At 44.0% G+C, this 144,179-nt stretch overlaps 19 non-coding genes and 4 pseudogenes across 19 annotated transcripts; 15 read left to right on the plus strand and 8 right to left on the minus strand.

Moving 5' to 3' along the window:
- Window positions 1-4,044: 4,044 nt before the first annotated feature.
- On the minus strand, window positions 4,045-4,222 carry LOC131736743 (U6 spliceosomal RNA; annotated as a pseudogene).
- Window positions 4,223-11,672: 7,450 nt separating this feature from the next.
- Window positions 11,673-11,779, minus strand: LOC131736720 (U6 spliceosomal RNA). Its single transcript, XR_009328313.1, has one exon. It is a non-coding gene; the product is annotated as a U6 spliceosomal RNA (small nuclear RNA).
- A 6,131-nt stretch (window positions 11,780-17,910) lies between these two features.
- On the minus strand, window positions 17,911-18,017 carry LOC131736721 (U6 spliceosomal RNA). Its single transcript, XR_009328314.1, has one exon. It is a non-coding gene; the product is annotated as a U6 spliceosomal RNA (small nuclear RNA).
- Window positions 18,018-24,148: 6,131 nt separating this feature from the next.
- LOC131736722 (U6 spliceosomal RNA) lies at window positions 24,149-24,255 on the minus strand. Its single transcript, XR_009328315.1, has one exon. It is a non-coding gene; the product is annotated as a U6 spliceosomal RNA (small nuclear RNA).
- A 3,560-nt stretch (window positions 24,256-27,815) lies between these two features.
- Window positions 27,816-27,922, minus strand: LOC131736723 (U6 spliceosomal RNA). The gene has a single exon (XR_009328316.1). It is a non-coding gene; the product is annotated as a U6 spliceosomal RNA (small nuclear RNA).
- A 3,563-nt stretch (window positions 27,923-31,485) lies between these two features.
- Window positions 31,486-31,601, minus strand: LOC131736739 (U6 spliceosomal RNA; annotated as a pseudogene).
- A 3,560-nt stretch (window positions 31,602-35,161) lies between these two features.
- On the minus strand, window positions 35,162-35,268 carry LOC131736724 (U6 spliceosomal RNA). The gene has a single exon (XR_009328317.1). It is a non-coding gene; the product is annotated as a U6 spliceosomal RNA (small nuclear RNA).
- Window positions 35,269-42,329: 7,061 nt separating this feature from the next.
- Window positions 42,330-42,436, plus strand: LOC131736725 (U6 spliceosomal RNA). Its single transcript, XR_009328318.1, has one exon. It is a non-coding gene; the product is annotated as a U6 spliceosomal RNA (small nuclear RNA).
- A 3,565-nt stretch (window positions 42,437-46,001) lies between these two features.
- On the plus strand, window positions 46,002-46,108 carry LOC131736726 (U6 spliceosomal RNA). Its single transcript, XR_009328319.1, has one exon. It is a non-coding gene; the product is annotated as a U6 spliceosomal RNA (small nuclear RNA).
- Window positions 46,109-49,682: 3,574 nt separating this feature from the next.
- On the plus strand, window positions 49,683-49,789 carry LOC131736727 (U6 spliceosomal RNA). The gene has a single exon (XR_009328320.1). It is a non-coding gene; the product is annotated as a U6 spliceosomal RNA (small nuclear RNA).
- Window positions 49,790-53,366: 3,577 nt separating this feature from the next.
- On the plus strand, window positions 53,367-53,473 carry LOC131736728 (U6 spliceosomal RNA). The gene has a single exon (XR_009328321.1). It is a non-coding gene; the product is annotated as a U6 spliceosomal RNA (small nuclear RNA).
- A 3,568-nt stretch (window positions 53,474-57,041) lies between these two features.
- On the plus strand, window positions 57,042-57,148 carry LOC131736729 (U6 spliceosomal RNA). Its single transcript, XR_009328322.1, has one exon. It is a non-coding gene; the product is annotated as a U6 spliceosomal RNA (small nuclear RNA).
- A 3,562-nt stretch (window positions 57,149-60,710) lies between these two features.
- LOC131736731 (U6 spliceosomal RNA) lies at window positions 60,711-60,817 on the plus strand. Its single transcript, XR_009328324.1, has one exon. It is a non-coding gene; the product is annotated as a U6 spliceosomal RNA (small nuclear RNA).
- A 3,562-nt stretch (window positions 60,818-64,379) lies between these two features.
- On the plus strand, window positions 64,380-64,486 carry LOC131736732 (U6 spliceosomal RNA). Its single transcript, XR_009328325.1, has one exon. It is a non-coding gene; the product is annotated as a U6 spliceosomal RNA (small nuclear RNA).
- Window positions 64,487-68,051: 3,565 nt separating this feature from the next.
- LOC131736738 (U6 spliceosomal RNA) lies at window positions 68,052-68,158 on the plus strand. The gene has a single exon (XR_009328331.1). It is a non-coding gene; the product is annotated as a U6 spliceosomal RNA (small nuclear RNA).
- Window positions 68,159-71,726: 3,568 nt separating this feature from the next.
- LOC131736733 (U6 spliceosomal RNA) lies at window positions 71,727-71,833 on the plus strand. The gene has a single exon (XR_009328326.1). It is a non-coding gene; the product is annotated as a U6 spliceosomal RNA (small nuclear RNA).
- A 3,562-nt stretch (window positions 71,834-75,395) lies between these two features.
- LOC131736742 (U6 spliceosomal RNA) lies at window positions 75,396-75,511 on the plus strand (annotated as a pseudogene).
- A 3,563-nt stretch (window positions 75,512-79,074) lies between these two features.
- LOC131736740 (U6 spliceosomal RNA) lies at window positions 79,075-79,190 on the plus strand (annotated as a pseudogene).
- Window positions 79,191-83,870: 4,680 nt separating this feature from the next.
- On the plus strand, window positions 83,871-83,977 carry LOC131736734 (U6 spliceosomal RNA). Its single transcript, XR_009328327.1, has one exon. It is a non-coding gene; the product is annotated as a U6 spliceosomal RNA (small nuclear RNA).
- Window positions 83,978-87,542: 3,565 nt separating this feature from the next.
- On the plus strand, window positions 87,543-87,649 carry LOC131736735 (U6 spliceosomal RNA). Its single transcript, XR_009328328.1, has one exon. It is a non-coding gene; the product is annotated as a U6 spliceosomal RNA (small nuclear RNA).
- Window positions 87,650-91,211: 3,562 nt separating this feature from the next.
- On the plus strand, window positions 91,212-91,318 carry LOC131736736 (U6 spliceosomal RNA). The gene has a single exon (XR_009328329.1). It is a non-coding gene; the product is annotated as a U6 spliceosomal RNA (small nuclear RNA).
- A 3,565-nt stretch (window positions 91,319-94,883) lies between these two features.
- On the plus strand, window positions 94,884-94,988 carry LOC131736744 (U6 spliceosomal RNA). Its single transcript, XR_009328333.1, has one exon. It is a non-coding gene; the product is annotated as a U6 spliceosomal RNA (small nuclear RNA).
- A 3,112-nt stretch (window positions 94,989-98,100) lies between these two features.
- LOC131736737 (U6 spliceosomal RNA) lies at window positions 98,101-98,207 on the minus strand. The gene has a single exon (XR_009328330.1). It is a non-coding gene; the product is annotated as a U6 spliceosomal RNA (small nuclear RNA).
- Between the last annotated feature and the right edge of the window lie 45,972 nt (window positions 98,208-144,179).

A 144,179-nucleotide genomic window follows, 5' to 3' on the forward strand; every position in this document is an offset into this window, starting at 1 on the left:
GACAAAGCAGTACCCGTCTGAGTAAAACTTGTACACAAATTGGATTAGTAGACATTTGTTTGGAGGCAGTAATGGAGGTAAAACAGGATAGTACCTGTACGTTTATTTCCCTATGTTAAATACACAGGGTCGTTGGGACAAAGCAAAAGTCCGGTACACTGTTCAGGTTCTCATACAAAAGTGGGTCAATCCAGTCAATAGTGTTCTCGAAACAGTCCAGAGTCATACATGGCAAATCAATAATTTTTCCCAATAAGTTTACATAGCTCTCCTACCTCTCTCCATGCCAACTCCACACTCAGCAACCTGAGTTGAGAGTCAGCCTATTTTTAAATAGGTGAATCGCACCCATGTGCTCCTAACAGGTGTGTTGACCACACCCGGCCATCCCACTAAGGCTTCTGGGTAGTGCAGTCCCTACAAGCAGCCATTTTGTGGATTGTAGTCAATTTTGGGTCAGCCATTTTGTGGCTGGACACAATCCCCTTAAAATCTATGCCCTCCTATACTTCCCCTCAATCACCCTACCCTTGGGTCTGCCACACCGTCTAACAAAGACAAACGACAAACAAACAAAACACGAAACACTCATGATAATTAATTACTTCCGTTTCCTTAATGGGTCCTTTCAGTACCCACATCAAAGCAACAGCTAGCTCGGCCACTTCTCCTAAATACCCTCAGTCACGCCCTCTTTCGGTGGCGTGGCCCATCACGTATTCTCCAATCCGTGACTGACACATTGCCTACCGCAAGCTAATGCAAAACTGAGAGAGAAAGCGAATGCTACCAAGATGGCTAGGTAAAGGTAAAGGTACTAGTTTTTGCAACGTTCAGTGTTTGTTTGTGTTTGTTTTGGTTTGGTTTTTCTTTGTGGTTTTTTTAAAAGAGATTCATATTTAATAAATTTACTGCTGCGGAAGTTTCAACCCCATACAAACTGCCTTGTGTGTTCCCTGTACTTCCTGGTTCTGAAGTCACCACCCACGCCACTCAAGGCCACAATAATGTATTTTTTTTTTCGTGCATGCAATACTTTACACTTTTCTCTATTAAATGTCATTTGCCATGTGTCTGCCAGGTTCTGAATGCTGTCTAGATCATTTTGAATGACCTTTGCTGCTGCAACAGTGTTTGCCACTCCTATTTTTGTGTCGCCTGCAAATTTAACAAGTTTGCCTACTGTCACAAAATCCGTAGGTTCAGATTTCTGTACGTACTCTGTTCCATTTAGCTCAGTATACACTCTTATCTCAGGGGAGACGTTAGGAGGACAGAGATGTTACTACTCCTTGTGGGGTATTTTTATTACGCTCTTGACCCGCAATATATCCAGATGACTAATATAGCACCCAAGAAATTGACAGACTTATGTATTTAAAGTTTGCAAAAGATGGACCACCTTACCCTGTCTGGGATGAGTGTGGTACTCCATTGTAATTACTTAGGAGTTATATAGGTTTTTCGTCCCATTGGAATACATGGGACGCCTCAATTAAATCCAATCATTAATCTGGTGAGACAGCTCTTATCCCTTTTACAAATAATAGTTTTCAAAAGATCCGGACTAACTTTTCAGAATGAATAGGTGTCATGTACTGAATGAATTCAAAACTTCATATTTGTCCAACTCTATGATATGATCTCATTCCTTGTTTTCCTCCGAGCCCCTCCTTTATCTGAAAAGTTAAGTGAACCAAAGTTCCCAGGATCTTGGTTTATAATATAATATAAAAACACTACTGTTTATATGTGCATGCAAAACACTATTTTTATATGTGAGATGTTCTTAATATGTGACATCATCTTCTAATTCATTATATTTTGATAAATTAAAGGCATGTGTTTCTTTTAACCTCATATTGTTTCATCATTTTGTTAATGAGTCAGTTTTAATTCCATATACCATTGTCTAACAGAGGATTTGACAAAAGATTGTCTCGTGCAGTATTTAAGTCAATTAGTTTCACTAAGTTTAAGTGGTAATAGTTTTCATTTGAATTATTTATCCCTTAAAAGATGCACTAACCAGGCTCTGACCTGTATCTGACTTCTAAATATGCTATTCCAAGCAGTTTTCCAGAGTCTCTTGTTTTTTCAAGGCCAAAGTCTGTGCAAACACTTTTTTAGATCTATGACCTATCAATGTCTGTTAAGCCATCATTTTTGCATATTATTTCAAGATATATTCTTATCTGTGCTAAACCACTAATTCCATAAACCCTAAATTCCAAATCTACAAGACTTGCAGCTTTGCTAGCGTAGAATGCAATAAGACCCCCTCCTTTCTCTACAGCCTGTTCATCGGGATAAGGAGAGAGGCCCCTTTTAGCAATAGAGCAGTTTCAAAGAACCACATTATAAGGACTCCATCTACCATCATTAGACAATAGTATAGTGGATTAACAACAAGGTACATTATAGTATATTATTACAAACTTAACACAAAAACATAACACAACACCCTTAAAATTCTATAATTCAATGGATATCATAATGTCTAGAGGTCTTGTTGTTCAATAGAAGGAGAAATAAACTGTACCACTTTCCCTTTTAATTAAATCGAATACTGCTTCCAGCTTTTAATCTTCTTATTAATACAGTAAAGTCATGAACAAGCAATAATACTTGCCAGTTTAAATAATATGTTTTCTTATTATAGCAAATACTTAAAACATACTATTAATCTTATGAAATCAAATAATTAGTTTTAGTTTCAAATACCATGCTGTCTAAAAAAAGGTTTTAATCATTTATTTTATTAATTTACAATACCTTTGTGTCTAATTACTAGTCTTTGACCATTATAAACTATAAACAGTGTAAATTATCACTGAACCTTTTTAACTATGAATGTGGCATTTCAAGATAAACTTAATTAATTTACTTCAGTTTAACAGTTGCTGCTAGAATTTATAATATCACTTTATTTCTTTGGTGAATCCCTCTAAGATTTAAATCCAAATACAGGCCAGTATAACTGCATTCAACTCTTATATTTTTTATAATGACTGAACTAGGCTTGACCCTGTTCTTTGTTCATACAAAATCCAGCTGAGACAGGTTTTTTCTTAAGACCTTGGCTGTTCAGTTTTAATGTTCATTTATTTGTGGTAAATAATCTCTTTCTTATCTTGTTTGTAGGTGTGATTAACGTTCACTTTTAGCCGGAATGGTGCTTTTTTATTCCCAGATTACTAAGTACTTAATTAAAAACATGTGTAGACTGACCTATTTCATGGAGCAAGAGAGCCACCTACTGGCGGTACACGGATACTCCCTCTTTATCCTTCCTTCAAAAAACCTCTAACACTTCATTTTTATGTCAAAGTACATTCCATATGTGAAATCGCCTAGGACATGTCCAGCATATCCATACGTTCCCAGCAGGATTCAGCTTCTGTACCAGGTTTCGCTCTAGTTGTTTCCACAAGAAGTCCCTTGATCCAATGTTTCTCCAGCACAGGTGTGGATTTCCATGGTCTGACTTCATTCCTATAAGATACTTGGACACGTTTAGCTGTACATATTACTTCGATATATTTCCTTTTGTTCACACCGGGTCATTTTGCAAGGTATGCGCTCCCTCCAGAATTCTAAAGGAGGTCAAAACTCACTGTGATTCATATTTTTGGGCACTCAATTACTGTTCTTTTCCACATCATCAGTAGCAAACTTAACATAAATGAATCTGAATCAGTTGATGAACCGTGCACTGTAGCTTACTGAGATCCTCCATGCAAAGGAGTCCAATGTTTTACTACATGGAATAACTAGTTCACCGTCACCTGTGACATTACTATACCAGAATCTGAATCATTAATGTAGATTAGGAATAGCAAAGGTCCTAATACTGATCCCTGTGGTACACCACTGGTTACCTCGCTCCATTTTGAGGGTGCTCCTCTAATCAAATTAGGGTTTGGGTTTGGTTTTGGGCTTGGGTTAGGATTGGGGTTCCGGTTCAGCTTCAATGTTTCGGGTTCTACCAGGGGAGTTATTCCAAGGCAGGTACAGTACTATTCCCAATGACAAAAAAAGACCAAAAATGTGGAACGCTTCACGAATTTGCGTGTCATCCTTGCGCAAGGATGACATGCAAATTCGTGAAGCGTTCCACATTTTTGGTCTTTTTTTGTCGTTGGGAATAGTAGATTCAGGGGCCATGCTAATCTTCTCTGTATCGTTCCAATTTTAGTATATGTGCTGCCGTAGCGAACACACGGTGCTTACCTGATACGCGCCTCTATGTACAGCGAGTGGCTAAAGAGCGATTGGTCTTGTGGTGTGTCAAGCATAGTCCAATTGTGTCCAATTGCTCTGCGTATATGCATGGTTGTCCACAATCAACACGCAGAGGGTTACAAACTCTGAGGATATCACGTTTGCAGAAAGCGGCTGAATAAAGAAGTCTGCACATCTGCACCTTCAAACCGGCTGGGAAAGATATGCAAATACTGACATGTTACCTATGACGTTGACCCCTCCGGATTGGCCAGCATACCAAAAGACTTGCAGGTTGACCAGGGTCCCGTTTCGTATCACAGCGCGGAATGCAACTGACACCTCAGAGGAGGGGGCTTAATACTCGGGGCTAGGGTCAGAGTTAGGGTTTAATAATGACACTCAATGATTATTAGGAATACAGAACTACACAGTTCTTGCAATTATACCTTTAGACACGATGTAGTGGTCATCTAGTTTAAAAACAGGTACAAGAAATAACTGATGAAACTACCTCAGCTGGAGGCCATTCTTCCAGGAACAGGAGTGAAGGATGCCAGGTTATACGGTCAGAGGTAATAATAGTAATAATAATAATAATAATAATAATAATAGTTTAAACTCACGTTTAATAAAGAAGTGAGCACAGCTATACATCAGAGAGACAGCTGGGAGATATGCAAATACTGACCCGTTACATAGAAGGTTGACCAGGGTCCCACCCCCTCTGTTGGTGCAGAATGCTACTGCACCTCAGAAGGAGATGGGCTTAATAGCCGGTGTTAGTGCTAAGAACATAAGAAAGTTTACAAATGAGAGGAGGCCATTCAGCCCATCTTGCTCGTTAGGTTGTTAGTAGCTTATTGATCCCAGAATCTCATCAAGCAGCTTCTTGAAGAATCCCAGGGTGTCAGCTTCAAAAAACATTACTGGGAAGCTGGTCCAGACCCTCACATTTCTCTGTGTAAAAAAGTGCCTCTTATTTTCTGTTCTGAATGCCCCTTTATCTAATCTCCATTTGTGACCCCTGGTCCTTGTTTCTTTTTTTCAGGTCAAAAAAGTCCCCTGGGTCGACATTGTCTATACCTTTTAGGATTTGGAATGCTGAATCAGATCACCACGTAGTCCTCTTTGTTCAAGACTGAATGGATTCAATTTTTTTAGCCTGTCTGCATACGACATGCCTTTTAAGTAAAAAACGTTGGAAAATTGTGAAAAGCTTTAAAATTGCACCGCTACTGCTGCAAATAATAGGCTTAACACCTAAAATGTCTGTGTCCTCAGAAGGCTCTGTTTATATTACGATTACTATAAGGATCATGTGACAAGTACTGCTTCATTACAAATTGAGAATAAACTGCATTTTTGTATTAAGTAGAAAAAAGTTGGAAAATGTTGAAAAGCTTTAAAATTGCATCACTGTTGCTGCAGATAATAGGGCTAACACCTAAAACGTCTGTGTTTCAGTGTGCTAGTCTCCTAGTTTTGTGTCGTCTGCAAATTTAACAAGTTTTCTTACTATACCAGAATCTAAATCATTAATGTAGATGAGGACATGTTACCTACGATGTTGACACCTCTGGATTGGCCAGCATCCCGAAAGACTTGCAGGTTGACCAGGGTCCCGTTTTGTCTGATAGCGCAGAATGCTACTGACACCTCAGAGGAGGGGGCTTAATACTCGGGGCTAGGGTCAGAGTTAGGGTTTAATAATGACACTCAATGATTATTAGGAATACAGAACTACACATTTCTTGCAATTATACCTTTAGACACGATGTAGTGGTCATCTAGTTTAAAAACAGGTACAAGAAATAACTGATGAAACTACCTCAGCTGGAGGCCATTCTTCCAGGAACAGGAGTGAAGGATGCCAGGTTATACGGTCAGAGGTAATAATAGTAATAATAATAATAATAATAATAGTTTAAACTCACGTTTAATAAAGAAGTGAGCAAATATTGACCCGTTACCTAGAAGGTTGACCAGGGTCCCACCCCCTCTGTTGGTGCAGAATGCTACTGCACCTCAGAAGGAGATGGGCTTAATAGCCGGTGTTAGTGCTAAGAACATAAGAACATAAGAAAGTTTACAAATGAGAGGAGGCCATTCAGCCCATCTTGCTCGTTAGGTTGTTAGTAGCTTATTGATCCCAGAATCTCATCAAGCAGCTTCTTGAAGAATCCCAGGGTGTCAGCTTCAAAAAACATTACTGGGAAGCTGGTCCAGACCCTCACATTTCTCTGTGTAAAAAAGTGCCTCTTATTTTCTGTTCTGAATGCCCCTTTATCTAATCTCCATTTGTGACCCCTGGTCCTTGTTTCTTTTTTTCAGGTCAAAAAAGTCCCCTGGGTCGACATTGTCTATACCTTTTAGGATTTGGAATGCTGAATCAGATCACCACGTAGTCCTCTTTGTTCAAGACTGAATAGATTCAATTTTTTAGCCTGTCTGCATACGACATGCCTTTTAAGTAAAAAACGTTGGAAAATTGTGAAAAGCTTTAAAATTGCACCGCTACTGCTGCAAATAATAGGCTTAACACCTAAAATGTCTGTGTCCTCAGAAGGCTCTGTTTATATTACGATTACTATAAGGATCATGTGACAAGTACTGCTTCATTACAAATTGAGAATAAACTGCATTTTTGTATTAAGTAGAAAAAAGTTGGAAAATGTTGAAAAGCTTTAAAATTGCATCACTGTTGCTGCAGATAATAGGGCTAACACCTAAAACGTCTGTGTTTCAGTGTGCTAGTCTCCTAGTTTTGTGTCGTCTGCAAATTTAACAAGTTTTCTTACTATACCAGAATCTAAATCATTAATGTAGATGAGGACATGTTACCTACGATGTTGACACCTCTGGATTGGCCAGCATCCCGAAAGACTTGCAGGTTGACCAGGGTCCCGTTTTGTCTGATAGCGCAGAATGCTACTGACACCTCAGAGGAGGGGGCTTAATACTCGGGGCTAGGGTCAGAGTTAGGGTTTAATAATGACACTCAATGATTATTAGGAATACAGAACTACACATTTCTTGCAATTATACCTTTAGACACGATGTAGTGGTCATCTAGTTTAAAAACAGGTACAAGAAATAACTGATGAAACTACCTCAGCTGGAGGCCATTCTTCCAGGAACAGGAGTGAAGGATGCCAGGTTATACGGTCAGAGGTAATAATAGTAATAATAATAATAATAATAATAGTTTAAACTCACGTTTAATAAAGAAGTGAGCAAATATTGACCCGTTACCTAGAAGGTTGACCAGGGTCCCACCCCCTCTGTTGGTGCAGAATGCTACTGCACCTCAGAAGGAGATGGGCTTAATAGCCGGTGTTAGTGCTAAGAACATAAGAACATAAGAAAGTTTACAAATGAGAGGAGGCCATTCAGCCCATCTTGCTCGTTAGGTTGTTAGTAGCTTATTGATCCCAGAATCTCATCAAGCAGCTTCTTGAAGAATCCCAGGGTGTCAGCTTCAAAAAACATTACTGGGAAGCTGGTCCAGACCCTCACATTTCTCTGTGTAAAAAAGTGCCTCTTATTTTCTGTTCTGAATGCCCCTTTATCTAATCTCCATTTGTGACCCCTGGTCCTTGTTTCTTTTTTTCAGGTCAAAAAAGTCCCCTGGGTCGACATTGTCTATACCTTTTAGGATTTGGAATGCTGAATCAGATCACCACGTAGTCCTCTTTGTTCAAGACTGAATAGATTCAATTTTTTTAGCCTGTCTGCATACGACATGCCTTTTAAGTAAAAAACGTTGGAAAATTGTGAAAAGCTTTAAAATTGCACCGCTACTGCTGCAAATAATAGGCTTAACACCTAAAATGTCTGTGTCCTCAGAAGGCTCTGTTTATATTACGATTACTATAAGGATCATGTGACAAGTACTGCTTCATTACAAATTGAGAATAAACTGCATTTTTGTATTAAGTAGAAAAAAGTTGGAAAATGTTGAAAAGCTTTAAAATTGCATCACTGTTGCTGCAGATAATAGGGCTAACACCTAAAACGTCTGTGTTTCAGTGTGCTAGTCTCCTAGTTTTGTGTCGTCTGCAAATTTAACAGGTTTTCTTACTATACCAGAATCTAAATCATTAATGTAGATGAGGACATGTTACCTACGATGTTGACACCTCTGGATTGGCCAGCATCCCGAAAGACTTGCAGGTTGACCAGGGTCCCGTTTTGTCTGATAGCGCAGAATGCTACTGACACCTCAGAGGAGGGGGCTTAATACTCGGGGCTAGGGTCAGAGTTAGGGTTTAATAATGACACTCAATGATTATTAGGAATACAGAACTACACATTTCTTGCAATTATACCTTTAGACACGATGTAGTGGTCATCTAGTTTAAAAACAGGTACAAGAAATAACTGATGAAACTACCTCAGCTGGAGGCCATTCTTCCAGGAACAGGAGTGAAGGATGCCAGGTTATACGGTCAGAGGTAATAATAGTAATAATAATAATAATAATAATAATAGTTTAAACTCACGTTTAATAAAGAAGTGAGCACAGCTATACATCAGAGAGACAGCTGGGAGATATGCAAATTTAACAAGTTTGCTTACTGTCACAAAATCCGTAGGTTCAGATTTCTGTACGTACTCTGTTCCATTTAGCTCAGTATACACTCTTATCTCAGGGGAGACGTTAGGAGGACAGAGATGTTACTACTCCTTGTGGGGTATTTTTATTACGCTCTTGACCCGCAATATATCCAGATGACTAATATAGCACCCAAGAAATTGACAGACTTATGTATTTAAAGTTTGCAGAAGATGGACCACCTTACCCTGTCTGGGATGAGTGTGGTACTCCATTGTAATTACTTAGGAGTTATATAGGTTTTTCGTCCCATTGGAATACATGGGACGCCTCAATTAAATCCAATCATTAATCTGGTGAGACAGCTCTTATCCCTTTTACAAATAATAGTTTTCAAAAGATCCGGACTAACTTTTCAGAATGAATAGGTGTCATGTACTGAATGAATTCACAACTTCATATTTGTCCAACTCTATGATCTCATTCCTTGTTTTCCTCCGAGCCCCTCCTTTATCTGAAAAGTTAAGTGAACCAAAGTTCCCAGGATCTTGGTTTATAATATAATATAAAAACACTACTGTTTATATGTGCATGCAAAACACTATTTTTATATGTGTTATATATGAGAGATGTTCTTAATATGTGACATCATCTTCTAATTCATTATATTTTGCTAAATTAAAGGCATGTGTTTCTTTTAACCTCATATTGTTTCATCATTTTGTTAATGAGTCAGTTTTAATTCCATATACCATTGTCTAACAGAGGATTTGACAAAAGATTGTCTCGTGCAGTATTTAAGTCAATTAGTTTCACTAAGTTTAAGTGGTAATAGTTTTCATTTGAATTATTTATCCCTTAAAAGATGCACTAACCAGGCTCTGACCTGTATCTGACTTCTAAATATGCTATTCCAAGCAGTTTTCCAGAGTCTCTTGTTTTTTCAAGGCCAAAGTCTGTGCAAACACTTTTTTAGATCTATGACCTATCAATGTCTGTTAAGCCATCGTTTTTGCATATTATTTCAAGATATATTCTTATCTGTGCTAAACCACTAATTCCATAAACCCTAAATTCCAAATCTACAAGACTTGCAGCTTTGCTAGCGTAGAATGCAATAAGACCCCCTCCTTTCTCTACAGCCTGTTCATCGGGATAAGGAGAGAGGCCCCTTTTAGCAATAGAGCAGTTTCAAAGAACCACATTATAAGGACTCCATCTACCATCATTAGACAATAGTATAGTGGATTAACAACAAGGTACATTATAGTATATTATTACAAACTTAACACAAAAACATAACACAACACCCTTAAAATTCTATAATTCAATGGACATCATAATGTCTAGAGGTCTTGTTGTTCAATAGAAGGAGAAATAAACTGTACCACTTTCCCTTTTAATTAAATCAAATACTGCTTCCAGCTTTTAATCTTCTTATTAATACAGTAAAGTCATGAACAAGCAATAATACTTGTCAGTTTAAATAATATGTTTTCTTATTATAGCAAATACTTAAAACATACTATTAATCTTATGAAATCAAATAATTAGTTTTAGTTTCAAATACCATGCTGTCTAAAAAAAGGTTTTAATCATTTATTTTATTAATTTACAATACCTTTGTGTCTAATTACTAGTCTTTGACCATTATAAACTATAAACAGTGTAAATTATCACTGAACCTTTTTAACTATGAATGTGGCATTTCAAGATAAACTTAATTAATTTACTTCAGTTTAACAGTTGCTGCTAGAATTTATAATATCACTTTATTTCTTTGGTGAATCCCTCTAAGATTTAAATCCAAATACAGGCCAGTATAACTGCATTCAACTCTTATATTTTTTATAATGACTGAACTAGGCTTGACCCTGTTCTTTGTTCATACAAAATCCAGCTGAGACAGGTTTTTTCTTAAGACCTTGGCTGTTCAGTTTTAATGTTCATTTATTTGTGGTAAAGAATCTCTTTCTTATCTTGTTTGTAGGTGTGATTAACGTTCACTTTTAGCCGGAATGGTGCTTTTTTATTCCCAGATTACTAAGTACTTAATTAAAAACATGTGTAGACTGACCTATTTCATGGAGCAAGAGAGCCACCTACTGGCGGTACACGGATACTCCCTCTTTATCCTTCCTTCAAAAAACCTCTAACACTTCATTTTTATGTCAAAGTACATTCCATATGTGAAATCGCCTAGGACATGTCCAGCATATCCATACGTTCCCAGCAGGATTCAGCTTCTGTACCAGGTTTCGCTCTAGTTGTTTCCACAAGAAGTCCCTTGATCCAATGTTTCTCCAGCACAGGTGTGGATTTCCATGGTCTGACTTCATTCCTATAAGATACTTGGACACGTTTAGCTGTACATATTACTTCGATATATTTCCTTTTGTTCACACCGGGTCATTTTGCAAGGTATGCGCTCCATCCAGAATTCTAAAGGAGGTCAAAACTCACTGTGATTCATATTTTTGGGCACTCAATTACTGTTCTTTTCCACATCATCAGTAGCAAACTTAACATAAATGAATCTGAATCAGTTGATGAACCGTGCACTGTAGCTTACTGAGATCCTCCATGCAAAGGAGTCCAATGTTTTACTACATGGAATAACTAGTTCACCGTCACCTGTGACATTACTATACCAGAATCTGAATCATTAATGTAGATTAGGAATAGCAAAGGTCCTAATACTGATCCCTGTGGTACACCACTGGTTACCTCGCTCCATTTTGAGGGTGCTCCTCTAATCAAATTAGGGTTTGGGTTTGGTTTTGGGCTTGGGTTAGGATTGGGGTTCCGGTTCAGCTTCAATGTTTCGGGTTCTACCAGGGGAGTTATTCCAAGGCAGGTACAGTACTATTCCCAACGACAAAAAAAGACCAAAAATGTGGAACGCTTCACGAATTTGCGTGTCATCCTTGCGCAGGGGCCATGCTAATCTTCTCTGTATCGTTCCAATTTTAGTATATGTGCTGCCGTAGCGAACACACGGTGCTTACCTGATACGCGCCTCTATGTACAGCGAGTGGCTAAAGAGCGATTGGTCTTGTGGTGTGTCAAGCATAGTCCAATTGTGTCCAATTGCTCTGCGTATATGCATGGTTGTCCACAATCAACACGCAGAGGGTTACAAACTCTGAGGATATCACGTTTGCAGAAAGCGGCTGAATAAAGAAGTCTGCACATCTGCACCTTCAAACCGGCTGGGAAAGATATGCAAATACTGACATGTTACCTATGACGTTGACCCCTCCGGATTGGCCAGCATACCAAAAGACTTGCAGGTTGACCAGGGTCCCGTTTCGTATCACAGCGTGGAATGCAACTGACACCTCAGAGGAGGGGGCTTAATACTCGGGGCTAGGGTCAGAGTTAGGGTTTAATAATGACACTCAATGATTATTAGGAATACAGAACTACACAGTTCTTGCAATTATACCTTTAGACACGATGTAGTGGTCATCTAGTTTAAAAACAGGTACAAGAAATAACTGATGAAACTACCTCAGCTGGAGGCCATTCTTCCAGGAACAGGAGTGAAGGATGCCAGGTTATACGGTCAGAGGTAATAATAGTAATAATAATAATAATAATAATAGTTTAAACTCACGTTTAATAAAGAAGTGAGCAAATATTGACCCGTTACCTAGAAGGTTGACCAGGGTCCCACCCCCTCTGTTGGTGCAGAATGCTACTGCACCTCAGAAGGAGATGGGCTTAATAGCCGGTGTTAGTGCTAAGAACATAAGAACATAAGAAAGTTTACAAATGAGAGGAGGCCATTCAGCCCATCTTGCTCGTTAGGTTGTTAGTAGCTTATTGATCCCAGAATCTCATCAAGCAGCTTCTTGAAGAATCCCAGGGTGTCAGCTTCAAAAAACATTACTGGGAAGCTGGTCCAGACCCTCACATTTCTCTGTGTAAAAAAGTGCCTCTTATTTTCTGTTCTGAATGCCCCTTTATCTAATCTCCATTTGTGACCCCTGGTCCTTGTTTCTTTTTTTCAGGTCAAAAAAGTCCCCTGGGTCGACATTGTCTATACCTTTTAGGATTTGGAATGCTGAATCAGATCACCACGTAGTCCTCTTTGTTCAAGACTGAATAGATTCAATTTTTTTAGCCTGTCTGCATACGACATGCCTTTTAAGTAAAAAACGTTGGAAAATTGTGAAAAGCTTTAAAATTGCACCGCTACTGCTGCAAATAATAGGCTTAACACCTAAAATGTCTGTGTCCTCAGAAGGCTCTGTTTATATTACGATTACTATAAGGATCATGTGACAAGTACTGCTTCATTACAAATTGAGAATAAACTGCATTTTTGTATTAAGTAGAAAAAAGTTGGAAAATGTTGAAAAGCTTTAAAATTGCATCACTGTTGCTGCAGATAATAGGGCTAACACCTAAAACGTCTGTGTTTCAGTGTGCTAGTCTCCTAGTTTTGTGTCGTCTGCAAATTTAACAAGTTTTCTTACTATACCAGAATCTAAATCATTAATGTAGATGAGGACATGTTACCTACGATGTTGACACCTCTGGATTGGCCAGCATCCCGAAAGACTTGCAGGTTGACCAGGGTCCCGTTTTGTCTGATAGCGCAGAATGCTACTGACACCTCAGAGGAGGGGGCTTAATACTCGGGGCTAGGGTCAGAGTTAGGGTTTAATAATGACACTCAATGATTATTAGGAATACAGAACTACACATTTCTTGCAATTATACCTTTAGACACGATGTAGTGGTCATCTAGTTTAAAAACAGGTACAAGAAATAACTGATGAAACTACCTCAGCTGGAGGCCATTCTTCCAGGAACAGGAGTGAAGGATGCCAGGTTATACGGTCAGAGGTAATAATAGTAATAATAATAATAATAATAATAGTTTAAACTCACGTTTAATAAAGAAGTGAGCAAATATTGACCCGTTACCTAGAAGGTTGACCAGGGTCCCACCCCCTCTGTTGGTGCAGAATGCTACTGCACCTCAGAAGGAGATGGGCTTAATAGCCGGTGTTAGTGCTAAGAACATAAGAACATAAGAAAGTTTACAAATGAGAGGAGGCCATTCAGCCCATCTTGCTCGTTAGGTTGTTAGTAGCTTATTGATCCCAGAATCTCATCAAGCAGCTTCTTGAAGAATCCCAGGGTGTCAGCTTCAAAAAACATTACTGGGAAGCTGGTCCAGACCCTCACATTTCTCTGTGTAAAAAAGTGCCTCTTATTTTCTGTTCTGAATGCCCCTTTATCTAATCTCCATTTGTGACCCCTGGTCCTTGTTTCTTTTTTTCAGGTCAAAAAAGTCCCCTGGGTCGACATTGTCTATACCTTTTAGGATTTGGAATGCTGAATCAGATCACCACGTAGTCCTCTTTGTTCAAGACTGAATAGATTCAATTTTTTTAGCCTGTCTGCATACGACATGCCTTTTAAGTAAAAAACGTTGGAAAATTGTGAAAAGCTTTAAAATTGCACCGCTACTGCTGCAAATAATAGGCTTAACACCTAAAATGTCTGTGTCCTCAGAAGGCTCTGTTTATATTACGATTACTATAAGGATCATGTGACAAGTACTGCTTCATTACAAATTGAGAATAAACTGCATTTTTGTATTAAGTAGAAAAAAGTTGGAAAATGTTGAAAAGCTTTAAAATTGCATCACTGTTGCTGCAGATAATAGGGCTAACACCTAAAACGTCTGTGTTTCAGTGTGCTAGTCTCCTAGTTTTGTGTCGTCTGCAAATTTAACAGGTTTTCTTACTATACCAGAATCTAAATCATTAATGTAGATGAGGACATGTTACCTACGATGTTGACACCTCTGGATTGGCCAGCATCCCGAAAGACTTGCAGGTTGACCAGGGTCCCGTTTTGTCTGATAGCGCAGAATGCTACTGACACCTCAGAGGAGGGGGCTTAATACTCGGGGCTAGGGTCAGAGTTAGGGTTTAATAATGACACTCAATGATTATTAGGAATACAGAACTACACATTTCTTGCAATTATACCTTTAGACACGATGTAGTGGTCATCTAGTTTAAAAACAGGTACAAGAAATAACTGATGAAACTACCTCAGCTGGAGGCCATTCTTCCAGGAACAGGAGTGAAGGATGCCAGGTTATACGGTCAGAGGTAATAATAGTAATAATAATAATAATAATAATAGTTTAAACTCACGTTTAATAAAGAAGTGAGCACAGCTATACATCAGAGAGACAGCTGGGAGATATGCAAATTTAACAAGTTTGCTTACTGTCACAAAATCCGTAGGTTCAGATTTCTGTACGTACTCTGTTCCATTTAGCTCAGTATACACTCTTATCTCAGGGGAGACGTTAGGAGGACAGAGATGTTACTACTCCTTGTGGGGTATTTTTATTACGCTCTTGACCCGCAATATATCCAGATGACTAATATAGCACCCAAGAAATTGACAGACTTATGTATTTAAAGTTTGCAGAAGATGGACCACCTTACCCTGTCTGGGATGAGTGTGGTACTCCATTGTAATTACTTAGGAGTTATATAGGTTTTTCGTCCCATTGGAATACATGGGACGCCTCAATTAAATCCAATCATTAATCTGGTGAGACAGCTCTTATCCCTTTTACAAATAATAGTTTTCAAAAGATCCGGACTAACTTTTCAGAATGAATAGGTGTCATGTACTGAATGAATTCACAACTTCATATTTGTCCAACTCTATGATCTCATTCCTTGTTTTCCTCCGAGCCCCTCCTTTATCTGAAAAGTTAAGTGAACCAAAGTTCCCAGGATCTTGGTTTATAATATAATATAAAAACACTACTGTTTATATGTGCATGCAAAACACTATTTTTATATGTGTTATATATGAGAGATGTTCTTAATATGTGACATCATCTTCTAATTCATTATATTTTGCTAAATTAAAGGCATGTGTTTCTTTTAACCTCATATTGTTTCATCATTTTGTTAATGAGTCAGTTTTAATTCCATATACCATTGTCTAACAGAGGATTTGACAAAAGATTGTCTCGTGCAGTATTTAAGTCAATTAGTTTCACTAAGTTTAAGTGGTAATAGTTTTCATTTGAATTATTTATCCCTTAAAAGATGCACTAACCAGGCTCTGACCTGTATCTGACTTCTAAATATGCTATTCCAAGCAGTTTTCCAGAGTCTCTTGTTTTTTCAAGGCCAAAGTCTGTGCAAACACTTTTTTAGATCTATGACCTATCAATGTCTGTTAAGCCATCGTTTTTGCATATTATTTCAAGATATATTCTTATCTGTGCTAAACCACTAATTCCATAAACCCTAAATTCCAAATCTACAAGACTTGCAGCTTTGCTAGCGTAGAATGCAATAAGACCCCCTCCTTTCTCTACAGCCTGTTCATCGGGATAAGGAGAGAGGCCCCTTTTAGCAATAGAGCAGTTTCAAAGAACCACATTATAAGGACTCCATCTACCATCATTAGACAATAGTATAGTGGATTAACAACAAGGTACATTATAGTATATTATTACAAACTTAACACAAAAACATAACACAACACCCTTAAAATTCTATAATTCAATGGACATCATAATGTCTAGAGGTCTTGTTGTTCAATAGAAGGAGAAATAAACTGTACCACTTTCCCTTTTAATTAAATCAAATACTGCTTCCAGCTTTTAATCTTCTTATTAATACAGTAAAGTCATGAACAAGCAATAATACTTGTCAGTTTAAATAATATGTTTTCTTATTATAGCAAATACTTAAAACATACTATTAATCTTATGAAATCAAATAATTAGTTTTAGTTTCAAATACCATGCTGTCTAAAAAAAGGTTTTAATCATTTATTTTATTAATTTACAATACCTTTGTGTCTAATTACTAGTCTTTGACCATTATAAACTATAAACAGTGTAAATTATCACTGAACCTTTTTAACTATGAATGTGGCATTTCAAGATAAACTTAATTAATTTACTTCAGTTTAACAGTTGCTGCTAGAATTTATAATATCACTTTATTTCTTTGGTGAATCCCTCTAAGATTTAAATCCAAATACAGGCCAGTATAACTGCATTCAACTCTTATATTTTTTATAATGACTGAACTAGGCTTGACCCTGTTCTTTGTTCATACAAAATCCAGCTGAGACAGGTTTTTTCTTAAGACCTTGGCTGTTCAGTTTTAATGTTCATTTATTTGTGGTAAAGAATCTCTTTCTTATCTTGTTTGTAGGTGTGATTAACGTTCACTTTTAGCCGGAATGGTGCTTTTTTATTCCCAGATTACTAAGTACTTAATTAAAAACATGTGTAGACTGACCTATTTCATGGAGCAAGAGAGCCACCTACTGGCGGTACACGGATACTCCCTCTTTATCCTTCCTTCAAAAAACCTCTAACACTTCATTTTTATGTCAAAGTACATTCCATATGTGAAATCGCCTAGGACATGTCCAGCATATCCATACGTTCCCAGCAGGATTCAGCTTCTGTACCAGGTTTCGCTCTAGTTGTTTCCACAAGAAGTCCCTTGATCCAATGTTTCTCCAGCACAGGTGTGGATTTCCATGGTCTGACTTCATTCCTATAAGATACTTGGACACGTTTAGCTGTACATATTACTTCGATATATTTCCTTTTGTTCACACCGGGTCATTTTGCAAGGTATGCGCTCCATCCAGAATTCTAAAGGAGGTCAAAACTCACTGTGATTCATATTTTTGGGCACTCAATTACTGTTCTTTTCCACATCATCAGTAGCAAACTTAACATAAATGAATCTGAATCAGTTGATGAACCGTGCACTGTAGCTTACTGAGATCCTCCATGCAAAGGAGTCCAATGTTTTACTACATGGAATAACTAGTTCACCGTCACCTGTGACATTACTATACCAGAATCTGAATCATTAATGTAGATTAGGAATAGCAAAGGTCCTAATACTGATCCCTGTGGTACACCACTGGTTACCTCGCTCCATTTTGAGGGTGCTCCTCTAATCAAATTAGGGTTTGGGTTTGGTTTTGGGCTTGGGTTAGGATTGGGGTTCCGGTTCAGCTTCAATGTTTCGGGTTCTACCAGGGGAGTTATTCCAAGGCAGGTACAGTACTATTCCCAACGACAAAAAAAGACCAAAAATGTGGAACGCTTCACGAATTTGCGTGTCATCCTTGCGCAGGGGCCATGCTAATCTTCTCTGTATCGTTCCAATTTTAGTATATGTGCTGCCGTAGCGAACACACGGTGCTTACCTGATACGCGCCTCTATGTACAGCGAGTGGCTAAAGAGCGATTGGTCTTGTGGTGTGTCAAGCATAGTCCAATTGTGTCCAATTGCTCTGCGTATATGCATGGTTGTCCACAATCAACACGCAGAGGGTTACAAACTCTGAGGATATCACGTTTGCAGAAAGCGGCTGAATAAAGAAGTCTGCACATCTGCACCTTCAAACCGGCTGGGAAAGATATGCAAATACTGACATGTTACCTATGACGTTGACCCCTCCGGATTGGCCAGCATACCAAAAGACTTGCAGGTTGACCAGGGTCCCGTTTCGTATCACAGCGTGGAATGCAACTGACACCTCAGAGGAGGGGGCTTAATACTCGGGGCTAGGGTCAGAGTTAGGGTTTAATAATGACACTCAATGATTATTAGGAATACAGAACTACACAGTTCTTGCAATTATACCTTTAGACACGATGTAGTGGTCATCTAGTTTAAAAACAGGTACAAGAAATAACTGATGAAACTACCTCAGCTGGAGGCCATTCTTCCAGGAACAGGAGTGAAGGATGCCAGGTTATACGGTCAGAGGTAATAATAGTAATAATAATAATAATAATAATAGTTTAAACTCACGTTTAATAAAGAAGTGAGCAAATATTGACCCGTTACCTAGAAGGTTGACCAGGGTCCCACCCCCTCTGTTGGTGCAGAATGCTACTGCACCTCAGAAGGAGATGGGCTTAATAGCCGGTGTTAGTGCTAAGAACATAAGAACATAAGAAAGTTTACAAATGAGAGGAGGCCATTCAGCCCATCTTGCTCGTTAGGTTGTTAGTAGCTTATTGATCCCAGAATCTCATCAAGCAGCTTCTTGAAGAATCCCAGGGTGTCAGCTTCAAAAAACATTACTGGGAAGCTGGTCCAGACCCTCACATTTCTCTGTGTAAAAAAGTGCCTCTTATTTTCTGTTCTGAATGCCCCTTTATCTAATCTCCATTTGTGACCCCTGGTCCTTGTTTCTTTTTTTCAGGTCAAAAAAGTCCCCTGGGTCGACATTGTCTATACCTTTTAGGATTTGGAATGCTGAATCAGATCACCACGTAGTCCTCTTTGTTCAAGACTGAATAGATTCAATTTTTTTAGCCTGTCTGCATACGACATGCCTTTTAAGTAAAAAACGTTGGAAAATTGTGAAAAGCTTTAAAATTGCACCGCTACTGCTGCAAATAATAGGCTTAACACCTAAAATGTCTGTGTCCTCAGAAGGCTCTGTTTATATTACGATTACTATAAGGATCATGTGACAAGTACTGCTTCATTACAAATTGAGAATAAACTGCATTTTTGTATTAAGTAGAAAAAAGTTGGAAAATGTTGAAAAGCTTTAAAATTGCATCACTGTTGCTGCAGATAATAGGGCTAACACCTAAAACGTCTGTGTTTCAGTGTGCTAGTCTCCTAGTTTTGTGTCGTCTGCAAATTTAACAAGTTTTCTTACTATACCAGAATCTAAATCATTAATGTAGATGAGGACATGTTACCTACGATGTTGACACCTCTGGATTGGCCAGCATCCCGAAAGACTTGCAGGTTGACCAGGGTCCCGTTTTGTCTGATAGCGCAGAATGCTACTGACACCTCAGAGGAGGGGGCTTAATACTCGGGGCTAGGGTCAGAGTTAGGGTTTAATAATGACACTCAATGATTATTAGGAATACAGAACTACACATTTCTTGCAATTATACCTTTAGACACGATGTAGTGGTCATCTAGTTTAAAAACAGGTACAAGAAATAACTGATGAAACTACCTCAGCTGGAGGCCATTCTTCCAGGAACAGGAGTGAAGGATGCCAGGTTATACGGTCAGAGGTAATAATAGTAATAATAATAATAATAATAATAGTTTAAACTCACGTTTAATAAAGAAGTGAGCAAATATTGACCCGTTACCTAGAAGGTTGACCAGGGTCCCACCCCCTCTGTTGGTGCAGAATGCTACTGCACCTCAGAAGGAGATGGGCTTAATAGCCGGTGTTAGTGCTAAGAACATAAGAACATAAGAAAGTTTACAAATGAGAGGAGGCCATTCAGCCCATCTTGCTCGTTAGGTTGTTAGTAGCTTATTGATCCCAGAATCTCATCAAGCAGCTTCTTGAAGAATCCCAGGGTGTCAGCTTCAAAAAACATTACTGGGAAGCTGGTCCAGACCCTCACATTTCTCTGTGTAAAAAAGTGCCTCTTATTTTCTGTTCTGAATGCCCCTTTATCTAATCTCCATTTGTGACCCCTGGTCCTTGTTTCTTTTTTTCAGGTCAAAAAAGTCCCCTGGGTCGACATTGTCTATACCTTTTAGGATTTGGAATGCTGAATCAGATCACCACGTAGTCCTCTTTGTTCAAGACTGAATAGATTCAATTTTTTTAGCCTGTCTGCATACGACATGCCTTTTAAGTAAAAAACGTTGGAAAATTGTGAAAAGCTTTAAAATTGCACCGCTACTGCTGCAAATAATAGGCTTAACACCTAAAATGTCTGTGTCCTCAGAAGGCTCTGTTTATATTACGATTACTATAAGGATCATGTGACAAGTACTGCTTCATTACAAATTGAGAATAAACTGCATTTTTGTATTAAGTAGAAAAAAGTTGGAAAATGTTGAAAAGCTTTAAAATTGCATCACTGTTGCTGCAGATAATAGGGCTAACACCTAAAACGTCTGTGTTTCAGTGTGCTAGTCTCCTAGTTTTGTGTCGTCTGCAAATTTAACAGGTTTTCTTACTATACCAGAATCTAAATCATTAATGTAGATGAGGACATGTTACCTACGATGTTGACACCTCTGGATTGGCCAGCATCCCGAAAGACTTGCAGGTTGACCAGGGTCCCGTTTTGTCTGATAGCGCAGAATGCTACTGACACCTCAGAGGAGGGGGCTTAATACTCGGGGCTAGGGTCAGAGTTAGGGTTTAATAATGACACTCAATGATTATTAGGAATACAGAACTACACATTTCTTGCAATTATACCTTTAGACACGATGTAGTGGTCATCTAGTTTAAAAACAGGTACAAGAAATAACTGATGAAACTACCTCAGCTGGAGGCCATTCTTCCAGGAACAGGAGTGAAGGATGCCAGGTTATACGGTCAGAGGTAATAATAGTAATAATAATAATAATAATAATAGTTTAAACTCACGTTTAATAAAGAAGTGAGCACAGCTATACATCAGAGAGACAGCTGGGAGATATGCAAATTTAACAAGTTTGCTTACTGTCACAAAATCCGTAGGTTCAGATTTCTGTACGTACTCTGTTCCATTTAGCTCAGTATACACTCTTATCTCAGGGGAGACGTTAGGAGGACAGAGATGTTACTACTCCTTGTGGGGTATTTTTATTACGCTCTTGACCCGCAATATATCCAGATGACTAATATAGCACCCAAGAAATTGACAGACTTATGTATTTAAAGTTTGCAGAAGATGGACCACCTTACCCTGTCTGGGATGAGTGTGGTACTCCATTGTAATTACTTAGGAGTTATATAGGTTTTTCGTCCCATTGGAATACATGGGACGCCTCAATTAAATCCAATCATTAATCTGGTGAGACAGCTCTTATCCCTTTTACAAATAATAGTTTTCAAAAGATCCGGACTAACTTTTCAGAATGAATAGGTGTCATGTACTGAATGAATTCACAACTTCATATTTGTCCAACTCTATGATCTCATTCCTTGTTTTCCTCCGAGCCCCTCCTTTATCTGAAAAGTTAAGTGAACCAAAGTTCCCAGGATCTTGGTTTATAATATAATATAAAAACACTACTGTTTATATGTGCATGCAAAACACTATTTTTATATGTGTTATATATGAGAGATGTTCTTAATATGTGACATCATCTTCTAATTCATTATATTTTGCTAAATTAAAGGCATGTGTTTCTTTTAACCTCATATTGTTTCATCATTTTGTTAATGAGTCAGTTTTAATTCCATATACCATTGTCTAACAGAGGATTTGACAAAAGATTGTCTCGTGCAGTATTTAAGTCAATTAGTTTCACTAAGTTTAAGTGGTAATAGTTTTCATTTGAATTATTTATCCCTTAAAAGATGCACTAACCAGGCTCTGACCTGTATCTGACTTCTAAATATGCTATTCCAAGCAGTTTTCCAGAGTCTCTTGTTTTTTCAAGGCCAAAGTCTGTGCAAACACTTTTTTAGATCTATGACCTATCAATGTCTGTTAAGCCATCGTTTTTGCATATTATTTCAAGATATATTCTTATCTGTGCTAAACCACTAATTCCATAAACCCTAAATTCCAAATCTACAAGACTTGCAGCTTTGCTAGCGTAGAATGCAATAAGACCCCCTCCTTTCTCTACAGCCTGTTCATCGGGATAAGGAGAGAGGCCCCTTTTAGCAATAGAGCAGTTTCAAAGAACCACATTATAAGGACTCCATCTACCATCATTAGACAATAGTATAGTGGATTAACAACAAGGTACATTATAGTATATTATTACAAACTTAACACAAAAACATAACACAACACCCTTAAAATTCTATAATTCAATGGACATCATAATGTCTAGAGGTCTTGTTGTTCAATAGAAGGAGAAATAAACTGTACCACTTTCCCTTTTAATTAAATCAAATACTGCTTCCAGCTTTTAATCTTCTTATTAATACAGTAAAGTCATGAACAAGCAATAATACTTGTCAGTTTAAATAATATGTTTTCTTATTATAGCAAATACTTAAAACATACTATTAATCTTATGAAATCAAATAATTAGTTTTAGTTTCAAATACCATGCTGTCTAAAAAAAGGTTTTAATCATTTATTTTATTAATTTACAATACCTTTGTGTCTAATTACTAGTCTTTGACCATTATAAACTATAAACAGTGTAAATTATCACTGAACCTTTTTAACTATGAATGTGGCATTTCAAGATAAACTTAATTAATTTACTTCAGTTTAACAGTTGCTGCTAGAATTTATAATATCACTTTATTTCTTTGGTGAATCCCTCTAAGATTTAAATCCAAATACAGGCCAGTATAACTGCATTCAACTCTTATATTTTTTATAATGACTGAACTAGGCTTGACCCTGTTCTTTGTTCATACAAAATCCAGCTGAGACAGGTTTTTTCTTAAGACCTTGGCTGTTCAGTTTTAATGTTCATTTATTTGTGGTAAAGAATCTCTTTCTTATCTTGTTTGTAGGTGTGATTAACGTTCACTTTTAGCCGGAATGGTGCTTTTTTATTCCCAGATTACTAAGTACTTAATTAAAAACATGTGTAGACTGACCTATTTCATGGAGCAAGAGAGCCACCTACTGGCGGTACACGGATACTCCCTCTTTATCCTTCCTTCAAAAAACCTCTAACACTTCATTTTTATGTCAAAGTACATTCCATATGTGAAATCGCCTAGGACATGTCCAGCATATCCATACGTTCCCAGCAGGATTCAGCTTCTGTACCAGGTTTCGCTCTAGTTGTTTCCACAAGAAGTCCCTTGATCCAATGTTTCTCCAGCACAGGTGTGGATTTCCATGGTCTGACTTCATTCCTATAAGATACTTGGACACGTTTAGCTGTACATATTACTTCGATATATTTCCTTTTGTTCACACCGGGTCATTTTGCAAGGTATGCGCTCCATCCAGAATTCTAAAGGAGGTCAAAACTCACTGTGATTCATATTTTTGGGCACTCAATTACTGTTCTTTTCCACATCATCAGTAGCAAACTTAACATAAATGAATCTGAATCAGTTGATGAACCGTGCACTGTAGCTTACTGAGATCCTCCATGCAAAGGAGTCCAATGTTTTACTACATGGAATAACTAGTTCACCGTCACCTGTGACATTACTATACCAGAATCTGAATCATTAATGTAGATTAGGAATAGCAAAGGTCCTAATACTGATCCCTGTGGTACACCACTGGTTACCTCGCTCCATTTTGAGGGTGCTCCTCTAATCAAATTAGGGTTTGGGTTTGGTTTTGGGCTTGGGTTAGGATTGGGGTTCCGGTTCAGCTTCAATGTTTCGGGTTCTACCAGGGGAGTTATTCCAAGGCAGGTACAGTACTATTCCCAACGACAAAAAAAGACCAAAAATGTGGAACGCTTCACGAATTTGCGTGTCATCCTTGCGCAGGGGCCATGCTAATCTTCTCTGTATCGTTCCAATTTTAGTATATGTGCTGCCGTAGCGAACACACGGTGCTTACCTGATATGCGCCTCTATGTACAGCGAGTGGCTAAAGAGCGATTGGTCTTGTGGTGTGTCAAGCATAGTCCAATTGTGTCCAATTGCTCTGCGTATATGCATGGTTGTCAACAATCAACATGCAGAGGGTTACAAACTCTGAGGATATCACGTTTGCAGAAAGTGGCTGAATAAAGAAGTCTGCACATCTGCACCTTCAAACCGGCTGGGAAAGATATGCAAATACTGACATGTTACCTATGATGTTGACCCCTCTGGATTGGCCAGCATACCAAAAGACTTGCAGGTTGACCAGGGTCCCGTTTCGTATCACAGCGCAGAATGCAACTGACACCTCAGAGGAGGGGGCTTAATACTCGGGGCTAGGGTCAGAGTTAGGGTTTAATAATGACACTCAATGATTATTAGGAATACAGAACTACACAGTTCTTGCAATTATACCTTTAGACACGATGTAGTGGTCATCTAGTTTAAAAACAGGTACAAGAAATAACTGATGAAACTACCTCAGCTGGAGGCCATTCTTCCAGGAACAGGAGTGAAGGATGCCAGGTTATACGGTCAGAGGTAATAATAGTAATAATAATAATAATAATAATAGTTTAAACTCACGTTTAATAAAGAAGTGAGCACAGCTATACATCAGAGAGACAGCTGGGAGATATGCAAATTTAACAAGTTTGCTTACTGTCACAAAATCCGTAGGTTCAGATTTCTGTACGTACTCTGTTCCATTTAGCTCAGTATACACTCTTATCTCAGGGGAGACGTTAGGAGGACAGAGATGTTACTACTCCTTGTGGGGTATTTTTATTACGCTCTTGACCCGCAATATATCCAGATGACTAATATAGCACCCAAGAAATTGACAGACTTATGTATTTAAAGTTTGCAGAAGATGGACCACCTTACCCTGTCTGGGATGAGTGTGGTACTCCATTGTAATTACTTAGGAGTTATATAGGTTTTTCGTCCCATTGGAATACATGGGACGCCTCAATTAAATCCAATCATTAATCTGGTGAGACAGCTCTTATCCCTTTTACAAATAATAGTTTTCAAAAGATCCGGACTAACTTTTCAGAATGAATAGGTGTCATGTACTGAATGAATTCACAACTTCATATTTGTCCAACTCTATGATCTCATTCCTTGTTTTCCTCCGAGCCCCTCCTTTATCTGAAAAGTTAAGTGAACCAAAGTTCCCAGGATCTTGGTTTATAATATAAAAACACTACTGTTTATATGTGCATGCAAAACACTATTTTTATATGTGTTATATATGAGAGATATTCTTAATATGTGACATCATCTTCTAATTCATTATATTTTGCTAAATTAAAGGCATGTGTTTCTTTTAACCTCATATTGTTTCATCATTTTGTTAATGAGTCAGTTTTAATTCCATATACCATTGTCTAACAGAGGATTTGACAAAAGATTGTCTCGTGCAGTATTTAAGTCAATTAGTTTCACTAAGTTTAAGTGGTAATAGTTTTCATTTGAATTATTTATCCCTTAAAAGATGCACTAACCAGGCTCTGACCTGTATCTGACTTCTAAATATGCTATTCCAAGCAGTTTTCCAGAGTCTCTTGTTTTTTCAAGGCCAAAGTCTGTGCAAACACTTTTTTAGATCTATGACCTATCAATGTCTGTTAAGCCATCATTTTTGCATATTATTTCAAGATATATTCTTATCTGTGCTAAACCACTAATTCCATAAACCCTAAATTCCAAATCTACAAGACTTGCAGCTTTGCTAGCGTAGAATGCAATAAGACCCCCTCCTTTCTCTACAGCCTGTTCATCGGGATAAGGAGAGAGGCCCCTTTTAGCAATAGAGCAGTTTCCAAGAACCACATTATAAGGACTCCATCTACCATCATTAGACAATAGTATAGTGGATTAGCAACAAGGTACATTATAGTATATTATTACAAACTTAACACAAAAACATAACACAACACCCTTAAAATTCTATAATTCAATGGACATCATAATGTCTAGAGGTCTTGTTGTTCAATAGAAGGAGAAATAAACTGTACCACTTTCCCTTTTAATTAAATCAAATACTGCTTCCAGCTTTTAATCTTCTTATTAATACAGTAAAGTCATGAACAAGCAATAATACTTGTCAGTTTAAATAATATGTTTTCTTATTATAGCAAATACTTAAAACATACTATTAATCTTATGAAATCAAATAATTAGTTTTAGTTTCAAATACCATGCTGTCTAAAAAAAGGTTTTAATCATTTATTTTATTAATTTACAATACCTTTGTGTCTAATTACTAGTCTTTGACCATTATAAACTATAAACAGTGTAAATTATCACTGAACCTTTTTAACTATGAATGTGGCATTTCAAGATAAACTTAATTAATTTACTTCAGTTTAACAGTTGCTGCTAGAATTTATAATATCACTTTATTTCTTTGGTGAATCCCTCTAAGATTTAAATCCAAATACAGGCCAGTATAACTGCATTCAACTCTTATATTTTTTATAATGACTGAACTAGGCTTGACCCTGTTCTTTGTTCATACAAAATCCAGCTGAGACAGGTTTTTTCTTAAGACCTTGGCTGTTCAGTTTTAATGTTCATTTATTTGTGGTAAAGAATCTCTTTCTTATCTTGTTTGTAGGTGTGATTAACGTTCACTTTTAGCCGGAATGGTGCTTTTTTATTCCCAGATTACTAAGTACTTAATTAAAAACATGTGTAGACTGACCTATTTCATGGAGCAAGAGAGCCACCTACTGGCGGTACACGGATACTCCCTCTTTATCCTTCCTTCAAAAAACCTCTAACACTTCATTTTTATGTCAAAGTACATTCCATATGTGAAATCGCCTAGGACATGTCCAGCATATCCATACGTTCCCAGCAGGATTCAGCTTCTGTACCAGGTTTCGCTCTAGTTGTTTCCACAAGAAGTCCCTTGATCCAATGTTTCTCCAGCACAGGTGTGGATTTCCATGGTCTGACTTCATTCCTATAAGATACTTGGACACGTTTAGCTGTACATATTACTTCGATATATTTCCTTTTGTTCACACCGGGTCATTTTGCAAGGTATGCGCTCCATCCAGAATTCTAAAGGAGGTCAAAACTCACTGTGATTCATATTTTTGGGCACTCAATTACTGTTCTTTTCCACATCATCAGTAGCAAACTTAACATAAATGAATCTGAATCAGTTGATGAACCGTGCACTGTAGCTTACTGAGATCCTCCATGCAAAGGAGTCCAATGTTTTACTACATGGAATAACTAGTTCACCGTCACCTGTGACATTACTATACCAGAATCTGAATCATTAATGTAGATTAGGAATAGCAGAGGTCCTAATACTGATCCCTGTGGTACACCACTGGTTACCTCGCTCCATTTTGAGGGTGCTCCTCTAATCAAATTAGGGTTTGGGTTTGGTTTTGGGCTTGGGTTAGGATTGGGGTTCCGGTTCAGCTTCAATGTTTCGGGTTCTACCAGGGGAGTTATTCCAAGGCAGGTACAGTACTATTCCCAACGACAAAAAAAGACCAAAAATGTGGAACGCTTCACGAATTTGCGTGTCATCCTTGCGCAGGGGCCATGCTAATCTTCTCTGTATCGTTCCAATTTTAGTATATGTGCTGCCGTAGCGAACACACGGTGCTTACCTGATACGCGCCTCTATGTACAGCGAGTGGCTAAAGAGCGATTGGTCTTGTGGTGTGTCAAGCATAGTCCAATTGTGTCCAATTGCTCTGCGTATATGCATGGTTGTCCACAATCAACACGCAGAGGGTTACAAACTCTGAGGATATCACGTTTGCAGAAAGCGGCTGAATAAAGAAGTCTGCACATCTGCACCTTCAAACCGGCTGGGAAAGATATGCAAATACTGACATGTTACCTATGACGTTGACCCCTCCGGATTGGCCAGCATACCAAAAGACTTGCAGGTTGACCAGGGTCCCGTTTCGTATCACAGCGCGGAATGCAACTGACACCTCAGAGGAGGGGGCTTAATACTCGGGGCTAGGGTCAGAGTTAGGGTTTAATAATGACACTCAATGATTATTAGGAATACAGAACTACACAGTTCTTGCAATTATACCTTTAGACACGATGTAGTGGTCATCTAGTTTAAAAACAGGTACAAGAAATAACTGATGAAACTACCTCAGCTGGAGGCCATTCTTCCAGGAACAGGAGTGAAGGATGCCAGGTTATACGGTCAGAGGTAATAATAGTAATAATAATAATAATAATAGTTTAAACTCACATTTAATAAAGAAGTGAGCACAGCTATACATCAGAGAGACAGCTGGGAGATATGCAAATTTAACGAGTTTGCTTACTGTCACAAAATCCGTAGGTTCAGATTTCTGTACGTACTCTGTTCCATTTAGCTCAGTATACACTCTTATCTCAGGGGAGACGTTAGGAGGACAGAGATGTTACTACTCCTTGTGGGGTATTTTTATTACGCTCTTGACCCGCAATATATCCAGATGACTAATATAGCACCCAAGAAATTGACAGACTTATGTATTTAAAGTTTGCAGAAGATGGACCACCTTACCCTGTCTGGGATGAGTGTGGTACTCCATTGTAATTACTTAGGAGTTATATAGGTTTTTCGTCCCATTGGAATACATGGGACGCCTCAATTAAATCCAATCATTAATCTGGTGAGACAGCTCTTATCCCTTTTACAAATAATAGTTTTCAAAAGATCCGGACTAACTTTTCAGAATGAATAGGTGTCATGTACTGAATGAATTCACAACTTCATATTTGTCCAACTCTATGATCTCATTCCTTGTTTTCCTCCGAGCCCCTCCTTTATCTGAAAAGTTAAGTGAACCAAAGTTCCCAGGATCTTGGTTTATAATATAATATAAAAACACTACTGTTTATATGTGCATGCAAAACACTATTTTTATATGTGTTATATATGAGAGATGTTCTTAATATGTGACATCATCTTCTAATTCATTATATTTTGCTAAATTAAAGGCATGTGTTTCTTTTAACCTCATATTGTTTCATCATTTTGTTAATGAGTCAGTTTTAATTCCATATACCATTGTCTAACAGAGGATTTGACAAAAGACTGTCTCGTGCAGTATTTAAGTCAATTAGTTTCACTAAGTTTAAGTGGTAATAGTTTTCATTAGAATTATTTATCCCTTAAAAGATGCACTAACCAGGCTCTGACCTGTATCTGACTTCTAAATATGCTATTCCAAGCAGTTTTCCAGAGTCTCTTGTTTTTTCAAGGCCAAAGTCTGTGCAAACACTTTTTTAGATCTATGACCTATCAATGTCTGTTAAGCCATCATTTTTGCATATTATTTCAAGATATATTCTTATCTGTGCTAAACCACTAATTCCATAAACCCTAAATTCCAAATCTACAAGACTTGCAGCTTTGCTAGCGTAGAATGCAATAAGACCCCCTCCTTTCTCTACAGCCTGTTCATCGGGATAAGGAGAGAGGCCCCTTTTAGCAATAGAGCAGTTTCAAAGAACCACATTATAAGGACTCCATCTACCATCATTAGACAATAGTATAGTGGATTAACAACAAGGTACATTATAGTATATTATTACAAACTTAACACAAAAACATAACACAACACCCTTAAAATTCTATAATTCAATGGACATCATAATGTCTAGAGGTCTTGTTGTTCAATAGAAGGAGAAATAAACTGTACCACTTTCCCTTTTAATTAAATCAAATACTGCTTCCAGCTTTTAATCTTCTTATTAATACAGTAAAGTCATGAACAAGCAATAATACTTGTCAGTTTAAATAATATGTTTTCTTATTATAGCAAATACTTAAAACATACTATTAATCTTATGAAATCAAATAATTAGTTTTAGTTTCAAATACCATGCTGTCTAAAAAAAGGTTTTAATCATTTATTTTATTAATTTACAATACCTTTGTGTCTAATTACTAGTCTTTGACCATTATAAACTATAAACAGTGTAAATTATCACTGAACCTTTTTAACTATGAATGTGGCATTTCAAGATAAACTTAATTAATTTACTTCAGTTTAACAGTTGCTGCTAGAATTTATAATATCACTTTATTTCTTTGGTGAATCCCTCTAAGATTTAAATCCAAATACAGGCCAGTATAACTGCATTCAACTCTTATATTTTTTATAATGACTGAACTAGGCTTGACCCTGTTCTTTGTTCATACAAAATCCAGCTGAGACAGGTTTTTTCTTAAGACCTTGGCTGTTCAGTTTTAATGTTCATTTATTTGTGGTAAAGAATCTCTTTCTTATCTTGTTTGTAGGTGTGATTAACGTTCACTTTTAGCCGGAATGGTGCTTTTTTATTCCCAGATTACTAAGTACTTAATTAAAAACATGTGTAGACTGACCTATTTCATGGAGCAAGAGAGCCACCTACTGGCGGTACACGGATACTCCCTCTTTATCCTTCCTTCAAAAAACCTCTAACACTTCATTTTTATGTCAAAGTACATTCCATATGTGAAATCGCCTAGGACATGTCCAGCATATCCATACGTTCCCAGCAGGATTCAGCTTCTGTACCAGGTTTCGCTCTAGTTGTTTCCACAAGAAGTCCCTTGATCCAATGTTTCTCCAGCACAGGTGTGGATTTCCATGGTCTGACTTCATTCCTATAAGATACTTGGACACGTTTAGCTGTACATATTACTTCGATATATTTCCTTTTGTTCACACCGGGTCATTTTGCAAGGTATGCGCTCCATCCAGAATTCTAAAGGAGGTCAAAACTCACTGTGATTCATATTTTTGGGCACTCAATTACTGTTCTTTTCCACATCATCAGTAGCAAACTTAACATAAATGAATCTGAATCAGTTGATGAACCGTGCACTGTAGCTTACTGAGATCCTCCATGCAAAGGAGTCCAATGTTTTACTACATGGAATAACTAGTTCACCGTCACCTGTGACATTACTATACCAGAATCTGAATCATTAATGTAGATTAGGAATAGCAAAGGTCCTAATACTGATCCCTGTGGTACACCACTGGTTACCTCGCTCCATTTTGAGGGTGCTCCTCTAATCAAATTAGGGTTTGGGTTTGGTTTTGGGCTTGGGTTAGGATTGGGGTTCCGGTTCAGCTTCAATGTTTCGGGTTCTACCAGGGGAGTTATTCCAAGGCAGGTACAGTACTATTCCCAACGACAAAAAAAAGACCAAAAATGTGGAACGCTTCACGAATTTGCGTGTCATCCTTGCGCCCTTTGCGCAGGGGCCATGCTAATCTTCTCTGTATCGTTCCAATTTTAGTATATGTGCTGCCGTAGCGAACACACGGTGCTTACCTGATACGCGCCTCTATGTACAGCGAGTGGCTAAAGAGCGATTGGTCTTGTGGTGTGTCAAGCATAGTCCAATTGTGTCCAATTGCTCTGCGTATATGCATGGTTGTCAACAATCAACACGCAGAGGGTTACAAACTCTGAGGATATCACGTTTGCAGAAAGTGGCTGAATAAAGAAGTCTGCACATCTGCACCTTCAAACCGGCTGGGAAAGATATGCAAATACTGACATGTTACCTATGGTGTTGACCCCTCTGGATTGGCCAGCATACCAAAAGACTTGCAGGTTGACCAGGGTCCCGTTTCGTATCACAGCGCGGAATGCAACTGACACCTCAGAGGAGGGGGCTTAATACTCGGGGCTAGGGTCAGAGTTAGGGTTTAATAATGACACTCAATGATTATTAGGAATACAGAACTACACAGTTCTTGCAATTATACCTTTAGACACGATGTAGTGGTCATCTAGTTTAAAAACAGGTACAAGAAATAACTGATGAAACTACCTCAGCTGGAGGCCATTCTTCCAGGAACAGGAGTGAAGGATGCCAGGTTATACGGTCAGAGGTAATAATAGTAATAATAATAATAATAATAATAGTTTAAACTCACGTTTAATAAAGAAGTGAGCACAGCTATACATCAGAGAGACAGCTGGGAGATATGCAAATTTAACAAGTTTGCTTACTGTCACAAAATCCGTAGGTTCAGATTTCTGTACGTACTCTGTTCCATTTAGCTCAGTATACACTCTTATCTCAGGGGAGACGTTAGGAGGACAGAGATGTTACTACTCCTTGTGGGGTATTTTTATTACGCTCTTGACCCGCAATATATCCAGATGACTAATATAGCACCCAAGAAATTGACAGACTTATGTATTTAAAGTTTGCAGAAGATGGACCACCTTACCCTGTCTGGGATGAGTGTGGTACTCCATTGTAATTACTTAGGAGTTATATAGGTTTTTCGTCCCATTGGAATACATGGGACGCCTCAATTAAATCCAATCATTAATCTGGTGAGACAGCTCTTATCCCTTTTACAAATAATAGTTTTCAAAAGATCCGGACTAACTTTTCAGAATGAATAGGTGTCATGTACTGAATGAATTCACAACTTCATATTTGTCCAACTCTATGATCTCATTCCTTGTTTTCCTCCGAGCCCCTCCTTTATCTGAAAAGTTAAGTGAACCAAAGTTCCCAGGATCTTGGTTTATAATATAAAAACACTACTGTTTATATGTGCATGCAAAACACTATTTTTATATGTGTTATATATGAGAGATATTCTTAATATGTGACATCATCTTCTAATTCATTATATTTTGCTAAATTAAAGGCATGTGTTTCTTTTAACCTCATATTGTTTCATCATTTTGTTAATGAGTCAGTTTTAATTCCATATACCATTGTCTAACAGAGGATTTGACAAAAGATTGTCTCGTGCAGTATTTAAGTCAATTAGTTTCACTAAGTTTAAGTGGTAATAGTTTTCATTTGAATTATTTATCCCTTAAAAGATGCACTAACCAGGCTCTGACCTGTATCTGACTTCTAAATATGCTATTCCAAGCAGTTTTCCAGAGTCTCTTGTTTTTTCAAGGCCAAAGTCTGTGCAAACACTTTTTTAGATCTATGACCTATCAATGTCTGTTAAGCCATCATTTTTGCATATTATTTCAAGATATATTCTTATCTGTGCTAAACCACTAATTCCATAAACCCTAAATTCCAAATCTACAAGACTTGCAGCTTTGCTAGCGTAGAATGCAATAAGACCCCCTCCTTTCTCTACAGCCTGTTCATCGGGATAAGGAGAGAGGCCCCTTTTAGCAATAGAGCAGTTTCCAAGAACCACATTATAAGGACTCCATCTACCATCATTAGACAATAGTATAGTGGATTAACAACAAGGTACATTATAGTATATTATTACAAACTTAACACAAAAACATAACACAACACCCTTAAAATTCTATAATTCAATGGACATCATAATGTCTAGAGGTCTTGTTGTTCAATAGAAGGAGAAATAAACTGTACCACTTTCCCTTTTAATTAAATCAAATACTGCTTCCAGCTTTTAATCTTCTTATTAATACAGTAAAGTCATGAACAAGCAATAATACTTGTCAGTTTAAATAATATGTTTTCTTATTATAGCAAATACTTAAAACATACTATTAATCTTATGAAATCAAATAATTAGTTTTAGTTTCAAATACCATGCTGTCTAAAAAAAGGTTTTAATCATTTATTTTATTAATTTACAATACCTTTGTGTCTAATTACTAGTCTTTGACCATTATAAACTATAAACAGTGTAAATTATCACTGAACCTTTTTAACTATGAATGTGGCATTTCAAGATAAACTTAATTAATTTACTTCAGTTTAACAGTTGCTGCTAGAATTTATAATATCACTTTATTTCTTTGGTGAATCCCTCTAAGATTTAAATCCAAATACAGGCCAGTATAACTGCATTCAACTCTTATATTTTTTATAATGACTGAACTAGGCTTGACCCTGTTCTTTGTTCATACAAAATCCAGCTGAGACAGGTTTTTTCTTAAGACCTTGGCTGTTCAGTTTTAATGTTCATTTATTTGTGGTAAAGAATCTCTTTCTTATCTTGTTTGTAGGTGTGATTAACGTTCACTTTTAGCCGGAATGGTGCTTTTTTATTCCCAGATTACTAAGTACTTAATTAAAAACATGTGTAGACTGACCTATTTCATGGAGCAAGAGAGCCACCTACTGGCGGTACACGGATACTCCCTCTTTATCCTTCCTTCAAAAAACCTCTAACACTTCATTTTTATGTCAAAGTACATTCCATATGTGAAATCGCCTAGGACATGTCCAGCATATCCATACGTTCCCAGCAGGATTCAGCTTCTGTACCAGGTTTCGCTCTAGTTGTTTCCACAAGAAGTCCCTTGATCCAATGTTTCTCCAGCACAGGTGTGGATTTCCATGGTCTGACTTCATTCCTATAAGATACTTGGACACGTTTAGCTGTACATATTACTTCGATATATTTCCTTTTGTTCACACCGGGTCATTTTGCAAGGTATGCGCTCCATCCAGAATTCTAAAGGAGGTCAAAACTCACTGTGATTCATATTTTTGGGCACTCAATTACTGTTCTTTTCCACATCATCAGTAGCAAACTTAACATAAATGAATCTGAATCAGTTGATGAACCGTGCACTGTAGCTTACTGAGATCCTCCATGCAAAGGAGTCCAATGTTTTACTACATGGAATAACTAGTTCACCGTCACCTGTGACATTACTATACCAGAATCTGAATCATTAATGTAGATTAGGAATAGCAGAGGTCCTAATACTGATCCCTGTGGTACACCACTGGTTACCTCGCTCCATTTTGAGGGTGCTCCTCTAATCAAATTAGGGTTTGGGTTTGGTTTTGGGCTTGGGTTAGGATTGGGGTTCCGGTTCAGCTTCAATGTTTCGGGTTCTACCAGGGGAGTTATTCCAAGGCAGGTACAGTACTATTCCCAACGACAAAAAAAGACCAAAAATGTGGAACGCTTCACGAATTTGCGTGTCATCCTTGCGCAGGGGCCATGCTAATCTTCTCTGTATCGTTCCAATTTTAGTATATGTGCTGCCGTAGCGAACACACGGTGCTTACCTGATACGCGCCTCTATGTACAGCGAGTGGCTAAAGAGCGATTGGTCTTGTGGTGTGTCAAGCATAGTCCAATTGTGTCCAATTGCTCTGCGTATATGCATGGTTGTCCACAATCAACACGCAGAGGGTTACAAACTCTGAGGATATCACGTTTGCAGAAAGCGGCTGAATAAAGAAGTCTGCACATCTGCACCTTCAAACCGGCTGGGAAAGATATGCAAATACTGACATGTTACCTATGACGTTGACCCCTCCGGATTGGCCAGCATACCAAAAGACTTGCAGGTTGACCAGGGTCCCGTTTCGTATCACAGCGCGGAATACAACTGACACCTCAGAGGAGGGGGCTTAATACTCGGGGCTAGGGTCAGAGTTAGGGTTTAATAATGACACTCAATGATTATTAGGAATACAGAACTACACAGTTCTTGCAATTATACCTTTAGACACGATGTAGTGGTCATCTAGTTTAAAAACAGGTACAAGAAATAACTGATGAAACTACCTCAGCTGGAGGCCATTCTTCCAGGAACAGGAGTGAAGGATGCCAGGTTATACGGTCAGAGGTAATAATAGTAATAATAATAATAATAATAGTTTAAACTCACGTTTAATAAAGAAGTGAGCACAGCTATACATCAGAGAGACAGCTGGGAGATATGCAAATTTAACGAGTTTGCTTACTGTCACAAAATCCGTAGGTTCAGATTTCTGTACGTACTCTGTTCCATTTAGCTCAGTATACACTCTTATCTCAGGGGAGACGTTAGGAGGACAGAGATGTTACTACTCCTTGTGGGGTATTTTTATTACGCTCTTGACCCGCAATATATCCAGATGACTAATATAGCACCCAAGAAATTGACAGACTTATGTATTTAAAGTTTGCAGAAGATGGACCACCTTACCCTGTCTGGGATGAGTGTGGTACTCCATTGTAATTACTTAGGAGTTATATAGGTTTTTCGTCCCATTGGAATACATGGGACGCCTCAATTAAATCCAATCATTAATCTGGTGAGACAGCTCTTATCCCTTTTACAAATAATAGTTTTCAAAAGATCCGGACTAACTTTTCAGAATGAATAGGTGTCATGTACTGAATGAATTCACAACTTCATATTTGTCCAACTCTATGATCTCATTCCTTGTTTTCCTCCGAGCCCCTCCTTTATCTGAAAAGTTAAGTGAACCAAAGTTCCCAGGATCTTGGTTTATAATATAATATAAAAACACTACTGTTTATATGTGCATGCAAAACACTATTTTTATATGTGTTATATATGAGAGATGTTCTTAATATGTGACATCATCTTCTAATTCATTATATTTTGCTAAATTAAAGGCATGTGTTTCTTTTAACCTCATATTGTTTCATCATTTTGTTAATGAGTCAGTTTTAATTCCATATACCATTGTCTAACAGAGGATTTGACAAAAGATTGTCTCGTGCAGTATTTAAGTCAATTAGTTTCACTAAGTTTAAGTGGTAATAGTTTTCATTTGAATTATTTATCCCTTAAAAGATGCACTAACCAGGCTCTGACCTGTATCTGACTTCTAAATATGCTATTCCAAGCAGTTTTCCAGAGTCTCTTGTTTTTTCAAGGCCAAAGTCTGTGCAAACACTTTTTTAGATCTATGACCTATCAATGTCTGTTAAGCCATCATTTTTGCATATTATTTCAAGATATATTCTTATCTGTGCTAAACCACTAATTCCATAAACCCTAAATTCCAAATCTACAAGACTTGCAGCTTTGCTAGCGTAGAATGCAATAAGACCCCCTCCTTTCTCTACAGCCTGTTCATCGGGATAAGGAGAGAGGCCCCTTTTAGCAATAGAGCAGTTTCCAAGAACCACATTATAAGGACTCCATCTACCATCATTAGACAATAGTATAGTGGATTAACAACAAGGTACATTATAGTATATTATTACAAACTTAACACAAAAACATAACACAACACCCTTAAAATTCTATAATTCAATGGACATCATAATGTCTAGAGGTCTTGTTGTTCAATAGAAGGAGAAATAAACTGTACCACTTTCCCTTTTAATTAAATCAAATACTGCTTCCAGCTTTTAATCTTCTTATTAATACAGTAAAGTCATGAACAAGCAATAATACTTGTCAGTTTAAATAATATGTTTTCTTATTATAGCAAATACTTAAAACATACTATTAATCTTATGAAATCAAATAATTAGTTTTAGTTTCAAATACCATGCTGTCTAAAAAAAGGTTTTAATCATTTATTTTATTAATTTACAATACCTTTGTGTCTAATTACTAGTCTTTGACCATTATAAACTATAAACAGTGTAAATTATCACTGAACCTTTTTAACTATGAATGTGGCATTTCAAGATAAACTTAATTAATTTACTTCAGTTTAACAGTTGCTGCTAGAATTTATAATATCACTTTATTTCTTTGGTGAATCCCTCTAAGATTTAAATCCAAATACAGGCCAGTATAACTGCATTCAACTCTTATATTTTTTATAATGACTGAACTAGGCTTGACCCTGTTCTTTGTTCATACAAAATCCAGCTGAGACAGGTTTTTTCTTAAGACCTTGGCTGTTCAGTTTTAATGTTCATTTATTTGTGGTAAAGAATCTCTTTCTTATCTTGTTTGTAGGTGTGATTAACGTTCACTTTTAGCCGGAATGGTGCTTTTTTATTCCCAGATTACTAAGTACTTAATTAAAAACATGTGTAGACTGACCTATTTCATGGAGCAAGAGAGCCACCTACTGGCGGTACACGGATACTCCCTCTTTATCCTTCCTTCAAAAAACCTCTAACACTTCATTTTTATGTCAAAGTACATTCCATATGTGAAATCGCCTAGGACATGTCCAGCATATCCATACGTTCCCAGCAGGATTCAGCTTCTGTACCAGGTTTCGCTCTAGTTGTTTCCACAAGAAGTCCCTTGATCCAATGTTTCTCCAGCACAGGTGTGGATTTCCATGGTCTGACTTCATTCCTATAAGATACTTGGACACGTTTAGCTGTACATATTACTTCGATATATTTCCTTTTGTTCACACCGGGTCATTTTGCAAGGTATGCGCTCCATCCAGAATTCTAAAGGAGGTCAAAACTCACTGTGATTCATATTTTTGGGCACTCAATTACTGTTCTTTTCCACATCATCAGTAGCAAACTTAACATAAATGAATCTGAATCAGTTGATGAACCGTGCACTGTAGCTTACTGAGATCCTCCATGCAAAGGAGTCCAATGTTTTACTACATGGAATAACTAATTCACCGTCACCTGTGACATTACTATACCAGAATCTGAATCATTAATGTAGATTAGGAATAGCAAAGGTCCTAATACTGATCCCTGTGGTACACCACTGGTTACCTCGCTCCATTTTGAGGGTGCTCCTCTAATCAAATTAGGGTTTGGGTTTGGTTTTGGGCTTGGGTTAGGATTGGGGTTCCGGTTCAGCTTCAATGTTTCGGGTTCTACCAGGGGAGTTATTCCAAGGCAGGTACAGTACTATTCCCAACGACAAAAAAAGACCAAAAATGTGGAACGCTTCACGAATTTGCGTGTCATCCTTGCGCCCAAAACCAAACCCAAACCCTAATTTGATTAGAGGAGCACCCTCAAAATGGAGCGAGGTAACCAGTGGTGTACCACAGGGATCAGTATTAGGACCTTTGCTATTCCTAATCTACATTAATGATTCAGATTCTGGTATAGTAATGTCACAGGTGACGGTGAACTAGTTATTCCATGTAGTAAAACATTGGACTCCTTTGCATGGAGGATCTCAGTAAGCTACAGTGCACGGTTCATCAACTGATTCAGATTCATTTATGTTAAGTTTGCTACTGATGATGTGGAAAAGAACAGTAATTGAGTGCCCAAAAATATGAATCACAGTGAGTTTTGACCTCCTTTAGAATTCTGGATGGAGCGCATACCTTGCAAAATGACCCGGTGTGAACAAAAGGAAATATATCGAAGTAATATGTACAGCTAAACGTGTCCAAGTATCTTATAGGAATGAAGTCAGACCATGGAAATCCACACCTGTGCTGGAGAAACATTGGATCAAGGGACTTCTTGTGGAAACAACTAGAGCGAAACCTGGTACAGAAGCTGAATCCTGCTGGGAACGTATGGATATGCTGGACATGTCCTAGGCGATTTCACATATGGAATGTACTTTGACATAAAAATGAAGTGTTAGAGGTTTTTTGAAGGAAGGATAAAGAGGGAGTATCCGTGTACCGCCAGTAGGTGGCTCTCTTGCTCCATGAAATAGGTCAGTCTACACATGTTTTTAATTAAGTACTTAGTAATCTGGGAATAAAAAAGCACCATTCCGGCTAAAAGTGAACGTTAATCACACCTACAAACAAGATAAGAAAGAGATTCTTTACCACAAATAAATGAACATTAAAACTGAACAGCCAAGGTCTTAAGAAAAAACCTGTCTCAGCTGGATTTTGTATGAACAAAGAACAGGGTCAAGCCTAGTTCAGTCATTATAAAAAATATAAGAGTTGAATGCAGTTATACTGGCCTGTATTTGGATTTAAATCTTAGAGGGATTCACCAAAGAAATAAAGTGATATTATAAATTCTAGCAGCAACTGTTAAACTGAAGTAAATTAATTAAGTTTATCTTGAAATGCCACATTCATAGTTAAAAAGGTTCAGTGATAATTTACACTGTTTATAGTTTATAATGGTCAAAGACTAGTAATTAGACACAAAGGTATTGTAAATTAATAAAATAAATGATTAAAACCTTTTTTTAGACAGCATGGTATTTGAAACTAAAACTAATTATTTGATTTCATAAGATTAATAGTATGTTTTAAGTATTTGCTATAATAAGAAAACATATTATTTAAACTGACAAGTATTATTGCTTGTTCATGACTTTACTGTATTAATAAGAAGATTAAAAGCTGGAAGCAGTATTTGATTTAATTAAAAGGGAAAGTGGTACAGTTTATTTCTCCTTCTATTGAACAACAAGACCTCTAGACATTATGATGTCCATTGAATTATAGAATTTGAAGGGTGTTGTGTTATGTTTTTGTGTTAAGTTTGTAATAATATACTATAATGTACCTTGTTGTTAATCCACTATACTATTGTCTAATGATGGTAGATGGAGTCCTTATAATGTGGTTCTTTGAAACTGCTCTATTGCTAAAAGGGGCCTCTCTCCTTATCCCGATGAACAGGCTGTAGAGAAAGGAGGGGGTCTTATTGCATTCTACGCTAGCAAAGCTGCAAGTCTTGTAGATTTGGAATTTAGGGTTTATGGAATTAGTGGTTTAGCACAGATAAGAATATATCTTGAAATAATATGCAAAAACGATGGCTTAACAGACATTGATAGGTCATAGATCTAAAAAAGTGTTTGCACAGACTTTGGCCTTGAAAAAACAAGAGACTCTGGAAAACTGCTTGGAATAGCATATTTAGAAGTCAGATACAGGTCAGAGCCTGGTTAGTGCATCTTTTAAGGGATAAATAATTCAAATGAAAACTATTACCACTTAAACTTAGTGAAACTAATTGACTTAAATACTGCACGAGACAATCTTTTGTCAAATCCTCTGTTAGACAATGGTATATGGAATTAAAACTGACTCATTAACAAAATGATGAAACAATATGAGGTTAAAAGAAACACATGCCTTTAATTTAGCAAAATATAATGAATTAGAAGATGATGTCACATATTAAGAACATCTCTCATATATAACACATATAAAAATAGTGTTTTGCATGCACATATAAACAGTAGTGTTTTTATATTATATTATAAACCAAGATCCTGGGAACTTTGGTTCACTTAACTTTTCAGATAAAGGAGGGGCTCGGAGGAAAACAAGGAATGAGATCATAGAGTTGGACAAATATGAAGTTGTGAATTCATTCAGTACATGACACCTATTCATTCTGAAAAGTTAGTCCGGATCTTTTGAAAACTATTATTTGTAAAAGGGATAAGAGCTGTCTCACCAGATTAATGATTGGATTTAATTGAGGCGTCCCATGTATTCCAATGGGACGAAAAACCTATATAACTCCTAAGTAATTACAATGGAGTACCACACTCATCCCAGACAGGGTAAGGTGGTCCATCTTCTGCAAACTTTAAATACATAAGTCTGTCAATTTCTTGGGTGCTATATTAGTCATCTGGATATATTGCGGGTCAAGAGCGTAATAAAAATACCCCACAAGGAGTAGTAACATCTCTGTCCTCCTAACGTCTCCCCTGAGATAAGAGTGTATACTGAGCTAAATGGAACAGAGTACGTACAGAAATCTGAACCTACGGATTTTGTGACAGTAAGCAAACTTGTTAAATTTGCATATCTCCCAGCTGTCTCTCTGATGTATAGCTGTGCTCACTTCTTTATTAAACGTGAGTTTAAACTATTATTATTATTATTATTACTATTATTACCTCTGACCGTATAACCTGGCATCCTTCACTCCTGTTCCTGGAAGAATGGCCTCCAGCTGAGGTAGTTTCATCAGTTATTTCTTGTACCTGTTTTTAAACTAGATGACCACTACATCGTGTCTAAAGGTATAATTGCAAGAACTGTGTAGTTCTGTATTCCTAATAATCATTGAGTGTCATTATTAAACCCTAACTCTGACCCTAGCCCCGAGTATTAAGCCCCCTCCTCTGAGGTGTCAGTTGCATTCCGCGCTGTGATACGAAACGGGACCCTGGTCAACCTGCAAGTCTTTTGGTATGCTGGCCAATCCGGAGGGGTCAACGTCATAGGTAACATGTCAGTATTTGCATATCTTTCCCAGCCGGTTTGAAGGTGCAGATGTGCAGACTTCTTTATTCAGCCGCTTTCTGCAAACGTGATATCCTCAGAGTTTGTAACCCTCTGCGTGTTGATTGTGGACAACCATGCATATACGCAGAGCAATTGGACACAATTGGACTATGCTTGACACACCACAAGACCAATCGCTCTTTAGCCACTCGCTGTACATAGAGGCGCGTATCAGGTAAGCACCGTGTGTTCGCTACGGCAGCACATATACTAAAATTGGAACGATACAGAGAAGATTAGCATGGCCCCTGCGCAAGGATGACACGCAAATTCGTGAAGCGTTCCACATTTTTGGTCTTTTTTTGTCGTTGGGAATAGTACTGTACCTGCCTTGGAATAACTCCCCTGGTAGAACCCGAAACATTGAAGCTGAACCGGAACCCCAATCCTAACCCAAGCCCAAAACCAAACCCAAACCCTAATTTGATTAGAGGAGCACCCTCAAAATGGAGCGAGGTAACCAGTGGTGTACCACAGGGATCAGTATTAGGACCTTTGCTATTCCTAATCTACATTAATGATTCAGATTCTGGTATAGTAATGTCACAGGTGACGGTGAACTAGTTATTCCATGTAGTAAAACATTGGACTCCTTTGCATGGAGGATCTCAGTAAGCTACAGTGCACGGTTCATCAACTGATTCAGATTCATTTATGTTAAGTTTGCTACTGATGATGTGGAAAAGAACAGTAATTGAGTGCCCAAAAATATGAATCACAGTGAGTTTTGACCTCCTTTAGAATTCTGGATGGAGCGCATACCTTGCAAAATGACCCGGTGTGAACAAAAGGAAATATATCGAAGTAATATGTACAGCTAAACGTGTCCAAGTATCTTATAGGAATGAAGTCAGACCATGGAAATCCACACCTGTGCTGGAGAAACATTGGATCAAGGGACTTCTTGTGGAAACAACTAGAGCGAAACCTGGTACAGAAGCTGAATCCTGCTGGGAACGTATGGATATGCTGGACATGTCCTAGGCGATTTCACATATGGAATGTACTTTGACATAAAAATGAAGTGTTAGAGGTTTTTTGAAGGAAGGATAAAGAGGGAGTATCCGTGTACCGCCAGTAGGTGGCTCTCTTGCTCCATGAAATAGGTCAGTCTACACATGTTTTTAATTAAGTACTTAGTAATCTGGGAATAAAAAAGCACCATTCCGGCTAAAAGTGAACGTTAATCACACCTACAAACAAGATAAGAAAGAGATTCTTTACCACAAATAAATGAACATTAAAACTGAACAGCCAAGGTCTTAAGAAAAAACCTGTCTCAGCTGGATTTTGTATGAACAAAGAACAGGGTCAAGCCTAGTTCAGTCATTATAAAAAATATAAGAGTTGAATGCAGTTATACTGGCCTGTATTTGGATTTAAATCTTAGAGGGATTCACCAAAGAAATAAAGTGATATTATAAATTCTAGCAGCAACTGTTAAACTGAAGTAAATTAATTAAGTTTATCTTGAAATGCCACATTCATAGTTAAAAAGGTTCAGTGATAATTTACACTGTTTATAGTTTATAATGGTCAAAGACTAGTAATTAGACACAAAGGTATTGTAAATTAATAAAATAAATGATTAAAACCTTTTTTTAGACAGCATGGTATTTGAAACTAAAACTAATTATTTGATTTCATAAGATTAATAGTATGTTTTAAGTATTTGCTATAATAAGAAAACATATTATTTAAACTGACAAGTATTATTGCTTGTTCATGACTTTACTGTATTAATAAGAAGATTAAAAGCTGGAAGCAGTATTTGATTTAATTAAAAGGGAAAGTGGTACAGTTTATTTCTCCTTCTATTGAACAACAAGACCTCTAGACATTATGATGTCCATTGAATTATAGAATTTGAAGGGTGTTGTGTTATGTTTTTGTGTTAAGTTTGTAATAATATACTATAATGTACCTTGTTGTTAATCCACTATACTATTGTCTAATGATGGTAGATGGAGTCCTTATAATGTGGTTCTTTGAAACTGCTCTATTGCTAAAAGGGGCCTCTCTCCTTATCCCGATGAACAGGCTGTAGAGAAAGGAGGGGGTCTTATTGCATTCTACGCTAGCAAAGCTGCAAGTCTTGTAGATTTGGAATTTAGGGTTTATGGAATTAGTGGTTTAGCACAGATAAGAATATATCTTCAAATAATATGCAAAAATGATGGCTTAACAGACATTGATAGGTCATAGATCTAAAAAAGTGTTTGCACAGACTTTGGCCTTGAAAAAACAAGAGACTCTGGAAAACTGCTTGGAATAGCATATTTAGAAGTCAGATACAGGTCAGAGCCTGGTTAGTGCATCTTTTAAGGGATAAATAATTCAAATGAAAACTATTACCACTTAAACTTAGTGAAACTAATTGACTTAAATACTGCACGAGACAATCTTTTGTCAAATCCTCTGTTAGACAATGGTATATGGAATTAAAACTGACTCATTAACAAAATGATGAAACAATATGAGGTTAAAAGAAACACATGCCTTTAATTTAGCAAAATATAATGAATTAGAAGATGATGTCACATATTAAGAACATCTCTCATATATAACACATATAAAAATAGTGTTTTGCATGCACATATAAACAGTAGTGTTTTTATATTATATTATAAACCAAGATCCTGGGAACTTTGGTTCACTTAACTTTTCAGATAAAGGAGGGGCTCGGAGGAAAACAAGGAATGAGATCATAGAGTTGGACAAATATGAAGTTGTGAATTCATTCAGTACATGACACCTATTCATTCTGAAAAGTTAGTCCGGATCTTTTGAAAACTATTATTTGTAAAAGGGATAAGAGCTGTCTCACCAGATTAATGATTGGATTTAATTGAGGCGTCCCATGTATTCCAATGGGACGAAAAACCTATATAACTCCTAAGTAATTACAATGGAGTACCACACTCATCCCAGACAGGGTAAGGTGGTCCATCTTCTGCAAACTTTAAATACATAAGTCTGTCAATTTCTTGGGTGCTATATTAGTCATCTGGATATATTGCGGGTCAAGAGCGTAATAAAAATACCCCACAAGGAGTAGTAACATCTCTGTCCTCCTAACGTCTCCCCTGAGATAAGAGTGTATACTGAGCTAAATGGAACAGAGTACGTACAGAAATCTGAACCTACGGATTTTGTGACAGTAAGCAAACTTGTTAAATTTGCATATCTCCCAGCTGTCTCTCTGATGTATAGCTGTGCTCACTTCTTTATTAAACGTGAGTTTAAACTATTATTATTATTATTATTATTACTATTATTACCTCTGACCGTATAACCTGGCATCCTTCACTCCTGTTCCTGGAAGAATGGCCTCCAGCTGAGGTAGTTTCATCAGTTATTTCTTGTACCTGTTTTTAAACTAGATGACCACTACATCGTGTCTAAAGGTATAATTGCAAGAACTGTGTAGTTCTGTATTCCTAATAATCATTGAGTGTCATTATTAAACCCTAACTCTGACCCTAGCCCCGAGTATTAAGCCCCCTCCTCTGAGGTGTCAGTTGCATTCCGCGCTGTGATACGAAACGGGACCCTGGTCAACCTGCAAGTCTTTTGGTATGCTGGCCAATCCGGAGGGGTCAACGTCATAGGTAACATGTCAGTATTTGCATATCTTTCCCAGCCGGTTTGAAGGTGCAGATGTGCAGACTTCTTTATTCAGCCGCTTTCTGCAAACGTGATATCCTCAGAGTTTGTAACCCTCTGCGTGTTGATTGTGGACAACCATGCATATACGCAGAGCAATTGGACACAATTGGACTATGCTTGACACACCACAAGACCAATCGCTCTTTAGCCACTCGCTGTACATAGAGGCGCGTATCAGGTAAGCACCGTGTGTTCGCTACGGCAGCACATATACTAAAATTGGAACGATACAGAGAAGATTAGCATGGCCCCTGCGCAAGGATGACACGCAAATTCGTGAAGCGTTCCACATTTTTGGTCTTTTTTTGTCGTTGGGAATAGTACTGTACCTGCCTTGGAATAACTCCCCTGGTAGAACCCGAAACATTGAAGCTGAACCGGAACCCCAATCCTAACCCAAGCCCAAAACCAAACCCAAACCCTAATTTGATTAGAGGAGCACCCTCAAAATGGAGCGAGGTAACCAGTGGTGTACCACAGGGATCAGTATTAGGACCTTTGCTATTCCTAATCTACATTAATGATTCAGATTCTGGTATAGTAATGTCACAGGTGACGGTGAACTAGTTATTCCATGTAGTAAAACATTGGACTCCTTTGCATGGAGGATCTCAGTAAGCTACAGTGCACGGTTCATCAACTGATTCAGATTCATTTATGTTAAGTTTGCTACTGATGATGTGGAAAAGAACAGTAATTGAGTGCCCAAAAATATGAATCACAGTGAGTTTTGACCTCCTTTAGAATTCTGGATGGAGCGCATACCTTGCAAAATGACCCGGTGTGAACAAAAGGAAATATATCGAAGTAATATGTACAGCTAAACGTGTCCAAGTATCTTATAGGAATGAAGTCAGACCATGGAAATCCACACCTGTGCTGGAGAAACATTGGATCAAGGGACTTCTTGTGGAAACAACTAGAGCGAAACCTGGTACAGAAGCTGAATCCTGCTGGGAACGTATGGATATGCTGGACATGTCCTAGGCGATTTCACATATGGAATGTACTTTGACATAAAAATGAAGTGTTAGAGGTTTTTTGAAGGAAGGATAAAGAGGGAGTATCCGTGTACCGCCAGTAGGTGGCTCTCTTGCTCCATGAAATAGGTCAGTCTACACATGTTTTTAATTAAGTACTTAGTAATCTGGGAATAAAAAAGCACCATTCTGGCTAAAAGTGAACGTTAATCACACCTACAAACAAGATAAGAAAGAGATTCTTTACCACAAATAAATGAACATTAAAACTGAACAGCCAAGGTCTTAAGAAAAAACCTGTCTCAGCTGGATTTTGTATGAACAAAGAACAGGGTCAAGCCTAGTTCAGTCATTATAAAAAATATAAGAGTTGAATGCAGTTATACTGGCCTGTATTTGGATTTAAATCTTAGAGGGATTCACCAAAGAAATAAAGTGATATTATAAATTCTAGCAGCAACTGTTAAACTGAAGTAAATTAATTAAGTTTATCTTGAAATGCCACATTCATAGTTAAAAAGGTTCAGTGATAATTTACACTGTTTATAGTTTATAATGGTCAAAGACTAGTAATTAGACACAAAGGTATTGTAAATTAATAAAATAAATGATTAAAACCTTTTTTTAGACAGCATGGTATTTGAAACTAAAACTAATTATTTGATTTCATAAGATTAATAGTATGTTTTAAGTATTTGCTATAATAAGAAAACATATTATTTAAACTGACAAGTATTATTGCTTGTTCATGACTTTACTGTATTAATAAGAAGATTAAAAGCTGGAAGCAGTATTTGATTTAATTAAAAGGGAAAGTGGTACAGTTTATTTCTCCTTCTATTGAACAACAAGACCTCTAGACATTATGATGTCCATTGAATTATAGAATTTTAAGGGTGTTGTGTTATGTTTTTGTGTTAAGTTTGTAATAATATACTATAATGTACCTTGTTGTTAATCCACTATACTATTGTCTAATGATGGTAGATGGAGTCCTTATAATGTGGTTCTTTGAAACTGCTCTATTGCTAAAAGGGGCCTCTCTCCTTATCCCGATGAACAGGCTGTAGAGAAAGGAGGGGGTCTTATTGCATTCTACGCTAGCAAAGCTGCAAGTCTTGTAGATTTGGAATTTAGGGTTTATGGAATTAGTGGTTTAGCACAGATAAGAATATATCTTGAAATAATATGCAAAAATGATGGCTTAACAGACATTGATAGGTCATAGATCTAAAAAAGTGTTTGCACAGACTTTGGCCTTGAAAAAACAAGAGACTCTGGAAAACTGCTTGGAATAGCATATTTAGAAGTCAGATACAGGTCAGAGCCTGGTTAGTGCATCTTTTAAGGGATAAATAATTCAAATGAAAACTATTACCACTTAAACTTAGTGAAACTAATTGACTTAAATACTGCACGAGACAATCTTTTGTCAAATCCTCTGTTAGACAATGGTATATGGAATTAAAACTGACTCATTAACAAAATGATGAAACAATATGAGGTTAAAAGAAACACATGCCTTTAATTTAGCAAAATATAATGAATTAGAAGATGATGTCACATATTAAGAACATCTCTCATATATAACACATATAAAAATAGTGTTTTGCATGCACATATAAACAGTAGTGTTTTTATATTATATTATAAACCAAGATCCTGGGAACTTTGGTTCACTTAACTTTTCAGATAAAGGAGGGGATCGGAGGAAAACAAGGAATGAGATCATAGAGTTGGACAAATATGAAGTTGTGAATTCATTCAGTACATGACACCTATTCATTCTGAAAAGTTAGTCCGGATCTTTTGAAAACTATTATTTGTAAAAGGGATAAGAGCTGTCTCACCAGATTAATGATTGGATTTAATTGAGGCGTCCCATGTATTCCAATGGGACGAAAAACCTATATAACTCCTAAGTAATTACAATGGAGTACCACACTCATCCCAGACAGGGTAAGGTGGTCCATCTTCTGCAAACTTTAAATACATAAGTCTGTCAATTTCTTGGGTGCTATATTAGTCATCTGGATATATTGCGGGTCAAGAGCGTAATAAAAATACCCCACAAGGAGTAGTAACATCTCTGTCCTCCTAACGTCTCCCCTGAGATAAGAGTGTATACTGAGCTAAATGGAACAGAGTACGTACAGAAATCTGAACCTACGGATTTTGTGACAGTAAGCAAACTTGTTAAATTTGCATATCTCCCAGCTGTCTCTCTGATGTATAGCTGTGCTCACTTCTTTATTAAACGTGAGTTTAAACTATTATTATTATTATTATTATTATTATTATTACTATTATTACCTCTGACCGTATAACCTGGCATCCTTCACTCCTGTTCCTGGAAGAATGGCCTCCAGCTGAGGTAGTTTCATCAGTTATTTCTTGTACCTGTTTTTAAACTAGATGACCACTACATCGTGTCTAAAGGTATAATTGCAAGAACTGTGTAGTTCTGTATTCCTAATAATCATTGAGTGTCATTATTAAACCCTAACTCTGACCCTAGCCCCGAGTATTAAGCCCCCTCCTCTGAGGTGTCAGTTGCATTCCACGCTGTGATACGAAACGGGACCCTGGTCAACCTGTAAGTCTTTTGGTATGCTGGCCAATCCGGAGGGGTCAACGTCATAGGTAACATGTCAGTATTTGCATATCTTTCCCAGCCGGTTTGAAGGTGCAGATGTGCAGACTTCTTTATTCAGCCGCTTTCTGCAAACGTGATATCCTCAGAGTTTGTAACCCTCTGCGTGTTGATTGTGGACAACCATGCATATACGCAGAGCAATTGGACACAATTGGACTATGCTTGACACACCACAAGACCAATCGCTCTTTAGCCACTCGCTGTACATAGAGGCGCGTATCAGGTAAGCACCGTGTGTTCGCTACGGCAGCACATATACTAAAATTGGAACGATACAGAGAAGATTAGCATGGCCCCTGCGCAAGGATGACACGCAAATTCGTGAAGCGTTCCACATTTTTGGTCTTTTTTTGTCGTTGGGAATAGTACTGTACCTGCCTTGGAATAACTCCCCTGGTAGAACCCGAAACATTGAAGCTGAACCGGAACCCCAATCCTAACCCAAGCCCAAAACCAAACCCAAACCCTAATTTGATTAGAGGAGCACCCTCAAAATGGAGCGAGGTAACCAGTGGTGTACCACAGGGATCAGTATTAGGACCTTTGCTATTCCTAATCTACATTAATGATTCAGATTCTGGTATAGTAATGTCACAGGTGACGGTGAACTAGTTATTCCATGTAGTAAAACATTGGACTCCTTTGCATGGAGGATCTCAGTAAGCTACAGTGCACGGTTCATCAACTGATTCAGATTCATTTATGTTAAGTTTGCTACTGATGATGTGGAAAAGAACAGTAATTGAGTGCCCAAAAATATGAATCACAGTGAGTTTTGACCTCCTTTAGAATTCTGGATGGAGCGCATACCTTGCAAAATGACCCGGTGTGAACAAAAGGAAATATATCGAAGTAATATGTACAGCTAAACGTGTCCAAGTATCTTATAGGAATGAAGTCAGGCCATGGAAATCCACACCTGTGCTGGAGAAACATTGGATCAAGGGACTTCTTGTGGAAACAACTAGAGCGAAACCTGGTACAGAAGCTGAATCCTGCTGGGAACGTATGGATATGCTGGACATGTCCTAGGCGATTTCACATATGGAATGTACTTTGACATAAAAATGAAGTGTTAGAGGTTTTTTGAAGGAAGGATAAAGAGGGAGTATCCGTGTACCGCCAGTAGGTGGCTCTCTTGCTCCATGAAATAGGTCAGTCTACACATGTTTTTAATTAAGTACTTAGTAATCTGGGAATAAAAAAGCACCATTCCGGCTAAAAGTGAACGTTAATCACACCTACAAACAAGATAAGAAAGAGATTCTTTACCACAAATAAATGAACATTAAAACTGAACAGCCAAGGTCTTAAGAAAAAACCTGTCTCAGCTGGATTTTGTATGAACAAAGAACAGGGTCAAGCCTAGTTCAGTCATTATAAAAAATATAAGAGTTGAATGCAGTTATACTGGCCTGTATTTGGATTTAAATCTTAGAGGGATTCACCAAAGAAATAAAGTGATATTATAAATTCTAGCAGCAACTGTTAAACTGAAGTAAATTAATTAAGTTTATCTTGAAATGCCACATTCATAGTTAAAAAGGTTCAGTGATAATTTACACTGTTTATAGTTTATAATGATCAAAGACTAGTAATTAGACACAAAGGTATTGTAAATTAATAAAATAAATGATTAAAACCTTTTTTTAGACAGCATGGTATTTGAAACTAAAACTAATTATTTGATTTCATAAGATTAATAGTATGTTTTAAGTATTTGCTATAATAAGAAAACATATTATTTAAACTGACAAGTATTATTGCTTGTTCATGACTTTACTGTATTAATAAGAAGATTAAAAGCTGGAAGCAGTATTTGATTTAATTAAAAGGGAAAGTGGTACAGTTTATTTCTCCTTCTATTGAACAACAAGACCTCTAGACATTATGATGTCCATTGAATTATAGAATTTTAAGGGTGTTGTGTTATGTTTTTGTGTTAAGTTTGTAATAATATACTATAATGTACCTTGTTGTTAATCCACTATACTATTGTCTAATGATGGTAGATGGAGTCCTTATAATGTGGTTCTTTGAAACTGCTCTATTGCTAAAAGGGGCCTCTCTCCTTATCCCGATGAACAGGCTGTAGAGAAAGGAGGGGGTCTTATTGCATTCTACGCTAGCAAAGCTGCAAGTCTTGTAGATTTGGAATTTAGGGTTTATGGAATTAGTGGTTTAGCACAGATAAGAATATATCTTGAAATAATATGCAAAAACGATGGCTTAACAGACATTGATAGGTCATAGATCTAAAAAAGTGTTTGCACAGACTTTGGCCTTGAAAAAACAAGAGACTCTGGAAAACTGCTTGGAATAGCATATTTAGAAGTCAGATACAGGTCAGAGCCTGGTTAGTGCATCTTTTAAGGGATAAATAATTCTAATGAAAACTATTACCACTTAAACTTAGTGAAACTAATTGACTTAAATACTGCACGAGACAATCTTTTGTCAAATCCTCTGTTAGACAATGGTATATGGAATTAAAACTGACTCATTAACAAAATGATGAAACAATATGAGGTTAAAAGAAACACATGCCTTTAATTTAGCAAAATATAATGAATTAGAAGATGATGTCACATATTAAGAACATCTCTCATATATAACACATATAAAAATAGTGTTTTGCATGCACATATAAACAGTAGTGTTTTTATATTATATTATAAACCAAGATCCTGGGAACTTTGGTTCACTTAACTTTTCAGATAAAGGAGGGGCTCGGAGGAAAACAAGGAATGAGATCATAGAGTTGGACAAATATGAAGTTGTGAATTCATTCAGTACATGACACCTATTCATTCTGAAAAGTTAGTCCGGATCTTTTGAAAACTATTATTTGTAAAAGGGATAAGAGCTGTCTCACCAGATTAATGATTGGATTTAATTGAGGCGTCCCATGTATTCCAATGGGACGAAAAACCTATATAACTCCTAAGTAATTACAATGGAGTACCACACTCATCCCAGACAGGGTAAGGTGGTCCATCTTCTGCAAACTTTAAATACATAAGTCTGTCAATTTCTTGGGTGCTATATTAGTCATCTGGATATATTGCGGGTCAAGAGCGTAATAAAAATACCCCACAAGGAGTAGTAACATCTCTGTCCTCCTAACGTCTCCCCTGAGATAAGAGTGTATACTGAGCTAAATGGAACAGAGTACGTACAGAAATCTGAACCTACGGATTTTGTGACAGTAAGCAAACTTGTTAAATTTGCATATCTCCCAGCTGTCTCTCTGATGTATAGCTGTGCTCACTTCTTTATTAAACGTGAGTTTAAACTATTATTATTATTATTATTATTATTATTATTATTACTATTATTACCTCTGACCGTATAACCTGGCATCCTTCACTCCTGTTCCTGGAAGAATGGCCTCCAGCTGAGGTAGTTTCATCAGTTATTTCTTGTACCTGTTTTTAAACTAGATGACCACTACATCGTGTCTAAAGGTATAATTGCAAGAACTGTGTAGTTCTGTATTCCTAATAATCATTGAGTGTCATTATTAAACCCTAACTCTGACCCTAGCCCCGAGTATTAAGCCCCCTCCTCTGAGGTGTCAGTTGCATTCCACGCTGTGATACGAAACGGGACCCTGGTCAACCTGCAAGTCTTTTGGTATGCTGGCCAATCCGGAGGGGTCAACGTCATAGGTAACATGTCAGTATTTGCATATCTTTCCCAGCCGGTTTGAAGGTGCAGATGTGCAGACTTCTTTATTCAGCCGCTTTCTGCAAACGTGATATCCTCAGAGTTTGTAACCCTCTGCGTGTTGATTGTGGACAACCATGCATATATGCAGAGCAATTGGACACAATTGGACTATGCTTGACACACCACAAGACCAATCGCTCTTTAGCCACTCGCTGTACATAGAGGCGCGTATCAGGTAAGCACCGTGTGTTCGCTACGGCAGCACATATACTAAAATTGGAACGATACAGAGAAGATTAGCATGGCCCCTGCGCAAGGATGACACGCAAATTCGTGAAGCGTTCCACATTTTTGGTCTTTTTTTGTCGTTGGGAATAGTACTGTACCTGCCTTGGAATAACTCCCCTGGTAGAACCCGAAACATTGAAGCTGAACCGGAACCCCAATCCTAACCCAAGCCCAAAACCAAACCCAAACCCTAATTTGATTAGAGGAGCACCCTCAAAATGGAGCGAGGTAACCAGTGGTGTACCACAGGGATCAGTATTAGGACCTTTGCTATTCCTAATCTACATTAATGATTCAGATTCTGGTATAGTAATGTCACAGGTGACGGTGAACTAGTTATTCCATGTAGTAAAACATTGGACTCCTTTGCATGGAGGATCTCAGTAAGCTACAGTGCACGGTTCATCAACTGATTCAGATTCATTTATGTTAAGTTTGCTACTGATGATGTGGAAAAGAACAGTAATTGAGTGCCCAAAAATATGAATCACAGTGAGTTTTGACCTCCTTTAGAATTCTGGATGGAGCGCATACCTTGCAAAATGACCCGGTGTGAACAAAAGGAAATATATCGAAGTAATATGTACAGCTAAACGTGTCCAAGTATCTTATAGGAATGAAGTCAGGCCATGGAAATCCACACCTGTGCTGGAGAAACATTGGATCAAGGGACTTCTTGTGGAAACAACTAGAGCGAAACCTGGTACAGAAGCTGAATCCTGCTGGGAACGTATGGATATGCTGGACATGTCCTAGGCGATTTCACATATGGAATGTACTTTGACATAAAAATGAAGTGTTAGAGGTTTTTTGAAGGAAGGATAAAGAGGGAGTATCCGTGTACCGCCAGTAGGTGGCTCTCTTGCTCCATGAAATAGGTCAGTCTACACATGTTTTTAATTAAGTACTTAGTAATCTGGGAATAAAAAAGCACCATTCCGGCTAAAAGTGAACGTTAATCACACCTACAAACAAGATAAGAAAGAGATTCTTTACCACAAATAAATGAACATTAAAACTGAACAGCCAAGGTCTTAAGAAAAAACCTGTCTCAGCTGGATTTTGTATGAACAAAGAACAGGGTCAAGCCTAGTTCAGTCATTATAAAAAATATAAGAGTTGAATGCAGTTATACTGGCCTGTATTTGGATTTAAATCTTAGAGGGATTCACCAAAGAAATAAAGTGATATTATAAATTCTAGCAGCAACTGTTAAACTGAAGTAAATTAATTAAGTTTATCTTGAAATGCCACATTCATAGTTAAAAAGGTTCAGTGATAATTTACACTGTTTATAGTTTATAATGGTCAAAGACTAGTAATTAGACACAAAGGTATTGTAAATTAATAAAATAAATGATTAAAACCTTTTTTTAGACAGCATGGTATTTGAAACTAAAACTAATTATTTGATTTCATAAGATTAATAGTATGTTTTAAGTATTTGCTATAATAAGAAAACATATTATTTAAACTGACAAGTATTATTGCTTGTTCATGACTTTACTGTATTAATAAGAAGATTAAAAGCTGGAAGCAGTATTTGATTTAATTAAAAGGGAAAGTGGTACAGTTTATTTCTCCTTCTATTGAACAACAAGACCTCTAGACATTATGATGTCCATTGAATTATAGAATTTGAAGGGTGTTGTGTTATGTTTTTGTGTTAAGTTTGTAATAATATACTATAATGTACCTTGTTGTTAATCCACTATACTATTGTCTAATGATGGTAGATGGAGTCCTTATAATGTGGTTCTTTGAAACTGCTCTATTGCTAAAAGGGGCCTCTCTCCTTATCCCGATGAACAGGCTGTAGAGAAAGGAGGGGGTCTTATTGCATTCTACGCTAGCAAAGCTGCAAGTCTTGTAGATTTGGAATTTAGGGTTTATGGAATTAGTGGTTTAGCACAGATAAGAATATATCTTGAAATAATATGCAAAAACGATGGCTTAACAGACATTGATAGGTCATAGATCTAAAAAAGTGTTTGCACAGACTTTGGCCTTGAAAAAACAAGAGACTCTGGAAAACTGCTTGGAATAGCATATTTAGAAGTCAGATACAGGTCAGAGCCTGGTTAGTGCATCTTTTAAGGGATAAATAATTCAAATGAAAACTATTACCACTTAAACTTAGTGAAACTAATTGACTTAAATACTGCACGAGACAATCTTTTGTCAAATCCTCTGTTAGACAATGGTATATGGAATTAAAACTGACTCATTAACAAAATGATGAAACAATATGAGGTTAAAAGAAACACATGCCTTTAATTTAGCAAAATATAATGAATTAGAAGATGATGTCACATATTAAGAACATCTCTCATATATAACACATATAAAAATAGTGTTTTGCATGCACATATAAACAGTAGTGTTTTTATATTATATTATAAACCAAGATCCTGGGAACTTTGGTTCACTTAACTTTTCAGATAAAGGAGGGGCTCGGAGGAAAACAAGGAATGAGATCATAGAGTTGGACAAATATGAAGTTGTGAATTCATTCAGTACATGACACCTATTCATTCTGAAAAGTTAGTCCGGATCTTTTGAAAACTATTATTTGTAAAAGGGATAAGAGCTGTCTCACCAGATTAATGATTGGATTTAATTGAGGCGTCCCATGTATTCCAATGGGACGAAAAACCTATATAACTCCTAAGTAATTACAATGGAGTACCACACTCATCCCAGACAGGGTAAGGTGGTCCATCTTCTGCAAACTTTAAATACATAAGTCTGTCAATTTCTTGGGTGCTATATTAGTCATCTGGATATATTGCGGGTCAAGAGCGTAATAAAAATACCCCACAAGGAGTAGTAACATCTCTGTCCTCCTAACGTCTCCCCTGAGATAAGAGTGTATACTGAGCTAAATGGAACAGAGTACGTACAGAAATCTGAACCTACGGATTTTGTGACAGTAAGCAAACTTGTTAAATTTGCATATCTCCCAGCTGTCTCTCTGATGTATAGCTGTGCTCACTTCTTTATTAAACGTGAGTTTAAACTATTATTATTATTATTATTATTATTACTATTATTACCTCTGACCGTATAACCTGGCATCCTTCACTCCTGTTCCTGGAAGAATGGCCTCCAGCTGAGGTAGTTTCATCAGTTATTTCTTGTACCTGTTTTTAAACTAGATGACCACTACATCGTGTCTAAAGGTATAATTGCAAGAACTGTGTAGTTCTGTATTCCTAATAATCATTGAGTGTCATTATTAAACCCTAACTCTGACCCTAGCCCCGAGTATTAAGCCCCCTCCTCTGAGGTGTCAGTTGCATTCCACGCTGTGATACGAAACGGGACCCTGGTCAACCTGTAAGTCTTTTGGTATGCTGGCCAATCCGGAGGGGTCAACGTCATAGGTAACATGTCAGTATTTGCATATCTTTCCCAGCCGGTTTGAAGGTGCAGATGTGCAGACTTCTTTATTCAGCCGCTTTCTGCAAACGTGATATCCTCAGAGTTTGTAACCCTCTGCGTGTTGATTGTGGACAACCATGCATATACGCAGAGCAATTGGACACAATTGGACTATGCTTGACACACCACAAGACCAATCGCTCTTTAGCCACTCGCTGTACATAGAGGCGCGTATCAGGTAAGCACCGTGTGTTCGCTACGGCAGCACATATACTAAAATTGGAACGATACAGAGAAGATTAGCATGGCCCCTGCGCAAGGATGACACGCAAATTCGTGAAGCGTTCCACATTTTTGGTCTTTTTTTGTCGTTGGGAATAGTACTGTACCTGCCTTGGAATAACTCCCCTGGTAGAACCCGAAACATTGAAGCTGAACCGGAACCCCAATCCTAACCCAAGCCCAAAACCAAACCCAAACCCTAATTTGATTAGAGGAGCACCCTCAAAATGGAGCGAGGTAACCAGTGGTGTACCACAGGGATCAGTATTAGGACCTTTGCTATTCCTAATCTACATTAATGATTCAGATTCTGGTATAGTAATGTCACAGGTGACGGTGAACTAGTTATTCCATGTAGTAAAACATTGGACTCCTTTGCATGGAGGATCTCAGTAAGCTACAGTGCACGGTTCATCAACTGATTCAGATTCATTTATGTTAAGTTTGCTACTGATGATGTGGAAAAGAACAGTAATTGAGTGCCCAAAAATATGAATCACAGTGAGTTTTGACCTCCTTTAGAATTCTGGATGGAGCGCATACCTTGCAAAATGACCCGGTGTGAACAAAAGGAAATATATCGAAGTAATATGTACAGCTAAACGTGTCCAAGTATCTTATAGGAATGAAGTCAGGCCATGGAAATCCACACCTGTGCTGGAGAAACATTGGATCAAGGGACTTCTTGTGGAAACAACTAGAGCGAAACCTGGTACAGAAGCTGAATCCTGCTGGGAACGTATGGATATGCTGGACATGTCCTAGGCGATTTCACATATGGAATGTACTTTGACATAAAAATGAAGTGTTAGAGGTTTTTTGAAGGAAGGATAAAGAGGGAGTATCCGTGTACCGCCAGTAGGTGGCTCTCTTGCTCCATGAAATAGGTCAGTCTACACATGTTTTTAATTAAGTACTTAGTAATCTGGGAATAAAAAAGCACCATTCCGGCTAAAAGTGAACGTTAATCACACCTACAAACAAGATAAGAAAGAGATTCTTTACCACAAATAAATGAACATTAAAACTGAACAGCCAAGGTCTTAAGAAAAAACCTGTCTCAGCTGGATTTTGTATGAACAAAGAACAGGGTCAAGCCTAGTTCAGTCATTATAAAAAATATAAGAGTTGAATGCAGTTATACTGGCCTGTATTTGGATTTAAATCTTAGAGGGATTCACCAAAGAAATAAAGTGATATTATAAATTCTAGCAGCAACTGTTAAACTGAAGTAAATTAATTAAGTTTATCTTGAAATGCCACATTCATAGTTAAAAAGGTTCAGTGATAATTTACACTGTTTATAGTTTATAATGGTCAAAGACTAGTAATTAGACACAAAGGTATTGTAAATTAATAAAATAAATGATTAAAACCTTTTTTTAGACAGCATGGTATTTGAAACTAAAACTAATTATTTGATTTCATAAGATTAATAGTATGTTTTAAGTATTTGCTATAATAAGAAAACATATTATTTAAACTGACAAGTATTATTGCTTGTTCATGACTTTACTGTATTAATAAGAAGATTAAAAGCTGGAAGCAGTATTTGATTTAATTAAAAGGGAAAGTGGTACAGTTTATTTCTCCTTCTATTGAACAACAAGACCTCTAGACATTATGATGTCCATTGAATTATAGAATTTGAAGGGTGTTGTGTTATGTTTTTGTGTTAAGTTTGTAATAATATACTATAATGTACCTTGTTGTTAATCCACTATACTATTGTCTAATGATGGTAGATGGAGTCCTTATAATGTGGTTCTTTGAAACTGCTCTATTGCTAAAAGGGGCCTCTCTCCTTATCCCGATGAACAGGCTGTAGAGAAAGGAGGGGGTCTTATTGCATTCTACGCTAGCAAAGCTGCAAGTCTTGTAGATTTGGAATTTAGGGTTTATGGAATTAGTGGTTTAGCACAGATAAGAATATATCTTGAAATAATATGCAAAAATGATGGCTTAACAGACATTGATAGGTCATAGATCTAAAAAAGTGTTTGCACAGACTTTGGCCTTGAAAAAACAAGAGACTCTGGAAAACTGCTTGGAATAGCATATTTAGAAGTCAGATACAGGTCAGAGCCTGGTTAGTGCATCTTTTAAGGGATAAATAATTCAAATGAAAACTATTACCACTTAAACTTAGTGAAACTAATTGACTTAAATACTGCACGAGACAATCTTTTGTCAAATCCTCTGTTAGACAATGGTATATGGAATTAAAACTGACTCATTAACAAAATGATGAAACAATATGAGGTTAAAAGAAACACATGCCTTTAATTTAGCAAAATATAATGAATTAGAAGATGATGTCACATATTAAGAACATCTCTCATATATAACACATATAAAAATAGTGTTTTGCATGCACATATAAACAGTAGTGTTTTTATATTATATTATAAACCAAGATCCTGGGAACTTTGGTTCACTTAACTTTTCAGATAAAGGAGGGGCTCGGAGGAAAACAAGGAATGAGATCATAGAGTTGGACAAATATGAAGTTGTGAATTCATTCAGTACATGACACCTATTCATTCTGAAAAGTTAGTCCGGATCTTTTGAAAACTATTATTTGTAAAAGGGATGAGAGCTGTCTCACCAGATTAATGATTGGATTTAATTGAGGCGTCCCATGTATTCCAATGGGACGAAAAACCTATATAACTCCTAAGTAATTACAATGGAGTACCACACTCATCCCAGACAGGGTAAGGTGGTCCATCTTCTGCAAACTTTAAATACATAAGTCTGTCAATTTCTTGGGTGCTATATTAGTCATCTGGATATATTGCGGGTCAAGAGCGTAATAAAAATACCCCACAAGGAGTAGTAACATCTCTGTCCTCCTAACGTCTCCCCTGAGATAAGAGTGTATACTGAGCTAAATGGAACAGAGTACGTACAGAAATCTGAACCTACGGATTTTGTGACAGTAAGCAAACTTGTTAAATTTGCATATCTCCCAGCTGTCTCTCTGATGTATAGCTGTGCTCACTTCTTTATTAAACGTGAGTTTAAACTATTATTATTATTATTATTACTATTATTACCTCTGACCGTATAACCTGGCATCCTTCACTCCTGTTCCTGGAAGAATGGCCTCCAGCTGAGGTAGTTTCATCAGTTATTTCTTGTACCTGTTTTTAAACTAGATGACCACTACATCGTGTCTAAAGGTATAATTGCAAGAACTGTGTAGTTCTGTATTCCTAATAATCATTGAGTGTCATTATTAAACCCTAACTCTGACCCTAGCCCCGAGTATTAAGCCCCCTCCTCTGAGGTGTCAGTTGCATTCCGCGCTGTGATACGAAACGGGACCCTGGTCAACCTGCAAGTCTTTTGGTATGCTGGCCAATCCGGAGGGGTCAACGTCATAGGTAACATGTCAGTATTTGCATATCTTTCCCAGCCGGTTTGAAGGTGCAGATGTGCAGACTTCTTTATTCAGCCGCTTTCTGCAAACGTGATATCCTCAGAGTTTGTAACCCTCTGCGTGTTGATTGTGGACAACCATGCATATACGCAGAGCAATTGGACACAATTGGACTATGCTTGACACACCACAAGACCAATCGCTCTTTAGCCACTCGCTGTACATAGAGGCGCGTATCAGGGAAGCACCGTGTGTTCGCTACGGCAGCACATATACTAAAATTGGAACGATACAGAGAAGATTAGCATGGCCCCTGCGCAAGGATGACACGCAAATTCGTGAAGCGTTCCACATTTTTGGTCTTTTTTTGTCGTTGGGAATAGTACTGTACCTGCCTTGGAATAACTCCCCTGGTAGAACCCGAAACATTGAAGCTGAACCGGAACCCCAATCCTAACCCAAGCCCAAAACCAAACCCAAACCCTAATTTGATTAGAGGAGCACCCTCAAAATGGAGCGAGGTAACCAGTGGTGTACCACAGGGATCAGTATTAGGACCTTTGCTATTCCTAATCTACATTAATGATTCAGATTCTGGTATAGTAATGTCACAGGTGACGGTGAACTAGTTATTCCATGTAGTAAAACATTGGACTCCTTTGCATGGAGGATCTCAGTAAGCTACAGTGCACGGTTCATCAACTGATTCAGATTCATTTATGTTAAGTTTGCTACTGATGATGTGGAAAAGAACAGTAATTGAGTGCCCAAAAATATGAATCACAGTGAGTTTTGACCTCCTTTAGAATTCTGGATGGAGCGCATACCTTGCAAAATGACCCGGTGTGAACAAAAGGAAATATATCGAAGTAATATGTACAGCTAAACGTGTCCAAGTATCTTATAGGAATGAAGTCAGGCCATGGAAATCCACACCTGTGCTGGAGAAACATTGGATCAAGGGACTTCTTGTGGAAACAACTAGAGCGAAACCTGGTACAGAAGCTGAATCCTGCTGGGAACGTATGGATATGCTGGACATGTCCTAGGCGATTTCACATATGGAATGTACTTTGACATAAAAATGAAGTGTTAGAGGTTTTTTGAAGGAAGGATAAAGAGGGAGTATCCGTGTACCGCCAGTAGGTGGCTCTCTTGCTCCATGAAATAGGTCAGTCTACACATGTTTTTAATTAAGTACTTAGTAATCTGGGAATAAAAAAGCACCATTCCGGCTAAAAGTGAACGTTAATCACACCTACAAACAAGATAAGAAAGAGATTCTTTACCACAAATAAATGAACATTAAAACTGAACAGCCAAGGTCTTAAGAAAAAACCTGTCTCAGCTGGATTTTGTATGAACAAAGAACAGGGTCAAGCCTAGTTCAGTCATTATAAAAAATATAAGAGTTGAATGCAGTTATACTGGCCTGTATTTGGATTTAAATCTTAGAGGGATTCACCAAAGAAATAAAGTGATATTATAAATTCTAGCAGCAACTGTTAAACTGAAGTAAATTAATTAAGTTTATCTTGAAATGCCACATTCATAGTTAAAAAGGTTCAGTGATAATTTACACTGTTTATAGTTTATAATGGTCAAAGACTAGTAATTAGACACAAAGGTATTGTAAATTAATAAAATAAATGATTAAAACCTTTTTTTAGACAGCATGGTATTTGAAACTAAAACTAATTATTTGATTTCATAAGATTAATAGTATGTTTTAAGTATTTGCTATAATAAGAAAACATATTATTTAAACTGACAAGTATTATTGCTTGTTCATGACTTTACTGTATTAATAAGAAGATTAAAAGCTGGAAGCAGTATTTGATTTAATTAAAAGGGAAAGTGGTACAGTTTATTTCTCCTTCTATTGAACAACAAGACCTCTAGACATTATGATGTCCATTGAATTATAGAATTTGAAGGGTGTTGTGTTATGTTTTTGTGTTAAGTTTGTAATAATATACTATAATGTACCTTGTTGTTAATCCACTATACTATTGTCTAATGATGGTAGATGGAGTCCTTATAATGTGGTTCTTTGAAACTGCTCTATTGCTAAAAGGGGCCTCTCTCCTTATCCCGATGAACAGGCTGTAGAGAAAGGAGGGGGTCTTATTGCATTCTACGCTAGCAAAGCTGCAAGTCTTGTAGATTTGGAATTTAGGGTTTATGGAATTAGTGGTTTAGCACAGATAAGAATATATCTTGAAATAATATGCAAAAACGATGGCTTAACAGACATTGATAGGTCATAGATCTAAAAAAGTGTTTGCACAGACTTTGGCCTTGAAAAAACAAGAGACTCTGGAAAACTGCTTGGAATAGCATATTTAGAAGTCAGATACAGGTCAGAGCCTGGTTAGTGCATCTTTTAAGGGATAAATAATTCAAATGAAAACTATTACCACTTAAACTTAGTGAAACTAATTGACTTAAATACTGCACGAGACAATCTTTTGTCAAATCCTCTGTTAGACAATGGTATATGGAATTAAAACTGACTCATTAACAAAATGATGAAACAATATGAGGTTAAAAGAAACACATGCCTTTAATTTAGCAAAATATAATGAATTAGAAGATGATGTCACATATTAAGAACATCTCTCATATATAACACATATAAAAATAGTGTTTTGCATGCACATATAAACAGTAGTGTTTTTATATTATATTATAAACCAAGATCCTGGGAACTTTGGTTCACTTAACTTTTCAGATAAAGGAGGGGCTCGGAGGAAAACAAGGAATGAGATCATAGAGTTGGACAAATATGAAGTTGTGAATTCATTCAGTACATGACACCTATTCATTCTGAAAAGTTAGTCCGGATCTTTTGAAAACTATTATTTGTAAAAGGGATAAGAGCTGTCTCACCAGATTAATGATTGGATTTAATTGAGGCGTCCCATGTATTCCAATGGGACGAAAAACCTATATAACTCCTAAGTAATTACAATGGAGTACCACACTCATCCCAGACAGGGTAAGGTGGTCCATCTTCTGCAAACTTTAAATACATAAGTCTGTCAATTTCTTGGGTGCTATATTAGTCATCTGGATATATTGTGGGTCAAGAGCGTAATAAAAATACCCCACAAGGAGTAGTAACATCTCTGTCCTCCTAACGTCTCCCCTGAGATAAGAGTGTATACTGAGCTAAATGGAACAGAGTACGTACAGAAATCTGAACCTACGGATTTTGTGACAGTAAGCAAACTTGTTAAATTTGCATATCTCCCAGCTGTCTCTCTGATGTATAGCTGTGCTCACTTCTTTATTAAACGTGAGTTTAAACTATTATTATTATTATTATTACTATTATTACCTCTGACCGTATAACCTGGCATCCTTCACTCCTGTTCCTGGAAGAATGGCCTCCAGCTGAGGTAGTTTCATCAGTTATTTCTTGTACCTGTTTTTAAACTAGATGACCACTACATCGTGTCTAAAGGTATAATTGCAAGAACTGTGTAGTTCTGTATTCCTAATAATCATTGAGTGTCATTATTAAACCCTAACTCTGACCCTAGCCCCGAGTATTAAGCCCCCTCCTCTGAGGTGTCAGTTGCATTCCGCGCTGTGATACGAAACGGGACCCTGGTCAACCTGCAAGTCTTTTGGTATGCTGGCCAATCCGGAGGGGTCAACGTCATAGGTAACATGTCAGTATTTGCATATCTTTCCCAGCCGGTTTGAAGGTGCAGATGTGCAGACTTCTTTATTCAGCCGCTTTCTGCAAACGTGATATCCTCAGAGTTTGTAACCCTCTGCGTGTTGATTGTGGACAACCATGCATATACGCAGAGCAATTGGACACAATTGGACTATGCTTGACACACCACAAGACCAATCGCTCTTTAGCCACTCGCTGTACATAGAGGCGCGTATCAGGTAAGCACCGTGTGTTCGCTACGGCAGCACATATACTAAAATTGGAACGATACAGAGAAGATTAGCATGGCCCCTGCGCAAGGATGACACGCAAATTCGTGAAGCGTTCCACATTTTTGGTCTTTTTTTGTCGTTGGGAATAGTACTGTACCTGCCTTGGAATAACTCCCCTGGTAGAACCCGAAACATTGAAGCTGAACCGGAACCCCAATCCTAACCCAAGCCCAAAACCAAACCCAAACCCTAATTTGATTAGAGGAGCACCCTCAAAATGGAGCGAGGTAACCAGTGGTGTACCACAGGGATCAGTATTAGGACCTTTGCTATTCCTAATCTACATTAATGATTCAGATTCTGGTATAGTAATGTCACAGGTGACGGTGAACTAGTTATTCCATGTAGTAAAACATTGGACTCCTTTGCATGGAGGATCTCAGTAAGCTACAGTGCACGGTTCATCAACTGATTCAGATTCATTTATGTTAAGTTTGCTACTGATGATGTGGAAAAGAACAGTAATTGAGTGCCCAAAAATATGAATCACAGTGAGTTTTGACCTCCTTTAGAATTCTGGATGGAGCGCATACCTTGCAAAATGACCCGGTGTGAACAAAAGGAAATATATCGAAGTAATATGTACAGCTAAACGTGTCCAAGTATCTTATAGGAATGAAGTCAGGCCATGGAAATCCACACCTGTGCTGGAGAAACATTGGATCAAGGGACTTCTTGTGGAAACAACTAGAGCGAAACCTGGTACAGAAGCTGAATCCTGCTGGGAACGTATGGATATGCTGGACATGTCCTAGGCGATTTCACATATGGAATGTACTTTGACATAAAAATGAAGTGTTAGAGGTTTTTTGAAGGAAGGATAAAGAGGGAGTATCCGTGTACCGCCAGTAGGTGGCTCTCTTGCTCCATGAAATAGGTCAGTCTACACATGTTTTTAATTAAGTACTTAGTAATCTGGGAATAAAAAAGCACCATTCCGGCTAAAAGTGAACGTTAATCACACCTACAAACAAGATAAGAAAGAGATTCTTTACCACAAATAAATGAACATTAAAACTGAACAGCCAAGGTCTTAAGAAAAAACCTGTCTCAGCTGGATTTTGTATGAACAAAGAACAGGGTCAAGCCTAGTTCAGTCATTATAAAAAATATAAGAGTTGAATGCAGTTATACTGGCCTGTATTTGGATTTAAATCTTAGAGGGATTCACCAAAGAAATAAAGTGATATTATAAATTCTAGCAGCAACTGTTAAACTGAAGTAAATTAATTAAGTTTATCTTGAAATGCCACATTCATAGTTAAAAAGGTTCAGTGATAATTTACACTGTTTATAGTTTATAATGGTCAAAGACTAGTAATTAGACACAAAGGTATTGTAAATTAATAAAATAAATGATTAAAACCTTTTTTTAGACAGCATGGTATTTGAAACTAAAACTAATTATTTGATTTCATAAGATTAATAGTATGTTTTAAGTATTTGCTATAATAAGAAAACATATTATTTAAACTGACAAGTATTATTGCTTGTTCATGACTTTACTGTATTAATAAGAAGATTAAAAGCTGGAAGCAGTATTTGATTTAATTAAAAGGGAAAGTGGTACAGTTTATTTCTCCTTCTATTGAACAACAAGACCTCTAGACATTATGATGTCCATTGAATTATAGAATTTGAAGGGTGTTGTGTTATGTTTTTGTGTTAAGTTTGTAATAATATACTATAATGTACCTTGTTGTTAATCCACTATACTATTGTCTAATGATGGTAGATGGAGTCCTTATAATGTGGTTCTTTGAAACTGCTCTATTGCTAAAAGGGGCCTCTCTCCTTATCCCGATGAACAGGCTGTAGAGAAAGGAGGGGGTCTTATTGCATTCTACGCTAGCAAAGCTGCAAGTCTTGTAGATTTGGAATTTAGGGTTTATGGAATTAGTGGTTTAGCACAGATAAGAATATATCTTGAAATAATATGCAAAAACGATGGCTTAACAGACATTGATAGGTCATAGATCTAAAAAAGTGTTTGCACAGACTTTGGCCTTGAAAAAACAAGAGACTCTGGAAAACTGCTTGGAATAGCATATTTAGAAGTCAGATACAGGTCAGAGCCTGGTTAGTGCATCTTTTAAGGGATAAATAATTCAAATGAAAACTATTACCACTTAAACTTAGTGAAACTAATTGACTTAAATACTGCACGAGACAATCTTTTGTCAAATCCTCTGTTAGACAATGGTATATGGAATTAAAACTGACTCATTAACAAAATGATGAAACAATATGAGGTTAAAAGAAACACATGCCTTTAATTTAGCAAAATATAATGAATTAGAAGATGATGTCACATATTAAGAACATCTCTCATATATAACACATATAAAAATAGTGTTTTGCATGCACATATAAACAGTAGTGTTTTTATATTATATTATAAACCAAGATCCTGGGAACTTTGGTTCACTTAACTTTTCAGATAAAGGAGGGGCTCGGAGGAAAACAAGGAATGAGATCATAGAGTTGGACAAATATGAAGTTGTGAATTCATTCAGTACATGACACCTATTCATTCTGAAAAGTTAGTCCGGATCTTTTGAAAACTATTATTTGTAAAAGGGATAAGAGCTGTCTCACCAGATTAATGATTGGATTTAATTGAGGCGTCCCATGTATTCCAATGGGACGAAAAACCTATATAACTCCTAAGTAATTACAATGGAGTACCACACTCATCCCAGACAGGGTAAGGTGGTCCATCTTCTGCAAACTTTAAATACATAAGTCTGTCAATTTCTTGGGTGCTATATTAGTCATCTGGATATATTGCGGGTCAAGAGCGTAATAAAAATACCCCACAAGGAGTAGTAACATCTCTGTCCTCCTAACGTCTCCCCTGAGATAAGAGTGTATACTGAGCTAAATGGAACAGAGTACGTACAGAAATCTGAACCTACGGATTTTGTGACAGTAAGCAAACTTGTTAAATTTGCATATCTCCCAGCTGTCTCTCTGATGTATAGCTGTGCTCACTTCTTTATTAAACGTGAGTTTAAACTATTATTATTATTATTATTATTACTATTATTACCTCTGACCGTATAACCTGGCATCCTTCACTCCTGTTCCTGGAAGAATGGCCTCCAGCTGAGGTAGTTTCATCAGTTATTTCTTGTACCTGTTTTTAAACTAGATGACCACTACATCGTGTCTAAAGGTATAATTGCAAGAACTGTGTAGTTCTGTATTCCTAATAATGTTTGAGTGTCATTATTAAACCCTAACTCTGACCCTAGCCCCGAGTATTAAGCCCCCTCCTCTGAGGTGTCAGTTGCATTCCACGCTGTGATACGAAACGGGACCCTGGTCAACCTGCAAGTCTTTTGGTATGCTGGCCAATCCGGAGGGGTCAACGTCATAGGTAACATGTCAGTATTTGCATATCTTTCCCAGCCGGTTTGAAGGTGCAGATGTGCAGACTTCTTTATTCAGCCGCTTTCTGCAAACGTGATATCCTCAGAGTTTGTAACCCTCTGCGTGTTGATTGTGGACAACCATGCATATACGCAGAGCAATTGGACACAATTGGACTATGCTTGACACACCACAAGACCAATCGCTCTTTAGCCACTCGCTGTACATAGAGGCGCGTATCAGGTAAGCACCGTGTGTTTGCTACGGCAGCACATATACTAAAATTGGAACGATACAGAGAAGATTAGCATGGCCCCTGCGCAAGGATGACACGCAAATTCGTGAAGCGTTCCACATTTTTGGTCTTTTTTTGTCGTTGGGAATAGTACTGTACCTGCCTTGGAATAACTCCCCTGGTAGAACCCGAAACATTGAAGCTGAACCGGAACCCCAATCCTAACCCAAGCCCAAAACCAAACCCAAACCCTAATTTGATTAGAGGAGCACCCTCAAAATGGAGCGAGGTAACCAGTGGTGTACCACAGGGATCAGTATTAGGACCTTTGCTATTCCTAATCTACATTAATGATTCAGATTCTGGTATAGTAATGTCACAGGTGACGGTGAACTAGTTATTCCATGTAGTAAAACATTGGACTCCTTTGCATGGAGGATCTCAGTAAGCTACAGTGCACGGTTCATCAACTGATTCAGATTCATTTATGTTAAGTTTGCTACTGATGATGTGGAAAAGAACAGTAATTGAGTGCCCAAAAATATGAATCACAGTGAGTTTTGACCTCCTTTAGAATTCTGGATGGAGCGCATACCTTGCAAAATGACCCGGTGTGAACAAAAGGAAATATATCGAAGTAATATGTACAGCTAAACGTGTCCAAGTATCTTATAGGAATGAAGTCAGACCATGGAAATCCACACCTGTGCTGGAGAAACATTGGATCAAGGGACTTCTTGTGGAAACAACTAGAGCGAAACCTGGTACAGAAGCTGAATCCTGCTGGGAACGTATGGATATGCTGGACATGTCCTAGGCGATTTCACATATGGAATGTACTTTGACATAAAAATGAAGTGTTAGAGGTTTTTTGAAGGAAGGATAAAGAGGGAGTATCCGTGTACCGCCAGTAGGTGGCTCTCTTGCTCCATGAAATAGGTCAGTCTACACATGTTTTTAATTAAGTACTTAGTAATCTGGGAATAAAAAAGCACCATTCCGGCTAAAAGTGAACGTTAATCACACCTACAAACAAGATAAGAAAGAGATTCTTTACCACAAATAAATGAACATTAAAACTGAACAGCCAAGGTCTTAAGAAAAAACCTGTCTCAGCTGGATTTTGTATGAACAAAGAACAGGGTCAAGCCTAGTTCAGTCATTATAAAAAATATAAGAGTTGAATGCAGTTATACTGGCCTGTATTTGGATTTAAATCTTAGAGGGATTCACCAAAGAAATAAAGTGATATTATAAATTCTAGCAGCAACTGTTAAACTGAAGTAAATTAATTAAGTTTATCTTGAAATGCCACATTCATAGTTAAAAAGGTTCAGTGATAATTTACACTGTTTATAGTTTATAATGGTCAAAGACTAGTAATTAGACACAAAGGTATTGTAAATTAATAAAATAAATGATTAAAACCTTTTTTTAGACAGCATGGTATTTGAAACTAAAACTAATTATTTGATTTCATAAGATTAATAGTATGTTTTAAGTATTTGCTATAATAAGAAAACATATTATTTAAACTGACAAGTATTATTGCTTGTTCATGACTTTACTGTATTAATAAGAAGATTAAAAGCTGGAAGCAGTATTCGATTTAATTAAAAGGGAAAGTGGTACAGTTTATTTCTCCTTCTATTGAACAACAAGACCTCTAGACATTATGATGTCCATTGAATTATAGAATTTTAAGGGTGTTGTGTTATGTTTTTGTGTTAAGTTTGTAATAATATACTATAATGTACCTTGTTGTTAATCCACTATACTATTGTCTAATGATGGTAGATGGAGTCCTTATAATGTGGTTCTTGGAAACTGCTCTATTGCTAAAAGGGGCCTCTCTCCTTATCCCGATGAACAGGCTGTAGAGAAAGGAGGGGGTCTTATTGCATTCTACGCTAGCAAAGCTGCAAGTCTTGTAGATTTGGAATTTAGGGTTTATGGAATTAGTGGTTTAGCACAGATAAGAATATATCTTGAAATAATATGCAAAAATGATGGCTTAACAGACATTGATAGGTCATAGATCTAAAAAAGTGTTTGCACAGACTTTGGCCTTGAAAAAACAAGAGACTCTGGAAAACTGCTTGGAATAGCATATTTAGAAGTCAGATACAGGTCAGAGCCTGGTTAGTGCATCTTTTAAGGGATAAATAATTCAAATGAAAACTATTACCACTTAAACTTAGTGAAACTAATTGACTTAAATACTGCACGAGACAATCTTTTGTCAAATCCTCTGTTAGACAATGGTATATGGAATTAAAACTGACTCATTAACAAAATGATGAAACAATATGAGGTTAAAAGAAACACATGCCTTTAATTTAGCAAAATATAATGAATTAGAAGATGATGTCACATATTAAGAACATCTCTCATATATAACACATATAAAAATAGTGTTTTGCATGCACATATAAACAGTAGTGTTTTTATATTATATTATAAACCAAGATCCTGGGAACTTTGGTTCACTTAACTTTTCAGATAAAGGAGGGGCTCGGAGGAAAACAAGGAATGAGATCATAGAGTTGGACAAATATGAAGTTGTGAATTCATTCAGTACATGACACCTATTCATTCTGAAAAGTTAGTCCGGATCTTTTGAAAACTATTATTTGTAAAAGGGATAAGAGCTGTCTCACCAGATTAATGATTGGATTTAATTGAGGCGTCCCATGTATTCCAATGGGACGAAAAACCTATATAACTCCTAAGTAATTACAATGGAGTACCACACTCATCCCAGACAGGGTAAGGTGGTCCATCTTCTGCAAACTTTAAATACATAAGTCTGTCAATTTCTTGGGTGCTATATTAGTCATCTGGATATATTGCGGGTCAAGAGCGTAATAAAAATACCCCACAAGGAGTAGTAACATCTCTGTCCTCCTAACGTCTCCCCTGAGATAAGAGTGTATACTGAGCTAAATGGAACAGAGTACGTACAGAAATCTGAACCTACGGATTTTGTGACAGTAAGCAAACTTGTTAAATTTGCATATCTCCCAGCTGTCTCTCTGATGTATAGCTGTGCTCACTTCTTTATTAAAAGTGAGTTTAAACTATTATTATTATTATTATTATTATTACTATTATTACCTCAGACCGTATAACCTGGCATCCTTCACTCCTGTTCCTGGAAGAATGGCCTCCAGCTGAGGTAGTTTCATCAGTTATTTCTTGTACCTGTTTTTAAACTAGATGACCACTACATCGTGTCTAAAGGTATAATTGCAAGAACTGTGTAGTTCTGTATTCCTAATAATCATTGAGTGTCATTATTAAACCCTAACTCTGACCCTAGCCCCGAGTATTAAGCCCCCTCCTCTGAGGTGTCAGTTGCATTCCGCGCTGTGATACGAAACGGGACCCTGGTCAACCTGCAAGTCTTTTGGTATGCTGGCCAATCCGGAGGGGTCAACGTCATAGGTAACATGTCAGTATTTGCATATCTTTCCCAGCCGGTTTGAAGGTGCAGATGTGCAGACTTCTTTATTCAGCCGCTTTCTGCAAACGTGATATCCTCAGAGTTTGTAACCCTCTGCGTGTTGATTGTGGACAACCATGCATATACGCAGAGCAATTGGACACAATTGGACTATGCTTGACACACCACAAGACCAATCGCTCTTTAGCCACTCGCTGTACATAGAGGCGCGTATCAGGTAAGCACCGTGTGTTCGCTACGGCAGCACATATACTAAAATTGGAACGATACAGAGAAGATTAGCATGGCCCCTGCGCAAGGATGACACGCAAATTCGTGAAGCGTTCCACATTTTTGGTCTTTTTTTGTCGTTGGGAATAGTACTGTACCTGCCTTGGAATAACTCCCCTGGTAGAACCCGAAACATTGAAGCTGAACCGGAACCCCAATCCTAACCCAAGCCCAAAACCAAACCCAAACCCTAATTTGATTAGAGGAGCACCCTCAAAATGGAGCGAGGTAACCAGTGGTGTACCACAGGGATCAGTATTAGGACCTTTGCTATTCCTAATCTACATTAATGATTCAGATTCTGGTATAGTAATGTCACAGGTGACGGTGAACTAGTTATTCCATGTAGTAAAACATTGGACTCCTTTGCATGGAGGATCTCAGTAAGCTACAGTGCACGGTTCATCAACTGATTCAGATTCATTTATGTTAAGTTTGCTACTGATGATGTGGAAAAGAACAGTAATTGAGTGCCCAAAAATATGAATCACAGTGAGTTTTGACCTCCTTTAGAATTCTGGATGGAGCGCATACCTTGCAAAATGACCCGGTGTGAACAAAAGGAAATATATCGAAGTAATATGTACAGCTAAACGTGTCCAAGTATCTTATAGGAATGAAGTCAGACCATGGAAATCCACACCTGTGCTGGAGAAACATTGGATCAAGGGACTTCTTGTGGAAACAACTAGAGCGAAACCTGGTACAGAAGCTGAATCCTGCTGGGAACGTATGGATATGCTGGACATGTCCTAGGCGATTTCACATATGGAATGTACTTTGACATAAAAATGAAGTGTTAGAGGTTTTTTGAAGGAAGGATAAAGAGGGAGTATCCGTGTACCGCCAGTAGGTGGCTCTCTTGCTCCATGAAATAGGTCAGTCTACACATGTTTTTAATTAAGTACTTAGTAATCTGGGAATAAAAAAGCACCATTCCGGCTAAAAGTGAACGTTAATCACACCTACAAACAAGATAAGAAAGAGATTCTTTACCACAAATAAATGAACATTAAAACTGAACAGCCAAGGTCTTAAGAAAAAACCTGTCTCAGCTGGATTTTGTATGAACAAAGAACAGGGTCAAGCCTAGTTCAGTCATTATAAAAAATATAAGAGTTGAATGCAGTTATACTGGCCTGTATTTGGATTTAAATCTTAGAGGGATTCACCAAAGAAATAAAGTGATATTATAAATTCTAGCAGCAACTGTTAAACTGAAGTAAATTAATTAAGTTTATCTTGAAATGCCACATTCATAGTTAAAAAGGTTCAGTGATAATTTACACTGTTTATAGTTTATAATGGTCAAAGACTAGTAATTAGACACAAAGGTATTGTAAATTAATAAAATAAATGATTAAAACCTTTTTTTAGACAGCATGGTATTTGAAACTAAAACTAATTATTTGATTTCATAAGATTAATAGTATGTTTTAAGTATTTGCTATAATAAGAAAACATATTATTTAAACTGACAAGTATTATTGCTTGTTCATGACTTTACTGTATTAATAAGAAGATTAAAAGCTGGAAGCAGTATTTGATTTAATTAAAAGGGAAAGAGGTACAGTTTATTTCTCCTTCTATTGAACAACAAGACCTCTAGACATTATGATGTCCATTGAATTATAGAATTTGAAGGGTGTTGTGTTATGTTTTTGTGTTAAGTTTGTAATAATATACTATAATGTACCTTGTTGTTAATCCACTATACTATTGTCTAATGATGGTAGATGGAGTCCTTATAATGTGGTTCTTGGAAACTGCTCTATTGCTAAAAGGGGCCTCTCTCCTTATCCCGATGAACAGGCTGTAGAGAAAGGAGGGGGTCTTATTGCATTCTACGCTAGCAAAGCTGCAAGTCTTGTAGATTTGGAATTTAGGGTTTATGGAATTAGTGGTTTAGCACAGATAAGAATATATCTTGAAATAATATGCAAAAATGATGGCTTAACAGACATTGATAGGTCATAGATCTAAAAAAGTGTTTGCACAGACTTTGGCCTTGAAAAAACAAGAGACTCTGGAAAACTGCTTGGAATAGCATATTTAGAAGTCAGATACAGGTCAGAGCCTGGTTAGTGCATCTTTTAAGGGATAAATAATTCAAATGAAAACTATTACCACTTAAACTTAGTGAAACTAATTGACTTAAATACTGCACGAGACAATCTTTTGTCAAATCCTCTGTTAGACAATGGTATATGGAATTAAAACTGACTCATTAACAAAATGATGAAACAATATGAGGTTAAAAGAAACACATGCCTTTAATTTAGCAAAATATAATGAATTAGAAGATGATGTCACATATTAAGAACATTTCTCATATATAACACATATAAAAATAGTGTTTTGCATGCACATATAAACAGTAGTGTTTTTATATTATATTATAAACCAAGATCCTGGGAACTTTGGTTCACTTAACTTTTCAGATAAAGGAGGGGCTCGGAGGAAAACAAGGAATGAGATCATAGAGTTGGACAAATATGAAGTTGTGAATTCATTCAGTACATGACACCTATTCATTCTGAAAAGTTAGTCCGGATCTTTTGAAAACTATTATTTGTAAAAGGGATAAGAGCTGTCTCACCAGATTAATGATTGGATTTAATTGAGGCGTCCCATGTATTCCAATGGGACGAAAAACCTATATAACTCCTAAGTAATTACAATGGAGTACCACACTCATCCCAGACAGGGTAAGGTGGTCCATCTTCTGCAAACTTTAAATACATAAGTCTGTCAATTTCTTGGGTGCTATATTAGTCATCTGGATATATTGCGGGTCAAGAGCGTAATAAAAATACCCCACAAGGAGTAGTAACATCTCTGTCCTCCTAACGTCTCCCCTGAGATAAGAGTGTATACTGAGCTAAATGGAACAGAGTACGTACAGAAATCTGAACCTACGGATTTTGTGACAGTAAGCAAACTTGTTAAATTTGCATATCTCCCAGCTGTCTCTCTGATGTATAGCTGTGCTCACTTCTTTATTAAACGTGAGTTTAAACTATTATTATTATTATTATTACTATTATTACCTCTGACCGTATAACCTGGCATCCTTCACTCCTGTTCCTGGAAGAATGGCCTCCAGCTGAGGTAGTTTCATCAGTTATTTCTTGTACCTGTTTTTAAACTAGATGACCACTACATCGTGTCTAAAGGTATAATTGCAAGAACTGTGTAGTTCTGTATTCCTAATAATCATTGAGTGTCATTATTAAACCCTAACTCTGACCCTAGCCCCGAGTATTAAGCCCCCTCCTCTGAGGTGTCAGTTGCATTCCGCGCTGTGATACGAAACGGGACCCTGGTCAACCTGCAAGTCTTTTGGTATGCTGGCCAATCCGGAGGGGTCAACGTCATAGGTAACATGTCAGTATTTGCATATCTTTCCCAGCCGGTTTGAAGGTGCAGATGTGCAGACTTCTTTATTCAGCCGCTTTCTGCAAACGTGATATCCTCAGAGTTTGTAACCCTCTGCGTGTTGATTGTGGACAACCATGCATATACGCAGAGCAATTGGACACAATTGGACTATGCTTGACACACCACAAGACCAATCGCTCTTTAGCCACTCGCTGTACATAGAGGCGCGTATCAGGTAAGCACCGTGTGTTTGCTACGGCAGCACATATACTAAAATTGGAACGATACAGAGAAGATTAGCATGGCCCCTGTGCAAAGGGCGCAAGGATGACATGCAAATTCGTGAAGCGTTCCACATTTTTGGTCTTTTTTTTGTCGTTGGGAATAGTACTGTACCTGCCTTGGAATAACTCCCCTGGTAGAACCCGAAACATTGAAGCTGAACCGGAACCCCAATCCTAACCCAAGCCCAAAACCAAACCCAAACCCTAATTTGATTAGAGGAGCACCCTCAAAATGGAGCGAGGTAACCAGTGGTGTACCACAGGGATCAGTATTAGGACCTTTGCTATTCCTAATCTACATTAATGATTCAGATTCTGGTATAGTAATGTCACAGGTGACGGTGAACTAGTTATTCCATGTAGTAAAACATTGGACTCCTTTGCATGGAGGATCTCAGTAAGCTACAGTGCACGGTTCATCAACTGATTCAGATTCATTTATGTTAAGTTTGCTACTGATGATGTGGAAAAGAACAGTAATTGAGTGCCCAAAAATATGAATCACAGTGAGTTTTGACCTCCTTTAGAATTCTGGATGGAGCGCATACCTTGCAAAATGACCCGGTGTGAACAAAAGGAAATATATCGAAGTAATATGTACAGCTAAACGTGTCCAAGTATCTTATAGGAATGAAGTCAGACCATGGAAATCCACACCTGTGCTGGAGAAACATTGGATCAAGGGACTTCTTGTGGAAACAACTAGAGCGAAACCTGGTACAGAAGCTGAATCCTGCTGGGAACGTATGGATATGCTGGACATGTCCTAGGCGATTTCACATATGGAATGTACTTTGACATAAAAATGAAGTGTTAGAGGTTTTTTGAAGGAAGGATAAAGAGGGAGTATCCGTGTACCGCCAGTAGGTGGCTCTCTTGCTCCATGAAATAGGTCAGTCTACACATGTTTTTAATTAAGTACTTAGTAATCTGGGAATAAAAAAGCACCATTCCGGCTAAAAGTGAACGTTAATCACACCTACAAACAAGATAAGAAAGAGATTCTTTACCACAAATAAATGAACATTAAAACTGAACAGCCAAGGTCTTAAGAAAAAACCTGTCTCAGCTGGATTTTGTATGAACAAAGAACAGGGTCAAGCCTAGTTCAGTCATTATAAAAAATATAAGAGTTGAATGCAGTTATACTGGCCTGTATTTGGATTTAAATCTTAGAGGGATTCACCAAAGAAATAAAGTGATATTATAAATTCTAGCAGCAACTGTTAAACTGAAGTAAATTAATTAAGTTTATCTTGAAATGCCACATTCATAGTTAAAAAGGTTCAGTGATAATTTACACTGTTTATAGTTTATAATGGTCAAAGACTAGTAATTAGACACAAAGGTATTGTAAATTAATAAAATAAATGATTAAAACCTTTTTTTAGACAGCATGGTATTTGAAACTAAAACTAATTATTTGATTTCATAAGATTAATAGTATGTTTTAAGTATTTGCTATAATAAGAAAACATATTATTTAAACTGACAAGTATTATTGCTTGTTCATGACTTTACTGTATTAATAAGAAGATTAAAAGCTGGAAGCAGTATTTGATTTAATTAAAAGGGAAAGTGGTACAGTTTATTTCTCCTTCTATTGAACAACAAGACCTCTAGACATTATGATGTCCATTGAATTATAGAATTTTAAGGGTGTTGTGTTATGTTTTTGTGTTAAGTTTGTAATAATATACTATAATGTACCTTGTTGTTAATCCACTATACTATTGTCTAATGATGGTAGATGGAGTCCTTATAATGTGGTTCTTGGAAACTGCTCTATTGCTAAAAGGGGCCTCTCTCCTTATCCCGATGAACAGGCTGTAGAGAAAGGAGGGGGTCTTATTGCATTCTACGCTAGCAAAGCTGCAAGTCTTGTAGATTTGGAATTTAGGGTTTATGGAATTAGTGGTTTAGCACAGATAAGAATATATCTTGAAATAATATGCAAAAATGATGGCTTAACAGACATTGATAGGTCATAGATCTAAAAAAGTGTTTGCACAGACTTTGGCCTTGAAAAAACAAGAGACTCTGGAAGACTGCTTGGAATAGCATATTTAGAAGTCAGATACAGGTCAGAGCCTGGTTAGTGCATCTTTTAAGGGATAAATAATTCTAATGAAAACTATTACCACTTAAACTTAGTGAAACTAATTGACTTAAATACTGCACGAGACAGTCTTTTGTCAAATCCTCTGTTAGACAATGGTATATGGAATTAAAACTGACTCATTAACAAAATGATGAAACAATATGAGGTTAAAAGAAACACATGCCTTTAATTTAGCAAAATATAATGAATTAGAAGATGATGTCACATATTAAGAACATCTCTCATATATAACACATATAAAAATAGTGTTTTGCATGCACATATAAACAGTAGTGTTTTTATATTATATTATAAACCAAGATCCTGGGAACTTTGGTTCACTTAACTTTTCAGATAAAGGAGGGGCTCGGAGGAAAACAAGGAATGAGATCATAGAGTTGGACAAATATGAAGTTGTGAATTCATTCAGTACATGACACCTATTCATTCTGAAAAGTTAGTCCGGATCTTTTGAAAACTATTATTTGTAAAAGGGATAAGAGCTGTCTCACCAGATTAATGATTGGATTTAATTGAGGCGTCCCATGTATTCCAATGGGACGAAAAACCTATATAACTCCTAAGTAATTACAATGGAGTACCACACTCATCCCAGACAGGGTAAGGTGGTCCATCTTCTGCAAACTTTAAATACATAAGTCTGTCAATTTCTTGGGTGCTATATTAGTCATCTGGATATATTGCGGGTCAAGAGCGTAATAAAAATACCCCACAAGGAGTAGTAACATCTCTGTCCTCCTAACGTCTCCCCTGAGATAAGAGTGTATACTGAGCTAAATGGAACAGAGTACGTACAGAAATCTGAACCTACGGATTTTGTGACAGTAAGCAAACTTGTTAAATTTGCATATCTCCCAGCTGTCTCTCTGATGTATAGCTGTGCTCACTTCTTTATTAAACGTGAGTTTAAACTATTATTATTATTATAATTACTATTATTACCTCTGACCGTATAACCTGGCATCCTTCACTCCTGTTCCTGGAAGAATGGCCTCCAGCTGAGGTAGTTTCATCAGTTATTTCTTGTACCTGTTTTTAAACTAGATGACCACTACATCGTGTCTAAAGGTATAATTGCAAGAACTGTGTAGTTCTGTATTCCTAATAATCATTGAGTGTCATTATTAAACCCTAACTCTGACCCTAGCCCCGAGTATTAAGCCCCCTCCTCTGAGGTGTCAGTTGCATTCCGCGCTGTGATACGAAACGGGACCCTGGTCAACCTGCAAGTCTTTTGGTATGCTGGCCAATCCGGAGGGGTCAACGTCATAGGTAACATGTCAGTATTTGCATATCTTTCCCAGCCGGTTTGAAGGTGCAGATGTGCAGACTTCTTTATTCAGCCGCTTTCTGCAAACGTGATATCCTCAGAGTTTGTAACCCTCTGCGTGTTGATTGTGGACAACCATGCATATACGCAGAGCAATTGGACACAATTGGACTATGCTTGACACACCACAAGACCAATCGCTCTTTAGCCACTCGCTGTACATAGAGGCGCGTATCAGGTAAGCACCGTGTGTTCGCTACGGCAGCACATATACTAAAATTGGAACGATACAGAGAAGATTAGCATGGCCCCTGCGCAAAGGGCGCAAGGATGACATGCAAATTCGTGAAGCGTTCCACATTTTTGGTCTTTTTTTTGTCGTTGGGAATAGTACTGTACCTGCCTTGGAATAACTCCCCTGGTAGAACCCGAAACATTGAAGCTGAACCGGAACCCCAATCCTAACCCAAGCCCAAAACCAAACCCAAACCCTAATTTGATTAGAGGAGCACCCTCAAAATGGAGCGAGGTAACCAGTGGTGTACCACAGGGATCAGTATTAGGACCTTTGCTATTCCTAATCTACATTAATGATTCAGATTCTGGTATAGTAATGTCACAGGTGACGGTGAACTAGTTATTCCATGTAGTAAAACATTGGACTCCTTTGCATGGAGGATCTCAGTAAGCTACAGTGCACGGTTCATCAACTGATTCAGATTCATTTATGTTAAGTTTGCTACTGATGATGTGGAAAAGAACAGTAATTGAGTGCCCAAAAATATGAATCACAGTGAGTTTTGACCTCCTTTAGAATTCTGGATGGAGCGCATACCTTGCAAAATGACCCGGTGTGAACAAAAGGAAATATATCGAAGTAATATGTACAGCTAAACGTGTCCAAGTATCTTATAGGAATGAAGTCAGACCATGGAAATCCACACCTGTGCTGGAGAAACATTGGATCAAGGGACTTCTTGTGGAAACAACTAGAGCGAAACCTGGTACAGAAGCTGAATCCTGCTGGGAACGTATGGATATGCTGGACATGTCCTAGGCGATTTCACATATGGAATGTACTTTGACATAAAAATGAAGTGTTAGAGGTTTTTTGAAGGAAGGATAAAGAGGGAGTATCCGTGTACCGCCAGTAGGTGGCTCTCTTGCTCCATGAAATAGGTCAGTCTACACATGTTTTTAATTAAGTACTTAGTAATCTGGGAATAAAAAAGCACCATTCCGGCTAAAAGTGAACGTTAATCACACCTACAAACAAGATAAGAAAGAGATTCTTTACCACAAATAAATGAACATTAAAACTGAACAGCCAAGGTCTTAAGAAAAAACCTGTCTCAGCTGGATTTTGTATGAACAAAGAACAGGGTCAAGCCTAGTTCAGTCATTATAAAAAATATAAGAGTTGAATGCAGTTATACTGGCCTGTATTTGGATTTAAATCTTAGAGGGATTCACCAAAGAAATAAAGTGATATTATAAATTCTAGCAGCAACTGTTAAACTGAAGTAAATTAATTAAGTTTATCTTGAAATGCCACATTCATAGTTAAAAAGGTTCAGTGATAATTTACACTGTTTATAGTTTATAATGGTCAAAGACTAGTAATTAGACACAAAGGTATTGTAAATTAATAAAATAAATGATTAAAACCTTTTTTTAGACAGCATGGTATTTGAAACTAAAACTAATTATTTGATTTCATAAGATTAATAGTATGTTTTAAGTATTTGCTATAATAAGAAAACATATTATTTAAACTGACAAGTATTATTGCTTGTTCATGACTTTACTGTATTAATAAGAAGATTAAAAGCTGGAAGCAGTATTTGATTTAATTAAAAGGGAAAGTGGTACAGTTTATTTCTCCTTCTATTGAACAACAAGACCTCTAGACATTATGATGTCCATTGAATTATAGAATTTGAAGGGTGTTGTGTTATGTTTTTGTGTTAAGTTTGTAATAATATACTATAATGTACCTTGTTGTTAATCCACTATACTATTGTCTAATGATGGTAGATGGAGTCCTTATAATGTGGTTCTTGGAAACTGCTCTATTGCTAAAAGGGGCCTCTCTCCTTATCCCGATGAACAGGCTGTAGAGAAAGGAGGGGGTCTTATTGCATTCTACGCTAGCAAAGCTGCAAGTCTTGTAGATTTGGAATTTAGGGTTTATGGAATTAGTGGTTTAGCACAGATAAGAATATATCTTGAAATAATATGCAAAAATGATGGCTTAACAGACATTGATAGGTCATAGATCTAAAAAAGTGTTTGCACAGACTTTGGCCTTGAAAAAACAAGAGACTCTGGAAAACTGCTTGGAATAGCATATTTAGAAGTCAGATACAGGTCAGAGCCTGGTTAGTGCATCTTTTAAGGGATAAATAATTCAAATGAAAACTATTACCACTTAAACTTAGTGAAACTAATTGACTTAAATACTGCACGAGACAATCTTTTGTCAAATCCTCTGTTAGACAATGGTATATGGAATTAAAACTGACTCATTAACAAAATGATGAAACAATATGAGGTTAAAAGAAACACATGCCTTTAATTTAGCAAAATATAATGAATTAGAAGATGATGTCACATATTAAGAACATCTCTCATATATAACACATATAAAAATAGTGTTTTGCATGCACATATAAACAGTAGTGTTTTTATATTATATTATAAACCAAGATCCTGGGAACTTTGGTTCACTTAACTTTTCAGATAAAGGAGGGGCTCGGAGGAAAACAAGGAATGAGATCATAGAGTTGGACAAATATGAAGTTGTGAATTCATTCAGTACATGACACCTATTCATTCTGAAAAGTTAGTCCGGATCTTTTGAAAACTATTATTTGTAAAAGGGATAAGAGCTGTCTCACCAGATTAATGATTGGATTTAATTGAGGCGTCCCATGTATTCCAATGGGACGAAAAACCTATATAACTCCTAAGTAATTACAATGGAGTACCACACTCATCCCAGACAGGGTAAGGTGGTCCATCTTCTGCAAACTTTAAATACATAAGTCTGTCAATTTCTTGGGTGCTATATTAGTCATCTGGATATATTGCGGGTCAAGAGCGTAATAAAAATACCCCACAAGGAGTAGTAACATCTCTGTCCTCCTAACGTCTCCCCTGAGATAAGAGTGTATACTGAGCTAAATGGAACAGAGTACGTACAGAAATCTGAACCTACGGATTTTGTGACAGTAAGCAAACTTGTTAAATTTGCATATCTCCCAGCTGTCTCTCTGATGTATAGCTGTGCTCACTTCTTTATTAAACGTGAGTTTAAACTATTATTATTATTATTATTATTACTATTATTACCTCTGACCGTATAACCTGGCATCCTTCACTCCTGTTCCTGGAAGAATGGCCTCCAGCTGAGGTAGTTTCATCAGTTATTTCTTGTACCTGTTTTTAAACTAGATGACCACTACATCGTGTCTAAAGGTATAATTGCAAGAAATGTGTAGTTCTGTATTCCTAATAATCATTGAGTGTCATTATTAAACCCTAACTCTGACCCTAGCCCCGAGTATTAAGCCCCCTCCTCTGAGGTGTCAGTTGCATTCCGCGCTGTGATACGAAACGGGACCCTGGTCAACCTGCAAGTCTTTCGGGATGCTGGCCAATCCGGAGGTGTCAACATCGTAGGTAACATGTCCTCATCTACATTAATGATTTAGATTCTGGTATAGTAAGAAAACTTGTTAAATTTGCAGACGACACAAAACTAGGAGACTAGCACACTGAAACACAGACGTTTTAGGTGTTAGCCGTATTATCTGCAGCAACAGTGATGCAATTTTAAAGCTTTTCAACATTTTCCAACTTTTTTCTACTTAATACAAAAATGCAGTTTATTCTCAATTTGTAATGAAGCAGTACTTGTCACATGATCCTTATAGTAATCGTAATATAAACAGAGCCTTCTGAGGACACAGACATTTTAGGTGTTAAGCCTATTATTTGCAGCAGTAGCGGTGCAATTTTAAAGCTTTTCACAATTTTCCAACATTTTTTACTTAAAAGGCATGTCGTATGCAGACAGGCTAAAAAAATTGAATCTATTCAGTCTTGAACAAAGAGGACTACGTGGTGATCTGATTCAGCATTCCAAATCCTAAAAGGTATAGACAATGTCGACCCAGGGGACTTTTTTGACCTGAAAAAAAGAAACAAGGACCAGGGGTCACAAATGGAGATTAGATAAAGGGGCATTCAGAACAGAAAATAAGAGGCACTTTTTTACACAGAGAAATGTGAGGGTCTGGACCAGCTTCCCAGTAATGTTTTTTGAAGCTGACACCCTGGGATTCTTCAAGAAGCTGCTTGATGAGATTCTGGGATCAATAAGCTACTAACAACCTAACGAGCAAGATGGGCTGAATGGCATCCTCTCATTTGTAAACTTTCTTATGTTCTTATGTTCTTAGCACTAACCCCGGCTATTAAGCCCATCTCCTTCTGAGGTGCAGTAGCAGTAGAATTCTGGATGGAGCGCATACCTTGCAAAATGACCCGGTGTGAACAAAAGGAAATATATCGAAGTAATATGTACAGCTAAACGTGTCCAAGTATCTTATAGGAATGACCATGGAAATCCACACCTGTGCTGGAGAAACATTGGATCAAGGGACTTCTTGTGGAAACAACTAGAGCGAAACCTGGTACAGAAGCTGAATCCTGCTGGGAACATATGGATATGCTGGACATGTCCTAGGCGATTTCACATATGGAATGTACTTTGACGGGTCAAACGTCATAGGTAACATGTCAGTATTTGCATATCTTTCCCAGCCGGTTTGAAGGTGCAGATGTGCAGACTTCTTTATTCAGCCGCTTTCTGCAAACGTGATATCCTCAGAGTTTGTAACCCTCTGCGTGTTGATTGTGGACAACCATGCATATACGCAGAGCAATTGGACACAATTGGACTATGCTTGACACACCACAAGACCAATCGCTCTTTAGCCACTCGCTGTACATAGAGGCGCGTATCAGGTAAGCACCGTGTGTTCGCTACGGCAGCACATATACTAAAATTGGAACGATACAGAGAAGATTAGCATGGCCCCTGCGCAAGGATGACACGCAAATTCGTGAAGCGTTCCACATTTTTGGTCTTTTTTTGTCGTTGGGAATAGTACTGTACCTGCCTTGGAATAACTCCCCTGGTAGAACCCGAAACATTGAAGCTGAACCGGAACCCCAATCCTAACCCAAGCCCAAAACCAAACCCAAACCCTAATTTGATTAGAGGAGCACCCTCAAAATGGAGCGAGGTAACCAGTGGTGTACCACAGGGATCAGTATTAGGACCTTTGCTATTCCTAATCTACATTAATGATTCAGATTCTGGTATAGTAATGTCACAGGTGACGGTGAACTAGTTATTCCATGTAGTAAAACATTGGACTCCTTTGCATGGAGGATCTCAGTAAGCTACAGTGCACGGTTCATCAACTGATTCAGATTCATTTATGTTAAGTTTGCTACTGATGATGTGGAAAAGAACAGTAATTGAGTGCCCAAAAATATGAATCACAGTGAGTTTTGACCTCCTTTAGAATTCTGGATGGAGCGCATACCTTGCAAAATGACCCGGTGTGAACAAAAGGAAATATATCGAAGTAATATGTACAGCTAAACGTGTCCAAGTATCTTATAGGAATGAAGTCAGACCATGGAAATCCACACCTGTGCTGGAGAAACATTGGATCAAGGGACTTCTTGTGGAAACAACTAGAGCGAAACCTGGTACAGAAGCTGAATCCTGCTGGGAACGTATGGATATGCTGGACATGTCCTAGGCGATTTCACATATGGAATGTACTTTGACATAAAAATGAAGTGTTAGAGGTTTTTTGAAGGAAGGATAAAGAGGGAGTATCCGTGTACCGCCAGTAGGTGGCTCTCTTGCTCCATGAAATAGGTCAGTCTACACATGTTTTTAATTAAGTACTTAGTAATCTGGGAATAAAAAAGCACCATTCCGGCTAAAAGTGAACGTTAATCACACCTACAAACAAGATAAGAAAGAGATTCTTTACCACAAATAAATGAACATTAAAACTGAACAGCCAAGGTCTTAAGAAAAAACCTGTCTCAGCTGGATTTTGTATGAACAAAGAACAGGGTCAAGCCTAGTTCAGTCATTATAAAAAATATAAGAGTTGAATGCAGTTATACTGGCCTGTATTTGGATTTAAATCTTAGAGGGATTCACCAAAGAAATAAAGTGATATTATAAATTCTAGCAGCAACTGTTAAACTGAAGTAAATTAATTAAGTTTATCTTGAAATGCCACATTCATAGTTAAAAAGGTTCAGTGATAATTTACACTGTTTATAGTTTATAATGGTCAAAGACTAGTAATTAGACACAAAGGTATTGTAAATTAATAAAATAAATGATTAAAACCTTTTTTTAGACAGCATGGTATTTGAAACTAAAACTAATTATTTGATTTCATAAGATTAATAGTATGTTTTAAGTATTTGCTATAATAAGAAAACATATTATTTAAACTGACAAGTATTATTGCTTGTTCATGACTTTACTGTATTAATAAGAAGATTAAAAGCTGGAAGCAGTATTCGATTTAATTAAAAGGGAAAGTGGTACAGTTTATTTCTCCTTCTATTGAACAACAAGACCTCTAGACATTATGATGTCCATTGAATTATAGAATTTGAAGGGTGTTGTGTTATGTTTTTGTGTTAAGTTTGTAATAATATACTATAATGTACCTTGTTGTTAATCCACTATACTATTGTCTAATGATGGTAGATGGAGTCCTTATAATGTGGTTCTTTGAAACTGCTCTATTGCTAAAAGGGGCCTCTCTCCTTATCCCGATGAACAGGCTGTAGAGAAAGGAGGGGGTCTTATTGCATTCTACGCTAGCAAAGCTGCAAGTCTTGTAGATTTGGAATTTAGGGTTTATGGAATTAGTGGTTTAGCACAGATAAGAATATATCTTGAAATAATATGCAAAAACGATGGCTTAACAGACATTGATAGGTCATAGATCTAAAAAAGTGTTTGCACAGACTTTGGCCTTGAAAAAACAAGAGACTCTGGAAAACTGCTTGGAATAGCATATTTAGAAGTCAGATACAGGTCAGAGCCTGGTTAGTGCATCTTTTAAGGGATAAATAATTCTAATGAAAACTATTACCACTTAAACTTAGTGAAACTAATTGACTTAAATACTGCACGAGACAATCTTTTGTCAAATCCTCTGTTAGACAATGGTATATGGAATTAAAACTGACTCATTAACAAAATGATGAAACAATATGAGGTTAAAAGAAACACATGCCTTTAATTTAGCAAAATATAATGAATTAGAAGATGATGTCACATATTAAGAACATCTCTCATATATAACACATATAAAAATAGTGTTTTGCATGCACATATAAACAGTAGTGTTTTTATATTATATTATAAACCAAGATCCTGGGAACTTTGGTTCACTTAACTTTTCAGATAAAGGAGGGGCTCGGAGGAAAACAAGGAATGAGATCATAGAGTTGGACAAATATGAAGTTGTGAATTCATTCAGTACATGACACCTATTCATTCTGAAAAGTTAGTCCGGATCTTTTGAAAACTATTATTTGTAAAAGGGATAAGAGCTGTCTCACCAGATTAATGATTGGATTTAATTGAGGCGTCCCATGTATTCCAATGGGACGAAAAACCTATATAACTCCTAAGTAATTACAATGGAGTACCACACTCATCCCAGACAGGGTAAGGTGGTCCATCTTCTGCAAACTTTAAATACATAAGTCTGTCAATTTCTTGGGTGCTATATTAGTCATCTGGATATATTGCGGGTCAAGAGCGTAATAAAAATACCCCACAAGGAGTAGTAACATCTCTGTCCTCCTAACGTCTCCCCTGAGATAAGAGTGTATACTGAGCTAAATGGAACAGAGTACGTACAGAAATCTGAACCTACGGATTTTGTGACAGTAAGCAAACTTGTTAAATTTGCATATCTCCCAGCTGTCTCTCTGATGTATAGCTGTGCTCACTTCTTTATTAAACGTGAGTTTAAACTATTATTATTATTATTATTATTACTATTATTACCTCTGACCGTATAACCTGGCATCCTTCACTCCTGTTCCTGGAAGAATGGCCTCCAGCTGAGGTAGTTTCATCAGTTATTTCTTGTACCTGTTTTTAAACTAGATGACCACTACATCGTGTCTAAAGGTATAATTGCAAGAACTGTGTAGTTCTGTATTCCTAATAATCATTGAGTGTCATTATTAAACCCTAACTCTGACCCTAGCCCCGAGTATTAAGCCCCCTCCTCTGAGGTGTCAGTTGCATTCCGCGCTGTGATACGAAACGGGACCCTGGTCAACCTGCAAGTCTTTTGGTATGCTGGCCAATCCGGAGGGGTCAACGTCATAGGTAACATGTCAGTATTTGCATATCTTTCCCAGCCGGTTTGAAGGTGCAGATGTGCAGACTTCTTTATTCAGCCGCTTTCTGCAAACGTGATATCCTCAGAGTTTGTAACCCTCTGCGTGTTGATTGTGGACAACCATGCATATACGCAGAGCAATTGGACACAATTGGACTATGCTTGACACACCACAAGACCAATCGCTCTTTAGCCACTCGCTGTACATAGAGGCGCGTATCAGGTAAGCACCGTGTGTTCGCTACGGCAGCACATATACTAAAATTGGAACGATACAGAGAAGATTAGCATGGCCCCTGCGCAAGGATGACACGCAAATTCGTGAAGCGTTCCACATTTTTGGTCTTTTTTTGTCGTTGGGAATAGTACTGTACCTGCCTTGGAATAACTCCCCTGGTAGAACCCGAAACATTGAAGCTGAACCGGAACCCCAATCCTAACCCAAGCCCAAAACCAAACCCAAACCCTAATTTGATTAGAGGAGCACCCTCAAAATGGAGCGAGGTAACCAGTGGTGTACCACAGGGATCAGTATTAGGACCTTTGCTATTCCTAATCTACATTAATGATTCAGATTCTGGTATAGTAATGTCACAGGTGACGGTGAACTAGTTATTCCATGTAGTAAAACATTGGACTCCTTTGCATGGAGGATCTCAGTAAGCTACAGTGCACGGTTCATCAACTGATTCAGATTCATTTATGTTAAGTTTGCTACTGATGATGTGGAAAAGAACAGTAATTGAGTGCCCAAAAATATGAATCACAGTGAGTTTTGACCTCCTTTAGAATTCTGGATGGAGCGCATACCTTGCAAAATGACCCGGTGTGAACAAAAGGAAATATATCGAAGTAATATGTACAGCTAAACGTGTCCAAGTATCTTATAGGAATGAAGTCAGGCCATGGAAATCCACACCTGTGCTGGAGAAACATTGGATCAAGGGACTTCTTGTGGAAACAACTAGAGCGAAACCTGGTACAGAAGCTGAATCCTGCTGGGAACGTATGGATATGCTGGACATGTCCTAGGCGATTTCACATATGGAATGTACTTTGACATAAAAATGAAGTGTTAGAGGTTTTTTGAAGGAAGGATAAAGAGGGAGTATCCGTGTACCGCCAGTAGGTGGCTCTCTTGCTCCATGAAATAGGTCAGTCTACACATGTTTTTAATTAAGTACTTAGTAATCTGGGAATAAAAAAGCACCATTCCGGCTAAAAGTGAACGTTAATCACACCTACAAACAAGATAAGAAAGAGATTCTTTACCACAAATAAATGAACATTAAAACTGAACAGCCAAGGTCTTAAGAAAAAACCTGTCTCAGCTGGATTTTGTATGAACAAAGAACAGGGTCAAGCCTAGTTCAGTCATTATAAAAAATATAAGAGTTGAATGCAGTTATACTGGCCTGTATTTGGATTTAAATCTTAGAGGGATTCACCAAAGAAATAAAGTGATATTATAAATTCTAGCAGCAACTGTTAAACTGAAGTAAATTAATTAAGTTTATCTTGAAATGCCACATTCATAGTTAAAAAGGTTCAGTGATAATTTACACTGTTTATAGTTTATAATGGTCAAAGACTAGTAATTAGACACAAAGGTATTGTAAATTAATAAAATAAATGATTAAAACCTTTTTTTAGACAGCATGGTATTTGAAACTAAAACTAATTATTTGATTTCATAAGATTAATAGTATGTTTTAAGTATTTGCTATAATAAGAAAACATATTATTTAAACTGACAAGTATTATTGCTTGTTCATGACTTTACTGTATTAATAAGAAGATTAAAAGCTGGAAGCAGTATTTGATTTAATTAAAAGGGAAAGTGGTACAGTTTATTTCTCCTTCTATTGAACAACAAGACCTCTAGACATTATGATGTCCATTGAATTATAGAATTTTAAGGGTGTTGTGTTATGTTTTTGTGTTAAGTTTGTAATAATATACTATAATGTACCTTGTTGTTAATCCACTATACTATTGTCTAATGATGGTAGATGGAGTCCTTATAATGTGGTTCTTTGAAACTGCTCTATTGCTAAAAGGGGCCTCTCTCCTTATCCCGATGAACAGGCTGTAGAGAAAGGAGGGGGTCTTATTGCATTCTACACTAGCAAAGCTGCAAGTCTTGTAGATTTGGAATTTAGGGTTTATGGAATTAGTGGTTTAGCACAGATAAGAATATATCTTGAAATAATATGCAAAAACGATGGCTTAACAGACATTGATAGGTCATAGATCTAAAAAAGTGTTTGCACAGACTTTGGCCTTGAAAAAACAAGAGACTCTGGAAAACTGCTTGGAATAGCATATTTAGAAGTCAGATACAGGTCAGAGCCTGGTTAGTGCATCTTTTAAGGGATAAATAATTCAAATGAAAACTATTACCACTTAAACTTAGTGAAACTAATTGACTTAAATACTGCACGAGACAATCTTTTGTCAAATCCTCTGTTAGACAATGGTATATGGAATTAAAACTGACTCATTAACAAAATGATGAAACAATATGAGGTTAAAAGAAACACATGCCTTTAATTTAGCAAAATATAATGAATTAGAAGATGATGTCACATATTAAGAACATCTCTCATATATAACACATATAAAAATAGTGTTTTGCATGCACATATAAACAGTAGTGTTTTTATATTATATTATAAACCAAGATCCTGGGAACTTTGGTTCACTTAACTTTTCAGATAAAGGAGGGGCTCGGAGGAAAACAAGGAATGAGATCATAGAGTTGGACAAATATGAAGTTGTGAATTCATTCAGTACATGACACCTATTCATTCTGAAAAGTTAGTCCGGATCTTTTGAAAACTATTATTTGTAAAAGGGATAAGAGCTGTCTCACCAGATTAATGATTGGATTTAATTGAGGCGTCCCAAGTATTCCAATGGGACGAAAAACCTATATAACTCCTAAGTAATTACAATGGAGTACCACACTCATCCCAGACAGGGTAAGGTGGTCCATCTTCTGCAAACTTTAAATACATAAGTCTGTCAATTTCTTGGGTGCTATATTAGTCATCTGGATATATTGCGGGTCAAGAGCGTAATAAAAATAACCCACAAGGAGTAGTAACATCTCTGTCCTCCTAACGTCTCCCCTGAGATAAGAGTGTATACTGAGCTAAATGGAACAGAGTACGTACAGAAATCTGAACCTACGGATTTTGTGACAGTAAGCAAACTTGTTAAATTTGCATATCTCCCAGCTGTCTCTCTGATGTATAGCTGTGCTCACTTCTTTATTAAACGTGAGTTTAAACTATTATTATTATTATTATTACTATTATTACCTCTGACCGTATAACCTGGCATCCTTCACTCCTGTTCCTGGAAGAATGGCCTCCAGCTGAGGTAGTTTCATCAGTTATTTCTTGTACCTGTTTTTAAACTAGATGACCACTACATCGTGTCTAAAGGTATAATTGCAAGAACTGTGTAGTTCTGTATTCCTAATAATCATTGAGTGTCATTATTAAACCCTAACTCTGACCCTAGCCCCGAGTATTAAGCCCCCTCCTCTGAGGTGTCAGTTGCATTCCGCGCTGTGATACGAAACGGGACCCTGGTCAACCTGCAAGTCTTTTGGTATGCTGGCCAATCCGGAGGGGTCAACGTCATAGGTAACATGTCAGTATTTGCATATCTTTCCCAGCCGGTTTGAAGGTGCAGATGTGCAGACTTCTTTATTCAGCCGCTTTCTGCAAACGTGATATCCTCAGAGTTTGTAACCCTCTGCGTGTTGATTGTGGACAACCATGCATATACGCAGAGCAATTGGACACAATTGGACTATGCTTGACACACCACAAGACCAATCGCTCTTTAGCCACTCGCTGTACATAGAGGCGCGTATCAGGTAAGCACCGTGTGTTCGCTACGGCAGCACATATACTAAAATTGGAACGATACAGAGAAGATTAGCATGGCCCCTGCGCAAGGATGACACGCAAATTCGTGAAGCGTTCCACATTTTTGGTCTTTTTTTGTCGTTGGGAATAGTACTGTACCTGCCTTGGAATAACTCCCCTGGTAGAACCCGAAACATTGAAGCTGAACCGGAACCCCAATCCTAACCCAAGCCCAAAACCAAACCCAAACCCTAATTTGATTAGAGGAGCACCCTCAAAATGGAGCGAGGTAACCAGTGGTGTACCACAGGGATCAGTATTAGGACCTTTGCTATTCCTAATCTACATTAATGATTCAGATTCTGGTATAGTAATGTCACAGGTGACGGTGAACTAGTTATTCCATGTAGTAAAACATTGGACTCCTTTGCATGGAGGATCTCAGTAAGCTACAGTGCACGGTTCATCAACTGATTCAGATTCATTTATGTTAAGTTTGCTACTGATGATGTGGAAAAGAACAGTAATTGAGTGCCCAAAAATATGAATCACAGTGAGTTTTGACCTCCTTTAGAATTCTGGATGGAGCGCATACCTTGCAAAATGACCCGGTGTGAACAAAAGGAAATATATCGAAGTAATATGTACAGCTAAACGTGTCCAAGTATCTTATAGGAATGAAGTCAGGCCATGGAAATCCACACCTGTGCTGGAGAAACATTGGATCAAGGGACTTCTTGTGGAAACAACTAGAGCGAAACCTGGTACAGAAGCTGAATCCTGCTGGGAACGTATGGATATGCTGGACATGTCCTAGGCGATTTCACATATGGAATGTACTTTGACATAAAAATGAAGTGTTAGAGGTTTTTTGAAGGAAGGATAAAGAGGGAGTATCCGTGTACCGCCAGTAGGTGGCTCTCTTGCTCCATGAAATAGGTCAGTCTACACATGTTTTTAATTAAGTACTTAGTAATCTGGGAATAAAAAAGCACCATTCCGGCTAAAAGTGAACGTTAATCACACCTACAAACAAGATAAGAAAGAGATTCTTTACCACAAATAAATGAACATTAAAACTGAACAGCCAAGGTCTTAAGAAAAAACCTGTCTCAGCTGGATTTTGTATGAACAAAGAACAGGGTCAAGCCTAGTTCAGTCATTATAAAAAATATAAGAGTTGAATGCAGTTATACTGGCCTGTATTTGGATTTAAATCTTAGAGGGATTCACCAAAGAAATAAAGTGATATTATAAATTCTAGCAGCAACTGTTAAACTGAAGTAAATTAATTAAGTTTATCTTGAAATGCCACATTCATAGTTAAAAAGGTTCAGTGATAATTTACACTGTTTATAGTTTATAATGGTCAAAGACTAGTAATTAGACACAAAGGTATTGTAAATTAATAAAATAAATGATTAAAACCTTTTTTTAGACAGCATGGTATTTGAAACTAAAACTAATTATTTGATTTCATAAGATTAATAGTATGTTTTAAGTATTTGCTATAATAAGAAAACATATTATTTAAACTGACAAGTATTATTGCTTGTTCATGACTTTACTGTATTAATAAGAAGATTAAAAGCTGGAAGCAGTATTTGATTTAATTAAAAGGGAAAGTGGTACAGTTTATTTCTCCTTCTATTGAACAACAAGACCTCTAGACATTATGATGTCCATTGAATTATAGAATTTGAAGGGTGTTGTGTTATGTTTTTGTGTTAAGTTTGTAATAATATACTATAATGTACCTTGTTGTTAATCCACTATACTATTGTCTAATGATGGTAGATGGAGTCCTTATAATGTGGTTCTTTGAAACTGCTCTATTGCTAAAAGGGGCCTCTCTCCTTATCCCGATGAACAGGCTGTAGAGAAAGGAGGGGGTCTTATTGCATTCTACGCTAGCAAAGCTGCAAGTCTTGTAGATTTGGAATTTAGGGTTTATGGAATTAGTGGTTTAGCACAGATAAGAATATATCTTGAAATAATATGCAAAAACGATGGCTTAACAGACATTGATAGGTCATAGATCTAAAAAAGTGTTTGCACAGACTTTGGCCTTGAAAAAACAAGAGACTCTGGAAAACTGCTTGGAATAGCATATTTAGAAGTCAGATACAGGTCAGAGCCTGGTTAGTGCATCTTTTAAGGGATAAATAATTCTAATGAAAACTATTACCACTTAAACTTAGTGAAACTAATTGACTTAAATACTGCACGAGACAATCTTTTGTCAAATCCTCTGTTAGACAATGGTATATGGAATTAAAACTGACTCATTAACAAAATGATGAAACAATATGAGGTTAAAAGAAACACATGCCTTTAATTTAGCAAAATATAATGAATTAGAAGATGATGTCACATATTAAGAACATCTCTCATATATAACACATATAAAAATAGTGTTTTGCATGCACATATAAACAGTAGTGTTTTTATATTATATTATAAACCAAGATCCTGGGAACTTTGGTTCACTTAACTTTTCAGATAAAGGAGGGGCTCGGAGGAAAACAAGGAATGAGATCATAGAGTTGGACAAATATGAAGTTGTGAATTCATTCAGTACATGACACCTATTCATTCTGAAAAGTTAGTCCGGATCTTTTGAAAACTATTATTTGTAAAAGGGATAAGAGCTGTCTCACCAGATTAATGATTGGATTTAATTGAGGCGTCCCATGTATTCCAATGGGACGAAAAACCTATATAACTCCTAAGTAATTACAATGGAGTACCACACTCATCCCAGACAGGGTAAGGTGGTCCATCTTCTGCAAACTTTAAATACATAAGTCTGTCAATTTCTTGGGTGCTATATTAGTCATCTGGATATATTGCGGGTCAAGAGCGTAATAAAAATACCCCACAAGGAGTAGTAACATCTCTGTCCTCCTAACGTCTCCCCTGAGATAAGAGTGTATACTGAGCTAAATGGAACAGAGTACGTACAGAAATCTGAACCTACGGATTTTGTGACAGTAAGCAAACTTGTTAAATTTGCATATCTCCCAGCTGTCTCTCTGATGTATAGCTGTGCTCACTTCTTTATTAAACGTGAGTTTAAACTATTATTATTATTATTATTATTACTATTATTACCTCTGACCGTATAACCTGGCATCCTTCACTCCTGTTCCTGGAAGAATGGCCTCCAGCTGAGGTAGTTTCATCAGTTATTTCTTGTACCTGTTTTTAAACTAGATGACCACTACATCGTGCCTAAAGGTATAATTGCAAGAACTGTGTAGTTCTGTATTCCTAATAATCATTGAGTGTCATTATTAAACCCTAACTCTGACCCTAGCCCCGAGTATTAAGCCCCCTCCTCTGAGGTGTCAGTTGCATTCCACGCTGTGATACGAAACGGGACCCTGGTCAACCTGCAAGTCTTTTGGTATGCTGGCCAATCCGGAGGGGTCAACGTCATAGGTAACATGTCAGTATTTGCATATCTTTCCCAGCCGGTTTGAAGGTGCAGATGTGCAGACTTCTTTATTCAGCCGCTTTCTGCAAACGTGATATCCTTAGAGTTTGTAACCCTCTGCGTGTTGATTGTGGACAACCATGCATATACGCAGAGCAATTGGACACAATTGGACTATGCTTGACACACCACAAGACCAATCGCTCTTTAGCCACTCGCTGTACATAGAGGCGCGTATCAGGTAAGCACCGTGTGTTCGCTACGGCAGCACATATACTAAAATTGGAACGATACAGAGAAGATTAGCATGGCCCCTGCGCAAAGGAATACAGAACTACACAGTTCTTGCAATTATACCTTTAGACACGATGTAGTGGTCATCTAGTTTAAAAACAGGTACAAGAAATAACTGATGAAACTACCTCAGCTGGAGGCCATTCTTCCAGGAACAGGAGTGAAGGATGCCAGGTTATACGGTCAGAGGTAATAATAGTAATAATAATAATAATAATAGTTTAAACTCACGTTTAATAAAGAAGTGAGCACAGCTATACATCAGAGAGACAGCTGGGAGATATGCAAATTTAACAAGTTTGCTTACTGTCACAAAATCCGTAGGTTCAGATTTCTGTACGTACTCTGTTCCATTTAGCTCAGTATACACTCTTATCTCAGGGGAGACGTTAGGAGGACAGAGATGTTACTACTCCTTGTGGGGTATTTTTATTACGCTCTTGACCCACAATATATCCAGATGACTAATATAGCACCCAAGAAATTGACAGACTTATGTATTTAAAGTTTGCAGAAGATGGACCACCTTACCCTGTCTGGGATGAGTGTGGTACTCCATTGTAATTACTTAGGAGTTATATAGGTTTTTCGTCCCATTGGAATACATGGGACGCCTCAATTAAATCCAATCATTAATCTGGTGAGACAGCTCTTATCCCTTTTACAAATAATAGTTTTCAAAAGATCCGGACTAACTTTTCAGAATGAATAGGTGTCATGTACTGAATGAATTCACAACTTCAAATTTGTCCAACTCTATGATCTCATTCCTTGTTTTCCTCCGAGCCCCTCCTTTATCTGAAAAGTTAAGTGAACCAAAGTTCCCAGGATCTTGGTTTATAATATAATATAAAAACACTACTGTTTATATGTGCATGCAAAACACTATTTTTATATGTGTTATATATGAGAGATGTTCTTAATATGTGACATCATCTTCTAATTCATTATATTTTGCTAAATTAAAGGCATGTGTTTCTTTTAACCTCATATTGTTTCATCATTTTGTTAATGAGTCAGTTTTAATTCCATATACCATTGTCTAACAGAGGATTTGACAAAAGATTGTCTCGTGCAGTATTTAAGTCAATTAGTTTCACTAAGTTTAAGTGGTAATAGTTTTCATTAGAATTATTTATCCCTTAAAAGATGCACTAACCAGGCTCTGACCTGTATCTGACTTCTAAATATGCTATTCCAAGCAGTTTTCCAGAGTCTCTTGTTTTTTTCAAGGCCAAAGTCTGTGCAAACACTTTTTTAGATCTATGACCTATCAATGTCTGTTAAGCCATCATTTTTGCATATTATTTCAAGATATATTCTTATCTGTGCTAAACCACTAATTCCATAAACCCTAAATTCCAAATCTACAAGACTTGCAGCTTTGCTAGCGTAGAATGCAATAAGACCCCCTCCTTTCTCTACAGCCTGTTAATCGGGATAAGGAGAGAGGCCCCTTTTAGCAATAGAGCAGTTTCAAAGAACCACATTATAAGGACTCCATCTACCATCATTAGACAATAGTATAGTGGATTAACAACAAGGTACATTATAGTATATTATTACAAACTTAACACAAAAACATAACACAACACCCTTCAAATTCTATAATTCAATGGACATCATAATGTCTAGAGGTCTTGTTGTTCAATAGAAGGAGAAATAAACTGTACCACTTTCCCTTTTAATTAAATCAAATACTGCTTCCAGCTTTTAATCTTCTTATTAATACAGTAAAGTCATGAACAAGCAATAATACTTGTCAGTTTAAATAATATGTTTTCTTATTATAGCAAATACTTAAAACATACTATTAATCTTATGAAATCAAATAATTAGTTTTAGTTTCAAATACCATGCTGTCTAAAAAAAGGTTTTAATCATTTATTTTATTAATTTACAATACCTTTGTGTCTAATTACTAGTCTTTGACCATTATAAACTATAAACAGTGTAAATTATCACTGAACCTTTTTAACTATGAATGTGGCATTTCAAGATAAACTTAATTAATTTACTTCAGTTTAACAGTTGCTGCTAGAATTTATAATATCACTTTATTTCTTTGGTGAATCCCTCTAAGATTTAAATCCAAATACAGGCCAGTATAACTGCATTCAACTCTTATATTTTTTATAATGACTGAACTAGGCTTGACCCTGTTCTTTGTTCATACAAAATCCAGCTGAGACAGGTTTTTTCTTAAGACCTTGGCTGTTCAGTTTTAATGTTCATTTATTTGTGGTAAAGAATCTCTTTCTTATCTTGTTTGTAGGTGTGATTAACGTTCACTTTTAGCCGGAATGGTGCTTTTTTATTCCCAGATTACTAAGTACTTAATTAAAAACATGTGTAGACTGACCTATTTCATGGAGCAAGAGAGCCACCTACTGGCGGTACACGGATACTCCCTCTTTATCCTTCCTTCAAAAAACCTCTAACACTTCATTTTTATGTCAAAGTACATTCCATATGTGAAATCGCCTAGGACATGTCCAGCATATCCATACGTTCCCAGCAGGATTCAGCTTCTGTACCAGGTTTCGCTCTAGTTGTTTCCACAAGAAGTCCCTTGATCCAATGTTTCTCCAGCACAGGTGTGGATTTCCATGGTCTGACTTCATTCCTATAAGATACTTGGACACGTTTAGCTGTACATATTACTTCGATATATTTCCTTTTGTTCACACCGGGTCATTTTGCAAGGTATGCGCTCCATCCAGAATTCTAAAGGAGGTCAAAACTCACTGTGATTCATATTTTTGGGCACTCAATTACTGTTCTTTTCCACATCATCAGTAGCAAACTTAACATAAATGAATCTGAATCAGTTGATGAACCGTGCACTGTAGCTTACTGAGATCCTCCATGCAAAGGAGTCCAATGTTTTACTACATGGAATAACTAGTTCACCGTCACCTGTGACATTACTATACCAGAATCTGAATCATTAATGTAGATTAGGAATAGCAAAGGTCCTAATACTGATCTCTGTGGTACACCACTGGTTACCTCGCTCCATTTTGAGGGTGCTCCTCTAATCAAATTAGGGTTTGGGTTTGGTTTTGGGCTTGGGTTAGGATTGGGGTTCTGGTTCAGCTTCAATGTTTCGGGTTCTACCAGGGGAGTTATTCCAAGGCAGGTACAGTACTATTCCCAACGACAAAAAAAGACCAAAAATGTGGAACGCTTCACGAATTTGCGTGTCATCCTTGCGCAGGGGCCATGCTAATCTTCTCTGTATCGTTCCAATTTTAGTATATGTGCTGCCGTAGCGAACACACGGTGCTTACCTGATACGCGCCTCTATGTACAGCGAGTGGCTAAAGAGCGATTGGTCTTGTGGTGTGTCAAGCATAGTCCAATTGTGTCCAATTGCTCTGCGTATATGCATGGTTGTCCACAATCAACACGCAGAGGGTTACAAACTCTGAGGATATCACGTTTGCAGAAAGCGGCTGAATAAAGAAGTCTGCACATCTGCACCTTCAAACCGGCTGGGAAAGATATGCAAATACTGACATGTTACCTATGACGTTGACCCCTCCGGATTGGCCAGCATACCAAAAGACTTGCAGGTTGACCAGGGTCCCGTTTCGTATCACAGCGCGGAATGCAACTGACACCTCAGAGGAGGGGGCTTAATACTCGGGGCTAGGGTCAGAGTTAGGGTTTAATAATGACACTCAATGATTATTAGGAATACAGAACTACACAGTTCTTGCAATTATACCTTTAGACACGATGTAGTGGTCATCTAGTTTAAAAACAGGTACAAGAAATAACTGATGAAACTACCTCAGCTGGAGGCCATTCTTCCAGGAACAGGAGTGAAGGATGCCAGGTTATACGGTCAGAGGTAATAATAGTAATTATAATAATAATAATAGTTTAAACTCACGTTTAATAAAGAAGTGAGCACAGCTATACATCAGAGAGACAGCTGGGAGATATGCAAATTTAACAAGTTTGCTTACTGTCACAAAATCCGTAGGTTCAGATTTCTGTACGTACTCTGTTCCATTTAGCTCAGTATACACTCTTATCTCAGGGGAGACGTTAGGAGGACAGAGATGTTACTACTCCTTGTGGGGTATTTTTATTACGCTCTTGACCCGCAATATATCCAGATGACTAATATAGCACCCAAGAAATTGACAGACTTATGTATTTAAAGTTTGCAGAAGATGGACCACCTTACCCTGTCTGGGATGAGTGTGGTACTCCATTGTAATTACTTAGGAGTTATATAGGTTTTTCGTCCCATTGGAATACATGGGACGCCTCAATTAAATCCAATCATTAATCTGGTGAGACAGCTCTTATCCCTTTTACAAATAATAGTTTTCAAAAGATCCGGACTAACTTTTCAGAATGAATAGGTGTCATGTACTGAATGAATTCACAACTTCATATTTGTCCAACTCTATGATCTCATTCCTTGTTTTCCTCCGAGCCCCTCCTTTATCTGAAAAGTTAAGTGAACCAAAGTTCCCAGGATCTTGGTTTATAATATAATATAAAAACACTACTGTTTATATGTGCATGCAAAACACTATTTTTATATGTGTTATATATGAGAGATGTTCTTAATATGTGACATCATCTTCTAATTCATTATATTTTGCTAAATTAAAGGCATGTGTTTCTTTTAACCTCATATTGTTTCATCATTTTGTTAATGAGTCAGTTTTAATTCCATATACCATTGTCTAACAGAGGATTTGACAAAAGATTGTCTCGTGCAGTATTTAAGTCAATTAGTTTCACTAAGTTTAAGTGGTAATAGTTTTCATTAGAATTATTTATCCCTTAAAAGATGCACTAACCAGGCTCTGACCTGTATCTGACTTCTAAATATGCTATTCCAAGCAGTTTTCCAGAGTCTCTTGTTTTTTCAAGGCCAAAGTCTGTGCAAACACTTTTTTAGATCTATGACCTATCAATGTCTGTTAAGCCATCGTTTTTGCATATTATTTCAAGATATATTCTTATCTGTGCTAAACCACTAATTCCATAAACCCTAAATTCCAAATCTACAAGACTTGCAGCTTTGCTAGCGTAGAATGCAATAAGACCCCCTCCTTTCTCTACAGCCTGTTCATCGGGATAAGGAGAGAGGCCCCTTTTAGCAATAGAGCAGTTTCAAAGAACCACATTATAAGGACTCCATCTACCATCATTAGACAATAGTATAGTGGATTAACAACAAGGTACATTATAGTATATTATTACAAACTTAACACAAAAACATAACACAACACCCTTCAAATTCTATAATTCAATGGACATCATAATGTCTAGAGGTCTTGTTGTTCAATAGAAGGAGAAATAAACTGTACCACTTTCCCTTTTAATTAAATCAAATACTGCTTCCAGCTTTTAATCTTCTTATTAATACAGTAAAGTCATGAACAAGCAATAATACTTGTCAGTTTAAATAATATGTTTTCTTATTATAGCAAATACTTAAAACATACTATTAATCTTATGAAATCAAATAATTAGTTTTAGTTTCAAATACCATGCTGTCTAAAAAAAGGTTTTAATCATTTATTTTATTAATTTACAATACCTTTGTGTCTAATTACTAGTCTTTGACCATTATAAACTATAAACAGTGTAAATTATCACTGAACCTTTTTAACTATGAATGTGGCATTTCAAGATAAACTTAATTAATTTACTTCAGTTTAACAGTTGCTGCTAGAATTTATAATATCACTTTATTTCTTTGGTGAATCCCTCTAAGATTTAAATCCAAATACAGGCCAGTATAACTGCATTCAACTCTTATATTTTTTATAATGACTGAACTAGGCTTGACCCTGTTCTTTGTTCATACAAAATCCAGCTGAGACAGGTTTTTTCTTAAGACCTTGGCTGTTCAGTTTTAATGTTCATTTATTTGTGGTAAAGAATCTCTTTCTTATCTTGTTTGTAGGTGTGATTAACGTTCACTTTTAGCCGGAATGGTGCTTTTTTATTCCCAGATTACTAAGTACTTAATTAAAAACATGTGTAGACTGACCTATTTCATGGAGCAAGAGAGCCACCTACTGGCGGTACACGGATACTCCCTCTTTATCCTTCCTTCAAAAAACCTCTAACACTTCATTTTTATGTCAAAGTACATTCCATATGTGAAATCGCCTAGGACATGTCCAGCATATCCATACGTTCCCAGCAGGATTCAGCTTCTGTACCAGGTTTCGCTCTAGTTGTTTCCACAAGAAGTCCCTTGATCCAATGTTTCTCCAGCACAGGTGTGGATTTCCATGGTCTGACTTCATTCCTATAAGATACTTGGACACGTTTAGCTGTACATATTACTTCGATATATTTCCTTTTGTTCACACCGGGTCATTTTGCAAGGTATGCGCTCCATCCAGAATTCTAAAGGAGGTCAAAACTCACTGTGATTCATATTTTTGGGCACTCAATTACTGTTCTTTTCCACATCATCAGTAGCAAACTTAACATAAATGAATCTGAATCAGTTGATGAACCGTGCACTGTAGCTTACTGAGATCCTCCATGCAAAGGAGTCCAATGTTTTACTACATGGAATAACTAGTTCACCGTCACCTGTGACATTACTATACCAGAATCTGAATCATTAATGTAGATTAGGAATAGCAAAGGTCCTAATACTGATCCCTGTGCTACACCACTGGTTACCTCGCTCCATTTTGAGGGTGCTCCTCTAATCAAATTAGGGTTTGGGTTTGGTTTTGGGCTTGGGTTAGGATTGGGGTTCCGGTTCAGCTTCAATGTTTCGGGTTAGGGTTAGGGTTAGGGTTAGGGTTAGGGTTAGGGTTTAGGGTTAGGGTCGTTTCCGTGCTAAAGGTCTTGTTTTGTAGCTCGCAGTAATGCCTTTCCAGGCATACCTTGATTCAATTGATACCACCTGTGGTTATTTAAAGATTAAAAAAACTCCCATCGAAACGAACGGGACGTTTTTTCGCCAAATGTAAACGAAACATATTTAAGGTCGTTATTTAGTGTAGCAGTCGAATAAAAACTCTGTCGTTTTGTAGCTTGCAATCATACCTATCAAACGATACCTCGTATGAGGTGGTAGCACCAGGGGTTATTGAAATATTAATTTTAATGTGATTCCCATTGAAACGTATAGGCGTTTTCACCCAAACCGTAAAAACAGACACAATAACACGTGCCATTTAGCGCCGGTGTGGAATTACAATCCAGGAATGGTCTCGTTGTGTAGATGACACCCTTATCTGTATAACAATGCCCTACCTGAAACGATAGCACCTGGCGTTTCGTATTTATAGGGAAAATACGAATTTTGCACCAAACCGCAACTTCAAAAAACCCCATAGGATAACATTGAAATCCACAATTGCTTTTTTTGAATAAAAACTCTGTTTTTCAACGGATTGGTCTCAAATTTGGTACACCATTGCTACCTATTACCCTGATACAGGAACTGTTTGAATGGTATCTCTAGCCCTTACTGTTCCAGAGAAATAAAAAAAAAAGAAGTGAACTTGCAATTTTCAAGGGGCCTGCAATGCACTTAGAAGTGGCATTGAAGGACAGGGGCAGCGTCGGAACCGAAAGGCCCAGCAACCTGTGCTTTTCAAGCAATTATCTGCATGTCCTACAGGTACTCTGTAGCAATTTTCAGCCACCTACCACATTCGCTGATTCTTTGAGAGCCTGCCAAAATTGTTCCAAATGCCCCATAGGCTTAAAGCAGCGGTCGCCTTGGCTGAAGGGGAAAAAAGCTGAATTTTGCAGGAATCGCTCTAAAAACACTGGGCTCAGTTACAGGCTGTTAGTCTGATACTACAGCCCTTGAAATGGTGTTTCTACCTGCTTGCATGGCTTCAAAACTCTTCCAAATGTACTTTTTCAAGGGGCCTGCAGTGCACTTAGAAGTGGCATTGAAGGACAGGGGCAGCGTCGGAACCGAAAGGCCCAGCAACCTGTGCTTTTCAAGCAATTATCTGCATGTCCTACAGGTACTCTGTAGCAATTTTCAGCCACCTACCACATTCGCTGATTCTTTGAGAGCCTGCCAAAATTGTTCCAAATGCCCCATAGGCTTAAAGCAGCGGTCGCCTTGGCTGAAGGGGAAAAAAGCTGAATTTTGCAGGAATCGCTCTAAAAACACTGGGCTCAGTTACAGGCTGTTAGTCTGATACTACAGCCCTTGAAATGGTGTTTCTACCTGCTTGCATGGCTTCAAAACTCTTCCAAATGTACTTTTTCAAGGGGCCTGCAGTGCACTTAGAAGTGGCATTGAAGGACAGGGGCAGCGTCGGAACCAGGCCCAGCAACCTGTGCTTTTCCATCACTTATCTGCATGTCCTACAGGTACTCTGTAGCGATTTTCAGCCACCTACCACATTCGCTGATTCTTTGAGAGCCTGCCAAAATTGGCTTCAAAACTCTTCCAAATGTACTTTTTCAAGTATTTGAATGGTTATCGACTCCACTTCTTAGGGGCTGCTGCCATCTACTGGTGGAAAATATTTATGACACCGGGGAACCCAACGCAAATGCTGTTACTCTTATTTGAATTGCTCAAAAAAATCCGATTTCTGCGGGAATTCTTCTAAAAACACTGCAGGTGTTTTTAGAACTATCGAAAAACGCTCAAACAGGTGATGTACATTGTAATGGACACCAGGTGTGAAAGGGTTAAGGACAGGGGGGCCTCCGCAGTGGCGCTTGTGCAGGTGTTCCCCCGAGCTCGCGGAACTGCAACCCGGCCTCATAACACCCGTGCTCCCGGGGGGAACACGGGACGTGCATTTAATGAATTAATTAATCGCTGTTCCGCCGTGCAGCTCCCCGGGGGCGGGGGGGAAGAGCAAGTGTTCAGCCCGAGCTCATAACACCCGTGCACACGGGGGGGACGTGCATTTAATGAATTAATTAATTAATCGCTGTTCCGCCATGCAGCTCCCCGGGGGCGGGGGGGGGGGACGAGCAAGTGTTCAGCCCGAGCTCATAACACCCGTGCACACGGGGGGGACGTGCAGGTATTTTTTTCCCCCAGCAGACGGGTCCCGGCCTTACACTCGGGCAGCTCCCCGGGGAATGTTAGAGGTCGTCGCCCCCGCTGCTGAGGCGCTAAAGTATCCGACTGCCTGGAGCGCTAAACCGGCTCCGATCGGTCAGTGGGGACCGCGGGGAGTTAGCCGTGAACGGAGCGTCCTGCTGCCTTCCTGCCGAGTTCGAAAATAGCCGAGAGTTAAGCCCCTCCCCGCTGTGTCTTCGGCAGACTTCCGCAACGTCACGTTGGACGGGCCTCTGGTCATGTGAATTGTGACATGACCAGAGTCCCGTCCGTCTTGAAGCGGCGAGATGCTGCCGAAGACACAGCGGGGAGGGGGCTTAACTCTCGGCTATTTTCGCTGGCCTCCGGGGCTGCTTCTAATGGGTCTCCGCAGCGGCGCTTGTGCAGGTGTTCAGCCGAGCTCACGGAACTCCAGCCCGGCCTCATGACACCCGTGCTCCCGGGGGGGACGGGGGCTTAACTCTCGGCTATTTTCGCTGGCCTCCGGGGCTGCTTCTAACGGGTCTCCGCAGCGGCGCTTGTGCAGGTGTTCAGCAAAGCTCGCGGAACTCCAGCCCGGCCTCATGACACCCGTGCTCCCGGGGGGGACGGGGGCTTAACTCTCGGCTATTATTGCTGGCCTCCGGGGCTGCTTCTAACGGGTCTCCGCAGCGGCGCTTGTGCAGGTGTTCAGCCCGAGCTCGCGGAACTCCAGCCCGGCCTCATGACACCCGTGCTCACGGGGGGGAACGGGGGCTTAACTCTCGGCTATTTTCACTGGCCTCCGGGGCTGCTTCTAACGGGTCTCCGCAGCAGCGCTTGTGCAGGTGTTCAGCCGAGCTCGCGGAACTCCAGCCCGGCCTCATGACACCCGTGCTCCCGGGGGGGACAGGGGCTTAACTCTCGGCTATTTTCGCTGGCCTCAGGGGCTGCTTCTAACGGGTCTCCGCAGCGGCGCTTGTGCAGGTGTTTAGCCGAGCTCGCGGAACTCCAGCCCGGCCTCATGACACCCGTGCTCCCGGGGGGGACGGGGGCTTAACTCTCGGCTATTTTCGCTGGCCTCCGGGGCTGCTTCTAACGGGTCTCCGCAGCGGCGCTTGTGCAGGTGTTCAGCCCGAGCTCGCGGAACTCCAGCCCGGCCTCATGACACCCGTGCTCACGGGGGGGAACGGGGGCTTAACTCTCGGCTATTTTCACTGGCCTCCGGGGCTGCTTCTAACGGGTCTCCGCAGCGGCGCTTGTGCAGGTGTTCAGCCGAGCTCGCGGAACTCCAGCCCGGCCTCATGACACCCGTGCTCCCGGGGGGGACAGGGGCTTAACTCTCGGCTATTTTCGCTGGCCTCAGGGGCTGCTTCTAACGGGTCTCCGCAGCGGCGCTTGTGCAGGTGTTTAGCCGAGCTCGCGGAACTCCAGCCCGGCCTCATGACACCCGTGCTCCCGGGGGGGACGGGGGCTTAACTCTCGGCTATTTTCGCTGGCCTCCGGGGCTGCTTCTAACGGGTCTCCGCAGCGGCGCTTGTGCAGGTGTTCAGCCGAGCTCGCGGAACTCCAGCCCGGCCTCATGACACCCGTGCTCCCGGGGGGGACGGGGGTTTAACTCTCGGCTATTTTTGCTGGCCTCCGGGGCTGCTTCTAACGGGTCTCCGCAGCGGCGCTTGTGCAGGTGTTCAGCCGAGCTCGCGGAACTCCAGCACGGCCTCATGACACCCGTGCTCCCGGGGGGGGACGAGCAGGTGTTCAGCCCGAGCTCGCGGAACTGCAGCCCGGCCTCTGCTCCCACTTGCCCGGGCAGGGTTCCACGGCCCCGGGGACAGCTCCAGCCTCCCCGGGCTGGCTCCCACTTGCCCGGGCAGGGTTCCAGGGCCCCGGGGACAGCTCCAGCCTCCCCGGGCTGGCTCCCACTGCCCCAGCTTGAGTTCCAGGGACAGCTCCAGCCTCCCCGGGCTGGCTCCCACTTGCCCGGGCAGGGTTCCACGGCCCCGGGGACAGCTCCAGCGTCCCTGGGCTGGCTCCCACTGCCCCAGCTTGAGTTCCAGGGACAGCTCCAGCCTCACCGGGCTGGCTCCCACTTGCCCGGGCAGGGTTCCACTGCCCCGGGGACAGCTCCATCCTCCCTGGGCTGGCTCCCACTGCCCCAGCTTGAGTTCCAGGGACAGCTCCAGCCTCCCCGGGCTGGCTCCCACTTGCCCGGGCAGGGTTCCACGGCCCCGGGGACAGCTCCCGTCGCCCCGGACCCATAACGCCCGTGCTCCCGGGGGGAACACGGGACGTGCATTTAATTAATTAATCGCTGTTCCGCCGTGCAGCTCCACCGGGGGGGACGAGCAAGTGTTCAGCCCGAGCTCGCGGAACTGCAACCCGGCCTCAGAACACTCGTGCACCCGGGGGGGGACGGGGGAACGGGGACGGGGGACGTGCATTTAATTAATTAATTAATGAATGCCCTACCTGAAACGATAGCACCTGGCGTTTCGTATTAATCGCTGTTCACCCGGGACGCGGGGCCCCGGCGAACCGCCGTGCAGCTCCCCGCACTGGGCTTGTGTCCCAGGCATCCATCCCCCTGCCCTGGCCGCATCCATGGCTGGTGAAAAGGATGGAGCGTCCCAAAGCCCAGCATCCAACTGGGATGCAAGTGCAGTCCCACTCCCAAGCTCTCCCACTCTCCAGCTCTCCCACTCTCCGTTGCAGGCACGCAGCTCCAGCTGTGGCCCATCAAAAGTGTGACTCGGGGGTTAGGGTTAGGGTTTAGGGTTAGGGTTAGGGTTAGGGTTAGGGTTAGGGTTTAGGGTTAGGGTTAGGGTTAGGGTTTAGGGTTAGGGTTAGGGTTAGGGTTAGGGTTAGGGTTAGGGTTAGGGTTAGGGTTAGGGTGAGGTAGGAACTTTGTTTCCCTGAGAACTCCACACTTGGTTGGTTTTTCAGGGAAAGAAAGATGCACTGGCCATCTGGCTCTTTTTGGATTTCTTTCTTTGTTTTTTTTGTTTTGGAGCTCCTTTTCTAGTGTAGGTCTATCGTGGATTTTCTAATGTTCAGGCCTAGCGGGAAAGTTGTTTGTAGTTTGTTGATCCAGTCTTTTTCTCTCCATTTCCTTTCTCCGATTGTCCAGTTCTGGTTCCTCTCCAGCCCTGTAATTTTCAGAGATTCCAAGTTGTGTTGTAGAAAGTGTGCTACTAGAGGTGTTTGTGATTCTTTTTTGTGTTTGATATTATAGATGTGTTGTGTTAGTCTTACTCGGATAGTGTTGCCTGTTTCTCCAATGTAAATGATTTTGCATGTATCGCATTGTATTGCGTAGATGCAGTTCCTGCTGTTTTGTGTAAAGGTTTGTGGAATGTTGTATGTGATGCCTGTGGATTGGCTCCGGAGGGAGGAAAGTTGCTTGAAGTGTTGTGATGCTTTTGTTGGTTTGCGATTAAGTGAAGGCAGTTTACTGGACACTAAATAGTTGGTCAAGTTTTTGTTTTTTCTGTAGGCTGAGATGATCTTGTGTCCTGTAAGAAGGTTGGTGTCTTGTAATTTGTTGGTTAGGTTTTGTTTTATCTGTGAATTAGCTGCCACACTAAAATGTGAGTAGGTAGTTATGAGTGGAATAATCTTTTTGTTGTCTCTAGGCTTTTGTTCTAAGAAGGTTAGGGTTAGGGTTAGGGTTAGGGTTAGGGTTAGGGTTAGGGTTAGGGTTAGGGTTAGGGTTAGGGTCACACTCGTTTCCGTGCTAAAGGTCTTGTTTTGTAGCTCGCAGTAATACCTTTACAGGCATACCTTGATTCAATTGATACCACCTGTGGTTATTTAAATATTAAAAAAAAAAAAAAAAAAAAAAACCTGAACGGGACGTTTTTTCGCCAAATGTAAACGAAACCTATTTAAGGTCGTTATTTAGTGTAGCAGTCGAATAAAAACTCGAGTGCGGTGTTGTTTTGTAGCTTGCAATCATACCTATCCAACGATACCTCGTATGAGGTGGTAGCTCCAGGGGTTATTGAAATATTAATTTTAATGTGATTCCCATTGAAACGTATAGGCGTTTTCACCAGAAAACGTAAAAAACAGAAACGGAAAAAAGCTGAATTTTGTAGGAATCGCTCTAAAAACCCTGGGCTCAGTTACAGGCTGTTAGTCTGATACTACAGCCCTTGGAATGGTGTTTCTACCTGCTTGCATGGCTTCAAAATCCTTCCAAATGTACTTTTTCAAGGGGCCTGCAGTGCACTTAGAAGTGGCATTTAAGGACAGGGGCAGCGTCGGAACCGAAAGGCCCAGCAACCTGTGCTTTTCCACCACTTATCTGCATGTCCTACAGGTACTCTGTAGCAATTTTCAGCCACCTACCACATTCGCTGATTCTTTGAGAGCCTGCCAAAATTGTTACAAATGACCCATAGGCTTAAAGCAGCGGTCGCCTTAGTTGAATGGGAAAAAAGCTGAATTTTGTAGGAATCGCTCTAAAAACCCTGGGCTCAGTTACAGGCTGTTAGTCTGATACTACAGCCCTTGGAATGGTGTTTCTACCTGCTTGCATGGCTTCAAAATCCTTCCAAATGTACTTTTTCAAGGGGCCTGCAGTGCACTTAGAAGTGGCATTTAAGGACAGGGGCAGCGTCGGAACCGAAAGGCCCAGCAACCTGTGCTTTTCCACCACTTATCTGCATGTCCTACAGGTACTCTGTAGCAATTTTCAGCCCCCTACCACATTCGCTGATTCTTTGAGAGCCTGCCAAAATTGGCTTAAAAACTCATTAAAATGTACTTTTTCAAGTATTTGAATGGTTGCCGACTCCAATTCTAGGGGCTGCTGCCATCTACTGGTGGAAAATATTTATGACACCGGGGATGCAAATGCTGTTACTCTTATTTGAATTGCTCAAAAAAATCCGATTTCTGCGGGAATTCTTCTAAAAACACTGCAGGGGACGAGCAAGTGTTCAGCCCGAGCTCGCGGATCTCCAGCCGGGACCCATAACACTCGTGCACACGGGGGGGAAAGTGCATTGAATGAATTCATTCATCGCTGTTCACACGGGACGCGGGACCAGGGCTAACCGCCGTGCAGGTCCCCCGGGGGACGCCGCAAGTGTTCAGCCGAGCTCGGGGAACGATAGCCCGGCTTCATAACACTCGTGCACCCGGGGGGGAAAGTGCATTGAATGAATTCATTCATCGCTGTTCACACGGGACGCGGGACCAGGGCTAACCGCCGTGCAGGTCCCCCGGGGGACGCCGCAAGTGTTCAGCCGAGCTCGGGGAACGATAGCCCGGCTTCATAACACTCGTGCACCCGGGGGGGGGGCGTGCATTGAATGAATTCATTCATCGCTGTTCACACGGGACGCGGGACCAGGGCTAACCGCTGTGCAGGTCCCCCGGGGGACGCCGCAAGTGTTCAGCCGAGCTCGGGGAACGATAGCCCGGCTTCATAACACTCGTGCACCCGGGGGGGGGGCGTGCATTGAATGAATTCATTCATCGCTGTTCACACGGGACGCGGGACCAGGGCTAACCGCCGTGCAGGTCCCCCGGGGGACGCCGCAAGTGTTCAGCCGAGCTCGGGGAACGATAGCCGGGACCCATAACACTCGTGCACCCGGGGGGGGGCGTGCATTGAATGAATTCATTCATCGCTGTTCACACGGGACGCGGGACCAGGGCTAACCGCCGTGCAGGTCCCCCAGGGGACGCCGCAAGTGTTCAGCCGAGCTCGGGGAACGATAGCCCGGCTTCATAACACTCGTGCACCCGGGGGGGGGGCGTGCATTGAATGAATTCATTCATCGCTGTTCACACGGGACGCGGGACCAGGGCTAACCGCCGTGCAGGTCCCCCGGGGGACGCCGCAAGTGTTCAGCCGAGCTCGGGGAACGATAGCCCGGCTTCATAACACTCGTGCACCCGGGGGGGGGGCGTGCATTGAATGAATTCATTCATCGCTGTTCACACGGGACGCGGGACCAGGGCTAACCGCCGTGCAGGTCCCCCGGGGGACGCCGCAAGTGTTCAGCCGAGCTCGGGGAACGATAGCCGGGACCCATAACACTCGTGCACCCGGGGGGGGGCGTGCATTGAATGAATTCATTCATCGCTGTTCACACGGGACGCGGGACCAGGGCTAACCGCCGTGCAGGTCCCCCGGGGGACGCCGCAAGTGTTCAGCCGAGCTCGGGGAACGATAGCCCGGCTTCATAACACTCGTGCACCCGGGGGGGGGGCGTGCATTGAATGAATTCATTCATCGCTGTTCACACGGGACGCGGGACCAGGGCTAACCGCCGTGCAGGTCCCCCGGGGGACGCCGCAAGTGTTCAGCCGAGCTCGGGGAACGATAGCCGGGACCCATAACACTCGTGCACCCGGGGGGGAAAGTGCATTGAATGAATTCATTCATCGCTGTTCACACGGGACGCGGGACCAGGGCTAACCGCCGTGCAGGTCCCCCGGGGGACGCCGCAAGTGTTCAGCCGAGCTCGGGGAACGATAGCCCGGCTTCATAACACTCGTGCACCCGGGGGGGAAAGTGCATTGAATGAATTCATTCATCGCTGTTCACACGGGACGCGGGACCAGGGCTAACCGCCGTGCAGGTCCCCCGGGGGACGCCGCAAGTGTTCAGCCGAGCTCGGGGAACGATAGCCCGGCTTCATAACACTCGTGCACCCGGGGGGGAAAGTGCATTGAATGAATTCATTCATCGCTGTTCACACGGGACGCGGGACCAGGGCTAACCGCAGTGCAGGTCCCCGCACTGGGCTTGTGTCCCAGGCATCCATCCCCCTGCCCTGGCCGCATCCATGGCCGGTGAAAAGGATGGAGCGTCCCAAAGCCCAGCATCCGACTGGGATGCAAGTGCCGTCCCACGCCCGAGCTCGCGGAACTGCAACCCGGCCTCAGAACACTCGTGCACCCGGGGGGGACGTGCATTTAATTAATTCATTAATCGCTGTTCACCTGGGACGCGGGGCACCGGCGAACCGCCGTGCAGCTCCCCGCACTGGGCTTGTGTCCCAGGCATCCATCCCCCTGCCCTGGCCGCATCCATGGCCGGTGAAAAGGATGGAGCGTCCCAAAGCCCAGCATCCGACTGGGATGCAAGTGCCGTCCCACGCCCGAGCTCGCGGAACTGCAACCCGGCCTCAGAACACTCGTGCACCCGGGGGGGACGTGCATTTAATTAATTCATTAATCGCTGTTCACCTGGGACGCGGGGCACCGGCGAACCGCCGTGCAGCTCCCCGCACTGGGCTTGTGTCCCAGGCATCCATCCCCCTGCCCTGGCCGCATCCATGGCCGGTGAAAAGGATGGAGCGTCCCAAAGCCCAGCATCCGACTGGGATGCAAGTGCCGTCCCACGCCCGAGCTCGCGGAACTGCAACCCGGCCTCAGAACACTCGTGCACCCGGGGGGGACGTGCATTTAATTAATTCATTAATCGCTGTTCACCTGGGACGCGGGGCACCGGCGAACCGCCGTGCAGCTCCCCGCACTGGGCTTGTGTCCCAGGCATCCATCCCCCTGCCCTGGCCGCATCCATGGCCGGTGAAAAGGATGGAGCGTCCCAAAGCCCAGCATCCGACTGGGATGCAAGTGCCGTCCCACGCCCGAGCTCGCGGAACTGCAACCCGGCCTCAGAACACTCGTGCACCCGGGGGGGACGTGCATTTAATTAATTCATTAATCGCTGTTCACCCGGGACGCGGGGCACCGGCGAACCGCCGTGCAGCTCCCTGCACTGGGCTTGTGTCCCAGGCATCCATCCCCCTGCCCTGGCCGCATCCATGGCCGGTGAAAAGGATGGAGCGTCCCAAAGCCCAGCATCCGACTGGGATGCAAGTGCCGTTCCACTCCCAAGCTCTCCCACTCTCCAGCTCTCCCACTCTCCAGCTCTCCCACTCTCCGTTGCAGGCACGCAGCTCCATCTGTGGCCCATCAAAACTAGTGTGACTCAGGGTTAGGGTTAGGGTTAGGGTTAGGGTTAGGGTTAGGGTTAGGGTTAGGGTTAGGGTTAGGGTTAGGGTCACACTCGTTTCCGTGCTAAAGGTCTTGTTTTGTAGCTCGCAGTAATACCTTTACAGGCATACCTTGATTCAATTGATACCACCTGTGGTTATTTAAATATTAAAAAAAAAAAAAAAAAAAAAAAACCTGAACGGGACGTTTTTTCGCCAAATGTAAATGAAACCTATTTAAGGTCGTTATTTAGTGTAGCAGTCGAATAAAAACTCGAGTGCGGTGTTGTTTTGTAGCTTGCAATCATACCTATCCAACGATACCTCGTATGAGGTGGTAGCTCCAGGGGTTATTGAAATATTAATTTTAATGTGATTCCCATTGAAACGTATAGGCGTTTTCACCAGAAAACGTAAAAAACAGAAACGGAAAAAAGCTGAATTTTGTAGGAATCGCTCTAAAAACCCTGGGCTCAGTTACAGGCTGTTAGTCTGATACTACAGCCCTTGGAATGGTGTTTCTACCTGCTTGCATCGCTTCAAAATCCTTCCAAATGTACTTTTTCAAGGGGCCTGCAGTGCACTTAGAAGTGGCATTTAAGGACAGGGGCAGCGTCGGAACCGAAAGGCCCAGCAACCTGTGCTTTTCCACCACTTATCTGCATGTCCTACAGGTACTCTGTAGCAATTTTCAGCCACCTACCACATTCGCTGATTCTTTGAGAGCCTGCCAAAATTGTTACAAATGACCCATAGGCTTAAAGCAGCGGTCGCCTTAGTTGAATGGGAAAAAAGCTGAATTTTGTAGGAATCGCTCTAAAAACCATGGGCTCAGTTACAGGCTGTTAGTCTGATACTACAGCCCTTGGAATGGTGTTTCTACCTGCTTGCATCGCTTCAAAATCCTTCCAAATGTACTTTTTCAAGGGGCCTGCAGTGCACTTAGAAGTGGCATTTAAGGACAGGGGCAGCGTCGGAACCGAAAGGCCCAGCAACCTGTGCTTTTCCACCACTTATCTGCATGTCCTACAGGTACTCTGTAGCAATTTTCAGCCCCCTACCACATTCGCTGATTCTTTGAGAGCCTGCCAAAATTGGCTTAAAAACTCATTAAAATGTACTTTTTCAAGTATTTGAATGGTTGCCGACTCCAATTCTAGGGGCTGCTGCCATCTACTGGTGGAAAATATTTATGACACCGGGGATGCAAATGCTGTTACTCTTATTTGAATTGCTCAAAAAAATCCGATTTCTGCGGGAATTCTTCTAAAAACACTGCAGGGGACGAGCAAGTGTTCAGCCCGAGCTCGCGGATCTCCAGCCGGGACCCATAACACTCGTGCACCCGGGGGGGGGCGTGCATTGAATGAATTCATTCATCGCTGTTCACACGGGACGCGGGACCAGGGCTAACCGCCGTGCAGGTCCCCCGGGGGACGCCGCAAGTGTTCAGCCGAGCTCGGGGAACGATAGCCGGGACCCATAACACTCGTGCACCCGGGGGGGGGCGTGCATTGAATGAATTCATTCATCGCTGTTCACACGGGACGCGGGACCAGGGCTAACCGCCGTGCAGGTCCCCCGGGGGACGCCGCAAGTGTTCAGCCGAGCTCGGGGAACGATAGCCCGGCTTCATAACACTCGTGCACCCGGGGGGGAAAGTGCATTGAATGAATTCATTCATCGCTGTTCACACGGGACGCGGGACCAGGGCTAACCGCCGTGCAGGTCCCCCGGGGGACGCCGCAAGTGTTCAGCCGAGCTCGGGGAACGATAGCCGGGACCCATAACACTCGTGCACCCGGGGGGGGGCGTGCATTGAATGAATTCATTCATCGCTGTTCACACGGGACGCGGGACCAGGGCTAACCGCCGTGCAGGTCCCCCGGGGGACGCCGCAAGTGTTCAGCCGAGCTCGGGGAACGATAGCCGGGACCCATAACACTCGTGCACCCGGGGGGGGGCGTGCATTGAATGAATTCATTCATCGCTGTTCACACGGGACGCGGGACCAGGGCTAACCGCCGTGCAGGTCCCCCGGGGGACGCCGCAAGTGTTCAGCCGAGCTCGGGGAACGATAGCCCGGCTTCATAACACTCGTGCACCCGGGGGGGAAAGTGCATTGAATGAATTCATTCATCGCTGTTCACACGGGACGCGGGACCAGGGCTAACCGCCGTGCAGGTCCCCCGGGGGACGCCGCAAGTGTTCAGCCGAGCTCGGGGAACGATAGCCGGGACCCATAACACTCGTGCACCCGGGGGGGGGCGTGCATTGAATGAATTCATTCATCGCTGTTCACACGGGACGCGGGACCAGGGCTAACCGCCGTGCAGGTCCCCCGGGGGACGCCGCAAGTGTTCAGCCGAGCTCGGGGAACGATAGCCCGGCTTCATAACACTCGTGCACCCGGGGGGGGGGCGTGCATTGAATGAATTCATTCATCGCTGTTCACACGGGACGCGGGACCAGGGCTAACCGCCGTGCAGGTCCCCCGGGGGACGCCGCAAGTGTTCAGCCGAGCTCGGGGAACGATAGCCGGGACCCATAACACTCGTGCACCCGGGGGGAAAGTGCATTTAATGAATTCATTCATCGCTGTTCCGCCGTGCAGCTCCCCGGGGGCGGGGGGGACGAGCAAGTGTTCAGCCCGAGCTCATAACACCCGTGCACACGGGGGGGGACGTGCAGGTATTTTTTTCCCCCAGCAGACGGGGGTCCCGGCCTTACACTCGGGCAGCTCCCCGGGGAATGTTAGAGGTCGTCGCCCCCGCTGCTGAGGCGCTAAAGTATCCGACTGCCTGGAGCGCTAAACCGGCTCCGATCGGTCAGAGGGGACCGCGGGGAGTTAGCCGTGAATAGAGCGTCCTGCTGCCTTCTCGCCGGGTCCGAAAATAGCCGAGAGTTAAGCCTCTCCCCGCTGTGTCTTCGGCAAACTTCCGCAACGTCAGGATGGGCGGGCCTCTGGTCATGTGATTTATGACATGACATGACCAGAGGCCCGTCCCTCTTGAAGCGGCGAGTGGCTGACGAAGCCACGGCGGGGAGGGGCTTAACTCTCGGCTATTTTCGCTGGCCTTCGGGGCTGCTTCTAACGGGTCTCCGCAGCGGCGCTTGCGCAGGTGTTCAGCCGAGCTCGCGGATCTCCAGCCGGGACCCATAACACTCGTGCACCCGGGGGGGGGCGTGCATTGAATGAATTCATTCATCGCTGTTCACACGGGACGCGGGACCAGGGCTAACCGCCGTGCAGGTCCCCCGGGGGACGCCGCAAGTGTTCAGCCGAGCTCGGGGAACGATAGCCGGGACCCATAACACTCGTGCACCCGGGGGGGGGCGTGCATTGAATGAATTCATTCATCGCTGTTCACACGGGACGCGGGACCAGGGCTAACCGCCGTGCAGGTCCCCCGGGGGACGCCGCAAGTGTTCAGCCGAGCTCGGGGAACGATAGCCCGGCTTCATAACACTCGTGCACCCGGGGGGGAAAGTGCATTGAATGAATTCATTCATCGCTGTTCACACGGGACGCGGGACCAGGGCTAACCGCCGTGCAGGTCCCCCGGGGGACGCCGCAAGTGTTCAGCCGAGCTCGGGGAACGATAGCCGGGACCCATAACACTCGTGCACCCGGGGGGGGGCGTGCATTGAATGAATTCATTCATCGCTGTTCACACGGGACGCGGGACCAGGGCTAACCGCCGTGCAGGTCCCCCGGGGGACGCCGCAAGTGTTCAGCCGAGCTCGGGGAACGATAGCCCGGCTTCATAACACTCGTGCACCCGGGGGGGAAAGTGCATTGAATGAATTCATTCATCGCTGTTCACACGGGACGCGGGACCAGGGCTAACCGCCGTGCAGGTCCCCCGGGGGACGCCGCAAGTGTTCAGCCGAGCTCGGGGAACGATAGCCGGGACCCATAACACTCGTGCACCCGGGGGGGGGCGTGCATTGAATGAATTCATTCATCGCTGTTCACACGGGACGCGGGACCAGGGCTAACCGCCGTGCAGGTCCCCCGGGGGACGCCGCAAGTGTTCAGCCGAGCTCGGGGAACGATAGCCCGGCTTCATAACACTCGTGCACCCGGGGGGGGGGCGTGCATTGAATGAATTCATTCATCGCTGTTCACACGGGACGCGGGACCAGGGCTAACCGCCGTGCAGGTCCCCCGGGGGACGCCGCAAGTGTTCAGCCGAGCTCGGGGAACGATAGCCGGGACCCATAACACTCGTGCACCCGGGGGGAAAGTGCATTTAATGAATTCATTCATCGCTGTTCCGCCGTGCAGCTCCCCGGGGGCGGGGGGGACGAGCAAGTGTTCAGCCCGAGCTCATAACACCCGTGCACACGGGGGGGGACGTGCAGGTATTTTTTTCCCCCAGCAGACGGGGGTCCCGGCCTTACACTCGGGCAGCTCCCCGGGGAATGTTAGAGGTCGTCGCCCCCGCTGCTGAGGCGCTAAAGTATCCGACTGCCTGGAGCGCTAAACCGGCTCCGATCGGTCAGAGGGGACCGCGGGGAGTTAGCCGTGAATAGAGCGTCCTGCTGCCTTCTCGCCGGGTCCGAAAATAGCCGAGAGTTAAGCCTCTCCCCGCTGTGTCTTCGGCAAACTTCCGCAACGTCAGGATGGGCGGGCCTCTGGTCATGTGATTTATGACATGACATGACCAGAGGCCCGTCCCTCTTGAAGCGGCGAGTGGCTGACGAAGCCACGGCGGGGAGGGGCTTAACTCTCGGCTATTTTCGCTGGCCTTCGGGGCTGCTTCTAACGGGTCTCCGCAGCGGCGCTTGCGCAGGTGTTCAGCCGAGCTCGCGGATCTCCAGCCGGGACCCATAACACTCGTGCACCCGGGGGGGGGCGTGCATTGAATGAATTCATTCATCGCTGTTCACACGGGACGCGGGACCAGGGCTAACCGCCGTGCAGGTCCCCCGGGGGACGCCGCAAGTGTTCAGCCGAGCTCGGGGAACGATAGCCGGGACCCATAACACTCGTGCACCCGGGGGGGGGCGTGCATTGAATGAATTCATTCATCGCTGTTCACACGGGACGCGGGACCAGGGCTAACCGCCGTGCAGGTCCCCCGGGGGACGCCGCAAGTGTTCAGCCGAGCTCGGGGAACGATAGCCCGGCTTCATAACACTCGTGCACCCGGGGGGGAAAGTGCATTGAATGAATTCATTCATCGCTGTTCACACGGGACGCGGGACCAGGGCTAACCGCCGTGCAGGTCCCCCGGGGGACGCCGCAAGTGTTCAGCCGAGCTCGGGGAACGATAGCCGGGACCCATAACACTCGTGCACCCGGGGGGGGGCGTGCATTGAATGAATTCATTCATCGCTGTTCACACGGGACGCGGGACCAGGGCTAACCGCCGTGCAGGTCCCCCGGGGGACGCCGCAAGTGTTCAGCCGAGCTCGGGGAACGATAGCCCGGCTTCATAACACTCGTGCACCCGGGGGGGGGGCGTGCATTGAATGAATTCATTCATCGCTGTTCACACGGGACGCGGGACCAGGGCTAACCGCCGTGCAGGTCCCCCGGGGGACGCCGCAAGTGTTCAGCCGAGCTCGGGGAACGATAGCCGGGACCCATAACACTCGTGCACCCGGGGGGAAAGTGCATTTAATGAATTCATTCATCGCTGTTCCGCCGTGCAGCTCCCCGGGGGCGGGGGGGACGAGCAAGTGTTCAGCCCGAGCTCATAACACCCGTGCACACGGGGGGGGACGTGCAGGTATTTTTTTCCCCCAGCAGACGGGGGTCCCGGCCTTACACTCGGGCAGCTCCCCGGGGAATGTTAGAGGTCGTCGCCCCCGCTGCTGAGGCGCTAAAGTATCCGACTGCCTGGAGCGCTAAACCGGCTCCGATCGGTCAGAGGGGACCGCGGGGAGTTAGCCGTGAATAGAGCGTCCTGCTGCCTTCTCGCCGGGTCCGAAAATAGCCGAGAGTTAAGCCTCTCCCCGCTGTGTCTTCGGCAAACTTCCGCAACGTCAGGATGGGCGGGCCTCTGGTCATGTGATTTATGACATGACATGACCAGAGGCCCGTCCCTCTTGAAGCGGCGAGTGGCTGACGAAGCCACGGCGGGGAGGGGCTTAACTCTCGGCTATTTTCGCTGGCCTTCGGGGCTGCTTCTAACGGGTCTCCGCAGCGGCGCTTGCGCAGGTGTTCAGCCGAGCTCGCGGATCTCCAGCCGGGACCCATAACACTCGTGCACCCGGGGGGGGGCGTGCATTGAATGAATTCATTCATCGCTGTTCACACGGGACGCGGGACCAGGGCTAACCGCCGTGCAGGTCCCCCGGGGGACGCCGCAAGTGTTCAGCCGAGCTCGGGGAACGATAGCCGGGACCCATAACACTCGTGCACCCGGGGGGGGGCGTGCATTGAATGAATTCATTCATCGCTGTTCACACGGGACGCGGGACCAGGGCTAACCGCCGTGCAGGTCCCCCGGGGGACGCCGCAAGTGTTCAGCCGAGCTCGGGGAACGATAGCCCGGCTTCATAACACTCGTGCACCCGGGGGGGAAAGTGCATTGAATGAATTCATTCATCGCTGTTCACACGGGACGCGGGACCAGGGCTAACCGCCGTGCAGGTCCCCCGGGGGACGCCGCAAGTGTTCAGCCGAGCTCGGGGAACGATAGCCGGGACCCATAACACTCGTGCACCCGGGGGGGGGCGTGCATTGAATGAATTCATTCATCGCTGTTCACACGGGACGCGGGACCAGGGCTAACCGCCGTGCAGGTCCCCCGGGGGACGCCGCAAGTGTTCAGCCGAGCTCGGGGAACGATAGCCCGGCTTCATAACACTCGTGCACCCGGGGGGGGGGCGTGCATTGAATGAATTCATTCATCGCTGTTCACACGGGACGCGGGACCAGGGCTAACCGCCGTGCAGGTCCCCCGGGGGACGCCGCAAGTGTTCAGCCGAGCTCGGGGAACGATAGCCGGGACCCATAACACTCGTGCACCCGGGGGGAAAGTGCATTTAATGAATTCATTCATCGCTGTTCCGCCGTGCAGCTCCCCGGGGGCGGGGGGGACGAGCAAGTGTTCAGCCCGAGCTCATAACACCCGTGCACACGGGGGGGGACGTGCAGGTATTTTTTTCCCCCAGCAGACGGGGGTCCCGGCCTTACACTCGGGCAGCTCCCCGGGGAATGTTAGAGGTCGTCGCCCCCGCTGCTGAGGCGCTAAAGTATCCGACTGCCTGGAGCGCTAAACCGGCTCCGATCGGTCAGAGGGGACCGCGGGGAGTTAGCCGTGAATAGAGCGTCCTGCTGCCTTCTCGCCGGGTCCGAAAATAGCCGAGAGTTAAGCCTCTCCCCGCTGTGTCTTCGGCAAACTTCCGCAACGTCAGGATGGGCGGGCCTCTGGTCATGTGATTTATGACATGACATGACCAGAGGCCCGTCCCTCTTGAAGCGGCGAGTGGCTGACGAAGCCACGGCGGGGAGGGGCTTAACTCTCGGCTATTTTCGCTGGCCTTCGGGGCTGCTTCTAACGGGTCTCCGCAGCGGCGCTTGCGCAGGTGTTCAGCCGAGCTCGCGGATCTCCAGCCGGGACCCATAACACTCGTGCACCCGGGGGGGGGCGTGCATTGAATGAATTCATTCATCGCTGTTCACACGGGACGCGGGACCAGGGCTAACCGCCGTGCAGGTCCCCCGGGGGACGCCGCAAGTGTTCAGCCGAGCTCGGGGAACGATAGCCGGGACCCATAACACTCGTGCACCCGGGGGGGGGCGTGCATTGAATGAATTCATTCATCGCTGTTCACACGGGACGCGGGACCAGGGCTAACCGCCGTGCAGGTCCCCCGGGGGACGCCGCAAGTGTTCAGCCGAGCTCGGGGAACGATAGCCGGGACCCATAACACTCGTGCACCCGGGGGGGGGCGTGCATTGAATGAATTCATTCATCGCTGTTCACACGGGACGCGGGACCAGGGCTAACCGCCGTGCAGGTCCCCCGGGGGACGCCGCAAGTGTTCAGCCGAGCTCGGGGAACGATAGCCGGGACCCATAACACTCGTGCACCCGGGGGGGGGCGTGCATTGAATGAATTCATTCATCGCTGTTCACACGGGACGCGGGACCAGGGCTAACCGCCGTGCAGGTCCCCCGGGGGACGCCGCAAGTGTTCAGCCGAGCTCGGGGAACGATAGCCGGGACCCATAACACTCGTGCACCCGGGGGGGGGCGTGCATTGAATGAATTCATTCATCGCTGTTCACACGGGACGCGGGACCAGGGCTAACCGCCGTGCAGGTCCCCCGGGGGACGCCGCAAGTGTTCAGCCGAGCTCGGGGAACGATAGCCCGGCTTCATAACACTCGTGCACCCGGGGGGGAAAGTGCATTGAATGAATTCATTCATCGCTGTTCACACGGGACGCGGGACCAGGGCTAACCGCCGTGCAGGTCCCCCGGGGGACGCCGCAAGTGTTCAGCCGAGCTCGGGGAACGATAGCCCGGCTTCATAACACTCGTGCACCCGGGGGGGAAAGTGCATTGAATGAATTCATTCATCGCTGTTCACACGGGACGCGGGACCAGGGCTAACCGCCGTGCAGGTCCCCCGGGGGACGCCGCAAGTGTTCAGCCGAGCTCGGGGAACGATAGCCGGGACCCATAACACTCGTGCACCCGGGGGGGGGCGTGCATTGAATGAATTCATTCATCGCTGTTCACACGGGACGCGGGACCAGGGCTAACCGCCGTGCAGGTCCCCCGGGGGACGCCGCAAGTGTTCAGCCGAGCTCGGGGAACGATAGCCGGGACCCATAACACTCGTGCACCCGGGGGGGGGCGTGCATTGAATGAATTCATTCATCGCTGTTCACACGGGACGCGGGACCAGGGCTAACCGCCGTGCAGGTCCCCCGGGGGACGCCGCAAGTGTTCAGCCGAGCTCGGGGAACGATAGCCCGGCTTCATAACACTCGTGCACCCGGGGGGGAAAGTGCATTGAATGAATTCATTCATCGCTGTTCACACGGGACGCGGGACCAGGGCTAACCGCCGTGCAGGTCCCCCGGGGGACGCCGCAAGTGTTCAGCCGAGCTCGGGGAACGATAGCCGGGACCCATAACACTCGTGCACCCGGGGGGGGGGCGTGCATTGAATGAATTCATTCATCGCTGTTCACACGGGACGCGGGACCAGGGCTAACCGCCGTGCAGGTCCCCCGGGGGACGCCGCAAGTGTTCAGCCGAGCTCGGGGAACGATAGCCCGGCTTCATAACACTCGTGCACCCGGGGGGGGGCGTGCATTGAATGAATTCATTCATCGCTGTTCACACGGGACGCGGGACCAGGGCTAACCGCAGTGCAGGTCCCCGCACTGGGCTTGTGTCCCAGGCATCCATCCCCCTGCCCTGGCCGCATCCATGGCCGGTGAAAAGGATGGAGCGTCCCAAAGCCCAGCATCCGACTGGGATGCAAGTGCCGTCCCACGCCCGAGCTCGCGGAACTGCAACCCGGCCTCAGAACACTCGTGCACCCGGGGGGGACGTGCATTTAATTAATTCATTAATCGCTGTTCACCTGGGACGCGGGGCACCGGCGAACCGCCGTGCAGCTCCCCGCACTGGGCTTGTGTCCCAGGCATCCATCCCCCTGCCCTGGCCGCATCCATGGCCGGTGAAAAGGATGGAGCGTCCCAAAGCCCAGCATCCGACTGGGATGCAAGTGCCGTCCCACGCCCGAGCTCGCGGAACTGCAACCCGGCCTCAGAACACTCGTGCACCCGGGGGGGACGTGCATTTAATTAATTCATTAATCGCTGTTCACCCGGGACGCGGGGCACCGGCGAACCGCCGTGCAGCTCCCCGCACTGGGCTTGTGTCCCAGGCATCCATCCCCCTGCCCTGGCCGCATCCATGGCCGGTGAAAAGGATGGAGCGTCCCAAAGCCCAGCATCCGACTGGGATGCAAGTGCCGTTCCACTCCCAAGCTCTCCCACTCTCCAGCTCTCCCACTCTCCAGCTCTCCCAGTCTCCGTTGCAGGCACGCAGCTCCATCTGTGGCCCATCAAAACTAGTGTGACTCAGGGTTAGGGTTAGGGTCACACTCGTTTCCGTGCTAAAGGTCTTGTTTTGTAGCTCGCAGTAATACCTTTACAGGCATACCTTGATTCAATTGATACCACCTGTGGTTATTTAAATATTAAAAAAAAAAAAAAAAAAAAAAAACCTGAACGGGACGTTTTTTCGCCAAATGTAAACGAAACCTATTTAAGGTCGTTATTTAGTGTAGCAGTCGAATAAAAACTCGAGTGCGGTGTTGTTTTGTAGCTTGCAATCATACCTATACCATAACACTCGTGCACCCGGGGGGAAAGTGCATTTAATGAATTCATTCATCGCTGTTCCGCCGTGCAGCTCCCCGGGGGCGGGGGGGACGAGCAAGTGTTCAGCCCGAGCTCATAACACCCGTGCACACGGGGGGGGACGTGCAGGTATTTTTTTCCCCCAGCAGACGGGGGTCCCGGCCTTACACTCGGGCAGCTCCCCGGGGAATGTTAGAGGTCGTCGCCCCCGCTGCTGAGGCGCTAAAGTATCCGACTGCCTGGAGCGCTAAACCGGCTCCGATCGGTCAGAGGGGACCGCGGGGAGTTAGCCGTGAATAGAGCGTCCTGCTGCCTTCTCGCCGGGTCCGAAAATAGCCGAGAGTTAAGCCTCTTCCCGCTGTGTCTTCGGCAAACTTCCGCAACGTCAGGATGGGCGGGCCTCTGGTCATGTGATTTATGACATGACATGACCAGAGGCCCGTCCCTCTTGAAGCGGCGAGTGGCTGACGAAGCCACGGCGGGGAGGGGCTTAACTCTCGGCTATTTTCGCTGGCCTTCGGGGCTGCTTCTAACGGGTCTCCGCAGCGGCGCTTGCGCAGGTGTTCAGCCGAGCTCGCGGATCTCCAGCCGGGACCCATAACACTCGTGCACCCGGGGGGGGGCGTGCATTGAATGAATTCATTCATCGCTGTTCACACGGGACGCGGGACCAGGGCTAACCGCCGTGCAGGTCCCCCGGGGGACGCCGCAAGTGTTCAGCCGAGCTCGGGGAACGATAGCCGGGACCCATAACACTCGTGCACCCGGGGGGGGGCGTGCATTGAATGAATTCATTCATCGCTGTTCACACGGGACGCGGGACCAGGGCTAACCGCCGTGCAGGTCCCCCGGGGGACGCCGCAAGTGTTCAGCCGAGCTCGGGGAACGATAGCCCGGCTTCATAACACTCGTGCACCCGGGGGGGAAAGTGCATTGAATGAATTCATTCATCGCTGTTCACACGGGACGCGGGACCAGGGCTAACCGCCGTGCAGGTCCCCCGGGGGACGCCGCAAGTGTTCAGCCGAGCTCGGGGAACGATAGCCGGGACCCATAACACTCGTGCACCCGGGGGGGGGCGTGCATTGAATGAATTCATTCATCGCTGTTCACACGGGACGCGGGACCAGGGCTAACCGCCGTGCAGGTCCCCCGGGGGACGCCGCAAGTGTTCAGCCGAGCTCGGGGAACGATAGCCCGGCTTCATAACACTCGTGCACCCGGGGGGGGGGCGTGCATTGAATGAATTCATTCATCGCTGTTCACACGGGACGCGGGACCAGGGCTAACCGCCGTGCAGGTCCCCCGGGGGACGCCGCAAGTGTTCAGCCGAGCTCGGGGAACGATAGCCGGGACCCATAACACTCGTGCACCCGGGGGGAAAGTGCATTTAATGAATTCATTCATCGCTGTTCCGCCGTGCAGCTCCCCGGGGGCGGGGGGGACGAGCAAGTGTTCAGCCCGAGCTCATAACACCCGTGCACACGGGGGGGGACGTGCAGGTATTTTTTTCCCCCAGCAGACGGGGGTCCCGGCCTTACACTCGGGCAGCTCCCCGGGGAATGTTAGAGGTCGTCGCCCCCGCTGCTGAGGCGCTAAAGTATCCGACTGCCTGGAGCGCTAAACCGGCTCCGATCGGTCAGAGGGGACCGCGGGGAGTTAGCCGTGAATAGAGCGTCCTGCTGCCTTCTCGCCGGGTCCGAAAATAGCCGAGAGTTAAGCCTCTCCCCGCTGTGTCTTCGGCAAACTTCCGCAACGTCAGGATGGGCGGGCCTCTGGTCATGTGATTTATGACATGACATGACCAGAGGCCCGTCCCTCTTGAAGCGGCGAGTGGCTGACGAAGCCACGGCGGGGAGGGGCTTAACTCTCGGCTATTTTCGCTGGCCTTCGGGGCTGCTTCTAACGGGTCTCCGCAGCGGCGCTTGCGCAGGTGTTCAGCCGAGCTCGCGGATCTCCAGCCGGGACCCATAACACTCGTGCACCCGGGGGGGGGCGTGCATTGAATGAATTCATTCATCGCTGTTCACACGGGACGCGGGACCAGGGCTAACCGCCGTGCAGGTCCCCCGGGGGACGCCGCAAGTGTTCAGCCGAGCTCGGGGAACGATAGCCGGGACCCATAACACTCGTGCACCCGGGGGGGGGCGTGCATTGAATGAATTCATTCATCGCTGTTCACACGGGACGCGGGACCAGGGCTAACCGCCGTGCAGGTCCCCCGGGGGACGCCGCAAGTGTTCAGCCGAGCTCGGGGAACGATAGCCGGGACCCATAACACTCGTGCACCCGGGGGGGGGCGTGCATTGAATGAATTCATTCATCGCTGTTCACACGGGACGCGGGACCAGGGCTAACCGCCGTGCAGGTCCCCCGGGGGACGCCGCAAGTGTTCAGCCGAGCTCGGGGAACGATAGCCGGGACCCATAACACTCGTGCACCCGGGGGGGGCGTGCATTGAATGAATTCATTCATCGCTGTTCACACGGGACGCGGGACCAGGGCTAACCGCCGTGCAGGTCCCCCGGGGGACGCCGCAAGTGTTCAGCCGAGCTCGGGGAACGATAGCCGGGACCCATAACACTCGTGCACCCGGGGGGGGGCGTGCATTGAATGAATTCATTCATCGCTGTTCACACGGGACGCGGGACCAGGGCTAACCGCCGTGCAGGTCCCCCGGGGGACGCCGCAAGTGTTCAGCCGAGCTCGGGGAACGATAGCCCGGCTTCATAACACTCGTGCACCCGGGGGGGAAAGTGCATTGAATGAATTCATTCATCGCTGTTCACACGGGACGCGGGACCAGGGCTAACCGCCGTGCAGGTCCCCCGGGGGACGCCGCAAGTGTTCAGCCGAGCTCGGGGAACGATAGCCCGGCTTCATAACACTCGTGCACCCGGGGGGGAAAGTGCATTGAATGAATTCATTCATCGCTGTTCACACGGGACGCGGGACCAGGGCTAACCGCCGTGCAGGTCCCCCGGGGGACGCCGCAAGTGTTCAGCCGAGCTCGGGGAACGATAGCCGGGACCCATAACACTCGTGCACCCGGGGGGGGGCGTGCATTGAATGAATTCATTCATCGCTGTTCACACGGGACGCGGGACCAGGGCTAACCGCCGTGCAGGTCCCCCGGGGGACGCCGCAAGTGTTCAGCCGAGCTCGGGGAACGATAGCCGGGACCCATAACACTCGTGCACCCGGGGGGGGGCGTGCATTGAATGAATTCATTCATCGCTGTTCACACGGGACGCGGGACCAGGGCTAACCGCCGTGCAGGTCCCCCGGGGGACGCCGCAAGTGTTCAGCCGAGCTCGGGGAACGATAGCCCGGCTTCATAACACTCGTGCACCCGGGGGGGAAAGTGCATTGAATGAATTCATTCATCGCTGTTCACACGGGACGCGGGACCAGGGCTAACCGCCGTGCAGGTCCCCCGGGGGACGCCGCAAGTGTTCAGCCGAGCTCGGGGAACGATAGCCGGGACCCATAACACTCGTGCACCCGGGGGGGGGCGTGCATTGAATGAATTCATTCATCGCTGTTCACACGGGACGCGGGACCAGGGCTAACCACCGTGCAGGTCCCCCGGGGGACGCCGCAAGTGTTCAGCCGAGCTCGGGGAACGATAGCCCGGCTTCATAACACTCGTGCACCCGGGGGGGGGCGTGCATTGAATGAATTCATTCATCGCTGTTCACACGGGACGCGGGACCAGGGCTAACCGCAGTGCAGGTCCCCGCACTGGGCTTGTGTCCCAGGCATCCATCCCCCTGCCCTGGCCGCATCCATGGCCGGTGAAAAGGATGGAGCGTCCCAAAGCCCAGCATCCGACTGGGATGCAAGTGCCGTCCCACGCCCGAGCTCGCGGAACTGCAACCCGGCCTCAGAACACTCGTGCACCCGGGGGGGACGTGCATTTAATTAATTCATTAATCGCTGTTCACCTGGGACGCGGGGCACCGGCGAACCGCCGTGCAGCTCCCCGCACTGGGCTTGTGTCCCAGGCATCCATCCCCCTGCCCTGGCCGCATCCATGGCCGGTGAAAAGGATGGAGCGTCCCAAAGCCCAGCATCCGACTGGGATGCAAGTGCCGTCCCACGCCCGAGCTCGCGGAACTGCAACCCGGCCTCAGAACACTCGTGCACCCGGGGGGGACGTGCATTTAATTAATTCATTAATCGCTGTTCACCCGGGACGCGGGGCACCGGCGAACCGCCGTGCAGCTCCCCGCACTGGGCTTGTGTCCCAGGCATCCATCCCCCTGCCCTGGCCGCATCCATGGCCGGTGAAAAGGATGGAGCGTCCCAAAGCCCAGCATCCGACTGGGATGCAAGTGCCGTTCCACTCCCAAGCTCTCCCACTCTCCAGCTCTCCCACTCTCCAGCTCTCCCAGTCTCCGTTGCAGGCACGCAGCTCCATCTGTGGCCCATCAAAACTAGTGTGACTCAGGGTTAGGGTTAGGGTCACACTCGTTTCCGTGCTAAAGGTCTTGTTTTGTAGCTCGCAGTAATACCTTTACAGGCATACCTTGATTCAATTGATACCACCTGTGGTTATTTAAATATTAAAAAAAAAAAAAAAAAAAAAAAACCTGAACGGGACGTTTTTTCGCCAAATGTAAACGAAACCTATTTAAGGTCGTTATTTAGTGTAGCAGTCGAATAAAAACTCGAGTGCGGTGTTGTTTTGTAGCTTGCAATCATACCTATCCAACGATACCTCGTATGAGGTGGTAGCTCCAGGGGTTATTGAAATATTAATTTTAATGTGATTCCCATTGAAACGTATAGGCGTTTTCACCAGAAAACGTAAAAAACAGAAACGGAAAAAAGCTGAATTTTGTAGGAATCGCTCTAAAAACCCTGGGCTCAGTTACAGGCTGTTAGTCTGATACTACAGCCCTTGGAATGGTGTTTCTACCTGCTTGCATCGCTTCAAAATCCTTCCAAATGTACTTTTTCAAGGGGCCTGCAGTGCACTTAGAAGTGGCATTTAAGGACAGGGGCAGCGTCGGAACCGAAAGGCCCAGCAACCTGTGCTTTTCCACCACTTATCTGCATGTCCTACAGGTACTCTGTAGCAATTTTCAGCCACCTACCACATTCGCTGATTCTTTGAGAGCCTGCCAAAATTGTTACAAATGACCCATAGGCTTAAAGCAGCGGTCGCCTTAGTTGAATGGGAAAAAAGCTGAATTTTGTAGGAATCGCTCTAAAAACCATGGGCTCAGTTACAGGCTGTTAGTCTGATACTACAGCCCTTGGAATGGTGTTTCTACCTGCTTGCATCGCTTCAAAATCCTTCCAAATGTACTTTTTCAAGGGGCCTGCAGTGCACTTAGAAGTGGCATTTAAGGACAGGGGCAGCGTCGGAACCGAAAGGCCCAGCAACCTGTGCTTTTCCACCACTTATCTGCATGTCCTACAGGTACTCTGTAGCAATTTTCAGCCCCCTACCACATTCGCTGATTCTTTGAGAGCCTGCCAAAATTGGCTTAAAAACTCATTAAAATGTACTTTTTCAAGTATTTGAATGGTTGCCGACTCCAATTCTAGGGGCTGCTGCCATCTACTGGTGGAAAATATTTATGACACCGGGGATGCAAATGCTGTTACTCTTATTTGAATTGCTCAAAAAAATCCGATTTCTGCGGGAATTCTTCTAAAAACACTGCAGGGGACGAGCAAGTGTTCAGCCCGAGCTTGCGGATCTCCAGCCGGGACCCATAACACTCGTGCACCCGGGGGGGGGCGTGCATTGAATGAATTCATTCATCGCTGTTCACACGGGACGCGGGACCAGGGCTAACCGCCGTGCAGGTCCCCCGGGGGACGCCGCAAGTGTTCAGCCGAGCTCGGGGAACGATAGCCGGGACCCATAACACTCGTGCACCCGGGGGGGGGCGTGCATTGAATGAATTCATTCATCGCTGTTCACACGGGACGCGGGACCAGGGCTAACCGCCGTGCAGGTCCCCCGGGGGACGCCGCAAGTGTTCAGCCGAGCTCGGGGAACGATAGCCCGGCTTCATAACACTCGTGCACCCGGGGGGGAAAGTGCATTGAATGAATTCATTCATCGCTGTTCACACGGGACGCGGGACCAGGGCTAACCGCCGTGCAGGTCCCCCGGGGGACGCCGCAAGTGTTCAGCCGAGCTCGGGGAACGATAGCCGGGACCCATAACACTCGTGCACCCGGGGGGGGGCGTGCATTGAATGAATTCATTCATCGCTGTTCACACGGGACGCGGGACCAGGGCTAACCGCCGTGCAGGTCCCCCGGGGGACGCCGCAAGTGTTCAGCCGAGCTCGGGGAACGATAGCCGGGACCCATAACACTCGTGCACCCGGGGGGGGGCGTGCATTGAATGAATTCATTCATCGCTGTTCACACGGGACGCGGGACCAGGGCTAACCGCCGTGCAGGTCCCCCGGGGGACGCCGCAAGTGTTCAGCCGAGCTCGGGGAACGATAGCCCGGCTTCATAACACTCGTGCACCCGGGGGGGAAAGTGCATTGAATGAATTCATTCATCGCTGTTCACACGGGACGCGGGACCAGGGCTAACCGCCGTGCAGGTCCCCCGGGGGACGCCGCAAGTGTTCAGCCGAGCTCGGGGAACGATAGCCGGGACCCATAACACTCGTGCACCCGGGGGGGGGCGTGCATTGAATGAATTCATTCATCGCTGTTCACACGGGACGCGGGACCAGGGCTAACCGCCGTGCAGGTCCCCCGGGGGACGCCGCAAGTGTTCAGCCGAGCTCGGGGAACGATAGCCCGGCTTCATAACACTCGTGCACCCGGGGGGGGGGGCGTGCATTGAATGAATTCATTCATCGCTGTTCACACGGGACGCGGGACCAGGGCTAACCGCCGTGCAGGTCCCCCGGGGGACGCCGCAAGTGTTCAGCCGAGCTCGGGGAACGATAGCCGGGACCCATAACACTCGTGCACCCGGGGGGAAAGTGCATTTAATGAATTCATTCATCGCTGTTCCGCCGTGCAGCTCCCCGGGGGCGGGGGGGACGAGCAAGTGTTCAGCCCGAGCTCATAACACCCGTGCACACGGGGGGGGACGTGCAGGTATTTTTTTCCCCCAGCAGACGGGGGTCCCGGCCTTACACTCGGGCAGCTCCCCGGGGAATGTTAGAGGTCGTCGCCCCCGCTGCTGAGGCGCTAAAGTATCCGACTGCCTGGAGCGCTAAACCGGCTCCGATCGGTCAGAGGGGACCGCGGGGAGTTAGCCGTGAATAGAGCGTCCTGCTGCCTTCTCGCCGGGTCCGAAAATAGCCGAGAGTTAAGCCTCTCCCCGCTGTGTCTTCGGCAAACTTCCGCAACGTCAGGATGGGCGGGCCTCTGGTCATGTGATTTATGACATGACATGACCAGAGGCCCGTCCCTCTTGAAGCGGCGAGTGGCTGACGAAGCCACGGCGGGGAGGGGCTTAACTCTCGGCTATTTTTGCTGGCCTTCGGGGCTGCTTCTAACGGGTCTCCGCAGCGGCGCTTGCGCAGGTGTTCAGCCGAGCTCGCGGATCTCCAGCCGGGACCCATAACACTCGTGCACCCGGGGGGGGGCGTGCATTGAATGAATTCATTCATCGCTGTTCACACGGGACGCGGGACCAGGGCTAACCGCCGTGCAGGTCCCCCGGGGGACGCCGCAAGTGTTCAGCCGAGCTCGGGGAACGATAGCCGGGACCCATAACACTCGTGCACCCGGGGGGGGGCGTGCATTGAATGAATTCATTCATCGCTGTTCACACGGGACGCGGGACCAGGGCTAACCGCCGTGCAGGTCCCCCGGGGGACGCCGCAAGTGTTCAGCCGAGCTCGGGGAACGATAGCCCGGCTTCATAACACTCGTGCACCCGGGGGGGAAAGTGCATTGAATGAATTCATTCATCGCTGTTCACACGGGACGCGGGACCAGGGCTAACCGCCGTGCAGGTCCCCCGGGGGACGCCGCAAGTGTTCAGCCGAGCTCGGGGAACGAGAGCCGGGACCCATAACACTCGTGCACCCGGGGGGGGGCGTGCATTGAATGAATTCATTCATCGCTGTTCACACGGGACGCGGGACCAGGGCTAACCGCCGTGCAGGTCCCCCGGGGGACGCCGCAAGTGTTCAGCCGAGCTCGGGGAACGATAGCCCGGCTTCATAACACTCGTGCACCCGGGGGGGAAAGTGCATTGAATGAATTCATTCATCGCTGTTCACACGGGACGCGGGACCAGGGCTAACCGCCGTGCAGGTCCCCCGGGGGACGCCGCAAGTGTTCAGCCGAGCTCGGGGAACGATAGCCGGGACCCATAACACTCGTGCACCCGGGGGGGGGCGTGCATTGAATGAATTCATTCATCGCTGTTCACACGGGACGCGGGACCAGGGCTAACCGCCGTGCAGGTCCCCCGGGGGACGCCGCAAGTGTTCAGCCGAGCTCGGGGAACGATAGCCCGGCTTCATAACACTCGTGCACCCGGGGGGGGGGCGTGCATTGAATGAATTCATTCATCGCTGTTCACACGGGACGCGGGACCAGGGCTAACCGCCGTGCAGGTCCCCCGGGGGACGCCGCAAGTGTTCAGCCGAGCTCGGGGAACGATAGCCGGGACCCATAACACTCGTGCACCCGGGGGGAAAGTGCATTTAATGAATTCATTCATCGCTGTTCCGCCGTGCAGCTCCCCGGGGGCGGGGGGGACGAGCAAGTGTTCAGCCCGAGCTCATAACACCCGTGCACACGGGGGGGGACGTGCAGGTATTTTTTTCCCCCAGCAGACGGGGGTCCCGGCCTTACACTCGGGCAGCTCCCCGGGGAATGTTAGAGGTCGTCGCCCCCGCTGCTGAGGCGCTAAAGTATCCGACTGCCTGGAGCGCTAAACCGGCTCCGATCGGTCAGAGGGGACCGCGGGGAGTTAGCCGTGAATAGAGCGTCCTGCTGCCTTCTCGCCGGGTCCGAAAATAGCCGAGAGTTAAGCCTCTCCCCGCTGTGTCTTCGGCAAACTTCCGCAACGTCAGGATGGGCGGGCCTCTGGTCATGTGATTTATGACATGACATGACCAGAGGCCCGTCCCTCTTGAAGCGGCGAGTGGCTGACGAAGCCACGGCGGGGAGGGGCTTAACTCTCGGCTATTTTCGCTGGCCTTCGGGGCTGCTTCTAACGGGTCTCCGCAGCGGCGCTTGCGCAGGTGTTCAGCCGAGCTCGCGGATCTCCAGCCGGGACCCATAACACTCGTGCACCCGGGGGGGGGCGTGCATTGAATGAATTCATTCATCGCTGTTCACACGGGACGCGGGACCAGGGCTAACCGCCGTGCAGGTCCCCCGGGGGACGCCGCAAGTGTTCAGCCGAGCTCGGGGAACGATAGCCGGGACCCATAACACTCGTGCACCCGGGGGGGGGCGTGCATTGAATGAATTCATTCATCGCTGTTCACACGGGACGCGGGACCAGGGCTAACCGCCGTGCAGGTCCCCCGGGGGACGCCGCAAGTGTTCAGCCGAGCTCGGGGAACGATAGCCCGGCTTCATAACACTCGTGCACCCGGGGGGGAAAGTGCATTGAATGAATTCATTCATCGCTGTTCACACGGGACGCGGGACCAGGGCTAACCGCCGTGCAGGTCCCCCGGGGGACGCCGCAAGTGTTCAGCCGAGCTCGGGGAACGATAGCCGGGACCCATAACACTCGTGCACCCGGGGGGGGGCGTGCATTGAATGAATTCATTCATCGCTGTTCACACGGGACGCGGGACCAGGGCTAACCGCCGTGCAGGTCCCCCGGGGGACGCCGCAAGTGTTCAGCCGAGCTCGGGGAACGATAGCCCGGCTTCATAACACTCGTGCACCCGGGGGGGAAAGTGCATTGAATGAATTCATTCATCGCTGTTCACACGGGACGCGGGACCAGGGCTAACCGCCGTGCAGGTCCCCCGGGGGACGCCGCAAGTGTTCAGCCGAGCTCGGGGAACGATAGCCGGGACCCATAACACTCGTGCACCCGGGGGGGGGCGTGCATTGAATGAATTCATTCATCGCTGTTCACACGGGACGCGGGACCAGGGCTAACCGCCGTGCAGGTCCCCCGGGGGACGCCGCAAGTGTTCAGCCGAGCTCGGGGAACGATAGCCCGGCTTCATAACACTCGTGCACCCGGGGGGGGGGCGTGCATTGAATGAATTCATTCATCGCTGTTCACACGGGACGCGGGACCAGGGCTAACCGCCGTGCAGGTCCCCCGGGGGACGCCGCAAGTGTTCAGCCGAGCTCGGGGAACGATAGCCGGGACCCATAACACTCGTGCACCCGGGGGGAAAGTGCATTTAATGAATTCATTCATCGCTGTTCCGCCGTGCAGCTCCCCGGGGGCGGGGGGGACGAGCAAGTGTTCAGCCCGAGCTCATAACACCCGTGCACACGGGGGGGGACGTGCAGGTATTTTTTTCCCCCAGCAGACGGGGGTCCCGGCCTTACACTCGGGCAGCTCCCCGGGGAATGTTAGAGGTCGTCGCCCCCGCTGCTGAGGCGCTAAAGTATCCGACTGCCTGGAGCGCTAAACCGGCTCCGATCGGTCAGAGGGGACCGCGGGGAGTTAGCCGTGAATAGAGCGTCCTGCTGCCTTCTCGCCGGGTCCGAAAATAGCCGAGAGTTAAGCCTCTCCCCGCTGTGTCTTCGGCAAACTTCCGCAACGTCAGGATGGGCGGGCCTCTGGTCATGTGATTTATGACATGACATGACCAGAGGCCCGTCCCTCTTGAAGCGGCGAGTGGCTGACGAAGCCACGGCGGGGAGGGGCTTAACTCTCGGCTATTTTCGCTGGCCTTCGGGGCTGCTTCTAACGGGTCTCCGCAGCGGCGCTTGCGCAGGTGTTCAGCCGAGCTCGCGGATCTCCAGCCGGGACCCATAACACTCGTGCACCCGGGGGGGGGCGTGCATTGAATGAATTCATTCATCGCTGTTCACACGGGACGCGGGACCAGGGCTAACCGCCGTGCAGGTCCCCCGGGGGACGCCGCAAGTGTTCAGCCGAGCTCGGGGAACGATAGCCGGGACCCATAACACTCGTGCACCCGGGGGGGGGCGTGCATTGAATGAATTCATTCATCGCTGTTCACACGGGACGCGGGACCAGGGCTAACCGCCGTGCAGGTCCCCCGGGGGACGCCGCAAGTGTTCAGCCGAGCTCGGGGAACGATAGCCCGGCTTCATAACACTCGTGCACCCGGGGGGGAAAGTGCATTGAATGAATTCATTCATCGCTGTTCACACGGGACGCGGGACCAGGGCTAACCGCCGTGCAGGTCCCCCGGGGGACGCCGCAAGTGTTCAGCCGAGCTCGGGGAACGATAGCCGGGACCCATAACACTCGTGCACCCGGGGGGGGGCGTGCATTGAATGAATTCATTCATCGCTGTTCACACGGGACGCGGGACCAGGGCTAACCGCCGTGCAGGTCCCCCGGGGGACGCCGCAAGTGTTCAGCCGAGCTCGGGGAACGATAGCCCGGCTTCATAACACTCGTGCACCCGGGGGGGGGGCGTGCATTGAATGAATTCATTCATCGCTGTTCACACGGGACGCGGGACCAGGGCTAACCGCCGTGCAGGTCCCCCGGGGGACGCCGCAAGTGTTCAGCCGAGCTCGGGGAACGATAGCCGGGACCCATAACACTCGTGCACCCGGGGGGAAAGTGCATTTAATGAATTCATTCATCGCTGTTCCGCCGTGCAGCTCCCCGGGGGCGGGGGGGACGAGCAAGTGTTCAGCCCGAGCTCATAACACCCGTGCACACGGGGGGGGACGTGCAGGTATTTTTTTCCCCCAGCAGACGGGGGTCCCGGCCTTACACTCGGGCAGCTCCCCGGGGAATGTTAGAGGTCGTCGCCCCCGCTGCTGAGGCGCTAAAGTATCCGACTGCCTGGAGCGCTAAACCGGCTCCGATCGGTCAGAGGGGACCGCGGGGAGTTAGCCGTGAATAGAGCGTCCTGCTGCCTTCTCGCCGGGTCCGAAAATAGCCGAGAGTTAAGCCTCTCCCCGCTGTGTCTTCGGCAAACTTCCGCAACGTCAGGATGGGCGGGCCTCTGGTCATGTGATTTATGACATGACATGACCAGAGGCCCGTCCCTCTTGAAGCGGCGAGTGGCTGACGAAGCCACGGCGGGGAGGGGCTTAACTCTCGGCTATTTTCGCTGGCCTTCGGGGCTGCTTCTAACGGGTCTCCGCAGCGGCGCTTGCGCAGGTGTTCAGCCGAGCTCGCGGATCTCCAGCCGGGACCCATAACACTCGTGCACCCGGGGGGGGGCGTGCATTGAATGAATTCATTCATCGCTGTTCACACGGGACGCGGGACCAGGGCTAACCGCCGTGCAGGTCCCCCGGGGGACGCCGCAAGTGTTCAGCCGAGCTCGGGGAACGATAGCCGGGACCCATAACACTCGTGCACCCGGGGGGGGGCGTGCATTGAATGAATTCATTCATCGCTGTTCACACGGGACGCGGGACCAGGGCTAACCGCCGTGCAGGTCCCCCGGGGGACGCCGCAAGTGTTCAGCCGAGCTCGGGGAACGATAGCCCGGCTTCATAACACTCGTGCACCCGGGGGGGAAAGTGCATTGAATGAATTCATTCATCGCTGTTCACACGGGACGCGGGACCAGGGCTAACCGCCGTGCAGGTCCCCCGGGGGACGCCGCAAGTGTTCAGCCGAGCTCGGGGAACGATAGCCGGGACCCATAACACTCGTGCACCCGGGGGGGGGCGTGCATTGAATGAATTCATTCATCGCTGTTCACACGGGACGCGGGACCAGGGCTAACCGCCGTGCAGGTCCCCCGGGGGACGCCGCAAGTGTTCAGCCGAGCTCGGGGAACGATAGCCCGGCTTCATAACACTCGTGCACCCGGGGGGGAAAGTGCATTGAATGAATTCATTCATCGCTGTTCACACGGGACGCGGGACCAGGGCTAACCGCCGTGCAGGTCCCCCGGGGGACGCCGCAAGTGTTCAGCCGAGCTCGGGGAACGATAGCCGGGACCCATAACACTCGTGCACCCGGGGGGGGGCGTGCATTGAATGAATTCATTCATCGCTGTTCACACGGGACGCGGGACCAGGGCTAACCGCCGTGCAGGTCCCCCGGGGGACGCCGCAAGTGTTCAGCCGAGCTCGGGGAACGATAGCCCGGCTTCATAACACTCGTGCACCCGGGGGGGGGGCGTGCATTGAATGAATTCATTCATCGCTGTTCACACGGGACGCGGGACCAGGGCTAACCGCCGTGCAGGTCCCCCGGGGGACGCCGCAAGTGTTCAGCCGAGCTCGGGGAACGATAGCCGGGACCCATAACACTCGTGCACCCGGGGGGAAAGTGCATTTAATGAATTCATTCATCGCTGTTCCGCCGTGCAGCTCCCCGGGGGCGGGGGGGACGAGCAAGTGTTCAGCCCGAGCTCATAACACCCGTGCACACGGGGGGGGACGTGCAGGTATTTTTTTCCCCCAGCAGACGGGGGTCCCGGCCTTACACTCGGGCAGCTCCCCGGGGAATGTTAGAGGTCGTCGCCCCCGCTGCTGAGGCGCTAAAGTATCCGACTGCCTGGAGCGCTAAACCGGCTCCGATCGGTCAGAGGGGACCGCGGGGAGTTAGCCGTGAATAGAGCGTCCTGCTGCCTTCTCGCCGGGTCCGAAAATAGCCGAGAGTTAAGCCTCTCCCCGCTGTGTCTTCGGCAAACTTCCGCAACGTCAGGATGGGCGGGCCTCTGGTCATGTGATTTATGACATGACATGACCAGAGGCCCGTCCCTCTTGAAGCGGCGAGTGGCTGACGAAGCCACGGCGGGGAGGGGCTTAACTCTCGGCTATTTTCGCTGGCCTTCGGGGCTGCTTCTAACGGGTCTCCGCAGCGGCGCTTGCGCAGGTGTTCAGCCGAGCTCGCGGATCTCCAGCCGGGACCCATAACACTCGTGCACCCGGGGGGGGGCGTGCATTGAATGAATTCATTCATCGCTGTTCACACGGGACGCGGGACCAGGGCTAACCGCCGTGCAGGTCCCCCGGGGGACGCCGCAAGTGTTCAGCCGAGCTCGGGGAACGATAGCCGGGACCCATAACACTCGTGCACCCGGGGGGGGGCGTGCATTGAATGAATTCATTCATCGCTGTTCACACGGGACGCGGGACCAGGGCTAACCGCCGTGCAGGTCCCCCGGGGGACGCCGCAAGTGTTCAGCCGAGCTCGGGGAACGATAGCCCGGCTTCATAACACTCGTGCACCCGGGGGGGAAAGTGCATTGAATGAATTCATTCATCGCTGTTCACACGGGACGCGGGACCAGGGCTAACCGCCGTGCAGGTCCCCCGGGGGACGCCGCAAGTGTTCAGCCGAGCTCGGGGAACGATAGCCGGGACCCATAACACTCGTGCACCCGGGGGGGGGCGTGCATTGAATGAATTCATTCATCGCTGTTCACACGGGACGCGGGACCAGGGCTAACCGCCGTGCAGGTCCCCCGGGGGACGCCGCAAGTGTTCAGCCGAGCTCGGGGAACGATAGCCCGGCTTCATAACACTCGTGCACCCGGGGGGGAAAGTGCATTGAATGAATTCATTCATCGCTGTTCACACGGGACGCGGGACCAGGGCTAACCGCCGTGCAGGTCCCCCGGGGGACGCCGCAAGTGTTCAGCCGAGCTCGGGGAATGATAGCCGGGACCCATAACACTCGTGCACCCGGGGGGGGGCGTGCATTGAATGAATTCATTCATCGCTGTTCACACGGGACGCGGGACCAGGGCTAACCGCCGTGCAGGTCCCCCGGGGGACGCCGCAAGTGTTCAGCCGAGCTCGGGGAACGATAGCCCGGCTTCATAACACTCGTGCACCCGGGGGGGGGGCGTGCATTGAATGAATTCATTCATCGCTGTTCACACGGGACGCGGGACCAGGGCTAACCGCCGTGCAGGTCCCCCGGGGGACGCCGCAAGTGTTCAGCCGAGCTCGGGGAACGATAGCCGGGACCCATAACACTCGTGCACCCGGGGGGAAAGTGCATTTAATGAATTCATTCATCGCTGTTCCGCCGTGCAGCTCCCCGGGGGCGGGGGGGACGAGCAAGTGTTCAGCCCGAGCTCATAACACCCGTGCACACGGGGGGGGACGTGCAGGTATTTTTTTCCCCCAGCAGACGGGGGTCCCGGCCTTACACTCGGGCAGCTCCCCGGGGAATGTTAGAGGTCGTCGCCCCCGCTGCTGAGGCGCTAAAGTATCCGACTGCCTGGAGCGCTAAACCGGCTCCGATCGGTCAGAGGGGACCGCGGGGAGTTAGCCGTGAATAGAGCGTCCTGCTGCCTTCTCGCCGGGTCCGAAAATAGCCGAGAGTTAAGCCTCTCCCCGCTGTGTCTTCGGCAAACTTCCGCAACGTCAGGATGGGCGGGCCTCTGGTCATGTGATTTATGACATGACATGACCAGAGGCCCGTCCCTCTTGAAGCGGCGAGTGGCTGACGAAGCCACGGCGGGGAGGGGCTTAACTCTCGGCTATTTTCGCTGGCCTTCGGGGCTGCTTCTAACGGGTCTCCGCAGCGGCGCTTGCGCAGGTGTTCAGCCGAGCTCGCGGATCTCCAGCCGGGACCCATAACACTCGTGCACCCGGGGGGGGGCGTGCATTGAATGAATTCATTCATCGCTGTTCACACGGGACGCGGGACCAGGGCTAACCGCCGTGCAGGTCCCCCGGGGGACGCCGCAAGTGTTCAGCCGAGCTCGGGGAACGATAGCCGGGACCCATAACACTCGTGCACCCGGGGGGGGGCGTGCATTGAATGAATTCATTCATCGCTGTTCACACGGGACGCGGGACCAGGGCTAACCGCCGTGCAGGTCCCCCGGGGGACGCCGCAAGTGTTCAGCCGAGCTCGGGGAACGATAGCCCGGCTTCATAACACTCGTGCACCCGGGGGGGAAAGTGCATTGAATGAATTCATTCATCGCTGTTCACACGGGACGCGGGACCAGGGCTAACCGCCGTGCAGGTCCCCCGGGGGACGCCGCAAGTGTTCAGCCGAGCTCGGGGAACGATAGCCGGGACCCATAACACTCGTGCACCCGGGGGGGGGCGTGCATTGAATGAATTCATTCATCGCTGTTCACACGGGACGCGGGACCAGGGCTAACCGCCGTGCAGGTCCCCCGGGGGACGCCGCAAGTGTTCAGCCGAGCTCGGGGAACGATAGCCCGGCTTCATAACACTCGTGCACCCGGGGGGGAAAGTGCATTGAATGAATTCATTCATCGCTGTTCACACGGGACGCGGGACCAGGGCTAACCGCCGTGCAGGTCCCCCGGGGGACGCCGCAAGTGTTCAGCCGAGCTCGGGGAACGATAGCCGGGACCCATAACACTCGTGCACCCGGGGGGGGGCGTGCATTGAATGAATTCATTCATCGCTGTTCACACGGGACGCGGGACCAGGGCTAACCGCCGTGCAGGTCCCCCGGGGGACGCCGCAAGTGTTCAGCCGAGCTCGGGGAACGATAGCCCGGCTTCATAACACTCGTGCACCCGGGGGGGAAAGTGCATTGAATGAATTCATTCATCGCTGTTCACACGGGACGCGGGACCAGGGCTAACCGCCGTGCAGGTCCCCCGGGGGACGCCGCAAGTGTTCAGCCGAGCTCGGGGAACGATAGCCGGGACCCATAACACTCGTGCACCCGGGGGGGGGGCGTGCATTGAATGAATTCATTCATCGCTGTTCACACGGGACGCGGGACCAGGGCTAACCGCCGTGCAGGTCCCCCGGGGGACGCCGCAAGTGTTCAGCCGAGCTCGGGGAACGATAGCCCGGCTTCATAACACTCGTGCACCCGGGGGGGGGGCGTGCATTGAATGAATTCATTCATCGCTGTTCACACGGGACGCGGGACCAGGGCTAACCGCCGTGCAGGTCCCCCGGGGGACGCCGCAAGTGTTCAGCCGAGCTCGGGGAACGATAGCCGGGACCCATAACACTCGTGCACCCGGGGGGAAAGTGCATTTAATGAATTCATTCATCGCTGTTCCGCCGTGCAGCTCCCCGGGGGCGGGGGGGACGAGCAAGTGTTCAGCCCGAGCTCATAACACCCGTGCACACGGGGGGGGACGTGCAGGTATTTTTTTCCCCCAGCAGACGGGGGTCCCGGCCTTACACTCGGGCAGCTCCCCGGGGAATGTTAGAGGTCGTCGCCCCCGCTGCTGAGGCGCTAAAGTATCCGACTGCCTGGAGCGCTAAACCGGCTCCGATCGGTCAGAGGGGACCGCGGGGAGTTAGCCGTGAATAGAGCGTCCTGCTGCCTTCTCGCCGGGTCCGAAAATAGCCGAGAGTTAAGCCTCTCCCCGCTGTGTCTTCGGCAAACTTCCGCAACGTCAGGATGGGCGGGCCTCTGGTCATGTGATTTATGACATGACATGACCAGAGGCCCGTCCCTCTTGAAGCGGCGAGTGGCTGACGAAGCCACGGCGGGGAGGGGCTTAACTCTCGGCTATTTTCGCTGGCCTTCGGGGCTGCTTCTAACGGGTCTCCGCAGCGGCGCTTGCGCAGGTGTTCAGCCGAGCTCGCGGATCTCCAGCCGGGACCCATAACACTCGTGCACCCGGGGGGGGGCGTGCATTGAATGAATTCATTCATCGCTGTTCACACGGGACGCGGGACCAGGGCTAACCGCCGTGCAGGTCCCCCGGGGGACGCCGCAAGTGTTCAGCCGAGCTCGGGGAACGATAGCCGGGACCCATAACACTCGTGCACCCGGGGGGGGGCGTGCATTGAATGAATTCATTCATCGCTGTTCACACGGGACGCGGGACCAGGGCTAACCGCCGTGCAGGTCCCCCGGGGGACGCCGCAAGTGTTCAGCCGAGCTCGGGGAACGATAGCCCGGCTTCATAACACTCGTGCACCCGGGGGGGAAAGTGCATTGAATGAATTCATTCATCGCTGTTCACACGGGACGCGGGACCAGGGCTAACCGCCGTGCAGGTCCCCCGGGGGACGCCGCAAGTGTTCAGCCGAGCTCGGGGAACGATAGCCGGGACCCATAACACTCGTGCACCCGGGGGGGGGCGTGCATTGAATGAATTCATTCATCGCTGTTCACACGGGACGCGGGACCAGGGCTAACCGCCGTGCAGGTCCCCCGGGGGACGCCGCAAGTGTTCAGCCGAGCTCGGGGAACGATAGCCCGGCTTCATAACACTCGTGCACCCGGGGGGGGGGCGTGCATTGAATGAATTCATTCATCGCTGTTCACACGGGACGCGGGACCAGGGCTAACCGCCGTGCAGGTCCCCCGGGGGACGCCGCAAGTGTTCAGCCGAGCTCGGGGAACGATAGCCGGGACCCATAACACTCGTGCACCCGGGGGGAAAGTGCATTTAATGAATTCATTCATCGCTGTTCCGCCGTGCAGCTCCCCGGGGGCGGGGGGGACGAGCAAGTGTTCAGCCCGAGCTCATAACACCCGTGCACACGGGGGGGGACGTGCAGGTATTTTTTTCCCCCAGCAGACGGGGGTCCCGGCCTTACACTCGGGCAGCTCCCCGGGGAATGTTAGAGGTCGTCGCCCCCGCTGCTGAGGCGCTAAAGTATCCGACTGCCTGGAGCGCTAAACCGGCTCCGATCGGTCAGAGGGGACCGCGGGGAGTTAGCCGTGAATAGAGCGTCCTGCTGCCTTCTCGCCGGGTCCGAAAATAGCCGAGAGTTAAGCCTCTCCCCGCTGTGTCTTCGGCAAACTTCCGCAACGTCAGGATGGGCGGGCCTCTGGTCATGTGATTTATGACATGACATGACCAGAGGCCCGTCCCTCTTGAAGCGGCGAGTGGCTGACGAAGCCACGGCGGGGAGGGGCTTAACTCTCGGCTATTTTCGCTGGCCTTCGGGGCTGCTTCTAACGGGTCTCCGCAGCGGCGCTTGCGCAGGTGTTCAGCCGAGCTCGCGGATCTCCAGCCGGGACCCATAACACTCGTGCACCCGGGGGGGGGCGTGCATTGAATGAATTCATTCATCGCTGTTCACACGGGACGCGGGACCAGGGCTAACCGCCGTGCAGGTCCCCCGGGGGACGCCGCAAGTGTTCAGCCGAGCTCGGGGAACGATAGCCGGGACCCATAACACTCGTGCACCCGGGGGGGGGCGTGCATTGAATGAATTCATTCATCGCTGTTCACACGGGACGCGGGACCAGGGCTAACCGCCGTGCAGGTCCCCCGGGGGACGCCGCAAGTGTTCAGCCGAGCTCGGGGAACGATAGCCCGGCTTCATAACACTCGTGCACCCGGGGGGGAAAGTGCATTGAATGAATTCATTCATCGCTGTTCACACGGGACGCGGGACCAGGGCTAACCGCCGTGCAGGTCCCCCGGGGGACGCCGCAAGTGTTCAGCCGAGCTCGGGGAACGATAGCCGGGACCCATAACACTCGTGCACCCGGGGGGGGGGCGTGCATTGAATGAATTCATTCATCGCTGTTCACACGGGACGCGGGACCAGGGCTAACCGCCGTGCAGGTCCCCCGGGGGACGCCGCAAGTGTTCAGCCGAGCTCGGGGAACGATAGCCCGGCTTCATAACACTCGTGCACCCGGGGGGGGGGCGTGCATTGAATGAATTCATTCATCGCTGTTCACACGGGACGCGGGACCAGGGCTAACCGCCGTGCAGGTCCCCCGGGGGACGCCGCAAGTGTTCAGCCGAGCTCGGGGAACGATAGCCGGGACCCATAACACTCGTGCACCCGGGGGGAAAGTGCATTTAATGAATTCATTCATCGCTGTTCCGCCGTGCAGCTCCCCGGGGGCGGGGGGGACGAGCAAGTGTTCAGCCCGAGCTCATAACACCCGTGCACACGGGGGGGGACGTGCAGGTATTTTTTTCCCCCAGCAGACGGGGGTCCCGGCCTTACACTCGGGCAGCTCCCCGGGGAATGTTAGAGGTCGTCGCCCCCGCTGCTGAGGCGCTAAAGTATCCGACTGCCTGGAGCGCTAAACCGGCTCCGATCGGTCAGAGGGGACCGCGGGGAGTTAGCCGTGAATAGAGCGTCCTGCTGCCTTCTCGCCGGGTCCGAAAATAGCCGAGAGTTAAGCCTCTCCCCGCTGTGTCTTCGGCAAACTTCCGCAACGTCAGGATGGGCGGGCCTCTGGTCATGTGATTTATGACATGACATGACCAGAGGCCCGTCCCTCTTGAAGCGGCGAGTGGCTGACGAAGCCACGGCGGGGAGGGGCTTAACTCTCGGCTATTTTCGCTGGCCTTCGGGGCTGCTTCTAACGGGTCTCCGCAGCGGCGCTTGCGCAGGTGTTCAGCCGAGCTCGCGGATCTCCAGCCGGGACCCATAACACTCGTGCACCCGGGGGGGGGCGTGCATTGAATGAATTCATTCATCGCTGTTCACACGGGACGCGGGACCAGGGCTAACCGCCGTGCAGGTCCCCCGGGGGACGCCGCAAGTGTTCAGCCGAGCTCGGGGAACGATAGCCGGGACCCATAACACTCGTGCACCCGGGGGGGGGCGTGCATTGAATGAATTCATTCATCGCTGTTCACACGGGACGCGGGACCAGGGCTAACCGCCGTGCAGGTCCCCCGGGGGACGCCGCAAGTGTTCAGCCGAGCTCGGGGAACGATAGCCCGGCTTCATAACACTCGTGCACCCGGGGGGGAAAGTGCATTGAATGAATTCATTCATCGCTGTTCACACGGGACGCGGGACCAGGGCTAACCGCCGTGCAGGTCCCCCGGGGGACGCCGCAAGTGTTCAGCCGAGCTCGGGGAACGATAGCCGGGACCCATAACACTCGTGCACCCGGGGGGGGGCGTGCATTGAATGAATTCATTCATCGCTGTTCACACGGGACGCGGGACCAGGGCTAACCGCCGTGCAGGTCCCCCGGGGGACGCCGCAAGTGTTCAGCCGAGCTCGGGGAACGATAGCCCGGCTTCATAACACTCGTGCACCCGGGGGGGGGGCGTGCATTGAATGAATTCATTCATCGCTGTTCACACGGGACGCGGGACCAGGGCTAACCGCCGTGCAGGTCCCCCGGGGGACGCCGCAAGTGTTCAGCCGAGCTCGGGGAACGATAGCCGGGACCCATAACACTCGTGCACCCGGGGGGGGGCGTGCATTGAATGAATTCATTCATCGCTGTTCACACGGGACGCGGGACCAGGGCTAACCGCCGTGCAGGTCCCCCGGGGGACGCCGCAAGTGTTCAGCCGAGCTCGGGGAACGATAGCCCGGCTTCATAACACTCGTGCACCCGGGGGGGGGGCGTGCATTGAATGAATTCATTCATCGCTGTTCACACGGGACGCGGGACCAGGGCTAACCGCCGTGCAGGTCCCCCGGGGGACGCCGCAAGTGTTCAGCCGAGCTCGGGGAACGATAGCCGGGACCCATAACACTCGTGCACCCGGGGGGAAAGTGCATTTAATGAATTCATTCATCGCTGTTCCGCCGTGCAGCTCCCCGGGGGCGGGGGGGACGAGCAAGTGTTCAGCCCGAGCTCATAACACCCGTGCACACGGGGGGGGACGTGCAGGTATTTTTTTCCCCCAGCAGACGGGGGTCCCGGCCTTACACTCGGGCAGCTCCCCGGGGAATGTTAGAGGTCGTCGCCCCCGCTGCTGAGGCGCTAAAGTATCCGACTGCCTGGAGCGCTAAACCGGCTCCGATCGGTCAGAGGGGACCGCGGGGAGTTAGCCGTGAATAGAGCGTCCTGCTGCCTTCTCGCCGGGTCCGAAAATAGCCGAGAGTTAAGCCTCTCCCCGCTGTGTCTTCGGCAAACTTCCGCAACGTCAGGATGGGCGGGCCTCTGGTCATGTGATTTATGACATGACATGACCAGAGGCCCGTCCCTCTTGAAGCGGCGAGTGGCTGACGAAGCCACGGCGGGGAGGG

Source organism: Acipenser ruthenus, unplaced genomic scaffold (assembly GCF_902713425.1).
Source record: "Acipenser ruthenus unplaced genomic scaffold, fAciRut3.2 maternal haplotype, whole genome shotgun sequence".
In the NCBI taxonomy this organism is placed as follows: Eukaryota; Metazoa; Chordata; class Actinopteri; order Acipenseriformes; family Acipenseridae; genus Acipenser; species Acipenser ruthenus.